The following is a 144179-nucleotide window of genomic DNA, read 5'->3' on the forward strand; positions in this document are numbered from 1 at the left end:
TAAAAACCTTATTACAATCTGGTCTGAAACATACTTAATGAAATAAAACTTAAAAGCTTAAAAAAAAAGCAAAGTCCAAATTTGTCTTGCTAGCTGGCCACCCAGAGTCCCTCCAAACATCAAACCGTCTACTGAGCATCACCTAAAAATAAAATAAATGAGGGGGGTGAGTTTTCGCAAACTCAGTATGTACAACCTCGATGGAAAACATGTATCCAAAAATCATCATACATCAAACATGCAATGCAATCCCATTCAAATTATCCATTCACTACACACCAGCTCCATCCCCCATCACACCATATGGGGATATAAATATCGACCCACCCAGCCCACACACCAATGGTAGCCCGGTTGTGGAACTACCTTCATTTACATATTAGGTTTAAAAGCCATCAGTGGATCCACGATTGTTAGGCAACCATGCGATCCTCATTGTTGAAACCTCTTTTTTAAAAAGGGAGGGTATTTTGAAAACAAGAGTCGCCACTAACCTTTTTAGGTGTGATTGGATCACCTTATAAAATATTTTGGTCTACGAAATTATGAGAAAACATGTTCAAGAGTCGGTTACGTACGAGGAAGGGTTAGCACCCTTGCAACGTCCAAAATTGGTACCAAATTGAATAATTTTGCCTTAATGTCAAAAGTTTGAAAGAATTTAGAAATAAGATCTCCTTTAAAGCCATAATAATTTAAGTTAAAAAGAATCAAGATTCCTTCGCTTCGAAAGAATATAAATATCACATCCAGCATGGTTGGACACGATATTCTTAAACTTTCGTAACTAAAATCATCTTGTGATTTTCAAAACTTATATAGAAGGATATTTTAGGCATTTAGACAAACGTGAAATCGCAATCCAGCATATTAGGGCACTACTTCCCGAATTTTTAACTACCAAAAAACATTGCCTCATTTTTTCAATTCTTTTTCGATCGAATGAAATATAAAGTTTTTTAAAGTGATAATGCATTTAACATATTGCAAAGGATCAATATTAAATAAATTATCCTATATGATACCTACTTTAACATTCCATGCAAATATAATATATAAAAAATGATGAATAATAGCATAAATTATACAATATACATTATCATTTTATGCATATATGATCATAGATAATATAAATATACATGCATTATCGTTACATGCAAAATACAACGTTGAGCATAATGAATACAACAATATAAATTGTAATATATATACAATAATATTTCATGCAAATGTAACTTAAATCAACATAAATAATTAATTTTCATGCGAATATGTAATAACATAAAATAACAAATAATCTATAAAAATTTAACCCACTAAAACAATACTAAAATAAAAGAACAAAAATAAATAAGCAAATTATAAACATATAAAATAAAAATCAAATAGAATAAAAATAAAGATATTTAAAACTTTTAGAATAATATAAGAATGATAAAGGAGAACTTTTTTAAAAAATGATTAATATATATAAATCATATTATAGGATATAATAACTTAATATATTAAAATAATGTGCTAAATATTGATATTACCCATATAAAAATTTTAAAACATAAGTAATTAATGAGTAATAAAATAATGTATATTTTATAATAAAATAAGAGTAATGTAAGGAATAATATATGGTAAAATATGTAACATATAATAAAATTTATAAACAAAATATATAATGATATAAACAATATGATAGATAATATATAAAATAATATATATATAGTAAAATGTATGTAATATAATATATAATAATGTATAATAATATAATAAATAATATACAAAGATAAATACTATATGTACTTTTTATATATAACTAATGTTTATAAAAATATATAGTATTTAAAAATAAATTGAATTTATATAAAAAGGAGATTAAAATTTAATTTAATTTAAAAAATTAGGGTTAATTACAAATAAATGAAAATTTTGGGCCTAATTGAAACGTGCGTTAAATTCAGAGGGACTCAGTGGGCAATTAGCCCTAATCCAAGAAAACGACGTCGTTCCCAGAATAGGGTTTAATAGTCATTAGGATGGATTGAATTAATCGTAAAAGATTGGGGTCAATTTAAAATAAAATAAAATGGAATTGTAAATTTAAAAAATGCGGAAGGACCGATCAGGTAATTTGCCCTTTAAACGAAAATGCACGGATCCTACCTGGATCTCGGGTCAACGTGCGGTTCCTAGCTTTGGAACGACGCCGTTTTGAAGCTTATTGAACTAAGCAAAACGACGTCGTTTTTGTAATGCTATATATGTCAAAATTTAGCCCATAATTCATTTTTCAATCAGTTTTTTTTAAAAAAAAATTCAAAATCCTTTGAAAGAGGAGAAGAGAGGAGCCCTCTGGCTCCGACCTCTGGCCACTAAGCTGCACGCGCACACGCGCCGCACGTGCCGTCGTACACGACGGTTGGAAGGCTAAAAGCCTTCGTTTTTCTTGGTGAATCGTAGGTAATCCTTTCTCCCTTTTAAACATCAATAGTTTTTTTGCAAAAACAACTCGTATATATGTTGAACAATAAAGAACAAAGTATAAAATTAAATCAACTTTAAAAAAAACGGCTTGTATCTCTTTGAATATATCTATGTATTTATTTTTCCTTTTTTTTTGTGCGTCCTTACAGATTAAAAAAGAAAGGCTTTTATAGCCCTTTGTAAATCATTACAATTTGGGAAAGAAATCTTTGATTTCTTTCCATATTTTGCATCTCTCTTTCTGCTGTCGTTCTTTCCATTTTTGCAGGTACCATCGAGAATCTCACGGAGAGGAGTGGGCTGGCGTTGAAATCACGGTGCTGATGAGAATCCACTGGAACGACGTAAGATGAAAGGGCGTGGTGCTTGCGGCGTGAAGCTTCTGGAAACCCTAGGGTTTCCTGATTCGACTTAAGAATTGGGCCTTACTGGGCTTTACTGATTTGGGTCAGGTTCAAGTGCATGGGTTAAGGTTTTTTAAGTGTAACCGGGTATAGGTTTAATGGGCATTCTAGTTTAGACCAGCTGGGCTACAAGTGTAACCAAGTTTAGGCTATCGGGCATTTATGCCTGTTTATTTGTAATTTGGACATTTAAACAAGGACATTTATTGATTTAATTTACAAATTTTGTTTATTTCATTGCACAGGCCCGGGCCCGGGCAAATTTGGGCTATTACAGCTGCCTCTCTTTGCTTATTACTGTGTAACAAGAATAGAGCAAAGATTATAAAAAGACCGAATTTGCCCCGGTCTTATCGGATCCTATCCACATGGTCCTCAATTCGCTTTCCACAAGCTCAGGGATGTTATGATGATATCTTTGATTTGCACCCTACCTAATACAGAGACGCCAAATCCGCTACCCTCGATCTGCTCTTTAACAATACAGAGGTGCCAAATCTACCATTTTCGACCTGCTCTCTGACAATACAGAGATGCCAAATCTGCTATCTTCGATTTGCTCTCTTATAATATAGAGACGTCAATCCTACTATCTTCGATCTGCTCTCTTACAATACAGAGACGCCAAATCTACTATCTTCGATCTGCTCTCTGACAATACAGTGATGCCAAATCTGCTATCTTCGATCTGCTCTCTGACAATACAGAGACGCCAAATCTACTATCTTTGATCTACTCTCTGACAATACAGGGACGCCAAATCTGCTATCTTCGATCTGCTCTCTGACAATATAGGGGCGCCAAATCTACTATCTTCGATCTACTCTCTGACAATACAGGGACGCCAAATCTGTTATCTTCGATCTGCTCTCTAACAATACAGGGACGCCAAATCTATTATCTTCGATCTGCTCTCTGACAATGCAGAGACATCAAATCTACTAATCTTCGATATGCTCTCTGACAATACAGAGACGATAAATCTGCTAATCTCTGATCTGCTCTCTAATAATATAGAGACAACAAATCTGCTATTGCTGATCTGCTCTCTGACCATACAGGGATGCCAAACCAGCTATTTTCAATCTGCTCTTTGACAATACAGAGATCCCAAATCTGCTATCTTCGATATGCTCTTTGGCAATACAGAGACGCCAAATCTGCTATATTTGATCTGCTCTCTGACAATACAGAGACACCAAATCTGCCATCTTTCATCTGCCCTCTGACAATATAGAGACGCCAAATCAGCTATCGGTGATCTACATTGTCCCTTAAAGGACATAACCTATAGAATGCATATGTACTCATGTCCGATGATTTAAGATGTCATGCTCAAAATGAATCAAATGCTCCTAATTATGCAAAATGTTATGAAAATGATTCCTATTTCGGACGTCTTTACTCATTCATCCATCAAAGTTCCACTTTTATTTTACTCCAAGTATCAATCATATTCTGCTCATGTGTTTTGAATCAAATTGGTCCTATTATAGCATTCTCCAAACGTTACAACCTGCTGATAGTGATCCTCTCCTACAATTGAATCGTTTGAATTGTCCAATCATCTTTTGGACTGAAGAAGAAATTTCCTTGAGTACCTTTGACCTTTACTTATAGGAACTCTTCAAACAATTGTTTTGTTTTAGTTTCTTGTATTATCTAGAGATTTCCAGAGTAATATGCAAAACTTTGCTTGTAAAAATATTTAGTTCATCAATTATTATTTCAATGCAACACTCTTTATGAGTAATGGAAGACAAATGATTTAATCTTGCGAATAGTTAGACAAATCATCAGAATATAATAGGAAATTAATCTGAAAACATATCTTTGAGAAGAAAAAGAATCCAAAGATAATAAACAGAATAAAAATTTGATGTCCAATCATATCACAGCTTGGGCTTCTGTGTACAAATTCCATGAAGACTATTTTGAGTTTAACATGTGTTTAGAAGATCCAAAGTACTTTGTTGATGCCTTGATATGTAACACACTCCATTTCTCATCAAATCCGGTATAGCAAAGTCACCGCATGTTTCTCGAATATTTGAGCAGCCCTTTCGGGTTTTCAACTCAAAAACCCTATTGGTCTCAAGACGCCCTTTGCGGGTTTTCACCTTGGCCTCTCCATTTCTTTTTTTTTTTTAGAAGTCTCAAAGCTCCCTTTATGGGTTTTCACCTTATCTTCCCTTCTCTTTAGACAAAGTACTTCTTGACAGAGTCTGAATTCACTGGATTGGGTAAACTTTTCCCATCCATTTCTGTCAAAATCAGAGCACCACCAGAGAAAGCCTTCTTCACAACAAACGGCCCTTCTCAATTCGGCATCCATTTTCCTTTAAAGTCCTTCTGTGTGGGAAGGATCTTTTTCAGCACAAGGTCCCCTTCGTGAAATTCTCTTGGATGAAATTTTTTATCATAAGCTCGCATCATTCGCTTTTGATACATCTGACCATGACGAATAGACCTTAGCCTCTTTTCTTCAATCAAGTTCAATTGGTCATACCGCGATTGAATCCATTCTGCTTCATCCAATTTTATCTCTGACAAAATTTGAAGAAAAGGTATTTCCACTTCAATGGGTAACACTGCCTCCATCCCGTAAACCAATGAGAAAGGAGTTGCCCTAGTAGAGGTTCTGATAGATGTTTGATAGGCTAAGAGAGCAAATGGTAATTTTTCATGCCAATCTCTATAGGTTTCAGTCATTTTCCCCACTATCTTCTTGATGTTTTTGTTAGCAGCTTCCACTGCCCCATTCATCTTTGGGCGATATGGAGATGAATTATGATGTTTGATCTTGAATTGGCTGCAGACTTTCGCAATCGTGTTGTTGTTCAAATTCAATGCATTGTCTGATATGATCCTCTCAGGCATTCCATACCGACAAATAATCTCCTTTTTCAGGAAACGACCTACTGCTGACTTGGTGACACTAGCATATGAAGCTGCCTCTACCCATTTCGTGAAGTAGTCAATGACCACGAAAATAAAACGATGCCCATTCGAAGCTTTTAGTGATATTGGCCCAATGACGTCCATACCCCACATGGAAAAGGTCCACGGAGAAGTCATAACATGTAAGGGTGAAGGTGGTACATGAATCCTGTCCCTATATATCTGGCATTTATGACATTTCTTAGCATAGCTGATAGAATCTCCTTCTATAGTAGACCAATAGTATCTAAACCTCATAATTTACCTTGCCATCGTAAAGCCATTAGCATGTGTCTCACAAACACCTTCATGTACTTCTTCCAGGATTTGTCAAGCTTCCACAGCATCGACGCACCTCAAAAGTACCTGATTTTTTCTTCTTTTATAAAGGATGTCTCCATCTAGTACATATTCGCAGGCTAACCTTCTCAAAGTTCTTTTGTCATTTTTAGTTGCCTGCTTAGGATATTCATGATTTCTCACATATCGTAATATATCTTGATACCCAGGACGATCATCCTTTTCCTCCTCTTCAATGTTACAGCAATGAGCTGGAACCTCAAAAATACTCATCTGAATTGGTCTAACATCCTCTTTTTTATTTGCTTTAATCATGGAAGCCAGTGTTGCTAAAGCATTTGCCATCTGATTTTTATCTCGTGGGAGATAATTGAAGGTGATTTTATCAAACTCCTCAAGTAACTCCAAAACTACCTTTCGATAATTAATCAATTTGGGGTCCCTTGTCTCCTATTCACCCCTAAGCTGGTATATTACCAATGCAGAGTCTTCATATACTTCCAAATTTCTGATTTTCCGCTCTTTGGCTACTCGAATCCCCATAATGCATGCTTTATATTCGGCCATATTGTTCGTACAGTCAAAATCCAATTTACATGTAAATGGATAATGATCACCATTTTGGGGATACCAAGACTGCCCCAATTCCATTTCCTACTGCATTAGATGCATCGTCAAGGTTCAGCTTCCAAAGATATTCTTCAACGACTGTCACATATATCAACTCCTCGTTAGGGAAATCAAAGCTCAACGGTTCATAATCTTCTAGAGCTCTGCTAGCCAGAAATTCTGCTATCGCACTTCCTTTTATAGCCTTTTGACTCACATAGACTATGTCAAATTCTGAAAGCAATATTTTTCACCTTGCCATTCTTCCATTTAGTGCGGTTGACTCCATCATGTACTTTAATGGATCAAGTTTCGAAATTAGCCAAGTTGTATAATATAACATATATTGCCTCAACCTTCGAGTCATCCAAATTAAAGCACAACATAATTTCTCAATTGGTGAATATCTCATCTCACACTCTGTGAATTTCTTGCTGAGGTAGTATATCACCTTCTCTTTTCTTCCCGACTCGTCATGTTGGCTAAGCACACATCCCATAGAATTACTAAACACTAATACGTACAGAATTAATGGTCTATCTGGACTAGGCGGAGATAACACTGGAGTGTTTAACAAGTATTGCTTAACCTTATCAAAAGCATTCTGACATTCCTCATCCCAAGTACCTTGGTTATGTTTTCTAAGGGGGTGAAATATAGGATCACATTTCTCGGTTAATAGTGAAATAAACCAAGCAATATAATTCAATCTTCCAAGAAAACCCCGAACGTCCTTCTGAGTACGCGATGGAGGCAATTCTCGTATGGCTCTAACCTTGTCTGAGTCAACTTCTGTTCCCTTTTCGCTGACCACAAAGCCCAATAACTTCCCCGACCTAGCTCCGAAGATGCACTTTTTCAGATTAAGCTTCAATTGAAATTTCCTTAATCTCAGGAACAACTTCCTCAAGACTTCAATATGCTCCATCTCTGTTCGAGATTTAGCAATCATGTCATCAACATACACCTCAATCTCCTTATGTATCATATCATGAAATAAGGTCACCATAGCCCTTTGTTATGTTGCCCCTGCATTCTTTAGCCTGACTGGCATTACCTTGTAACAAAATGTGCTCCACAATGTTATAAAGGTGGTTCTATCTATGTCCTCAGGATGCAACTTATCTGATTGTACCCTGAGAAGCCATCCATAAAGGAGAACAACGAATATCCTACTGTATTGTCCACCAAAGTGTCGATGTGCGGTAAAAGAAAGTTATCCTTTAGGCTAGCTTTATTCAGATCTTTGTAATCAACACACATTCGTACCTTCCCATCCTTCTTAGGGACAGGCACAATATTGGCCACCCATTCTGAATTCTTAACCTCTTCTAGTAATCCAGCATCAAACTACCTTTTGACTTCATCTTTTTATTTTCAGCACAATATTAGGCCTCATCCTTCGCAATTTTTGTTAGACTGGCTTGCAATCTTGTCTTATGGGGAGACGATGTACCACGATATCAGTATTCAAACCCGGCATATCCTCATATGACCATGCAAAGATATCTTTGAATTCTCGTTGTAGCTCAACAAGACCTTGTTTCCCTAGCAATATGTGTGCCAATTTTCACCTCCTTCCCTTCCTCCAAGGCTACATTCTCTATTGCCTCTTTCTCACGGGGTAGGATTTGTTTCTCCTCTTGTTTCACCATTCTCAATAAATTTGGAGACATATCACAATCCCTGTCATCTTTAAAATCCTGAAGTTCTTCTAAACACATGTCTTGCTCAAAAGAGAATCTAGGATTCGTAGTATCAATGCTCATGTCATTGATATCTAGGGGCCTGCAGGGTACGAAAGAATGTACAAAGAATGAATGAATTTATTTATATGTTATGAATGAAACGGAAAAAATTTGAAAGAATTTAAATGTTAAGAGAATATTGAATGGTATAGAAGAATATTCACTTAAATTGATAACAAAAGTTGCATTTTATTGAAATGTAAATATCCGAACATGAGCCTATTTTACAAATGAAACCTTACTACTCCTAGGCTTTAGAGCAATAAAAGTGTTCTGAAAATTACTCTGAAGAATCTTTAAAAACTACAGGAAGTTCTTCTGCAACCCAATTGTTTAAAAAGCTTCCCAGTTCGTAAGGACGAATGCCCTCAAGGTTTCATTGCCCAGATTCTTCATTATGCACAGCATTTATATGATAGCTTCCTTTTTCAAGCAACCCTCCTTTTGGGTGAATTATCCCTCCTGATATAAAGGTTTGGGATATATGGGGGATCGTCATCAATTCCCACTCTACTTCTCTTCCACTTAAACGCGCCCTTCTTCTTTCTTGACACTTCTCTATTTCCTTCCTCCTTTGCTTGTGATCTGGCCTGTAACCTAAGCCAAAACGGTCTCTCTTCTCTTTTAATTCTGGAATTTGAATCCTTCCTTGAAGATACCTTCCCAAACCTTTTCCTGGCAAGGCTCCTTTCCTCATTGTCATTTGCAAACCCATTCTTGTAGTTCTGGATATCCTGGGCACCGGAACCTCATTCCCTTCTGAAATGAATGTTGCATTGACGAATTCTAATGAACGAAAAGAGCATTCAATGGCCTCCTCGTTTGCTTCTACATAGGGTGCGTCACTGGTAACTGTCGCTATGATGTCCTCCTTCGCATTTATAGTGACCAACCGTCTGTCAGCTACTAACTTTAATTTCTGGTGTAAAGATGATGGCACCGCTCCTGCCGAATGTATCCAAGGCCTTCCCAACAGGCAATTGTAAGAGGGCTTGATGTCCATCACAAAAAAGTCCACTTCATACGTGTTTGGCCAAATCATCAAAGGAATATCAATTCTTCCCATGACCCTTCTCTCCGTGCCATCAAATGTTCTCACTACATTATGGCATGTTTTCATGTGAGAACTTTCAATGGGTAATCTATTTAATGTGGACAATGGCATGACGTTTAAGGCTGACCCATTATCAATAAGCACACTCGGTAATGTATATCCTTTGCAGCGAGTGGTAATGTGCAAAGCCTTAGCTGATCCTATGCTTCGAGGTGGGATTTCATCATCGTTGAAATAAATGAAATTGTCAGCACTTATGTTACTAACCAATCGGTCTAACTTGTTGACGGATATATCATTAGTAACATAAGTCTCATTGAGTACCTTCATTAACGCCTCGCGATGTACCTCTGAATTCAGAAGTAAAGCCAATTTTCATATACGAGCTGGTTGTTTGCGCAATTGTTCAACTACGCTATACTTACTGTGTTTCAAGAATTTTAGAAATTCTCTGGCTTTTTCTTACTTCACTGACTCATTAACTAGTATTTCAGTCCTCTTTCCTTTCTCACAAGCTTTTGCTTTTGCGGGCTCAACTCCGACGCCTTCTGCATCATAATGCTTCCCACTACATGTATAAGAACCCTCATCTCGAACCTCCTTAGAGGCACTAGCTATATCCTCCTTCTCTGGTATTGTCATGTTACAGTTATAATTCCAAGGTACCCTCTTGTTGTCTTTATAAGGAAAGGAAACAGGTTTATGAATAATGACTTTCGGTACCATTGGCATTTCAACTTCATTATTTCTTGGTAAAGAAATAATGATCTTTGGTCGGTTTTGAAGAAACTTTCGGTACCATTGGCATTTCAACTTCATTATTTCTTGGTAAAGAAATAATGATCTTTGGTCAGTTTTAATTCTTCAGTTCACCTTCTAATGTGCATATACGTCCCTTATATGAGCCAGTTTCATAAAATTCCAACTCTTTATTATTCATAAGGCTTTGAACCAAGGCCTTAAACTTGTCATATTCCTGAATCTCGTGCCCCTCTTCAGCATGGAACTCACAATAGTCTCTCACTCTTCTATTCCTTTCTTTAGAGATTATCATCTCTCTGTTCACCATTTCTTCCTAAATCATTTTCATCGGTGTTCTCACCTCGGTCACATCCTCTTTGATCTTTCTCATATCAGTGTCCCCAATTGCATTTACCCCTTGATCACCATGATTTGGCAACGGGTTTTCTGTACCAGGGGTGTCGTCAAATTTTACGACCTCCATCTTGATTAGTCTTTCCACTGCCTTTTTAAAACCAGTGCAAATTTCAATTGAATACCCCGATATCCCCCGCATGATATTCACATTTGGCATTTGCATCATACCATTTGAGATATGGGGGTTGTAACAGTTTCAAATGAAAAGGAGCTATTGCATGCGCATTGAATAAACAGACCTTTTCAGAATTTTGTCTCGAAGCAGATCCTTGCTTTTGAGAATCTTGTTGTCCAACTGTAGTTGCTCTAGGTCGACTAACCGTAATTGCCTTCGAATTATAACTATTCATATTGTTCACCTCATTGTCTTTCCTTCTTGGGGTTGATCTTTTAACAGCTTCCCCCTCTATCTTGCCACCCCTTATGGCATTTTCAATCATTTTTCCTGCCATAACTATATCAGCAAAACTCTTGGTGGTACTTCCAATCATGTGAGTAATGAATGGGGCCTTCAAAGTGTTGATGAACAGCATGGTAGTTTCTTTCTCCAAGAACGGTGGTTGAACTTGCATGGCAACCTCCCTCCACCTCTGTGCATATTGCCTAAAGCTCTCATTAGGCTTTCTTTCCATATTTTGCAAAGTGATTCTATCAGGAGTCATGTCAGTCACATGATTATATTGCTGCATAAATGCTTGCGCTAAGTCTCTCCAAGAACCGATTCTTGCGCGACTCAGTTGATTATACCACCTAGTCGCTGCCCCATCCAAACTATCCTGAAAATAATAGATCAATAATTGATCATTGTTTACATAACCAGTCATTTGTCTGCAGAACATGGTGATATGGGCTTCAGGGCAAGTAGTCCCATTGTACTTCTCAAACTCTGGCATCTTGAACTTATGAGGAAGTACCAAATCTGGGACCAAACTCAAGTCCTTAGCATCAATTCCCTAATGATTATCAGCGTTTTCCAATGCCTTAAATTTCTCCTCTAACCATCTTCAACATTCCTCTAATTGCCTTGATGATTCGAGTCTCATCTTTTCCTTACCCGCTATATCTAAATCAGGGATGACTGGATTGGTAGGATTATCTCCTGAGTATTCCAGCATCAACTTGCCCATGTTGAGATCTTATTGTGATGGACAGCCTTCAGGGATACACCTCAGGTTGAGTTTGTATATGGGATGGAGTAAAACCCGGAGGATGGTCGTTATTATCCTCTTCAGTGATAGTCATAGGGGCCTTTCCTTTATCTGTTGCTTCTTTCAGTAGCTGAGCCATTTCAGCCATCATATTCCTTTGGGCCTCCAACATTTGATCTTTCATCTCCTATTGGATTTTTGCCAATTGTTCATGTAATTGCTCTTGCATTTCTTTCTGGATCTGCTCAAGTCTTTGATCCATATTCTTTGTCTTAGTGCGTGTACCGTAAGGATGTGTTGCTTCCAGATTTTCTTTTTCTCACTCTCTCTTTCTCTCTAATAACTTTAACTAATTAGGGTCTTTCTATAAATTTGAATGCACATGATGCGATGAGATGCAAATGCATGAATGTAAAAAGATATTGATTCTGATTCAATTTCTTTTAGAAAATGTTATTTAAGAAACAAAAATCTTTACACAAAACGGATTACAAATACGCCTTTGCCTTCAGGCCCAAAGTTTTAACCTTATCCAATAACAAAGCTAACTCTAGACCTTTATCTGACACTAACTCATACTTTGTACTCAATACATTAGCTTGCACTACCAGGTCTTGCAAATGATCAGCAACCTCTCAAATCTGTATTATAGCTTCTCGCATGAGGTAGTCCCTATCTTTGACTTGATCCTAAAAATGGTGAAGCTCTCTCTTCTAATGTTCTTTTGTTGCCTCGAGCTGCTCAATCTGTAGCTCACAGTCCTGTAGTGCTGCTTCCAACCCTCTAATATTGTGCTTCATTTCCTCGATCTTATCCAGGCTTGCTTTTAACTCGACCGTAGAGTTATGACTTCGGTGATGATAAAGAGATCATCCAAGCTCAGTCATCTTAGTTTTTAATCCTTGATTCTCCTTCTCTAGGGCCTGATTACGTGCCTGCATCTCTTAGAACTTCTTCTCCCAATACTTGGCTTTGGCTGTTTCTTCTTGAACCTCTTGTTTCCACTGCTCTGAAGACTTCCCCAATCCAGCTCTCTTCATTGATGACTGTATCCTCTTATATTGCATCTTCAAGTCATCTCAGTCTTCCTCAATCTTCCTCTTTTCTTTCCTCTCTTTTTCAACCTCAATTCTATGAATGTCGACGTCTAAGCTTAGGTACATCTTCTCCTCCTCAAGCCTCTCTATCTTTCTCTCGAGCTCCAAATTTTTTCTTTCAAACTCTTGCTTTATGACCTCTAACTCTGATGGAATCACTCGTAAACTCTCCTTCATCGATTGAGCGGCTCCCAAATTTGGCCTAGGGATGTTATTATTGATCCTCTTGCTAAATCAACCTTTGTACTCAAGAGCCATCGTCAAACCTTCAGTCAGAATTTTCACACAGCAAATCTTTTTCCAAGCCTCGGAAATCTCTCGCATCTTCTTCTTATAATGATCCCTTTTATATGAGAAGTCACTCTGAGCTAGCCCTTGTGTTGCCGGTATAAACTGCTCTGCCTTGTATTACCTTAGGACAAGTAATGGTGCATAACCAACAACCCCCCAAATTCCAGAAAGTGGTACCCAATCAAAGTTCCCACAACGATAAAGGATTTCGCTAGGAGTCATCCAAGGGGCTTTCCACATAACATCTACCTCTCGAAGATACTGAAGTATTTCTATCCACCTTTCCTCTGTGATGTCGTCCCTCCTAGGCGTAACAGTTGCTTCCCTTAAAGGAGAATAATCCTCAAAGAACACCCGGCAAGGAACCCTATCAATTTTTCAAAAGTGACTGTGGAACCACACTAACAACAGTTGTGCACATCCAATGAATCTACCTTCACCAGCTCTCCGACATGCACTTAAGGATCTAAACGTCTTGGCTAGGATTGTAGGCGCAGGCGTGTTCTATTTACTAAGTCGATCAAATAAATCTGCAATTGCTTTGTCTATGTGCCCAATAGCTTTAGGGAAAATCAACAAACCATAAATACTTAAGGCCAAAATATCAAATCTCTTCTTCACATCTGGGTGTGTCAATATCAAATCCTTTAAACTTGCCCATGGAATGCATTTACTATCACCCTTCTGTTGGATTCGAGCTACGGCACACTGTTCACTTACCCTTGTGATCATCATTAATTTCTTCATGAAAGTAGGGAGATTAGCAGCCCTAACATAAGCTTTATTACCTTGAATTTTTGGACAGCGAAGCAAGGTCGTATACTCCTCCAAAGTAGGTACTAAGTCTACCTCTCCAAATGTAAAACAACTATAAGCAGGGTTCTAGAACTGCACTATAGCTCGAAACAGATGCTTATCCACCTTGATGTCTAGCAAATAGGGAAAATCTCCATAATTCTGGTAGAGCAGCTGCTTAACCTCGTCATCCCATTGAGTCCAAATGTCTTTCAACTCCTGAAACTCATTCTGTGTCGAACTGATACGAGTGAAGTCTCATAACTCTGACGTGTACCCCTCAGTGACACTATCCTCTTTCGCTAACTGGGTTTTCTCTGACCATGCACAGACAGAAGCGTTGTCCACCACTTTATCAAGATATTCATTCCTCATTAAAAAACTTTCTAATCTAGAAATTGAACCGTGAACCGACACCTTTAAATGTTGAGTGACATGCAATGATAGAAAAATAAAGTAAGTCGGTATCATATAAAAGTATAACAAACAAGCACTTATAAGAATAGCTTACTAAAGGTTTTCACTCTACTCCCTTGGGTAAGCACTTAAAGTTCACTATATGCATTTTAGTTCTAAAGCAAGGGTACCTGAACCAGCAGATTCCTCGGTCCTCACCCATTATAGGCTCATATGGACCAAGTTCGATTTAGGGGAACACATTTCCCTATGGCCATACAGAGATGAAAATCTCACGGAGACATAGGTACAGATGTATCCCGGAAGCAATCCACTAGCCCATACGGAGGTGAAAACCTCACGAAAGCGTAGGTTCTCACTCCCACTTAAGGGTGTGACCACAGCGGTCATGCAAATGCAATGTGCACGGAAACAAGATAACAAACATATGCAGCAAACATATGTAAAATGATCAATATATGTAAAATTTTCCAAAATTTCGACATTAAGATAGAAAATAATCAATTTCTTGGCTTGACTCTCTTATTTCTCCCCAGCGGAGTCGCCAAGCTGTCGAAACCTCTTTTTTAAAAGGAGAGGGTATTTTGAAAACAAGAGTCGCCACCAACCTTTTTAGGTGTGATTGGGTCACCTTATAAAATATTTTGGTCTACGAAATTATGAGAAAATAGGTTCGGGAGTCGGTTACGTACGAGGAAGGGTTAGTACCCTCGCAACGCCCAAAATTGGTACCAAATTGAATAATTTTGCCTTAATGTCAAAAGTTTGAAAGAATTTAGAAATAAGATCTCCTTTAAAGCCATAATAATTTAAGTTAAAAAGAATCAAGATTCCTTCGCTTCAAAAGAATATAAATATCACATCCAGCATGATTGGACATGATATTCTTAAACTTTCGTAACTAAAATCATCTTGTGATTTTCAAAACTTATTTAGAAGGATATTTTAGGCATTTAGACAAACGGAAAACTATAACCCAGCATATTGGGGCACTACTTCCCGAATTTCTAACTACCAAAAAACATTGCCTCATTTTTTAAATTCTTTTTGGATCAAATGAAATATAAAGTTTTTAAAGTGATAATGCATTTAACATATTGCAAAGGATCAATATTAAATAAATTATCCTATATGATACCTACTTTAACATTTCATGGAAATATAATATATAAAAATGATGAATAATAGCATAAATTACACAATATACATTATCATTTTATGCATAAATGATCATAGATAATATAAATATACATGCATTATCGTTACATGCAAAATACAACGTTGAGCATAATGAATACAACAATATAAATTGCAATATATATATACAATAATATTTCATGCAAATGTAACTTAAATCAACATAAATAATTAATTTTCATGCGAATATGTAATAACATAAAATAACAAATAATCTATAAAAATTTAACCCACTAAAACAATACTAAAAAAAAAATAAATAAATAAGCAAATTATAAACATATAAAATATAAATAAAATAAAATAAAATAAAATAAAATAAAAATAAAGATATTTAAAAATTTTAGAATAATATAAGAATGATAAAGGAGAGCCTTTTTTAAAAAAATTATTAATATATATAAATCATATTATAGGATATAATAACTTAATATATTAAATAATGTGCTAAATATTGATATTACCCATATAAAATTTTAAAAACATATGTAATTAATGAGTAATAAAATAATGTATATTTTATAATAAAATAAGAGTAATGTAAGGAATAATATATGGTAAAATATGTAACATATAATAAAATTTATAAACAAAATATGTAATGATATAAACAATATGATAGATAATATATAAAATAATATATATATATATAGTAAAATGTATGTAATATAATATATAATAATGTATAATAATATAATAAATAATATACAAAGATAAATACTATATGTACTTTTTATATATAACTAATGTTTATAAAAATATATAGTATTTAAAAAATAAATTGAATTTATATAAAAAAGGAGATTAAATTTTAATTTAATTTTAAAAAAATTTAGGGTTAATTACAAATAAATGAAAAATTTTGGGCCTAATTGAAACGTGCGTTAAATTCAGAGGGACTCACTGGGCAATTAGCCCTAATCCAAGAAAACGACGTTGTTCCTAGAATAGGCTTTAATAGCCATTAGGACTAGATTGAATTAATCGTAAAAGATTGGGGTCAATTTAAAATAAAATAAAATGGAATTGTAAATTTAAAAAATGCGGAATGATCGATCACGTAGTTTTCCCTTTAAACGAAAATGCGCGGATCCTACCCGGATCTCGGGTCAATGCGCGGATCCTAGCTTTGGAACGACGCTGTTTTGAAGCTTATTGAATTAAGCAAAACGACTTTATTTTTGTAATGCTATATATGTCAAAATTTAGCCCATAATTAATTTTTCAATCAGTTTTTTTTTAAAAAAAACTTCAATATCCTCTGAAAGAGGAGAAGAGAGAGCCCCTCGGCTCGGCCTCCGACCACTAAGTCAAGACGCAAGACAAGCGCCGCACGCGCCATCGTACACGGCGGTTGGAAGGCTAAAAGCCTTCGTTTTTCTTGGCGAATCGCAGGTAATCCTTTCTCCCTTTTAAACATCAACAGTTTTTTTGCAAAAACAACTCGTATATATGTTGAACAATAAAGAACAAACTATAAAATTAAATCACCTTTAAAAAAAAACTACTTTTATCTTTTTAAATATCTCTGTGTATCTGTTTTTCCTTTTTTTTGCGTGTCCTTACAGATTAAAAAAGAAAGGCTTTTATAGCCCTTTGTAAATCATTACAATTCGGGAAAGAAATCTTTGATTTCTTTCCATATTTTGCATCTCTCTTTCTGCTATCGTTCTTTCTATTTTTGCAGGTACCATCGAGGATCTCACAGCGAGGAGTGGGCTGGCATTGATTCGTTCATCGATTACGGCATGATATGGGGCTGAAATCACGGTGATGATGAGAATCCACTGGAACGGCATGAGATGAAAGGGCGTGGTGCTTGCGGCACGAAGCTTCTGGAAACCCTAGGGTTTCCTGATTCGACTTAAGAATTGGGCCTTACTGGGCTTTACTGATTTGGGTCAGGTTCAAGTACATGGGCTAAGGTTTTTTAAGTGTAACCGAGTATAGGTTTAATGGGCATTCTGGTTTAGACCAGTTGGGCTACAAGTGTAACCCAGTTTAGGATATCGGGCATTTAGGCCTGTTTATTTGTAATTTGGACATTTCAACAAGGACATTTATTGATTTAATTTACAAATTTTGTTTATTTCATTGCACGGGCCTGGGCAAATTTGGGCTATTACACTCATATACTTCTTCCATACCATAATTCCCACCCCATATGCAACCTAAGCAGAACCTTATATGCATGCATGTCACATCCACAAAACTTACATTCAACACCTAGGGGTATTTTGATCATTTTCGCCCTTAGGGGTATTTCGGTAATTTTCCCTTAATTACGGTTTTCACTTACCTTGGCCCATGAACAAGCCCCGCGAGCTAAGGTGAACGAATACTATGCACTAGGTAGGATTCTAGAGAAGAGGAGGTGGGCCATTAAGACCGCTTAAGTACCAAGCTCTCTCTAGATCCAATCTTAGACATGCATATACCCGTTACCACACCTTAACCCTATGACTTGTCCACGGTCTTAATTAATTAATTAAGTTTTATGTAGTCATCATATACTAGGCCCAATACCCCTACATACGTGCATATGGCCCATTAGGCCCAATCTTATTCAAATGGGCCATCTGGCCCAATTCATATTATTATGGCCCACTAGGCCCAATTCACCTTCATATGGCCCATTAGGCCCAAATCATATTATACTCATGCTCACATACAAGTTTTCTAACATATAGTATCACTTATCAATCTTTGCCTATTATGGGCCCAACAGCCCATCAGGCCCATTTAGCCCATTCCGGCCCATTTGGCCAATCCTCAACCCAAGTCCATGGAATCTCTCGTGCGCCTCAGGTAACCTATCGATTTCCTCTCCAAGAGTGTTCACGCATTCGTGTGACTACCGTAGCCCAACTTTCGATGGCTTTTTGGCTTTTCAGCATTTCGACTTTTTGACTTTTCGGCATTTCAACTTTTGCCGATTCATTGTGTGTGTGCAGTGTATGTAAACACCTGGTAAGCAAGCGTGATGCGATCTCCTTAGCCCAAACCTACAATCGGTATCACTAAAAGATTAATCTTACATACTTATTGAATACTTTACCAAAAGCTGGAATCTCACCTTAACCTTACCTTGGACACAAATCCCAAATAGCTTCTCCTTGATCACGTACTCCTTAGATCTTAACTATAAAAATTTGGCCAACCAAGATCAAGAGCACTTACCAAAGTCTCTCACGGGAGGAGCAAATCAGCAGGGATCCAAGGACTGAGATTCGCTACCTATTCCTACCCAAAACCGATTAGAAGAAGTGAGGGACTGTATACTCAATACTTAGCAAAACCCTGTTATGAGAACAAAACACTTACACTAGGCTTGACCGATTAGAAAGGGTACTGGCGGCACCAAAAGTATTCGGCCAAGAAGGTTTCTGCCCGTGCGATTTGTATGGTAAAAGAGAGTTATTCGACTCCAAGGAAAAAGAAAGAAAGTTTAGCAATGAGGTAGAAGAAGAATAGAATTAGACACAAGGAAGAAGAAAAATAAAAGAAAGTAAAGGGTTTTCGACTTTTAGAGAAAAGATTTTCTGGTAACAGGGTGAAGGAAATTCGGCATTAGCTTCATACCCTAGCATTTGACATCTATTCATAAGCCTTATAACCGAATTTTTCCATGCCCAATTCCTCATTCGGCTCTATCACTTCTCCCTTACCGTCTCCTATTTTTCTCCCTGATAACCCCTTGATCTTTTCCTTAATTTTCTCTCCTGAACACTTCCCTTGGAGTCCACTTTCATGCCACTTCCATCCTTCTAGAAGGTCAAAATTAAACTTCTAAAAACACTAAGCTAGGATTCGAACCTTGGACCTCCTTCCTAGCTATTAAAGCCACGTCCCTACACTTTAAGTGGCGTCACTTAGCCACTCCTCTACTAGGCTCTTTGCAGCTATTTTCCCCTATCTTTATTTAAAAGCCCAACTATTTGCCAACCCTGATTCTTTTAATAATTAACTTATAATTTCTTCTACCCCTTAATTCGAACTCAAACCTTGACCAAGACCTACCTTTGCGTAATTAGCACTTAACCGGAATTATTAAGTACAAAAATAAAAATTCAAGATTTCAGGATTTTTGGATTTTGAGATTTTTGGGGCGTTACAGTCATTGTGGATCGATTGACCAAGCTTGCTCACTTTATCCTGTTTAGGACAGAGTTCTCACTACAGAAATTTGCTAAACTCTACGTCTCTGAAATAGTGAGGCTACATGGGGTAACTATCTCGATCATCTCTAATAGGGATTCTCACTTCATGTTTCGGTTCTGGAAGAAACTTCATGAGGCTTTGGGTTTAAGATTAGATTTCAGTACTACTTTCCATCTTCAGACAGATGGTCAGTCGGAGAGGGTGATTCAGATACTGGATGACATGTTAAGGAGTTGTGTTATCAATTTCTGAAGCAATTGGGAGGAGTACTTGTCATTGGCAGAGTTCGCCTACAACAACAGCTAGCAGTCCAGTATACAGATGGCACCTTACGAAGCACTGTATGGTCGTAAGTGTTGCACCCCTTTATGCTATACTGGGTTGGGTGAACGATGTATTATGGGTTTGGATTTGGTTTTAAAAATGAAGGACAAGGTCCATTTGATTCGAGATCGACTGAAGGCGGCATATGATAGGCAAAAGTCCTACACTGATCTGAAGAGAAAGGATATCGAGTATTCGATAGGAGACTTTATTTTTCTCATGGTCTCACCATGAAAAAAGGTTCTGAGATTCGGTTGCAAGGGTAAGCTAAGCCTTAGATTCATCAGGCTGTACCGAATTCTAAAACGTATAGGGCTAGTTGCTTACCAATTAAAGCTACCTCTAGAGTTGAATCAGATTCATGATGTATGCCATGTCTCAATGTTGAGGTGCTACCGCTCTGATCCCACGCATGTTGTTCCAGTTGAAGAGATTGAGGTTCGACCAGATCTGACCTTCGAGGAAGAACCGATTTAGATTCTGGATCGCGATGTTCAGGTTCTGAGAAGGAAATTTATTCGTTTAGTGAAGGTGTTATGGAGAAATCATAGCACTGAGGAGGCTAGCGTGGGAGCCTGAGGATGCGATGTGTCAACAGTATCCTCATATATTCTAATCAGGTAAAATTTCGAGGCCGAAATTTTTTTTAAGCGGGGTAGAATTGTAACGCCCCAAAATTTGATAGATTTGTTTCTGTAAATATTGACACACAACTGTGTATCTGCTTCAGTTTTTAAGTGTTCTAGGTGTATGTGAGAGGTCCCAAGTTCAAGCCATGTCTTTGGAAAATTTTGGCATTTTTATGAATAAAGATCTAATTGGGTTCAGTAGGCTCTTAATTAAAAGTTGGCAAAATTATGTCAGAATGGGCCTACTAGTCTAGTGGTTAGAGGGAGTGAGGGATTGTTGGAGGTCTTGTGTTTGAATCTCTGTAGTGGCAAGGGTTTCATTTTTTTCTTTTTCTTTTTTTACAAATTTCGGCTAGAGTTTGGGTTTTACTGAAAATCTGAGTAGTGGGTTAGTGGTGAGAGTTTTGAGGAGAGTTTGGAGGAAGTGATCAAAATTGTTGCCAAAACTGATTTCTTTTCTCCAGTTTCAATTTTCTTTACCCTTATTCTCAAGCTTTGCTGCTGATTTTGCTCTTCCTTTTTCCTACGTGAAATAGTTCTCTTCTTACTGTTAAGGTTTCACAATCCATTATCTTTATTTTCTCTTCGCATTTGGTAAGTGCAATTAGCGTTTTAGTGTTAACTTTGGATTATGAATCGATTGTTAACCGGGTTGATTGGTGTAGGAGATAATCAAAGGGCTGGAGATCTCTGATTGATGTGAGAAGTGTGTGAAACCCTGATTGTGCGACGGAAGGTAACATTTTGTGAGTTTAGTGTTTGGTCTTTTTCATGCGTTTTCATTTGAGCATAGCTTTAAGTGACTAATTTGGCGTTATATTGGTTAAATGAAGGTTCTGGTGTGCTCATGACCATTTTACCTTCGAATCAATACTAGGTGTGTACCTAAAAACACAGAAAACTAGAATTGACAAAAGTCGAAAAATAAATCTGTCGATGCCACACGGGGGTATAGTCGCCCATGTGGTAGGCCGTGTGACTGAACACGAGTGCGTGAATGACGAGCTAGGCCATGCGCATATGACACGGCCGTGTGATGGCCGACGAAATCGTGTGAAAGACACGGGCTAGACCAATTGGGTCGTGTGGGATTTTTGGGCCAGGCTGTGTGTTCCACACGACTAAGGCTAATGTAGGCCACGTGGTCCCACACGGGTAGGCCATATGGGCGTGTGAGCCCATTTTTCTAAAATTATTTGTAAGGTTGCACGGGTCGCCTAAGTCGACTGTGGACCTACTATAGGGTCGGTAAGCATTACTTAGACCCCTAAACAAGTATCCTGACTGTCTGATTTCTATCTTGAGCATGAACTGTGATATCTGAATTAATTGTATGATCTGATAGAATGCATATTAGCATGTCATTTTTGTATGTTGCATTACATCGGGGTTGGGTTAATGTTTTGTAGGAAGTATTCTGAAAGGCTCTTTAGCCTGATATCTGGCAGCTCAGCTGCTATTATCTGATAATGTGTCGCATTTCGGTATAACATGGTGTGTAGGGAAAGGTGGGTCGATTTTATCCCTACATGGTGTGTAGGGTTGGACGGAGTTGGTGTGTAGAGGCTGGTGGGTAGGACTCTGTTATTTTGTTCTGTATTTGATTCTATATCTGAGTGGGCTAAGGTCCACACTGATTCTGTAAAGTGCTCAGGCCCGAACTATGTATAAATATATGACTGATTTTGGATATGTGTTGTGTGCATATTTTTTATGGGGATTACACACTGAGTTTACAAAAACTCACCCTTTTCTATTTAATCTGTTCAGGTATTCCCCAACATTAGGCGGATCGATGCAGCGGAGGTCTCGACGATGGCCACTCGTAAAATTTTGGGACTGTTTTCCACTATTTTTCCTATTCTAGTTATGTGTTGAAGGTTTTTGATCTAAATGTTTGGGACTTTGGACTTTTCTAGTTTTTAATTTGGTTTTTATTTTGTTGATGATTTGTTACTGATAAACAAGATTTAGAATCCGGTTTTCTCTAAAAGCGAACGCTTTTTTTTCTAAAATAAAATGTTTTCTTAAGCTTCTGTGTAAAAAAGATATGTTTTAAAGCTAGTCAATGAGAACATGTTTTCCAGATTAAGTAAAAGATAATGACTGGAACGATTTTAAGTGTATCAATGCGTTTTCAAAAACACTCTCATGTGACATCGCCAAATTCGGCCATAGCGTCTAGGCCAGGTTTGGGGTGTTACAATTTTAAATAAAAACAAAGACAATATTCCGCGTTTAGAAACTCGAAAATGTTGTGCCATAACTTACGGGATTTTGATTTTCCTCATTGGATCTAAACAACCGAATATCCTTTTAAAAATCAAAGTACGAATTTTAAAATAAAATAATTTAAAGGCAAGCTTATTTTTGAGGGTTCAAATGTCGTGTCCTAACTTACGGGATGTGACATTTTGTTATCTCGAGACAAGAGGGCCTTTAATGCTCATTTCAATTTATTCAAGTATTTTTTTCAACATTAATAAAAAAAGGATCGTATTTTAAATTTTTTTCGAGTTGCCGACTTTCGACGTTAAGACATTAATTAATCAATTAGGTACCAAATTTGGGCGTTACGAGGGTGCTAATCCTTCCTCGTACGTAATTGACTCCTGAACCCGTTTTCCTGAATTTCGTAGACCAAAATTGTTGTTTTAGTAAATAAAAATGTTTTATTAAAACGATCAATCATAAGATGACCCGATCGCACCTCATAAAATAAGATTGATGGTGACTCCATTTTTATTTTTAAAATAAAAAGTCGATTTCAAAAAATGGCTTCGACAATTTAGAACCATTATATGAGTGTATTTTGTAAGTAAAATATAAGTGATACTTGATTTAATAATTCAGTTTTTAAGAGAAAAATTTAATGGAGTGTGATCTAGATCTTTATATGAGTGTGAAGTTGCTATATGGTAAGTGGTTTAAATCATCATTTGTATATACTTGAAGTTAATATATTCTCTCTAACTAGACCTTGCAAACGTAAATGAAAATCATACTGTATAACCAATTTTTTTGTATTACTGTTTTTTATCGTTAATTGAAAAATTATAACTGGAGATACATCATATCGTAAAAATCAATTGTTTCATAATTAAAAATGCACAAACAAAGAAACATCAATGTCAACATTAATTATCTCTCCCGAAGAGTTAAGATTAAGGTTACCACTTTAAACTGCATAATTCTAAAAGCAGAAGGTGAGCGGATAGGAATTTGTCCCCTAATCATACATTCTGACTCAACATGAATTGAATATATGCTCTTTTATTTTTTATAAAAATTGAATATATGCTTATTAACTTTAAAAAGAAAAGAATGTATATTATACGTGTCTCCTTCAAATAGTTTTAGCTTTATTTTATTCGTAACTAGTATGGTTCCTATTATGTTTCATGTTGAATTAATTGTTTTAATCTTGTTCTTGAGTTAAATAATGTAAAATCGAGAAAGATATTGGAATCATTAACGTCTTTTAAAAACAACATGAATACTGTAATAGGTCCATTTCACTCGGGCTCATAAAAAATTATATCAGAACCAAAAAAAAAAAAATAATAATAATAATAAATAAAGCCATGAGCTAAATAAATTAAAAGTTCAAGTTCTTTTACAAAAATAAAGGCCCAAAACACTAACCCAAAGTCCAATAACAAAACATAGCCCGAAATAAAAATAAAACACTAGTCCAAAACCTAAAATCCTAGCTCAATTTACATACGGCCCAAATGAGCCCAATAATGAGAAAACACCAGAAACCCTATAGGTTTCTGGAATACGCAGTGCAACAGCTAGCCATGGAATCGAGCCTCTCATGAAGGGCCTCCTCACGAGTAGCTTGCTTTTCTGTACGCTTCTACGTCAACATAGAACTTGTGAGACAGAAATGCTAACAGAATATACAGCAAAAAACAGTAGGAAAATAGAATTTTCATTTTTTATTTATTCTGTAAATTCGGCTATAAAAAGCTATGGTTTGTACTTTGATGGTTTACCCATACTAAGTAAAAAGAAAACAAAAATTATAAAGGTGATTTTGAATGCCTTATATTTTATTTCTCCTGAATTTGTTCCATATTTTTTATTTTGCATGTGATTTTCTGCATACGAAAATAAATAGAAAAAAGAAAGCTTACTTTCAAATGAGCCATCAGAGGCCTTATCTTCTTCGTCGAAATCGAAGCTTGAAATAGGTTTTCGAGGCTGAAATCGGACCTTTTGAGGCAAGATTTAAAATGAGGGAATGGGATGATTTCATTGCGTGCTATCATCCACCGATTATAATGGTGGAATGGTAGTGGTTGAATGGCAAATCGAATAGGGGCAAACATCTAAGGTTTCCCCTTTTCTTTCCCATTTTTGTTTTGCTGCGACGCTTAGATTTGTTTTAGGGATTTTTTTTCTCTTTTAATTAGCAAAATGAAGTGATGTCGTTTAAGGCCTGATTTGGTAGCCTTGAAACGACGCCGTGTAGGCCTACATGATCCGATCCGATTCCTTACCCCCAGGATCTGCGTGTTTCTGCGGAGAGGCGATAATTGAGTGCTAGGCCCTCCCCTTTCGCCCGCTCATTCAATCATGCATTATTTGTTTTACTTCATGTTGGAATTTAGCCCTGTAATCTGAGCATGTTTGCACTTTGGTCCACGCCTCAACGCTGCGTTTTGGGGTCTGAAATATTTTTAGCTTTAGTCCCTGGGCATTTGCACGAATTACGCGTTGGTCCTCATTTTAATTTCAAAAGGTTATATTATTTAAAATTACCCTTTCATTTTAATTTTATTTTAATTGAGTTTTTTTCCTTTTATTATTTTTTTAAAAGATCCATTTCACATTCATTTTTTTTAATTCTTGTTTACTTATTTTTATATTTTGAGTTACCTTGATAATTATATTTTGTTTTTAGAGTTATTATTGTAAAATTTTTATATCATATCTTTTTAATATTTTGTATAATATTTTATATAAATGTTCTTATACATTATTATATATATATCATGATATAGTAAATTTTATTCTATGTATATTATTAATCTTATGTTATTTTGTACATATAATTTCTTTTAAATCTATTCACATATTTTATTATATATTTTTGTTATTCAAAGGAAAATCCTATGTATTTTATGTATTATTTAAATTATTATATATATACATATATATTGGTACATATGTTTGATCTATATACATAATTATATTCATGTTATTTTATACATATAGTTTTTCTAAAATCTATTTGTATACATAGTTATGTTTTAAAATCTCTTACATATATAATTTATGATGAAATTAATTTAATCTTATAATTTATATTCTAATTCCATGTTATTTTTACATATAATTGCTTCTAAAATTTATTTACATGTACATATATTTAGTTTCATATTTTACACCCTTGCTATCGTTTCATATTTTATGTATTATTTAAATTATCTTTTATTGTATGGGTATTGTCAACTTTAAATAAATGTTTTATTTCTAAATATTTGGCATATTATTTGATTTGAATGTCTCCTTTTTTGCAACATCTATTATAAAAATTATATATATATTCTTAGTTTTTTAAATTATTTCAAGTTCTAGCATGTGTTATTTGCTCATCAATGCATTATTTCTTAGAAAATATTTTGTATCATATTAGTTTTATGTTGTTTGGTACCTCATGTGTTAATTGTTTTATATTATTTCATGTATATTTGTTACACCACATTTATTCATTTTGATGTATTATTAAATCAATTGTTGTTCATCCATGCTTGTGAATTTGGTTATATTTTGGATTAGTTATATTTAATTGTTTGTTTTGTTAGTTGGTTAAATAAGGTTATATTATCTTCATTCATCAAGTATTGCATTTTATGTGTGCATATTATCCCATGTTTATTATTTTTCTATTGGTTTACAAATGTCACTTTATAATTTCCAACTCTTTAGAATCAATTATTCCATTTTGTTTCAAGTCAAATAAATGTGTTTTGAGCTAGTTTACAATTTTTTATTTAAAAATTCTAAAATAAGGTAATGTTCAATGTTTGGAAATTCAGAAAATCGTGCCCTACCATGCTGGGTTTCGATTTTTTGTTGGACTGAATAATTGGACATCCTTTTGTAATTTTCAACGTATGAGCTTTTAGAAGTCAAAAATCAATCGTGTTTTCAAAGGTATAAAGAATCGTGTCCTATCATGCTGGATGTGATGCTGTATACCTTTGAAACGAGAGAATTTTGACGACCAACTTGAACCACTCAAATGTTTTAAAAAGAACCATATTTCAAAAAATTTTCTAAAATCTTAGACATAAGGACAGCACTTAATCAATCTGGTACCAATTTTTGGGCGTAGTGAGGGTGCTAATCCTTCCTCATATGTAACCAGCTCCCGAACCCATTTTTGAATTTACGTAGACCAAAATTGATTTAAATAAAATGTTTTATTAGGTGATCCAATAACAACTGAACAAAAAAATTGGTGGCAACTCCACACTTTGTTTTAAAAGTCGATCCCCGTTTTTTTTCCTAAAATAAAAAAATGGTTTCGACAAATACAATAGTATTACTACTAACAATCAAAGAAAAAATCCTCCAGACAACTAAAACTATAATGCATTAAACAAAATTCACCACCGGGCTTTAAAAAAAAAGGAAGATCATGGTATACCAGCTTTCGCCAAAGCATTCTCCATACCATTAACTTGCTTGTGAATATCTTCGAACTGAAATTGAGCCAACTGGTTAGTGCCACAGTCGATATCCCCAAATAATTTTTGTAATGATCATGGTTTATAATTCCTATTCATCAGCCATTCCGAAGTTACACTTGAGAAAAATTCGATGACTAAAGGTACACGCGCCTTCTAACATGACCCAATATACATATCCACATATGTTTTAATTGCCATTACATTTGTCATTTCTGATTCCTTATCTTAAGTCCTCCTTGAGAATAACACACAAGCCACTCTTTTATCATCTATCAAAACCCCACCACAACTCGCTTATCCTCCAAAGTAAGAGCTACATTTCACAGGCCAAAACCGCCAATAACCTTCAGAAAATAAGCAGTCTTCATGCACCACCCTTACCCAGATCAAAGACCTCATTTTAGAGTGGTTCAACAGTGAAAGTAGATTCATCAATTTATGTTGAAAACTTTATTATTCTGAGCTAACCACATGGTCCAACATGATGTCAAAATCACAATCAACCATAAACTTTTTTGAAACCCTTTCAAAACAAAATTCCTCTTGTAAAGATTTTTTATTCGAAATCCCATAAGGTGCATAAACATTAATCAAGGTTCCATCCAAATCTTCTTCAATCCATTTTAATTCCCCAACAACAAAATGTTAGAACAAATATAACAACCTGCTTGAAATCGAACATTGTCCCAAATTGTTATTACCCATCCAAAATTTCCTACAGCAACCGAAAATCAAAATTCAAAGTCTAATCACTCCCCACCTTCCTAATTATGTCCTCAGTACCCATTACTAGCTTTGATTCTTGAATGAAACACAAATACACTCTACCTTTACAAACTCTTTTAACATAGTTTTTTTTTTCATATCCGAAAACATGCCCCTAATGTCCCACAACAAAACCCCCATTCTTCCTCCCCCCGGAAAAACTCTCATACACAGTATAATATTACAACTACAATTGCTACTAACCTGCAAAGTGGCTTACAGACCCTTTCTCTTTCCTTTGTTGCTCTGATCTACCTCTCTTCTAGTATCATAATCTTATCTACAACTTCTTGCTTGTCACCTCAAACACTGAACCCAAGTTTTTTTTTCCACTTCTCATGAGTTCCTAGCCTCCCTAAGAATCACTCTCTTTCTATTGTTGATGTCAGAATTGGAGAGGTAGGCATTAACAACAATCTTCTCTTTGCATGCGATTCTTTTTCTTTTTTGCTTTCTCAACACCGGATCTCTCTTCTTCTTCTCTACTACAGAAATGATTCTATCTTGAATTTCATACATCGATCTAATCTTTCAACCATGGTTTTTTTTTTGTTTCTTATGTTTAAGAAAAATTGGAGATTCCCCCTCTAAAACTTTTTTTTTCTCTGTTTGTTTCTCCCCTACCAAAACTCTCGATCTTTTAATAAGAATACTACAATCTAGCTCCCCCTGACTCTTTGGAGTTGCCTATCTGTAAGCCCAAATCTACCTCAGGCCCACACCCTCCTCAATTTCTCTTTGCTTATCTTTTTGCTCCATCTATATTTTCCAATCCTAGTACAGCTATTAAAAATCCCATGTTACTAACATTTTTAATGGCTCGATTATTATACCCATTTTTATCCTTCTCTCCCAAACTAGGTTCGATTCTCTTTCCACTCATTTGTTCCTTTTCCAACCTTAACATATTTTGTAATGTATTTTTACATCTGTCATTATCGTTTGATTTTTTGAAGATAAACATATTAATTGCTTCATCTTCCCAAACTAGTCTCTCCTCTGAAGCCTTTTCTGATCCAGGTCTCTTTGCTAATTCAAATTCTAATACGATTTTTTCTTCCCTATCTTGCATTGATTCCCCATTTTCTCTTCCCTTCACGCTATGGTCTTTACTGTTATCACCTAAAGATTTCGTTAAACCCATTTCAACAACTCTTATAGGAAATTTTATCTTCCCCACCTCTAGATTAGATTATCTCGTCTATTCTTTCTGGCTAATTGTGTAATGCCCTGATAAATTTATTTCTGTATCTATGAATTTTGACACAAATGTGTATCTACTTCAGTGGTTAAGTGTTTTGGGTGTGTGGGGGGTCTTGGGTTAAAGTCTTCCTTTTGCTTATTTTGTTATTTTTCTAATCCAAGCCTTACCTTTGAGGAGTGGGCTTACATAAAATTGTCTGTTAATCTATATCAGAATGAGCCTAATGGTCTGAGTGGTAAGGGAGTTGGTGTATTGGAGGTCCTATGTTCGAATCTCTACGCAAGCGTGGATGTTAATTTTTGCTCGGTTGTCTAATAGAGTTTAGGTGGAGTTAAAATTCTGAGGGAGTTATCAGTAATGGGTTAGTGAGAGATAATTAAAGGATATGTGAATATCTTTTGTTTTATTTTTTTTCTTTTGTCAAAATTTCCTCTCTTTTCCAAAAAAATCCCCAAAGAATTTGACATTAATTTTTCCTTTTGTTCTCTGCCATTTTCTCCTTCATTTTTTCCTTTCCAGCGATTTTGTTTTTGTTTTCCTATCTGCTATCGAATTTTCGTATCTCATAATTTTGGTGCTAATTGTGCATTTTTGGTAAGTTTGGTAAGTGCGATTATTGTTTTGGTTAGTGAACCATTGGTTAATGGGGTTTGTTTGGTGTTTAGGAGAAGACCAAGGGGCTGGTGGTTTCCAATCGGTGTTTTAATTGTACGGAATCACCGTTTCATGTTCAAAGGTAAGGGTTTTGGTGGATTAAAGGGTTGTTTGTTTCAATGTGGTTCGGTTTAGTGTCAATTTAAGCAGCTAATTCGATGATTTTTGGTTAATTTTAGGTGCTGTGTGACTCGAGATTGTTTTCGCATCAAAGACGTAACAGGTGTTTACCCGAAATGCAAAAAAAAAAGCTTCGACGAAAGCTAAAAATCACACTGTCGATGCCAAACGGGTGTGTGTCTGATTGTGTGGTCACACGACCGTGTGGTCAACGAAGGCATGGCCGTCCGTAAGACATGACCATGTGGTGGTGTGAATGTGGCCGTGTGGGTCACACGGGCTAGGCCAAGTTAGAAGTGTGGGCCCACACGGGCATTCCACACCGGCGTGTGGATTTTGGGCCAGACCGTATGGGCCCACACGTGCATGTGGGCCCATAATTCTAAAATTTTTCTTAGGGTTTCACGGGTTGTTCCGATCGATTGTGGGCCTGCCGTAGGGTCGGTAAAGGCTAACTAAACCTAGATTATGTGACTTGCTATTCTAATAGTATGCTCTAAGTAGAACACTGTTATGCATGTATGATTATTCTACTATATGCACTTTGATATCTGTGCACAAACATGATAGGCATGTTATATCTGTATTTGTATTTGTATTTGTATTCTATATTTGACTTTGGGGTAGGATTATATACGTGGAGGAAGTGTTTTGTATGGCGAGCGTCGCTTATATTCTGGCAGCTTGGTTGCACTTTATTTGATATGTGTCGTAATGGCACGATATGGTGTGTAGGGATGTGTTGGTGTTTTGAACCCCACATGGTGTGATGGAATGGTCAAAGTTGGTGTGGAGAGGATGGGGGTAGGATTCTGTATATTTGATCTACATATATGTTTTTGTTATCTGTATCTGAAATGGACATGAGTCCAAATCTGTAACTGACTGTATATGAGATTTCAGTATGTTTGCATGTCTATTTATGTTGGGTTACACACGGAGTTTACGAAAACTCACGTCTATTTGTCTGTTCTGTTCAGGTAATCCACAGACTTAGGCAGATCAGAGCGACAGAGTCTCGCAGTGACCACTCATCTATGAACCGACTTTATGATTTTGGTTTTAGTTTAAATTAAGGATTATTTTGAGAGTTTTGTAAAAATTGGACTCTTCGGACTTTTGGTTTTATTTTGGATTTGAGTTATCAGTTTAAATATTTTATAGCATAAAACATGGTTTTACCAAAACAAAGGTTTTTTGAGAACATAAATGAGATTTTTTAATTAAACAGTTTATGACTTCCACTGTAACTTACGTTTTGGAAAATAAATAAGTTAAGAAAATGCTTTCAAATATATATATAAACGAATATGAGTTTTTGAAACCTGAATGGTTTGACGAAACGACTCCGTTTCAAAACCCTACCTTATGATATCTCCGAATTCGGCCATAACATTTAGGTCAGGTTTGGGGTGTTAGAGATTGATTTATACAATCATTGATATTTTATCGTAACTTTTAACCGATGTAGAATTCTCACCAAGAGAGATTAACTCTCACTATACACTAGCTATCCTTTTGAAGAAAGTATAGTTCCAATAGTGTAGAGGGATGCCAAACGCTTCAATCCACGACACTCTTTCCACTACCATTGCTTTCTCCGATCAAGGCTCAATTTTGATAATAAAAAAAAAAACTCTTTCAAGTATGGCCAATCATTCTGTTTCAATACATCGAACAGTTCTAAGTCTAGTATTTCAATCAAAAAATGTCTTCCTTGGATTCTTCTATTTTTAATTTCCCCTAATCCATTTCTAACTATTCTTTTAAATAAGCTCTTTGAACCACAACATGTTGCTATCGTACCCACCAAGCATATTTGAAGCTTCCAAAGTTGCTTCTCTTCAACATGTCCCTGAACTTTTATACTGATATTTTTTGCCTTACAATCCTCTTTTCCAGTCTTATTCAGGTTGTTGCTATATATCACAGAGTTTTCTACTATATATCACAGAGTTTTCTCTTGCTTCCATTCTGCTATTTTTTTGTGACTTTTCATACTCCTCCCTTTCATTTTTTTTCATCTATTCCCTAAAAGTTAAAATATATTTAGTCAAATTTAATCAAATTATAGAATAGATTTTAAAAGTTAAAATATATTTTAAGTGTATGTACTTTCTTGGCATTTAGAATTTAATCTTCATATTATTATTTTAAGAATTTAGTCCTCTATTAGTGACTAATCTTAACATTAAGTTTTTTGGGCTAACTAAGATTTTAAAATTTTTAGGTTTTTGTGAAAATTTATAAAAATTTTGGTAGGTCTATTTGAAACTTTAAAAATTTTAGAGGTTTAATGAAATTTTACACAAAAAAGAAAGTAATGAGTCTAATTGAATTTTTTAAAATTTTCAAAGCTTAATAATAAATTTCAAAAATTTGGAATAGTTGGAATATTCAAAAATTTCAAAAATTTTCAAAAAATTTTAGAGGTTTAATAAAAATTTACACAAAAAAGAAAGTAATGCAATAATAAAAATAAAATTGAAATTACTAATTAAGACTTTTCTTAAAATATCTATTTAAACTCGTCATGATAAAATAAATTTTTATTGGAATAGTTGGAATATTTAACAATAATAGCTATTTAAATTAACTAATGACACTATAAAGATAAAGATATATAAATTATATACAATCACATAATAATTTAATAAAAAGTTTCGATATTAATTATATAGACTATTTAATAACATTTTATATAAAATATTTATATGAGTCTATTTAATTACTATTAACAATTTCTTCAATTGGAACCACGTGTGTTGGCTTAATGCCGAGGTGTTCACCGCCCCAAGTGTGGTCTGAGTTCAAATCGTGCTAGTCGTGTTAATGGAAGTGCACATCTTCCCCAAATATTTAGACCAAGTTCGTATCTTGAGGTTGACATTGTTAGGAGGACTTTACCTGAATCCACCCGGTCTGAATAGAATTAGACTCAAACCGTAAAATAGATGACGACATTTGTAACTATAAAAGAAAAAGAAAACATATTTAATTTTTAAACAAATTGCTATATAAGAATAAGAAGAGATTATTGATGTTCAAATTTTAACCTATATATACAACATAATGGTTAGAGGTGTGACCTAAATTTATGTTAAAAATAATGGCAAGATAGAGGAATCTACGAGGACGAAAGTCGAGGGCCGAAGGCCCGAATGGAAGTATATTTCCTCTGTTTGATATTGTTTTGAATAAGATGTTTCAACCTTACTGCATTACTTCTATTAGATGTTGATTAAAATATTATTTTTTTGTAACCTATAAATAGATATGGGCTATACTTCTCTTGTATCATTTTAATTCGACATTGTGAATTTTTTTCTCCTCTGTCAGTGATTTTTCCTGAAAGGATTTTTACGAAAAATTTGTGTGTTCCTCTTCTTTCTTCTCTTTGCAATTCTTTGTTATTATCGAAATTCTATTTTATAATAATTAAATTGAATGCTTTTATTCTAATAATTATATTAGACCTGTAGACACTCAATTTTGCCCGGCCCATTTCAGTATTTAAAATAATAACCCCCCCAAAAAAAAACGAAGTCCAAGTTCAGTCCAGAATTACAAATATAATTTGGCCCGATCGGAATGGGCCATTACTTGAAAAAATTTAAGGTCCATCTACAAGCTTGACTCATATGGAAATATAATCTTCAATGATATGTAATCTTAGATATGATACAATCTTAAATATGATTGCAATCTTAGATATGATACAATCTTAGATATGATTGCAATCTTAGATATGATACAATCTTAGATATGATTGCAATCTTAGATATGATATACAATCTTAGAAGATATGATTTTGTAATCTTGGAGATTTAATTTGTAGATATCCTTTAATCTTAACCATTGATGTAATTGATCAGATTGTTGGATTTCGGGAGGCTCAACTATAAATAGAGGCCTCTCCCTTCATTGTAAATCACTGGAGTTTTGGGAAGCAATAAGAATTCTTGAGAGCATTCACTCAAATTTCTCTCCCTCTTGCGTTCTTACTCTCTCTGGTTTGTTCTTATTTTATTCTTCGTCTATCTTAGTTTTTCAACCTTTTTTAATTTCACCCCTTTTTTATATACTTTTAAACTTATTTTTAATTTATTATATATATTATTTATTATATTATTTATATTTTCAAAATTTTTAAATTATTATTATATATTTTCAAAATTTTTAAATTATTATTATATATTATATTTTAACTTATATATCTTATATATTTATTTATTTATATTATACATTATTTTAAAACTTACATTTTTATATTATATATTATAAATTATTTCATTTATTATTATTTTTATATACTATCATATATTATCTATTTTAAAATTCACTATTAAATATTATATTTTATGTATTATTAAATGTTTATATTATTTTATATAATACAATATCATATTTTTATTATTTTATCTTAAAATTAAAGTTTATCTATAATATATTATTATCACCCATTTCTAAATTGTATTTTAATTATATACACATATATCCAAATTACTCACTTTATTTTATTAAACCTTTTATATTTTTTATATTATAAATTGTCCATGTATTAAATTCTATTTTCATGATTTTATAAAGTGTTGATTGCTTGATAATATATGTTACTATATTATTATTATTATTTTTATATATTATTGTATTTGTTTGTCTTGTTTTGTTTTTATACAATCATACATCATGCATCATTTTCTCGTTTATTAATATGTTTAAATATATGTTGAATTACATGTTTATATATTTTATCTATTCTTCTTTAATATATGTTGTTTTTATGTATATTTTACTTATTTAAAATTTGCCATATTTTATATTTCTTATATATATATATATATTAATTAATGTATGACATTTATGTTATTGTTATTATGCTTTTATTTACCTATTTCTATAATATGTTATCTTGTATGTTATGTTTTATTATGTTAATGTGCTCCTTCATGCATCAGTTTTAAAAACAAGACTTCAAAGTTTTCAAAAATAAAAAGGCAATGCTAGGTGTTTGGAAGCTTCGAAAAAGTAGTGCCCTAACTTATTGGGTTGCAACTTTTCGCGTTGAGTTCGAATAGTCAAGTACCCTTCTAATTTTTTTTTAAGGTTTTCAAAATACGAGCAATTGTCTTGGAATTTCAAAGCGTTGTGTCCTAACTTATTGGATGTGGCATTTTGTCGTTTCGAGATAGGGATTTCAAAAAGGGGGGCTAACTTAGTGTTAATATTTTGATATGAGTGAATCTCAATTTTCAAAATCAAAATATTCTAAAGAGGATTGCATCTTAAAATTTTTGAATTTCCGACATTAAAGACACTTGATAATCAATTAGGTACCAATTTTTGGGCGTTATGAGGGTGCTAACCCTTCCTCGTACGTAACCGGCTCCCGAACCCATTTTCTGATTTCGTAGACCAAAACTAATGATTTTAAAACAAAACATTTTATAAGGTGATCCAATCGCACCTTAAAAAATTGGTGGCGACTCCCGTTTTCATTTTTCTTAAAGTCGATTCCCATTTTCCAAAACTCGATTTGAAAATGGTTTCGACAGCTTGGCGACTTCACTGGGGGCTAATAAGAGAGTCAAGCCGTGTAATTAATTATCTCTTGTCTTAATGTCGAAAATTAAAAATTTTAAAATTTAATCTTCTTTGCATTACATGTGTTTGTGTTATTGCATGTGTTGCTATATTCTAATACGCATTGCATTTGCATGACCGTTGTGGTCACACCCTTAAGTGGGAGTGAGAAGCTACGCCTTCGTGAGGTTTTCGCCTCCGTGCAAGACAGTGGATCACTTTCGGGATACATCCGTACCTATAGTTTCGTGAGATTTTCATCTCCGTGTAGCCATAGGGAAATGTGTTCTCCTGAACTAAACTCGATTCAAATGAGCCTATAATGGGTGAGGATCTAGGAATCTGCTGGTTCAGGTACCTCAACTTTAGAACTAAACCACATATAGAAGGACTGTAAGAGCTCAACCTAGATAGAATTATACCGTAATTATTACCCTTGCAGGTTATCTTTGAGTTTATTGTTATCATGTGATACTAACGATCTCCTTTCTTTTGTTGCATATCATTTTGCATTTAAAAGGTATCGATTTTCAGTCAGTTTCTAAGTTAGAGAGTTTTATTATGGAGAACGGACTTCTTGATAGAGTGGAAGACAACGCTAACGTCCATATATGGTCAGAGCAAACTCAGTTAGTAAAGAAAAATAGTCTAGCCATGGGATATGTGTCAGAGAAAATCCTATATGGTACCCGTGGTGGAGGAATATTCAATTTTGTGGCGTTGTCCTATGATTCAAGTTGATAAAGTTTACTCAAGGGCTAACTGTATTCCAAATTTTGTGAGGAAGTTGATGAATGTCATAGGGGGAGGGAGTGAGCTAAAATGGAAAGAACAGGAGGGAAAAGGGGCAGTCTTAGAATTCCTGCCTCTTCCGCCACTAGTGCGTCTTAATGTTGTTTCCAATCAAAGCAGGATTGGATACGAAGAAGATTGTTCGACACTCTATGGCAAGGCGTGCTACAGGGCAAAAGGTAATGTATTCACCAATCATTTTAAGGTGAACAAGAAGAGTATTGATGGACATTTCCACCATTACAACATTTCTCTTTCATAGGAAGATGGTCGATGGTAAGAGTGTTGGAAGAAAAGTGATTGACAGAATGCGTGGACCTACAAAGGTGAGTTGGATGGAAAGAATTGTGCCTATGATGGTAAAAGGCTTATTTATTATAGGACCAAACAACAAGCATGAGTTCACTATGTTGCACTTATCAGAGATAATGGAAATGCAAGCCCTGATGATCTGTCAAAATGGACACAAAAGAATGAGATTAAAGAAATCCATATCATTTAAAAGACCTTTAAAGTACAGATTAACTATGCTGAGAAGATACCCATCTAAGCATATCAAAATGCTTTGCGTGGACAGGAATCTAAAAGCTCTCAAGAAACCCTAAAGGTGTTGAATATCATTTTAAGGTAGCATGTTAAGCAGGAATGCGCACTTGTTTGCCAATCTTTCTTTCAAGATAATCAGAACAACTTCACAGAAGGGGTGTCCATAGATGTAGAGATTATCTTATGAGTGAAACCATAGCTCAAATTCGGGATGGTAGTAGATCATTTACGGACCATGAAGGTACAAGCTGATACATTGAGCACAATCAAATCATTGTCAAGAGTTAGCTTTGTTAAGTTAAAACTTTAGGCCATAGGACGAAGGCGTATTTGTAATCCATCCATATGTAAAGATATTCTTTTTCTAAATAAAGTTTTCTTAATGAAATTAAGTCGAGATCGATACCTTTTTGCATTCATGCATTTGTATTACATCGCATTATATGCATTTAAATTATAAAAAGACCATAATTAGTTAAAGTTATTAAAAAAAAAAGAAAGAAAAAGAGAGAGAGAGAGAAGAGGGTCACGGCTAAGTGAAAAAGAGACGTTCCCTTACATATCCCTGACTTTTGTGTCAAGAGGGATAGCTTACCCGGAGAAGGGGGTGTTTGGAAATGAAAATAATCCCATCAATGTCATACATGAAGAAGGGACTGAACAAAGAAATCTTGAGGGCATTCGCCCTTACGAACCGGGAAGTTCTTTAAACAATTGGACTATAGAAGAACTTCCTGTAATCTTTAGGAATTTTACGGAGTAATATTCAGAACACTCTTGTTGCTTTAAAGCCTAAGAGTAATGAGATTTCTTTTGAGAAGTGGGCTCATGTTCAGACATTTTTATTTTCAATAAAACATACTTTTATTATTTATCCGAGTAAATATTCTTTCATTCTGATTCTTTTGACCTTTGACATTCTTTATAAATTTTCATTTCATGTAAATAGTCATTTTTGAATTCATTTATTCCTTGTATATTCTTTTGTGTGCCTATCATAGATCACTAGATACCAATGACACGGGCAACAATACTATAGATTCAGAGTTCCTTTTAAGTGCGATATGTGTTTAGAGGAATCTCAATACTTTGAAGGTGACAGAAATTGTGACTTGTTTCTGAATTTGTTGAAAATGGTTTTTACCCCATGAAGTGGTGGTAGGAAATATAGCCTTAGAGGAAGGAAAGATTGCGAAATTGGAATTAGCTGAGGAGACAAAACAAGACCTTGTTGAGACTATTATGGGAATTCAAAAATATGGTCCAAAGACGCATGCAGGAGGATTTGCAATTACCAGGATAAACATGAGGTTTTGGGGCACTGTTGGTCCACCATGGAAAGGGATCGCATCAGTTGTACAATGAATGCCAAATTTAAAGGAGTAAAGACTTATGGGGCATGTATGTTATGGGCCCGAGCTCATCAAAAGTTTCAAGCTGACAATGACTCATCTTTGTAGACGTCAACTACTCCATTAAGAGGGGGAGATAGCTTCATATGTCAATATTACAAAGTCAAAAATCATCTATTTCAAAAAAAAAAAGCAAAAAGATTATATATAACTGCACAATGCCAAAAGTTTGCAGTCTTTTCAAAGATAATGCGCCATACCACAGTACAACAAAGGTTGCCAAAAGAAAAGAAAAAGAAGAAAAAACAAATTACAAAAGATGATCGAGACTGGTAAAAATTGGCATAAGAAACTACCGCCTACTCTCTATGCTTACGCTGGGGCAAACACCTTCAATTCCAATTGTTTCAAAGGTTCCAACCATCATCCTTGGAATGGGTGCATTGTTTGGCTTTCCTGAGCAGTCTGATGTGCTGTCAATAGCTGCGATGGTTAGCTCCGGGAGGTGGCCATTGATTTTCAGCTATGGGGCATCAGGCCGTACACAGCCACTGAAGCTTAAAATGATAGATTCTTTCTTCAAAACCAGTTTCTGATAAAGTTGATGACGGTATCATGAAGGAAGCTCTCTTAGACTTCTATACAAGTTCAGAGAAGAGGAAACCTAATCAAATCATTATTTTCAGGGAGAGGGTTAACGAGTCTCAATTCAATCAAGTTTTGATCAAGTTATTGAGGCTTGCAAGTTTCTTGGCGAGAAGTGGAACCTTAAAGATTGTGGTTATTATTGTACGAAAAACCATAATACCAAGTTTTTTTTTTCAGCAGGGATCTCCTGACAATATGCTACATGGTACTGTCATTGACAACAAAGTATGCCATCCAAAGAACAATGATTTTTACCTTGGTACCCATGCTGGAATGATTGGAATCACGAGGCAGACCCGCTATCATGTTCTCTTAGACCAGGCTGGGTTTTCGGCTGATGATCTGCAAGAGTTTGTTCATTCTCTATCCTACATGTATCAAATGAGCACTACAGCCATATTTGTTGTGCCTCCTATTTGCTACGCTCATTTGGCAGCTTCACAGTTGGGGGCAATTTATGAAGATTAGGGATGCTTTAGAAACATCATCGAGTCATGGTGAGATGTATGCTCCAGGAGTAATCTCTATACCTCAGCTTTCCAGGTTGAAGGATAAAGTCAGCAATTTCAGTTTTGTCTGTTGAGAATCATTGAACCATCTTTTTGTAGGGTTTGACAAACAATAGCCAGGACGGTGTTGGGGTAATCCCTTTCTCATGGGTTTATGAATCAAGATTTTTCCTCCAAGCTTTGATGGAGTCAAGAATTGAATACCTCTAGTAAACTTAACTTGAAAGTATTCATCCTAAGCAAATGTACCAAGAATGGATGACACAGACTTATGACAAAAAAGGTTCGTCCAAAAGAATCTCATAAAGGAAACCTTGCAAAAGGATGCCGAATTGGGAAGGGCCATATGTTACGAAGAGGGCTTTCTCTAGAGGTGCATTGATTTTGATAAGAAATGGATAGGAAGAATTTATCTGATCTAGTGAATTCGGACTCAGTCAAAGAGTACTTTGTCTGAAGGGGAAGGGAAGCCAAGGTGAAAACCCGCAAAGGGCACTTTGGGACTTCTATTTAAAAAAAAAACAGAAAAAAAAAAAGAGAAAAAAATAAAGAGAAAAAAGAAAAAAATGGAGAGGCCAAGGTGAAAACCCGCAAAAGGCGCCTTGAGACCAAAGGGGTTTTGAGTTGAAAACCCGAAAGGGCAGCTCAAATTTGGAAAGTCATGTAGTGACCTTGTTATACCGGATTCGACGAGAAGTGAAGTATGTTACATATCGAGGCATCAATGAATTACTTTGGATCTTTTAAACACATGTTGAACTCAAGAAAGTCTTCATGGAGCTGGTGTATAGACGCTCAAGTGGCGATATCTGGGGTATCTGATTTTTTGTCCTATTTACTATCTTTGGATTCTCTTTCTTCTCAAAGATAGATTCCTAGATTAACCTCCTTTGTCTTTTTGATAAATCATTATCCTCAAGATCAATTTATTCGTCCTATTATTCATAAAGTGTGTTGCATAGAAATAATTATTGATGAACTAAATATCTTTACAAACGAAGTTTTGCATATTACTCTGGAAATTTCTAGATAATACAAGAAACTGAAACAAGTCAATTGTTTAAAGAATTTCCATATTTGAGGGTCAGATGTACTCGAGGAAATTTCTTCTTCAGTCCAAAAGGTGGTTGGACATTTTAAATTGATCTTAAGAAAGGATCATTTCATAAACATCTCCAGCGGGTCACAACATTTGGAGAATGGCATAATAGGACTAAATTGATTCAAAGCATACAAGCAGAGTATGATTGATACATCAAGAAGTATAAAGTTAAAACTTCGATGAGGGAATGAGTGATGATGCCCGAAATAAGGGTCATATTCATAACATTTCACATTATAACATGTCTAATTAGGAGAATTTGACTCACTTCGATCATAGGCATGAGCTCATACACATTCTACAGGTTATGTCTTTTATGGGACAATGTAGATCAAAGAAACAAGATTTGGCATCCCTATGTTTATAGGGAACAGATCGAAGATAGTAGATCTGACATTCCTGTGCTCTCTGCGAAGCAGATTGAAGATTTCAGCATGGCATCCCTGTGTTTATAGGGAAAAAGTTGAAGATAGCAGATTTGGCATCCCCGTGTTATAGAGAACAGATCAAAGATAGCAGATCTAACCTTCAGATGTTTATACTGAAGCAGATCCAAGATGATTTGGCATTCTTGTGTTTACAAGGAACAAATCAAGGACATAGCAGATTTGACTCTCAGACGTTCTCAAATATAGCAGATCTAACCTCCAGATGTTTATACTGAAGCAGATCCAAGATGATTTGGTATTCTTGTGTTTACAAGGAACAAATCGAGGACATAGCAAATTTGACTCTTAGACGTTCTCAAATATAACATATCTAACCTTTAGATGTTTATACTGAAGCAGATCCAAGATGATTTGGTATTCTTGTGTTTACAAGAAACAAATCAAGGACATAGCAGATTTGACTCTCAGACGTTCTCAAATATAGCAAATCTAACCTTCAGATGTTTATACTGAAGCAGATCCAAGATGGTTTGGCATCCTTGTGCTTACAAGGAACAAATCGAGGACATTGCAGATATGACTCTCAAATGTTCTCAAACAGACTCAAGAATGGCATCCTTGTGCTTACAAGGAACAAATCGAGGACATTGCAGATATGACTCTCAAATGTTCTCAATCAGACTCAAGATGGTTTGGCATCCTTATGCTTACAAGGAACAAATCGAGGACCTTGCAGACATGACTCTCAAATGTTCTCAAACAGACTCAAGATGGTTTAGGCATCCTTGTGCTTACAAGGAACAAGTCGAGAACCTTGCAGATATGATTCTCAAATGTTCTCAAACAGACTCAAGATGATTTGACATCCTTACAAATCGAAGAAGCAGACTCAGTGTCTCTGTGTTCGACAAAAACAGATCAAAGATATCAACATAGCATTCTTGAGGTCGTAGGGAGAAGGTAGAAGACCATTCGAGGAAAAGATCGCAAAGATTGGGCTAGGCCGGGCAAATTTGGTCCTTTATGGTCTTTGCTCAATTCCTATTACATAGCAATGAGCAAACAAGGGTAGCTGTAAACACTCAATTTTATCCGGCCCATTTCAGTATTTAAAATAATAAACCCCCCCAAAAAAACAAAGTCCAAGTTCAGTCCAGAATTACAAATATAATTTGGCCCGATCGGAATGGCCCATTACTTGAAAAAATTTAAGGTCCATCTACAAGCTTGACTCATATGGAAATATAATCTTCAATGATATGTAATCTTAGATATGATACAATCTTAAATATGATTGCAATCTTAGATATGATACAATCTTAGATATGATTGCAATCTTAGATATGATTGCAATTTTAGATATGATATACAATCTTAGAAGATATGATTTTGTAATCTTGGAGATTTAATTTGTAGATATCCTTTAATCTTAACCGTTGATGTAATTGATCTGTACCGTTGGATTTAAGGAGGCTCAACTATAAATAGAGGCCTCTCCCTTCATTGTAAATCACTGGAGTTTTGGGAAGCAATAAGAATTCCTGAGAGCATTCATTCAAATTTCTCTCCCTCTTGCGTTCTTACTCTCTCGGTTTGTTCTTATTTTATTCTTCGTCTATCTTAGTTTTTCAACCTTTTTAATTTCACCCTTTTTATATACTTTTAAACTTATTTTAATTTATTATATATATTATTTATTATATTATTTATATTTTCAAAATTTGTAAATTATTATTATATATTATATTTTAACTTATATATCTTATATATTTATTTATTTATATTATATATTATTTTAAAACTTACATTTTATATTATATATTATAAATTATTTCATTTATTATTATTTTTATATACTATCATATATTATCTATTTTAAAATTCACTATTAAATATTATATTTTATGTATTATTAAATGTTTATATTATTTTATATAATACAATATCATATTTTTTATTATTTTATCTTAAAATTAAAGTTTATCTATAATATATTATTATCACCCATTTCGAATTGTATTTTAATTATATACACATATATCCAAATTACTCACTTTATTTTATTAAACCTTTTTATATTTTTTATATTATAAATTGTCCATGTATTAAATGCTATTTTCATGATTTTATAAAGTGTTGATTGCTTGATAACATATGCTACTATATTATTATTATTTTTTATATATTATTGTATTTGTTTGTCTTGTTTTGTTTTTATACAATCATACATCATGCATCATTTTCTCGTTTATTAATATGTTTAAATATATGTTGAATTACATGTTTATATATTTTATCTATTCTTCTTTAATATATGTTGTTTTTTATGTATATTTTACTTATTTAAAATTTACCATATTTTATATTTCTTATATATATATATTAATTAATGTATGACATTTATGTTATTGTTATTATGCTTTTATTTACCTATTTCTATAATATGTTATCTTGTATGTTATGTTTTATTATGTTAATGTGCTCCTTCATGCATCAGTTTTAAAAACAAGACTTCAAAGTTTTCAAAAATAAAAAGGCAATGCTAGGTGTTTGGAAGATTCGAAAAATTAGTGCCCTAACTTACTGGGTTGCAACTTTTCTCGTTGAGTTCGAATAGTCAAGTACACTTCTAATTTTTTTAAGGTTTTCAAAATACGAGCAATTGTCTTGGAATTTCAAAGCATTGTGTCCTAACTTATTGGATGTGGCATTTTGTCGTTTCGAGATAGGGATTTCAAAAAGGGGGGCTAACTTAGTGTCAATATTTTGATACGAGTGAATCTCAATTTTCAAAATCAAAATATTCTAAAGAGGATTGCATCTTAAAATTTTTGAATTTCTGACATTAAAGACACTTGAAAATCAATTAGGTACCAATTTTTGGGCATTACAAGGGTGATAACCCTTCCTCGTACGTAACCAGCTCCCAAACCAATTTTCTGATTTCGTAGACCAAAACTAATGATTTTAAAACAAAACATTTTATAAGGTGATCCAATCACACCTAAAAAGATTGGTGGCGACTCCCGTTTTCATTTTTCTTAAAGTCGATTCCCATTTTCCATAACTCGATTTGAAAATGGTTTCGACAAGACCCATATGTATATCATTGGTGCAATTAAAAAAAATAGTTTTGAATATGGGTGGATGCAGTAGCTGGAGAAAACAAATTAAGTGAAATAATAAGCTAATAAAGGGCCTTTTATTTTTCCATAATAATATTACACAAATAGTCAGCCATGCAAATGCATGGCAGTGACATAATATTGCGAAGGCCTTAACACGAAGACACTCACACATCTTTTAGTAGGTATCATATTTAGGTTTCATTTGTTGCGGCGGTGCGGTGCAGTGCGGTGTGTTTAGCTTATTTTTTGTCTTACACTATAGTATTGCTACAGTATCTAATCTCACCGTCACCGCTGTTTTTACACTAACCGCAGGTAAACGCACCGCCTATCCAAACTCACCCTTAGTATAGTAGTGGGACAGGCAATGCACCCAGTAGGAAGCATAGTATTATTTATTTTAGATAGCCTTCATTACCACCACAATTTGATCAGCAAGCAAAACCCAGTTATGCCTCTGACTCAAATGATGCCTTCAGTGTCGGCGAACGTTTCTTGGTATATTGATGCAACGTACCCAAACTTTCTAAGCTTCCTCTTGTGTCAAGATCGGTTTTGATTTGCTCCCAACAACGAATAGGTTCTTTGTGGATATTAGTATAGACCTGCAACAAGCATACAGTTAATCATAGACTATTTGATTATATCTATGTATATATACCCACTTTAATTAATAGTAAGATTGAATTGAATGCTGTTAATATCTACACTAAGTTGAAAGATACTAGAATATGTATAGAATGATTTTTGTATTGTTATCTTCTTTAACCAGTACAACAATAGTATTTATAAAGCATGTATGAGTAACTGCTGCTAATAATTTAATAGCATAACTGCTTTGTATAAAAGACTAACAACTAACAACTAATAGACTAATAGAATCTTTATATATACTCTAACATTCACTCATCTTCTCGACGGGAAAAACCTAAAGAAGACTGCAAAATCAAGCAAAGTACGAAACAGACAGTGGCTTGGTAAGAATGTCGGCAACCTGATCACAAGTAGGCACCTCACCAACAACAATAGAAATGTCAACTACATTTTTGAAAACAAAGAACAAGTCAAGCCCAACATGTTTGAACTTAGAATGTAAGGCGGGATTAGCAGCAACTACTACGGTACTAGAGTTGTCACACCAAATAGTAGGTGGATCGTCAGAGCGAAGTTGTAATTCCTTTAGCAATGAGACTAACCAAGTAACATCACTAGTAGCCACAGTAAGACTTCGATATTCTGCATCATATGTAGACTGCGAAACAACTTGTTGTTTCTTAGAACACCAGGAGATGGGTGTGTGGCCAAAATACATACAGTAGCCCATTGCAGACCTGCGATCATCAAAATCTTGCCCCCAGTTGGCATGACATAACCGACTAAAGAAAGCCTGTCAGATGGATGAAAGATGATCCCATAATCAAGATGCCACATAAATAAGATTCATTTTAATGCAACCAAATGTACAGTCGTAGGCACATGCATGAACTGACATATACGATTTACCGCGTATGCAATATTAGGTAAAGTTAGGACCACATACTGTAATGCACCAGCTTGGCTCCTGTATTCAATAAGATCACTAAGACAATCCCCATCATCTTTAGACAGAATAGATGAGCTGATCATCGGGGTGTGAACACTCTTTGTATTAGTTAGGGAACTTCTGTTTAGCAAATTGCGAATGTACTTTAGTTAGCAGAGATGAAGACACCCGGTGGACGAACGAGTAACCTCAATCTCTAGAAAATATGAAGATCACCCATGTCTTTAAGGGAAAACTCATTACGCAACTACTGAACAAAATTACTTATACAGTTAGGCATACTCCCAGTAATGATAATATGATCAACATAAATGAGAACATAAAGAGTGGAGTCAGGCATAACCCAAACGAATAGAGATGCATCAGACTTTGATAGAAAAAAATCAATAGAAATGAGAAAACATTTCAATTTATCAAACCAGGCACCCAAAGCCTGACGTAGCCCATACAAAGCTTTCTTCGGACAACATACCAAAGATTCGCCATTCGGACCATACTAAACATATCCTAGAGGTTGCTGCATGTACACTTCATCAACAAGATTGGCATTTAAAAACGCATTATTCACATCGACCTAGCAGAGCTGCCAACACTTGGAAACAACAACAGATAATATGGTTTGAATAGTAGCATGTTTTACTACAGGACTAAACATTTCCTTGAAATCTCACCCAGGTACCTGAGAACAACCTTTCGCCACCAACCGAGCTTTACAATGGGTGACAATCCAATCAAGATTTTTCTTTACTTTGAAAAGTCATTTACACTCGATCACCTTTTGACCATTTGGTATCGGAACAAGTTCTGAGGTAGAATTATTGACCAGGGCATCAAACTCAGCTTGTGCTACTTCACACCACTCCGTAGTAGAAAAAGCTTCCTCAATCGTGTTGATGCGGTCGTTGAGAGCACCAAAAATATCCTATCCCTATAAAATAATGAAAAATAAATAGTATAAGGGAAGTAGGGACAAATCCTTAGGGACTGGATTTGCACAAGTGTTTGTTCCTCAAAATCCCAGACAAAATCGTAACTAAGAAAACCTACGTACTTGGATAAAATAAAATAAAAATAGAATTAAAAGTTTTGATTGAATTGAAATTATGAAAATTAAAATTAAAATAGTACATATAAATAGAGTTGAGGAAAAAGAGTTCTTATGGAGAGATTCCAGCCTTCGGTTGTCTCGATTCGCCTTGGATTCAATCCTTAGCTTTTAGGTAATCCTTCTCAAACAGAATAAGCAAGTTATAGTGGAAGAGGACGCCTACGACCACCAGCTCCAGATTTTAGACTTAATATTTAGAAGAACCTGACTCTAGCCAACAATCATTTTTGTGGGATCATCTTATGCTAGATCATCACTTCTCAATGGCGAATCCCACACCATTTTGTCTCTTGGGCTCGCCAACCTCTGACGTAGTAAGCTAACGAATCGACTGTGCAACCTTCCCAAAACATACAAAGTGGCCGCCTTTGCACAAGATGAAAAGATCGCTTTTTGAAGGGACATAGACGGAAGCGTTGGTCCCGTAGTGCGGAGAAGTGATGGATACTCGTTGAGAAGGCTAAGTGCGGATTCTAAGCCTCATGAACCCTTTTTGGGGAAATTCGACAACCTTTGGCTTGATAAGTTTAGTGGCTCATGATTTTTGTGGAAAAGGAAATAAATGCAAAGAAAATGGAATTTTTATTGAATAATACGAAAGAAAATAAGGCTAAGCTTTTTGAGAGAGGGAATGTTTACAGAAAAGATGAGTGAAATTTGTGTCACTCCATCCTCTATTTATAGTACTGGGAAACCTAGTCTATTCCTAATTAAATTCTAAAAGATAAATACCAATAAATAAAGATAATTAAAGATAAATAAGGATAAATAAAGATAAAAGCTAGGACAAATAAAGATAAAAGCTAAAATTAAATCTAAATAATAATCCTTAATAATTATCCTAATATAATTGGAATTTAAATAGAGTCGTGTGCTATAAAATCTCTTCTTTGCACTTTTGCCCCAAATCTTCCACAATTTGTATTTTTGGCACCATCTCTTGCATGCTGGCCCATTTTATCTTTAAATTCACTCTTTTAGCCCCTAAATTTCTTTTTGCCTTCAATTTAGTCCCTATAAGATAAAAAGCCATAAATAGCTCAAATTAGTAGGATCATACTCAAAATAAACATATAATTAATACGTAAAAATATGTCGTTCTAGAGTATTATCAAATTCCCCCTACTTAGCCCATGCTTGCCCTCAAGTATGGTTCCTAACCACTGTGAAAATTAGAACTTTTGCCATGATTGAAATACCACTCCAAAGTTTTATAAAAAGTAGGCATAATGCATATAAAAAATAAAGAGAACCTTTAGCTTGCTTTAAGTAAAACTAAAAAAGTATTCCAATTAATACACACAAAAATTAAAATCGACTTGAATTATTTCATGAAAATTAGGTAATTTACTAAACTTACCAAGACACCCTATTTGTTTCCACCTTTAGTCCCCAAATGCAATTTTATTAATACATCATTTCTTCTTCTTCTTCTTCTTTTCTTTTTTTTTCTTCTTTTTCTCCTTTCTTTTAAAAAAATTAATATTATTATTATTGCTTAAGAATGCATTGAACCTTTTGACGTGAAGAGCGATGACAGCCAGGCCCAAGCAACCTACCCCAGTTACTCAGCCCAACATACTCCAAATTTATTATATTTTTCTTAAGAACATATCGAACCTTTTGACGCGAAGAGAGATAATAGCCAAGCACCACACCTCGATTACTCAGCCCAACATATTCCAAAAAGAAAAATTATTAAATTTCGATTAGCGGAGTTACCTAACACATCACACAACCTTTTGACGTGAAATAGGATGACAACCCAAGCACCCAACCCTGGTTACTCAGTCAGTCATGCTTTAAGCTGTACCCATAACCATGAAGCATCACAATTTATTATAATGAAACAAAATTTTAATTTGGAGGATGAGGGAAAATAATCAAGTGTCAAAAATAAGTTTCGACAACTACCTAATGGTCATGAATAGAAATTCAGCATGCAATTTTCCTTAAGTGTTCTCTTTACATTTAGACTTAATCGATTTTACTATGAGCAATATAGGGTTAACTCTATCAATCATAATTATTCAGCCTAAAAGAACTAAAACAATCGAGATGAAATCAAACAAGCAAAATCATAACAACTCAGTAGAAAAAAGTTCATGCATGTAGGTCAAACAGTAGGCAAGTTGTGGTCAAATTCTTGGGCATGAAAAGAGGCAGAATATTCTTAAAAAAAATATGTGGCCGGCAACGAGCACAAAGCAGCAGCAACAACAGCATATAAAATGACAGAAAAAATGAGGAATGCCTTCTCTTACTTAAAACACATTGTCCTCGATGTGAAAAATAAGGAAAAAGAAAAATAGGTGAAAGTAAAAGGGTTTAGAAAACCTCCCCATGTAGTCATTGCCGTTCACGCATAGCTACAAGGAGGGGAAGGTTTGGCGTTGTATGAAAGAGAGGAGGGTGATGAGGTGGACGAGTTGCATGGTGGAGATAGAGATGGAGACGACATGGCTGAGTCCTTACCATGGTGTTTGAAAAATCGATGGTGGGGGGTGAGGAAGAAGGTGCGGCAGCTGGTGGGGGTTTGGGTGAAAAATGGGATAAATTTTTAGGGTTTAGGGGTGTATAAATAGAGTGTTTGGCTAAAGGGTGGGGTGTTTGGGTGTAGGTTTTGGTTTGTATAAAGCAGGGACGTGCTATTCCTACTTGGAATAGGGATAGAATAAGGGATGTTTGTGAATGTATGTCAATTCCTGAGTTTTTTCCTTGCCAGCTTACCTAGACAAAAGAAGAAAAATTTATTAATATCCAAACAAAATAAAGTAATAATTAATAAAATAAAATAATAAAATAAAAATAAAAATAAAGAAAAATAAAAATTAGGTTGCCTCCCAACAATCGCTTGTTTAATGTCGCTAGCCTGTCGCCTTAACTAGTATTGGAGCTATTCCAACTGAATTCTTTCGTTCGTATGGGCTTGGAAATTCTCCTTTTTTTACCACATCCACCATATTTGGGTTCAATCGTCCTTGTGCCATTTTCTTTGGTATCGTATTTTCCTCCAAGAAAATCTTATGTGTGCCTATCAAGGGGTTAATCCCTTTTAAGTCAGCAATAGTCTTATCATTCTCCAAAAATGCACACTTAAGATGCTCCAAAAGTGGTTTTAATTTCAGATCTGGTGCCTACATAATAAAAGGTAGAAGTTTAGTATCCTTAGGAGCCAATAATTCATTAACAGATTCAAAATCATCAAACATCATTTTAGATTTATCTCCATAAGATGACTCAAAAGTTTCTTCTACTTATGAGTCAATTATGTCGACATGGTTTACATTCAAGATTTAACTTGGGTGACTAGTAGCATCATAAACATTAAACTTCACGATCTTCCCGTCAAACTCCATCATGAGGGTTCCACTACTCATGTCAATCTTAGTGCTAGCAGTACTAAGGAAAGGTCAGCCCAGCAAGATGTTTGAAGATCTAGGAGTGTTATCCTCTTCCATTTTTATCACATAAAAGTCTACAGGAAATATAAGTTCGTTGACTTTCACCAATACGTCCTCGAGGACTCCTTCGAGATGTACAATAGACTTGCCTGCTAATTGAATGATAATACCTATTTTCGTTAAGAAACCAGCGTTAAGTGATTCATAAATAGAAAAAGGCATTACATTTATAGAGGCCCCTAAATCATACATGGCTTTTTTAATTCTTAAGTGGCCTATTTTGCTTGGTATTGTAAACATGCCCCTATCTTTGCATTTCGATGGCATCTTCTGCTGTAATACTACAGATACGTTCTCACCAACGCTTAACCTTTCATTACCAATTAATTTTCACTTTTTGGGTAGAGCCCTTTGAGGAACTTGGCATAACATGGAATTTTTTTATGGCATCCAATAGTAGTATGTTGATCTCGACATTTCTGAATGTTTAGAGGATCTCCTTGTCTTCTTTACGTTTCTGACATTGGTTTAATCATCCTGGAAATAGAGGTTGAATTTTAGGCAGTGAAGGTTTTGTTCGGACCTCTTCATCATTCTTCGGCTAAATCTTGGCCAAGATTTTTGCCAGGAATTGGTTCCAGTACTTTTCCACTTCGGAACGTCACTACATTTGCGTGTTGTCTTGGATTCAGTTCCGTTTCTGACGACTGTGAGTTCATCTTCTCAATGGATATGGTAAATTCTCTAATAGATGCCTTTTCTATTGAAAATCCTTCGTTTCTTTTTGGAAATCAAGAGTTTGTCATAGTATTTGTTGTTGGAAATCAACAGTTTGCTATTGTATCTACTGTTGGAAATCAAGCACATTAGCTACTAATTTATTGACCATAGCTTCTAGAGAGGTACCTAAATCTTGTGTTTGTTGTGGAAACCGATTTTGGAATGGTTGATTATACTGCAGGTTTGCCCTATAGCTCAAGTTGGGATGGTCTCTCTATCCTGGGTTATAGGTATTAATGTAGGGGTCATATCGCCTTTGTGGTGGCAGAGGAAAGTTCCCCACAACATCTAAATAGGCCATAGTATTATCATACAAACTAGGACATGCATCAATTGTATGCTCAGGTATAGCACATATTTCCCATAATCGGCCTGGTTTTTCTTTTTCTGCAACAAGAGAATTCACAATATTAGTAAGTCTATCAAATTTATCTTCTAAGGTTGAATTACTTAGTTGGTGAACCCTTCTAGGGGGTTCAGGATTATCTCGAAACTGCTGAGTATTTGCAGCCATCGAAGATATCAAGTCCTTTGCTTGTTGGTGAGTCATGTTGACCAATGCTCCTCCACTGGCGGCATCCACCATATTCATCTCTATGGGCTTTAAACCTTCATAAAAGTATTAGAGTAGAGACTGTTCCGTTATACCATATTATGGGCAACTTGCACACAACTTCATAAATTGCTCCTAATAATCATAAAGAAACTCTGATTCTTTTTGCCTTATTCCAACGATCTCCTTTCTTAACTCAGCTGCATGCAATGCTGGAGAAAACCTGTTGAAAAACAAACGAGAAAGACCCGCCTAAGTTGTAATAGATCTAAGGGGAAGATAAAATAACCATTACCTAGCAGGATCTGCTAGGGAAAAAGGGAAAGCACGCAATTTGATTTGATCCTCAGTTACCCCCTGAGGTTTCATGCTAAGACAAACCATATGAAACTCTTTTAGATGTTTGTGGGGATTTTCATTTTCCAACCCATGAAAAGTTGGCAATAAGTGGATTAAACCTGACTTTAGTTTAAAATCAGTATCTATAGTAGGATACGCAATACACAATAGCGGTTGTTCTACAGGAGCTTCGGCTAATTTTCGAATCATTTGAGTCATAGGTGGATGTGCTAGATTCAGATTTTCGTTAACCCTAACATTAAGCACATCTTCTAGTGAATCAACTTCTACTTTTTCACTTTCAAGTGTTTGAGTAGGGTTTTCGTTAACCCTAGACTCGACTTCGTTGTCAACTTCAATTTTTGGTGGTGGGTTACTCTAAGTCCCAACCACTCCTGACTGCTATTTCCATAACTTTGTCTCCTTGCAATTAGCTCTCGCAGTTTTTCTCTATTTGTAAATCAAACGCAAGAATACTTGGAGCAGATCTGGTCATAAGAAACAAAAAAACAAGATTAGTACATTACCAGTCCTCGACAACGACGCCAAAATTTGATGCAGTTGTTAAGAGCACCAAAAATATCCTATCTCTATAAAATAATGAAAAAGAATAGTATAAGGAAAGTAAGGTCAAATCCTTAGGGACTGGATTTGCACAAGTTCTTGTTCCTCAAAATCCTAGACAGAATCGTGCCCAAGAAAACCTGCGTACCTGGAAAAATAAAAAAAATAAAATTAAAAGTTTTGATTGAATTGAAATTACGAAAGCTAAAATTAAAATAGTAGAGATAAATAGAGTTGAGGAAAAAGAGTTCTTTTGGAGAGATTCCAGCCTCCGGTTGTCTCGATCCTCCTTGGATTCAATCTTTAGCTTCTAGGTAACCCTTCTCAAATAGAATAAGCCAGTTATAGTGGAAGAGGACGCCTACAACCACTAGCTCCAAATTTTAGACTTACGATTTAGTGAAACCTGACTCTAGCCAACAATCGCTTTTGTGGGATCATCTTATGCTAGATCATCACTTCTCAACGACGAATCCCACACCATTTTGTCTTTTGGGCTCACTAACCTCTGACGCAGTAAGCTAACGAATTGACTGTGAAACTTTCCCAAAACATACAAAGCAGCCACCTTTGCACAAGATGAAAAGATCACTTTTTGAAGGGACATGGATGAAAGCGTCAGACTCGTAGTGCGGAGAAGCGATGAATACTCGTTGAGAAGGCTAAGTGCAAATTCTAAACCTCATAAACCTTTTTTGTGGAAATTCGAAAACCTTTGGCTAGATAAGTTTAGTGGCTCATGATTTTTGTGGAAAAAGAAATAAATGTAAAGAAAATGGAATTTTTATTGAATAATACGAAAGGAAATAAGGCTAAGCTTTTTGGGAAAGGGAGAGTTTACAGAAAAGATGAGTGAAATTTGTGACACTTCATCCCCTATTTATAGTACTAGAAAACCTAGTCTATTCCTAATTAAATTCTAAAAGATAAATACAAATAATTAAAGATAATTAAAGATAAATAAGGATAAATAAAGATAAAAGCTAGGATAAATAAAGATAAAAGCTAAAATTAAATCTAAATAAATATCCTTAATAATTATCCTAATATAATTGGAATTTAAATAGAGTCTTGTGCTATAAAATCTCTTCTTTGCACTTTTGCCCCAAATCTTCCATAATTTGTTTTTTCAGTACCACCTCTTGCATGCTGGCCCATTGTATCTTTAAATTTATGCTTTTAGCCCCCAAATTTATTTTTGCCTTTACTTTAGTCCTTATAAGATAAAAAGCCATAAATAGCTCAAATTAGTAGGATCATACTCAAAATAAACATATAAATAGTACATAAAAATATGACATTCTAGAGTATTATCACATGTATGGTTCACAATCTACAACTTCAACAAACATAGCCTTGGGTTTAAAAATGTCGATCTTAAACGGAGTAACCATTTGATGAGTATTCCTCATAAGTAAAGGAGAAGACTAAATATTGGAAGTAATTGTGGTTGGACCAGGAAAATTGTCTCTTGTGGGCAAGGAAGAGAGATGATGTGGCTCACGATCAGAGCCCAAATCAGCCTTTGGAACTACTGAGGCAGAGAGTGTGGGACAGAAGCCAGTAGTAAGAGATGATGACTTAGCAGGTTGAACGGACGAGGACTTTGTGAGGTGACAAGAGAGAGGCTGAACAATAAGGACATATGTTGAGACACACTGACTTGACTGAGATGCTGAATTTTTAACAGACATAGGGAACAAAAACCTTTTTTCATCAAACACAATGTGACGAGAAATGACTATCTTTCCATCCGGTTTGAGACATTGATAACCTTTATGTTGGGAACTATACCCCAAAAATGTACAGGCCTAAGAATGAAAATCCAACTTGTGACTCAGAAAAGGATGCATATACGAAAAAAAACAACATCCAAATACTCGTAAATGATTATATGTGGGCTCTTGTCCATAAAGAACCTTATAAGGAGACTGGTCCTTCAGAATCGAGGTAGGAAGACGATTAATAAGATGAACAACACAACAAAATGCATAGCCCCAATAATCCATAGGGAGATTTGCTTTGGCCAAAAGTGTGAGACCCATGTCAACAATATGCCTGTGTTTGCGTTCAGCCAACCTATTCTATTCGGGCGTATATGGACAAGACAACCTATGAAGTATCCCTTGAGTCACCAAAATGGACGTGAATGCACGAAACTCTCCACTCCAATCACTTTGAAATTTTTTAATACTTCTCCCAAACTGAGTTTTGACTAACCTCTGAAACTGAACAAAACAATCCACAGCCTGAGACTTTGGCGAATAAGATAGATCCAAGTAAAACGAGTACACATGTCAATAAATGAGACATAATACCAATTACTTCCATAGACAACAGACGCAGGTCCCCATAAATCAGAGACAACCAAAGCAAAAGGATCAGTATTTTCAGTAGTAGAGTTTGAAAAGGGCAATTTATGAGACTTCCTTTTCTGACATGCAGTAAAAACATTATCAAGGAAAATTTTATTTGAAGCAATATTACATTTATCTATAACAGATTTAACAACATAAGTAGAAGGATGACCAAGTCGTTTGTGCCATAAAGCAAAAACATCACAGCTGGCAAGACGGGTCTGGATTCTAGTGTTGGCAACAGAAGAAGCCACAATAGATTGAACAGAAGTAATCGGCATAGAAAAATGGTAGAACCCATCATGAATGTGGCCCTTCAGCAAAATTTCCCGAGTCTTGATGTCTTTAATAACACAATAAGTAGGATGAAATTCCAAAAACACATTATTTCCAGTAGCAAACCAGGAAACAGATAGGAGATTCTTTCGTATATTCGACACACACAAATATTAGACAAACGAAACAAAATTAGCTTGTGTAGGTAAAATAAAATATCCAACACATGAGATCCTGGTAGGAGTCCCTTCACCCATTAAGAGAGGGGATGTACCTGAGTATGGTGTAGACTCATTCAAAGCAGAGGCATCTCGACAGACATGGTGTGTAGCCCCTAAATCCAGAAACCAGGATGAAGTTCCTATAGGCATAAGAATATACGAATCATCATTATCAAAATTGGATCCAAAATTAGTGGCATTAATATTAGACCCAGTAGAGTTGGGGACATCGGACGCATGTAAATCGGGTATTAGAGGCAACTCAATGTACGAATTTGACCCAATATAAACACTGAGCTCTTGGTTTGGTCCATCAAAGAACACACAATCCAGATGTAGTATAGGCACCATCATTTAAAAGCCCATGCTCACATCCACGACCAAAATGACTTGCAAACTCCACACAATTAGACGTCGACCCATTTTGAGGAACATTAGTAGTTGGCCTAAGTGAAGGAATCTCACCCCCAAAATCCCGGCCTGGGCCAAATGACTTAGCACGCAGGAAAGGCCTAAAGTGTTGACCAAAAGTATTTGACCTAGTGAACCCAGCAGTAGGCTAAAAATGCGGACCTGACTCAGGCGCGAAATGAGGCTTAGGAGCAGGCCCAAATAGTTGCTTATGACCAGGCCCAAATGGCTGGCTTGATCCAGCATAATGCCTAAAGGGTAGGCCTAATCCATCATCAAATGCAATAAAAGGATTAGAAACCATAGTATGCGACATATGTGGGGGAGGCATAGCAAACAATTGACCACCCCACCAATTACCAGAAATAAATCCTTCTGGTGCCGTTGACGAAGAACCACCAAACTAACCAAAAGCTGGTGATGGAAACGAGAAACTAGCATCTGAACCCTGTCCAGTATGACCAATCAGATTTAAAGCCCGAGCCACCAACGTCTGGCCACCATACTTGCGATTTTAATGATAATAAAAACATTGAGCTAAATGCCTAAACTGACCACAAATTTGACATTGGATTCTGGATCGAAGCCCCTTCCTACAACCACCAAAAGGAGGACAACCACTATGCATAGAGTCCACCACCGATGGTGATGGAACAGTCTCCAAAAGGTTAGCATGAAATGGCATTTTTGGAACCGCACAAATCTAACGACTTTCGTATTTCAATAGTACATTAAAGAGGCATTGTAACGGTAAGGTTTCAAACAAGAACGACGCTAAAGTAAGCACAACATCAAACTCCAGTGGCAGGCTCGCAAGTACGATATCCACTTTCTTTACCTCCGAGATCTGAGATCCAGAAGCCTCGATTAAGGCACAGTATTATGAATTTTTGCTACATAACTCCTTTGTCGACAAACTACCTTTCTTAAGCGAGTGTAAATCATGGCAAATGAGAGATAACTTGGCACCTATGACTGCGGCAAAAAGGCGAGTACCAATATTCCAAACATTGCATGTCGTCCTACCATCTATAAAAGAAGAAAAAAGTGAAGGACTAATAGTAAAAAGTAACCAGGAGGCAAATAACCTATCCTGCTGAACGAACATCGAGGCATCCGAATTTAGAACTAGAGATCCTTCTGGAGACTACACAAAACACGGTGGAGCAAGTAACGGTCCCTACAAAAAGCCAGTCAATTCATAACCTTTAATGATCAAGCGAATATGCTGTTGCCATTGAACAAAATTTTCGTCATCTAACCCGAGCACAAGTGAACATTGGATAACAAAGCTCGACAGAGGCAGAATCAGCAGAAGCAGCGGTCGTCATAGAAGCATAAGAAAATCAAGGTCTCCAAAACCTAGGCAACTGATACCATGTTAATATCTACAGTAAGTTGAAAGATACTAGAATATGTATAGATGATTTTTGTATTGTTATCTTCTTTAACCAGTACAACAATAGTATTTATAAAGTGCATATGTGTAACTGCTGCTAACAATTTAATAGCATAACTGCTTTGTATAACAGACTAACAACTAAAAACTAATAGAATAATAGAGTATTTATCTATACTCTAACAAATACAATTTATACCTTGCTGTCTTCACCTTGAGGGTTGCTCCAAGCAACAATCCACCTAATTCCATCATGTAGCTTGTACACAAGACCAACCATGGAACCTGAAACTTCATTCTGCTGAGTCACTGCATCATGTGTAAACTCACCCACATCTCCATCTTAAATGGTTTCCGAGAAATCCACGTCATGAGAGCCTTGCCAAACTTTCTTGCCACTCAGGGTTACAGTTTCACTGGTAGAGTTCCAAAGCTTGCCCATTGTGTATTTTTGAGTTTTTCTCATTTGACAATTAGCCATAGTAGCTTCGTATGTGTTTTGCTTTGCTATAGTTTGGTTTGGTTGTGTTATGTTTCAAATATTGCAATACACACCTACTTATATACTAGCTCAGATCACGCATGCATGCATGCATCCATGCATTGTCCATAAGAACAAAGTGATGTGCATGAAACTAGTATACTACATTCGTATCCAAACTTTTTATCTCCTTTTTCCTTTTCTTTATTCCTAATGTTGATATGTCTTTTCTTAGATTATTATAATTATTTACTAAGCTCCACGTACCTCATTACAATCTTTATCTTCTCTCTCTCGCCCCCTCTCTATGTATATATATTCCTCCTATTATTGATGTAAACATATGTTTGCCATCATTCTCATAATTTTAGTGGGATATTGAATGGCAAGTTTAAACTGACCAGAATTTTATTGATTAAAAAGGTTACCAAGCATTAATATTTTTTAAGATGAATCCAAAGTAATATTATATTAAACAAATTATGCTACATTTATTCACTTATGTGGTGGATTTTCTTTGCCTTGCTTTGCTATAGTTTAGTTTTTCTTTGTTCAATTCCTATTTATGTTGGTGCTACTGAATCAAGTAAAGTTAAACCGAATTTCATACTATAATTTTTTTCTAACAATTCTCTAGGTTGAATTTCCTACTATTTAAACATCTCAATCTTATGCCTTCCACTTGGAACTTCAAATCTCCAATGAAAAAGCGATCGAGTTGTTATTTTTCTTTTGAGAGCATTTGATTCAAGGAATTGATCATAGTCTCATATTTGGATGAAGATGATTACCTTGGGTCAGTAATATAATATTATCAATAGTTGTTAAGATTTGGTAATATAAAAGTAATTTTAATACCATCTCTTTTTAAATTATGTTAAACTTTAAATGAAATTTTAATTGAAAGATAATTTTATCCTTTCTCTTTATAATTATGATAAAACTTTGCCTTTGGTGCAATTTTGACTTAGCAATTATTTGTATAATGTTCTTATATTTTATTGTGTTATAATTGTGTTTAAATTTTTTTTGTTAATTTTGATTCATTAATAATTCCTACTAAATTTTTGTTTGAGATATTTTTATATAGATATTATGTTTGTATTTTTGTACTCAAGGTCACTAAACTATTAGTAAGTTTATATTTTGGTCACTCAACTTCAAAAAGTTATAAAATGGTCATTAAAATATTTGAAAGTTTTCATTTAAGTCACTAGGATGTTAAAATCCCTATTGTATGGCCTTCTCTGTTCACACCGCTTGCATCAATTAAAAGTTCTCATTCCCTTCTCTCATACAGTTTAGTTAATTTTTTCATAAAAGTTTGAATTTCGCGAATCTACTAATCAAAATCTAAACAGCATTCTTCTCAAATCTCCAACACTAGCCGATAGATCAACTTGGATTTAAAGTATGTTCTTCTTATTGTCGACGAGTTCTAATCCACTGTACTGATCATTGAATCATCACTTGGAGTTTGCTAGTAGGATTTAAAAAAAAAACAAACTTAACCACCTTTTTTTTTTTGCTCAATAGTGGTAGAACACTACCACAATGCAGTAAATAACATACAAAAACACACCTACCCCCAATCAATCAAACAACCCTAAATAGCAAAAACCACTCACAAGACAAAGCCCATCCAAACACCAAACAAACCAAAATCCCCTCTAAAAGTATCTCTCTTTGATCAAAAGAAGCAACAACCAAACATTGAAACACCATTTAGACTCATACAACAGCAAACCCATTTTTCAAACATTCTAAAAAACTAGATCCAACTCACCACCAAGCCTTAAACAAACATGGCTACTCATACCAGCAGTTGCTAGTGTTTCTGCCATTTCATTACTGTTTAGATTAGCTGTTGAAAATGATAACTTTCCAACACAAGCAATCCTCCTATCTATGTTACAAATGAAGCTTGTTTAAACCATGGTCTCCTTTTTTTTATCCAAAATCCAGTTATAAACCACCCTCGAGCCCATTTCAACAATTAATGAACCTCCCTTCTAATCAATCTCAATAAAAATGTCCAACATTGTAATGACTGCTCCTAATTCAGTTGTATAAGCATCACAAGCATCACAAGAGCCTGAGAATAAAGATCTAACACTACCTTCCTCATCCCTCGTCACGCCTCCATAGCCCGAAGCACCTTCAGAAGCAGTTCCACTAACGTTAAATATCAGCCACGCATGTGGAGGATAAAACCAACCTCTTGAGCCAGATTTAGAAATACTGCACTTATACAGAAAAAACCACCATAATCTCTCTTGAATCATACACTCGTCGAAAGCAGCTCTTACCCATAATAATGCCCTCATCTTGGAATGAAATATTAGCGTAGCCATCGACAACACTTTATTTTCAAACACTAACTCATTCCTTACAAGCCAAATAGACCAACAAGACACCGCAATTGCAGTCAGCCGCAGACTCTTGGAAAAACCAAAAAACTTCACTTTGAAGCATGACGAATAAAATTTCTTCAAAGTTGTTCACCACTTTCCAACCAATGTCCCACCAATTAAAAATCCTCCTCCAAAACCCAGCAATAAAATTACACTTAAAAAACAAATGGTCTGCCCTCTCAAGCTCCCTATTACACCAAGGACACACATTCAATATGGCTTGTATTTTCACCCCTCTCTTTATTAAGAAATCTTTCGTAGGAACTTTGTTGATAGCTAGCAACCAAAGAAAGTTACGCACCCTAGGAGGGACTTTTAATTTCCATATTCTATCAAAGGCAAAAATGTAATCATCCCCGTTGCCCTCAAGCAATAGTTTAGATAATGGCTTCACCGAGAACTCACCTTTAACATTGTGCGCCCATAATAGCTAATCCTCCACCTCCGAAATCAAGACCACGCAACTCACCCTTTCAATGAGACAACTAAAAATCTCCAATTCCCGATCCAATAGAGGTCATACAAATAACTCTTCTCATTTAACGTTACAAAAACCATTATTGAGCGAGTAATCAAAAACTGAACTGTTTTTAATTTTCGCTAAACAAAAAAATTCTAGGAAAATCCTGTTTTAAAATACCATTACCACTCCATTTATCCACCGAAAACAACGTAGCCTTACCATTCCCTATCTTACAACTAAAATCTTTATCTCCCATCCAAGTAGCCACACTAACATCCAACGAGTTCTCCATAATCCCTCTCCAAACCGTCTAAATTTCTTTCAATTTGCTCGCACTAAATCGCCATTGTTTCACATTTGTGCCATACTTAGCTAAAATCACTTTTCTCCATAATGCCTTTCTATCAACCGCAATACGCCATCTCCATTTTGCTAACAGGGCTTTGTTCTTTATCGTAAGATTAACCACTCTAGCTCCACCTTTTCAGTTGGCCTGTATATCTGTTTCCAACTAACTTTTGCCAATTTCCATTTTCCATCAAAGCTACCCCACAGGAAGCGTCTCCTTATTTTATCTATTTTTTTAAAAGCAGACACCGGTGCCTGAAAAAGAGACATGAAGTAAATAGGCAAAGTCGATAACACTGCATTTATCAATACAATTCTAGCAGCCCATGACATAGCTCTACACTTCCAACCCGACAATTCCTTTCTAAAACTCTCAACCACAACCTCCCAAGTAGCAACTCTCCTCGGATTCGCTCCTAACGATATACCCAAATAACAAATAGGTAGCACCCCTATATTGCATTTACATAAAGCTGCCATGTGATACAGAAATTCCTCATTCACACCAAACCCCACAATGTATGATTTTTTGAAGTTTATACTCAAACCCGAAAATATCTCAAAACAACGAATAATATATTTCATATTTTCTACCACCCTTTCCTCAACTTTTAAAAACAAGATCGTATCATCCGCAAATTGTAAATGTGAAATCATTTAATCCGGAATAACACCTTGAGCACCTACAATAAGCCCCAACATCTCTACTTTTTTTAGCAACAAGTGAAGGACCTTTGTTACTAAAATAAAAAGGAATGGTGATATAGGATCTCCTTGACGCAACCCTCTGCCAAAATTAAATTCATTTGTAGACGATCCATTTACAAGGACAGCAGCTCTCGCTGTAGAAACACACTCCCTCATCCATCCAATCTATCGATCCCCAAACCCCATCATTCGTAACACTAATTCTAAAAAATCCCAACAAATGCAGTCGTACACCTTGGAGAAATCTAGTTTGAAATTCAAATTTCCCCCAATTCATTCCATTTGCTTTATCGAATGTATCACTTCATTAGCAATTAGGATACCATCAAAAATCTACCTCCCTCTAATAAAGGCACATTGTGTCTCACTCACCAATTCTCCTATGACCACTCTTAATCTACGAGAGAGGATTTTTGCAACAATTTTATAAAGAGAACTAACCAGATAGATTGGATGAAAATTAGCTATCTCACTCAGATTCTCCATTTTAGGAATTAAAGCAATAAACGAACTATTGATGGATCTTTCAAGGTTGCTAGACCTATAGAAATTTGACATCATTCTAAACAGATCCTTTTTAATGATATTCCAACATTTTCTGAAAAAACACATGTTAAACCCACCCGGACCAGGAGCTTTCGATTCTTCACAACTCCAAACTGCCTCTCTAATCTCCTCTCTTGAAAAAGGTTCCTCCAGTTTCTCCACTTCAGTACCCTTTAATCTCTTAAAATTAAGCTCCATCTCCATCCTCCAACTCCTCAAACGCCCCTTGAATGATTTTTTAAAAATTCATACACTCTCTTTTTTAACTCTCTTGGGTTATTACACCAAAATTTCCCAATTTTCATTCTGTATATAGTCCTTCACTTTGCTTTTATCTTAATAGCTCTATGGAAGAACGTTGTGTTCACATCGCCTTCTTTCAACCACATCATTCTAGATTTCTGATGCCATAATGATTCTTTGAATTTCAATGCGTCCCAAACATCCGAATTCAATCTCTTAAGCTCCTCCATTTCACACTCACTCAGTCTTCTTTGTTCACTAATTTCATCTAATACCTTAATCCTTTCTTCACACTCTACAATATTCTCTTCCAACATATTACCATTATTCCCGTTCCACTTTCTCAAGACCCCCTTAAGCTTTCTCAACTTTCTAGCAACTTGACCATTCAAACAGTCCATATTATTTCATTCCTGCTCTATCAAGCCCGCACATCCCTTTTTCTTTAACCACCCATTGATAAACTTAAATGCCCTGGGACCCCAATCGATTTCAGGATCTGCTAACAAAATTGGAATGTGATCAGAAACTGATCTCTTTAAACCCAACTATTGAAGATCCTTAATCTTAATCAACCAATATTCTTCCAGCAAGAACCTGTCGAGTCTACTTTTTTTGTTATCCTGTCCATACCATGTAAATTTCTTTCCAAACAAAGGCAAATGAATGAGATTACAGTTATTGATAAAATGAACGAACTCTCTAGACCCCTTCTCTGATCCCAAACAGTTGCTCCTTTCACTTCTGCAACATACCACGTTGAAGTCTCCTCCCACAATCCAAGGGCTTGCAAACTAATTTCTTAACTCTGTTATCAGCTCCCATAAAATACTCTGCTCCAACGCGATGTTAGAAGCATAAACATTGATTAAAACTACATCTAAACCCTCTTTAACCCATTTTCCTTCAATAGCTATCACTCTGTCATCACTCTAGTCTTTAGATAGAATGAGTTCATTTTTATCCCACATTGTCAACAGACCACCCAACCTACCTACAGCTACAATGAATCGAAACTCACAATTATCATCCCCCCATAATTTCCTCACATCATTCTTAATTATCACCTCTAGTTTTGTTTCCTGTAAAAAACAAACGAACATTCTAGACAAACGACATATTCTTTTGACAGCTTCCCTTTTCACCTTCGACCCCAACCCTATAATATTCTAAGATAAGCTTCTCATACCCTCAACTAAATTTAACTACACAACTAGAGCAAAGACAGAATTCCAAAGTCAAGAACAACTCACCGACATTCCTGCCTCTGGCCCATTCGATTCCCTCGACTTCCTCCCTCTACTACCCCTCTAATCTCCTAATTTCATCAATTACTTCTTCCTCGTCTCCCCTCACACTTAGCCCCAACATCTTCCCTACTTCCCAAGTTTTCTTTGCCTCCCTTAAAATTACCCTTCTACGATTGCTTATATTTGAATCAGATAACGATAAATTTACCGTTGAGTCTTCACACCTTGTTATCTCCTTGCCCTTAGCGATCTTTTCCTTTCTATCCCTCTTCTGTTTTTCATTTGTCGACAAAACACCGTCTTAAATTTCACGCATCGGTTGAATTCTTTTATTCAAAGACTTTTTCTTTCTTCTGTTTTGACTATTTTGAAAAAATTCCTCTTCGATACTAAACCTAGCTTCCGATTCTTCCATACTCCTGCCCGCCGAACCATTACCTCCTACATCTAATTCCATTGGGCTACTATCATATTTGAAATAATATTACTTTGAAATCGAAACTTTCGAATAGTTCAATGATTTAAATGAAAATTTTTAAATAGTTCAATGATCATTTTGTAACTTTTTAAAGTTGAGTGACCAAAATGTAAACCTACTAATAATTTAATTCCCTTTGGTGCAATTTACCTTTTATTTCTAACATGATATATATTATATCATATTTTAATTATTTTTTCAAACATGCAACATATCATGTTATATTAAACACTCTTAATTTAATTCATAATTTGAAATTTCCAAACAAAATGCAATTGCTCAAATTCAATTCACTTACCTATAAATTAAAAAATAAGCTCGATTCTACCTATTAAATTAAACACAATTATAATGAAATTAACTAAAGTGTGATTTTGACAATTTTAAGATAAAAATATCTTATTTTAAGAGGAAGTCTTCATACAAATTCAAAAGATATGAAATTAATTAATAATCATGAATCCAATAAGATATAATTAAATTGGACTTATGAACTATCTGCAGCAAACCATAACAGTTTGATTAAGGCTATTAATCATTAATTGTTTTATAATTTTATATCAAAATTATCCCATGAAATATTAATTTCTAGTTTTTAACTTGAGCACTATAAATGCATTTCTTCATTTACTATATTTTTAAAGAATGAATAATAAAATATATCAAAATCTAAACTCGTTTCTAAAAATTCGTAAGTTGCAGTGAGATTCAATAAACTCAAGTATTAATATAATAAAAAGTGAAATTATCATGTAGGTCCCATTATTATAGGGAACTATTTAAATTAGTCCTTTTACTTTTAAATGGATAATTTAGTTGCTATATATTAAAAAGAATCATATTAGTTTGAAAATGTTATTGATTGTTCAATAAAGTTAATATTTCTAAAAAATTATTTTATGAACTTCAAATGAAAAGAAAATTATGTCTCTGTAATAGTCCATTTTTAATGGTTTCAAAACAGTGGTTTCGGGACAACAATTTCAACCAATGAATTAATATTTTATTACTTACTTAATGTTTATAGAGTTATTATAGGGTTGTATTAAATTTTGGTTAAAAATTTTAATGTTTAACTAATTAATTAATTAAAAAGATTAAATCGTAAAATCTACAAAATTTAGTTATATTAGTTAAATGTATTAATCGGATGTGATAAATTAATGGACCTAAAAGGAAATTATACTTTTTCTAATTATAAGTCGACGGTTTTGATGTGATTATTTAAGAAATTTCATTAATTTTATAAGGGTAAAAAAGTAAAAAAAAAAACATAAACAAAACAAATGGGTGGCCATCTTCTTCATTTCTCACCTACTTTGACCGAAACTCCGTTGAAGCAAGCTTGGGATTGTTGAGTTCATATTCTAGCTTGCATGTCAGTTATTTTGGTTTTTGTCTTTAGTAATTTTTATGTTTTTGTGATTGTATTAACTTAAGCTAGTTAACTTGGGCATTAATTTGTGAAACTATTAAAAATCTAGGGACCTACCATAAATGATTTAAGTATATTTGCGAATTTAAATGATAGATTCATGAGTGTGATAGCTAAATATAAATATTTTGTTAAGTGATTTAATTGTTAAAATAACAAAATTTCGTGGAAATACTTTGAAATGGTGATAAATATGGGCTTATTAGAAAGCCTAAGAAATTTGGCTAGCATGAATGGTAGTTAAAAGTGGTTAAATTGCAAGTTTTGGGTTTAAGGATTGAATTGTATAAAAGTTAAAATGATAGGAGTAATTTTGTAAATTTATTTTGATAAGGGCTATAAGCTTAAAATAATTATTTAAGCTATTTGAATTGTTTAATTGAATGAAAATTATTATCTAGATTAAGAAACGAATAAGTCAGAATCAAATCACGGAAAAGCTAAAATAGTGGAGTAATCATCGGTTTTTGTTTTAGTAAGTTTGTATAATGATTAAATTGGTTAATTATTGTCTTGGTTGAATTGTTGATTGATGTTGTGTTTTATATAGCTCTAATTGATTGTTAAATGATAATTAGTTGTTTGGATTGAATTATAAGGTTAGTTTAATTGAAGGTTATAATCGAAAATGTGAAAATTCATGATTTGTTTGGTAGTGATGAATCAATGTGTAATAATTAAAAGGTTTGAATATGTAATATGTCTCGTTTGAACCTTGTGAATACTTAGGATACAAATGACTTGTCATTAGGAGTTATATAGTTTTGAGTGTTGGTCTTGGGTGTCTTACCGATTGTTGAGGTTCTGCATTTGTTGCGGATTCTCCACAGCTTGTGTGAGCAGTATCATGTAGCTTTCATCCCGGCCCACAACTCGTGTGAACAGACCCATTTCATAGCTTATTTGAGCATTCAGATACGATTATAGTTATAGGTACAAGTACACTTTGTGTGAGCATGGTTCCCGTGAATCTGATGTTGTTTCATTTAGTTCAACAGGTATTAAAGGTTTAAATTAAGTGAATGTGATTTTATGATAAGTCATATGCTAAATGGATGAAATGGAAAGTACTTGTATAAATGCTTTGTGATGTATGAATGATACATCGGAAATGTGTTTAATGTTATCTAAGTGGATATGCTCCAAATATATGTTTTTTGGTATGGATAAATTGTATGTTTTATATACAAGTTCACTAACTTGTAAGATTGATGATGCAAATAGGAATTGGTTAAACATATGAACATGCTAATTGAATTATGCATAAACTACATAAATTGAGCCTATTTGGTAAGTTTTTGTTTAAGATTTATTTGAGCTTACAAAGAATTAGTTGCTTATGTTAGTTATTTTTCTTTCTTGTAGATTATAGAAAAGCTCGATCGGTTGGAACTTCGTCGGAGTACATTCACACTATCTATCCATCACTTTGGTAGATGTTTTGTTATTTTGTTGATAGTTATAAATGGCGTGTAATAGGAGCTTTGATGCTAATTTGTCAATGTGGTATGGTTTAAGCTTATTTCTAGCTTACTTGAAAATAGGACATTGATTTTGGTTTGTAAATGTCTATGTATATTTGTGTCTTTGGTCACTTACTTATGTCTTTCAAAAAAAAAAAAAAGAAAGTAGATAGTTATGGTGGGATGGATTGTGAATGAAATGGTTAGGTGGTATGTTTGATGTAAGTTTATGGTAAGAGATTGTAGCCTTGAATTTGGATTGAATTGGTGTATGAATCGTGGTGGTGCCAAGTGATGGCATATTGGTTAGGCACATAGGTTGAATGATTTTGGCATGTTTTAGGTATGTTTGGAAGTGTTTGAAATTGGTTTGACTTGCTGTTTAAGAAAGGGTTGATGAATTGGGTTGCATTAGGGGTCATTTTAGATTCACACGACCTAGGACACGAGCTGCCGCACGACACACGGCCTCCTTATACGACCGTATGCCTTTTTATTTTAGGTACAGGATGGTTCACACAGTCTTAGAGAGTTATGTGGCCTCATTTCGTATACTCACACAGCCTGCGACATGGTCGTGTAACCCTATTTCGATTTGTACACGGGCTGAGATACGACTGTGTGACCCATATTTTGAATTGTATATGGTTTGGCCACACGACCATGTCCCCGAGCCATACAGCCTGGGCTTCGTCACATGACTTGACCACATAGTCGTGTGACCTCTGTTTCCAAAATTTTCAATTTTTTTTGTTTTGTTTCAAATTAGCATCTGATTGTTCCCAAACTATTTTTAAGGCACTATAGTCTAGAGGGACATGTCAAAGTTCACTGGAAACTGGCTCCTATCCTAGTTGATATCACGATGTTGAGCAAAATGATACGCATCTCCTTCGAGCACCGACAATATCATCTCCTCTCGAAGATGAATGGACTAACTGGACAGCTTACCAAGGAATAGGAACCTAATTTCTAACTCAGAATTAACATTCAAAAATTCCTATCTGTTTGTTACCAAAAGAAAACTATAGTTCTAACTCATAATTAACATTAAAAAATTAAAAGATTCCCATGAAAGAGTGGAATGAAATAAGAAATGTAACACCCCATTACTCGACTCAATTGTCGAGTCCGAACAACGGAATATCACATTCGTTACTGAAACAACTAACATCTTTCGTTTCATAATAAATTTAAATCATACATTAGACCCATAGCCATGTCATGATTAATATATCAATATCTCAACTATTAACTTATTTATTCATTTCATTTCATGCACCCTCTATTCGTAATATATATATAACTCCCTGTTCACGTTCAGCGCATTATAACCTTATCTAAATGCTCACATAGCAGCATCAACACCAAACCTATACGTAGTACGAACCATTATCAACTAACATATATGCCTATTTATTAAACATCTTGAATGTTGGGATAAATCCCTAACTAAACTTAATATAGCATAAAATCCTACAGGTACATGCTGACCAAAAAAAAAAAAAAAATTTCACCAACTCGATGAGTACGGGATTTTCTGTTAGATGCTGATTATCACGAGTACACATGATTGAACCTAATCTGCGAATGGAAAACAATTGAACGCTAAGTAATCAACTCAGTGACATTTTTATAACTAATATTATAAGATGACATAAATTATATAAGGATATAAATAAAATAAAAATTAAAGGGTTGTAAGCAGTTTAATATGTTATACTATATTATAATAACATAATCCTTTCATATAGCATTTATAGTCTTACCGACTAGTAGTCATATATTTATCTTAAGATTTCTGACCTGCAAACTCAAAAATTTAATTAAACATCAAATAATCGCTTACATTTACATCGGACTCAAAATTTAATTGTTGTAGGAAATCAATTGTTGCACATTCCAGCATTCGGACCGTAAATATCCCTTACGGACAACGACTAAGTTTAAATAATAACAACCAATATTTTCCTTCATCTAACACAGCAGCTCATACCGTTTAAAGCAAGAGAATAAATACACTGAATCTCCAACCTTCAATTCGGCTGAAACCTATTACAAAAGAGCAGTTTTGTACATCTTTAAATTATGCTTTGACAGCAGCAAATCTTCAACGTCATTAGAAGACGTTAAAATAAACTTAATATCATCACATTCAGACCATGTTATTAGCTCCATTCAGACAACCTAATTAACACAATATGGCAGCGTAACAGCGTCACAATTGGACAATGAAATCAACCCATTTCAACAGCTTAATAAAGGAAAAAACAGCATAAATGACAGCACATTTAGACAATTCTCTCTTTTTTCTTTTTATGCATTTCAGGACTGCTTTGTGATTTCCATTCGAATAGCATAACTAATCATTGAATCAATATCAATTTTCAACACCAAATGGACAACATGTAACTCCATCCGAACAACGTTATTAAGCATTAAATGAGTCCTTATTATTGCCACGAGAATGAACAACATGCAACACCCTTTAAACGAAATAGCTAAGCATTTAAAAACACCGTAAATTATAGCACTTAAAACACTTCAATTTATAACATTTAAACACCTCCATTTACAACAATTAAACAATTCAAATTTATAGTCTTTAGTCAATTCAATTCACAACATTTAAATCCTCATTTAACCATATAGATACATCCCACACATTTAATTTAATAGGATAATTTATTGTCAGGTCAAAACATTTAAAATAGAGAAATTAATTACTGCAATTCCAGCATTCCGAACAGTACCAAACATTGGCAACCAATATCTCCTTTATTTCTAACAGTAGCAGACTAAAATACAACAATTTAAGGCACCATAAAATTAGCAATTACCGACTGGAAACGACATTCAGACTGCAGTTCCATTGACAATCACACGACAAAGATTTTTCCTATAATTTGGACAGTAACCGACCATTTTATAGCGGAGATGAGCATATTAATTTCATATGGTTGGGAATTGACCCGATTAAGCAACCAAGTATAAATGGCGAAAGAAATTGAGAAATTAAACACGCAAATTTAACGCGGAAAATTTTTCAATGAAGATAAAAAAATTACAGGTAAAGATAATTTTATTATAATGATAAAAGAATGAAGAGTACAAAAGATGAAGATAATTTTATTAAGATTGTAAAAGAACCTATAATAAGCTAAATTCATAAGTCAAATAATAATAAAATAATCTAAATTAATAAGAATTTAATTGAAACAAATAAATAGAGTTTAACTAAAAAATTATTTTTTAAATTTGTCTGAAGTAAGAGTCATACTTCACACGGATAAATAAACACTGATCATCAAGCTACCGGCCACTAACATCAGTAGCATATGGCAATAAATCATCCTATTTTTCTTCCATTTAAACATCAACAGGCAGCAACAACATATAGCAATTTAAATTATTAATTTCTCTTAATTCAACAGCAACGAACAACAGCTATATTGAGCCTTAATCATAAATTTTTCTTCAATTACAACATGCACAGGCAGCAGCAACTTATAGCAATTTAAATTATTAATTTCTCCTCATTCAACAACAACAAACAGCAGCTATACTGAGCACTTTAACTAACTGAAACTTGATTTAAACACACCTTAAAGTCGTGTATAACCTACTGGTAAGATCAATTATTAAACACGTTAATTTAAACAAACCTCCTTTGAAGAACTTAATTGCAACAGAAAATTGTAATAACCAATGGAATTTATGAAACACAAAATTTAGTCTCAGGGACTTACGAAACTCATACTCTTCAAACATTCATTAATGATAATATTTATAAATTTTAACAATATCGAAAAACTGACACTCGGGTTAGTTAAACCGAGTTACAACGATCTCAAAACATAAAATTAATTAAAAAATAAGCTAGATAGTACTTACCTGCAAGAAGAACACTTAACCGAAGCTTTCTCCGTTCAAAAATGGAGGAAACGGTTTTTGAAAGCATGAAGAGGATGATACCCTCTCTCTCTATTCACTATCTTTTGTTCTTGTTCTTGTTCTTTTTTTCTTTTCTTTTTTTTGTTTAATGATTATTTTCCATTACCAATATTTTAATCCTAATTTTTCTCATAAAATTAATGTCATCTTATGCTTAACCCTCCACCTAAATGCATTAAGGCTTAATTGTCATGCAAGTCCCTAATGTTTACCATTTATGCCTTTAATCAAACAAAATAAAATTTATAGATTAAATTTATGATTTTTATGATTTAGTCTTTTTTCTCCTAAATTAATTATTTAAACGCCAAAATTTCTAGACCGAACCTCAACCCCTTTATAAAAAAATTGTGAATATTTAATAAAAATATTTATAAACTCGGTTTATGAAAACGATGTCTCGATACATCATTTCTCAAAACCACTGACTTCTAGTACAAACCACTCGTACATTGACTAACTGACCAAATAATAAAATGAATAAAATCAAAATTCAAAAAAAAAAAACAGGATATCTATCTCGTAAATATTATTTAATAATATTTATATACTCTACCATCGAAAACGGATTCCCATAACCACCATCTTTAGCACCATTAAAAACTGAGTTATTACAAGAAAAGTATAATTCTCTCATGTAAACTTTTATAAAATTTGCAATATACTAGGTTCCAAAGATACGTGTGCGCATGATTTTATATATTCACTTCTTAATTCATTAAATAATATATTTTACTTAATATAATATTTTGAAACTAATGAATATAAAAAGTGAAAAAAATCACTAGTAAAATATTAAGTAATTAGATAAAATTAATTTTCACTCGAATATGACTAAAAATTTTAACTATAACGAACCATTATTTTAATACTAGAACATATCAAATGGTAATGGAAATCATTACTATTTCGGTGAGAAAAAAACCTATTAAATGATACTAAAATATATATTTTAGTAATTCTTTTAATGCTATTTGAAAATGCTTAACCCATTTAGTTATCGACTAAAGTATTAGTTTTAGTTAATATAAAACAATAATATTAATTAAGTGATAATTAATTTAAAATAATAAGTATAATTTAATATAGACTCAAAGTCTAATAGAATAATAATAAATGTAACACTAATAAAAACATTATTAATATAAAATAACTATAATTATATAATTATAATTATTAATATAAAATATAATTATAATTCGTTATTGCAAACATCGTAAATATTATTAATAAAATAATTATAGATTAAAAATATATGAGAAACATAGTTAACACAAAAGACTAATATTCTTAATTGATTTGTTTTTTTTATTTTAAATTTTCAAATAGATTTGAATCGTGCTATTTGTTGTGTTAGATTTTGTATTGGATCAAACTGATTTGGTTAGATGTAATGATCATTTAAAAACAATTTTAATTTTCAATTCAATTATAAAATATAGGATCTATTATAAAATATATTTATTTTATTTTGATTTGATTTCTAACATATAAAAGAAAAAAAAACAAATTTATACATTATAAGTACTATTAGATTAAGATAATATAAATTAAGAAATAGTGAACTCTTTTATAACATATAATATAAATATATTTACAATATAAATAAATTTATACGTTTTTTTTCCAATATATTGATATTGGAAATGAATCATGATGTCATAGATGAACAAAGTTTTATACAGTTCATTATTTCATCATATGAATTTATAACTATAAAGTGCTTGCAAACTAAAGCTATGGGATTTTGACAAAAAAAAAAAACTAAAGTTATGGGATAGGAAAGGAAAAACAGAACTCTTCTATACAGAGCACTTTAATCAACTGATGTAACTTTCTCTTAACCCATATACAGTGTCAAAACTAAACTCTTTAGGCATGAAAAAAATGTCATCATCACTTCATCAGTCTCAAGAATACATGCATGCTCATATCCAAAAAGTGCACAACTATGCCTCTCAATCAAATGTGCAACCTCTTTGGATATCGGTTTAGCATATCTCTACAACCTTAATTCTTCAAACTTTTTTTTTTTCTGCTTGGCTCTTCATCAAATGAAAAAGATTCCAAAACTCAAGGGAGTTCCTATAATTAAGAAATTTTTGACGAACCAAACTTAAGCATCTTTCTTGAAGGCTATTTTATTGAATATATGAGTAATTAATTGGTATATAATTCTAATATAAATTATGTGATGATATAAAATAAAGGACAAACTATAAAGAATAAATAAAATAAGAGAGTAAAGAGAGCCTATTTTATTAATCAATGAGAATATCTATAAAGCTTCTTCAAAATCTCTATTTATAGAGCATAAAAAGTATAAATGAAGTACAAATTCAGTTCTAGTAACTATAAGAATTTGGAGTGTAACACCCCCAAACCCGGCCCAAATGTTATGGCTGAGTCTGGGGAGATTACAATAGCTTGTTAAAGAACTTTTGATTTAATCAAATTCAGTATGCATTTAGAAAAGATAAAATTCTCACAAAAATTTTGAAAAACTTAAGTCTAAAAGAATACTCGGTCTAAACCAAAATTTGTACTCCAAATCATGTGTTTTGATAGTATCTATTTCGAAAAATCATTTTTAGTTTTAAGAAGAACACTTGTTGAAGTCATTTGTTTATTTACAAAAAAACTCTTTGGGGATTTCATAGTTTGCACCGACAAACTGTCAAAGTTTTAATTTTGAAAACTGGATCTGAAATTTTAACTAGCGAGGTTTTGCGGTATCACATTCGCAAATATCATTATCGCCGATTTAAACGGAAACCAAAACAAAACCCAAAAACAAATTACAATCACCAAAAGTCCAAAATAAATAATTATGAAAATCACCATTTTTTATATAACTGATAAAACCATCTGCGCTCCCGCACGCCGATCGATTCTAATTTTACTGATTACCTAAAACGTCAGAAATAAAACAAAAGGGGGTGAGCTATAGAGCTCAGTGTCTAACTAAAAATCAAATTGAGATCAAATATATTACAATATACAAAATAGAATACCATAAAAAATTTCATGACGTTTAGTTAAACAGAACTGAGTATGCATGATTATGCCAATGCAGTATTTTTTAGAAAATATAATGAAGATTTTTCAGAAAACTTCTGACCCAACTCCGCTACACACAAAAATAGAGTTCTCCCCCAAACTCATCCATCCAAACACACCAATTAAGTCATCTCGGGTTGCCTGGCAACGATGACTCGTCACTTCTTGACAGTGATGGCTTAGCAATATGCGGTTAAACTACCAAATCAAATATATATGGTCAAGCCACTGATTACGCAGATCATTAAACTACCAGTACAGAATCTTCCTCCTTTAACATTATCCCAAACCCCATGCAACGTGTCATGGCATGCATGTATAGAATCAAAATGGTGAGCATGTAGAACGTGCTGACGTAAGTAATAGAAACAAAAGGCATGGAAGGCCATGCTTTACAGAACAAATTTATTTAACCTTACAGAAACACATCAGTTCTTTTAATCAACTCACATGTATGGTTACATAACAGATTCAAAAATACAAATTAGCAAAATCATACATTGTACAAACTTATACAAACATAGCGAATACCACCAGAACTACTAGTATCAGATCATGCAAGTGTATATATTACAAATACCCTAAACCTATCAACATATATAGAAGAATATTCACCGAAACCTAGTTTCTAAGTCTTAACTAAGCGGTATGGACACTACGAAGTGGTTACAAACATTTCACGAATAAAATGGGCCAAAATGGGAATTTTTAGAAAATGGGCCCACATGCTTATGTGGCCCACATGCCCTAAAAGGCCAGCCTTTGTGGCCCAAAATGCCCAGATCGTGTGACATACACAGTCTAACATACGGCCCGTCACATAGCCGTGTGTCACACATGGTCATATGTCACACATCTTACCACACAGCTTAGCACACGGCCTTGTGGCATTGACAACCCTAATTTTGGCTTTTGTCGGTCGTTGTTTTCTCAGATTTTCGTTACACAACAAATTATTTCTGAACTTCAACATAGCAACACACTTTTAGACCCTAAAACTATCATTCGTAATGAGCAAATAGCAACTTAAACGCATCAGAGTCATAAGATTCGACGTTAAACAATTGAACGTTAAGTCTAAACTTCAATAACTCAACACCTGACAATTGATTACTTGCCCAACAAATTAGCAACCCAATAGTACTATGTCGTTAGAAAGACGTTCGTTTCAAAATCCTCACCTAGAAAATCAACACCATACAAACGATGTTCATTACAACTAAAAACGTCGAAAACACGCAAAGAACTATTAAACCTTATTAATGGAAAACAACAATACAAACACCAAGATTTACTTACGCTCAATCTCTTTGAATTCTGCACACCAAATCGCACCCAAAACGACCCCATAAGACAAAACAATTGCAAAAAGAACAGACTTGAAAGTGAAAGAAATGAAATAGAGAAAAAGAGAGAAAAATTAACAAAAGAAAAAGAATGAAACAGTAGAAAAATAGGAAAGGAAAAAAGTGGGTAACGTGAGAAAGAAAGGGAATTTTTTTGGGAAAATAAAATAATAAAAAGAAATATATATATATATATATATATATATATATATATATATATAAACCTTTTGATAATGATATTATTAATTTTCATTTTTCTTTTAAAAAAACAGAAATCTCAATCATATCTAACTAACCCCAATTTCCTCATATATTATTAGATTATCCAAAAATTGCATTTTACCCAACCATCACCACTACATGGGCGACACACTAGAAAAAAAAAAGAAAAAAAAATTATGTTTACACATGCAAAGACTAGAATACAAGACCAAAGGGTAAGTTAAACGTTACCACTGAACTAACAAGTTTATCCTTGTCAACAAATGCACACAATTAACTTTTAAACCAGATTCTAAAGGATAGAGGTCTAGACCAAAATTTTGCAAAAATACAAGGGAGAGGATTCAAACCCAGAACTTCTCACACCCAAGCACAACACTTAACCACTGAACCAAATTAATTCACTGTACAAAATTCTTACAATCTTAACTCAAAATCAAGACGTGACCATTCTGGGTTTTACTAACCCAATTCCTACTAACCTGATTTTTGGGATGTGACAATTCTCTCCTCCTTAAAAGAAATTCATCCTCGAAATCTCAAATGTCACACAATACATTTAAACAAAAATTCAAAATTATTTTTCTAAACTGACCACCGCGCCATCAATGCAAAACTTTGATCTCCATGCAAACCCGATCAAGACAATGTTTCTGACAAATTTCCTATTCACTACCTCGAATTGCCTCAAGAAGCTTCCCATAGAAATATCACTAATGATTCTCTACTCTAGACTCCCAAAAACATCACTTACCATAAACATATAGGTACAAACAAGTCTTATAAATGCAAAGTACATTTGGAGCATATCGTAAAAGTACTTGTATTGTTGCTAGATGCACCACGACTCCTTCGACACCTAATGGTATATTCACGTCTCTGATTTCGGTCCTAAGCCTAAGCTTGCATCCTACTAAAAGATTGTCATGAGAAATCCTTGATTTGATGCTCAACAGACCCACATTTGAAACGCGCCCATGTTTTTCTCCAATAATTGTCCGGATGACGCCTATCACAATAAGTACAAATCGAAACTTGATCCATGCTCACAATTTCCTTAACCTATTGAGGTCTGACTATTCTGACCCATTTCCTTGGTCGTGGATTCAAATCAACCGGACCAGAACTCCTCTTATTACCACTTTATTGATTTCCTTATTCTTGCCCTTCGAGAGATTACTTTTTTCTGCTAACTTGACTAGATGCGTCTGAGGTTACTCAATCATAAAATCTTGACCTACATATGCAAATTGGGTCTTATCAACCTTTTTTAAATCTCTAAACATCTTGGAATACAGCAGCGTCCCCAGCTTTCTGATTACCACCCCAGATTCGGGCATCTTAGCAAACTCGCTAATTTCCAAATTGGGCTTACTGCCCTGAGAATAGGACTCGGCCTGAGTCACTCGGCTATGTCCATCACACCCTCACACAACATGACTCTAAGTACCCATTTTACTAACCTACAGTTTAAAAAATTTTATGAGTTAGCTTAGGTTTATTAAAAATCCTAAATTTAAAGTTTTAACAGTGTCTTTTTTTTTTCAAAATTACTAAAGCTTTTGGCTAGAGTAGAATAATCCTAGCACTAAAATTTGCTAGTTTATCTAGTATAGCTAAAGTAAGGATATTTTTAGGATCGATGCCGGAGTCTCAGATTTTCTTTTTATAGACTCAAATAATTAATCAAAATATGAATACACATTCTTTTTATAAACCCTAGGTATCAAAATAATCAGAAATTCAATATATTTAAAACACATCTCACTAAAATTTTTGTACCTAAAAATCACAACCCGAGTTTTGAAACCCGACACAGAAGTTACAGTCAAGTTTGGGGAGATTAACTTTTGATTTAATCAAATTCGGTATGTGCTTAGAAAATATAAAATTCTCACAAACATTTTAAAAAACTTAAGTCCAAAAAAATACTTAGTCTAAACCAAAATTTGTACTCCAAATCATGTGTTTTGATAGTATCTATTTCGAAAAATCATTTCTAGTTTTAAAGAAACCACCCGTTGAAGCCATTTGTTTATTTACCATAAAAACAAAAACTCTTTAGGGGTTTTTTATTTTGCATCGGAAAACTTTCAAAGTTTTAATTTTGAAAATCGAATCTTAAATTTTAACTCGTGAGGTTTTGTGGTATCACGTTCGAAAATATCAATATCGACGAATTAAACAGAAACCAAAACAAAACCTAAAAACAAATTACAGTTGCCAAAAGTCCAAAGTAAATAATTATGAAAATCACTATTTTTTATATAGCTGATAAAACCATATGAGCTCCGACACGCCAACCTATTCTAATTTTACTGATTACTTGAAACGTCAAAAATAAAAAAAAAAAGGGTGATTTATAGATCTCGGTGTATAACAAAAACTCAAATTGAAATCACACAAATTACAATATACAAAACAGAAAACCACATAAAATTTCATGGTGTTTAGTCAAACAGATTTGACTATGCATGATAAGGCCAATGCAGTATTTTTCAGAAAAAGATAATGTGGATTTTTCAGAAAACGTCTTACCCAACTCTGCTACACACCAAAATAGAGTTCTCCCCAAACTCATCCATCCAAAACACACCAATTAAGTCATCACGGGTTGTCAAACAATGATGACCTGCCACCTCGGGTTGCCCAGCAACGATGGCTTAGCAATACACGGTTAAACTGTCAAATCAAATATATGTGGTCAAGCCACTGATTAGAAAGATCATTCAACTGCCAATACAGAATCTTCCTCCTTTAACATTATCTCAAACCCTATGCAACGTGTCATGGCATGCATGTATAGAATTAGAATGGTAAGAATTTAGAACATCCTGACGTACAACAACAGAAACAGAAGGTATAGAAGTCTATGCTTTACAGAACAAATTTATTTAACCTTATAGAAACACATCAATTTTTTCCGTGAAGTCACATGTATGGTTATATAACAATTTTGGAAATAAAAAATTAACAAAATCATACACTATACAAACTTATATAAACATAGCGAATACCATCAGAACTACAAGTACTAGATCATGCAGGTGTATATATTGCAAATACCCTAAACCCATCAACACAAAAGCATACTCATCGATACCTTGTTTTCAAGTCTTAACTAAGCGGTACAGATCCTAGGAAGAGGTAAAATACAGTTCAAAAATAAAAAAAGGGCAAAAATGGGAATTTTCAAAAAAGGGCCCACACGACCCAAAAGGCCTAGACCGTGTAACACAAACTGTCCAACATACAACCTGTCACACGGTCGTGTGTCACACATAGTCATGTGTCACACACGGCCTACCACACGGCCGTGTGGCATCGATAGTCCCAATTTTGGCTTTCGTCGGTCGTTATTTTTTCAGGCTTTCGTTAAAAACCTGATTATTTCCGAACCTCAACACGATAGCACACTTCTAGACCCTGAAATTATCGTTCGTAATGGGCTAATTAGCAACACTAAATACATCTGAGTCATAAGATTTGGCCTCAAAAAGTTGAACATTAAGTCTAAACTTCAAGAACCCATCACTTGACAATTGATTACATACCCAACAAATTAACAACTTAATAGTACTACGTCGTCAGAAGGACGTTCGTTTCAAAATCCTCACCTAAAAAATCAACCCCATACAAATGATGTTCATAGAAACTAAAAACGTCAAAAACACGCAAAGAAATATTAAACTTTATTAATGGAAAACAACAATACAAACACCAAGATTTACTTACACTCAATCTCTTTGAATTATGCACACCAAATCGTACCCAAAACGACAACCATAAGACAAAACAATTGCAAAACGAACAGACTTCAAGTGAAAGAAACGAAATAGAGAAAAAGAGAAAAAATTAACAAAAAAAAAAGAATGAAACAATAGAAAGATGGGAAAGGAAAAACATGGGTAACGTTAGAAAGAAAGGGAAATTTCTTTTGGGAAAATAAAACAATAAAGAGGAAAAAATATAAACCTTTTGATAATGATATTATTAATTTTCTTTTTTCTTTTTTCATTTAAAAAAATAGAAATCTTAATATATCTAACTAACCTTAATTTCCTGATATCTTATCAAATTACCCAAAAACTGCATTTTACCCAACCACCATTACATGGGCGACACTCTAGAAGAATTAGCAAAAATAAATTTATATTTGCACACACAGATACTCAAACATAGGACCAAAGGATAAGTTAAAGCATTACCACTAAACCAAGAAACTCATTCTTGTCGCACAATTAACTTTTAACCCATATTCTCAAAGATAGGGATCTAGACCAAAATTTCGTAAAAAAATACAAGGGAGAGGATTCGAACCCATAACTTCTCACACCCAAGCACAACACTTAACCATTAAACCAAATTAATTTACTTAACAAAATTCTTACAATCTTTACTCAAAATCAAGACGTGACCACTATGGGTTTCACTAACCGGGTTTTTGGGATGTGACATAAAGTACACCAAAACTTATCTTGATATTGATGTGCATTCACTTAATAAGATATTTATAACACTCCCCATTAGATGCCCATTGGTAGATAATATGTCTCATTAAAATCTTACTAAGATAAAACCCTTCTGGAAAAAAAATCTTAGTGAAGGAAAAAGAGTACACATATCTATAATAGGCATAATATGTTGCCTCATTAAAAACCTTACCAGCAAATCCCACTGGGACAAAAGCTCGATTAAGGAAAAAAAGTACAGTACGTATTTACTCCCCCTCATGAAAACATCACATACTTTCTCATATTCTACGTATTCCACCTTGAATACTAGTTTTTCAAATGACTATTTGAATGTATTTGCTAAGCATTTATAAAACCATTCTTTTGAAAGTTATGAGTAAGGGAAAATTTGAGGGAATTATATCTTTTCAAGAGTTTCAACCAGAATCATAGCAAACTTTAATCATGATTCTTCTATAAAAACACAAATTGATATTTTGGATCATTTAATAATCCTCCAACTACTATTTACTACATATGTTCAAATTTTTCAATTCATATAAATGAACAATTTCCTAAGAATTTCAATATGCTTTTAGCATTCTAAATCCTTCAAGGATTTTAATATAGACTTTACTATATAATGATTCATAAAAAGTTGTAACAACAATCATTAGACACAAATTAAATCTTTTTTGAACTATCAGTTTAGTAATATATCTAAAAGTTATTGTATCCACCACAAAAGAATATTATATCTTTTCATAATGAATATCAGAACTTAGCGAAAAAATTCATATTTTTCATTCCACTTTTGCAAAATTACTTCATTTGCACCATCACTAGCTTTATACCTTTAGATATTTAGACTACTGGTCCAAAAACTCCACGAATTTAATTGTACTTGAGTTGCGTCATTCTATTTTGACTAATCTATTTCATATCTACATTTCTAAATAGATTTATTCAAGATCCTCCTATTATTTTATTATTTCAATAATTGCATGTAAAACCATTGCCAACCAATTTTACTATCGGTTTGATTTTCTCGAATTGACATAACTTATCGAGATCTCTTATTTTCACTATTTTAATCTTCAGTTTTAGACACTTGAATATCTTCTAGAGTTTTAGTTATTAGTTATGTTGTAACGCCCTAGATTTTAGGGCTAGAAGTTTTGAGATTTATAGGTAGGGTCAGTGGCTAGATCAGACATTTGAGTTTGTTTTCACATTCTAATGTCAGAATGAGCCTGATAGTCTGGTGGTTGGTTGTGTGTTAGTTTTCCTCGGGATTATGGGTTTGAGTCCTCATGTGTGCTTTGAGGAATTTTATTTTAACACCTTGTAATTGTTTTGGGTTAAAAATACATTTATTAATTTTTTTACTTTATTTTTGCTAATTTTATTTTTGGAAAAAATTGGCACTCTTCCTCTTTTTCTCTGGACGTCCTTTCACCCTCCCTTGAGTATTTTTTTTCAATCGAGTGATTTTTCTTCTTTTTCTTTTCCTTTGTTGATTCTCAAATTAATTTTGGGTTTATTGTTGTTAACCAGTAGGTATTTAAATTTTCTTGGGGAGTGAATCGAATGATTCAAGTGCTTATCTCGCAAATCAGGTGTGGGTTTCAAACATCTTTTCTTCTATTTTTGATTTGTTAATTCAATTTTGTAGTGTTTGATAATTCTGAGTGTTTATTGAATTGGGTAAGTAGTTCAAATTACTGTGAGATTTGGCAACTTGCGTGTGTTTTGAACTGCTTATTTTTAACATGAAATTGTTGTTGAATCTAGAGGATTTCTGTAAGATTCTGTTGTTTAAAGAGTGGTTAATGACTGGGGTTTGTTTTGATGTTGCAAAATCGAGATTTAGGCCAGATTCAGTATGGATTTGTGACTACATGAGTGGCTACACGGGCGTGTCCCCTCAATCGCCCGTGTGTAATTGGGATTTAGGGTTTTAGGGCTAATTTCAGTGCCATACGGCCTGGCCACACAGTCATGTGGCTGATTTAGGGAGTTAGTCAATTTTTGCATGGCCATGTCCCTTGGGTACACGGGCATGTGCATTTGATAATTAGGGTTTGGCTATTTTGGTACCACAGAGTCGTGTGGCCTATTTGTGGATATAGGGATCCCACACAGGCATGTGTTTTGGACACACGACCGTATCTGATGGGCACACGAATGTGTGAAACCCTCACACGATCGTGTCTGTCCTTTACCCTATTAGCACAAATAGACATAGAGTTATACGGCCAGATCACACGGCCATGTCCCTGGGTTACACGGGCGTATACCTCCCTCCACACGGGCATGTGCCCTCCACATGGGCTTGTTGACCCCCCACACTGCCTAGGCATTTCCACACGGCCGTGTGGCCTTTTCTCATTGATTTTTTTATCTGTGTCAATTTCAGGCTTGATTGTGTTTCTGTAGGTTTTGAATCTTAGCTAAGTCTTAGTAAGGGTGGTCGAGACTTTGTTTTGGCTTTGAATTGTGTGTCTTCGTTGCTACCGCTTTATGCAAACAACTAGTTTGAGGGATATTCGATGTTATTTTGAAATTGATTCTAAATCTGGGATAGTGTGTGTACACATTTCTAAATCTGTTTGATTGGTGTGTGGGAGTTTGTATGTGGTGCGCCTTCTGTGGCTGTACAAGAATTTTGTGATTGATTGTCTAGATGTGAGTCTTTGTGTCCAAATAATTGTCTAGGAATTTTGTATTTTTATTTTATACGCCTGTCTACATACATACTTTTGCATAGAACTATTTGGGGTTTGATTGTGAAGAGATGGAAGACTGATTCTGATCTGATCTGGCAGTTTAACTACAATTTATCAGTACAGGGGTTTACCGCTGTAACAGCCCATTTTTAGGGTTAATCAAAACAGTGGTTTCGGGACCACAATCCGACATCAAAAAAAATTATTTCATTATCATTTTAATATTTACGGGTTAATTGTGATTTAAAAAAAAGGTTTTTGATATTGAGATTCTTTTTGGCTTTATAAGCGATTTATTAAGTTTAAGTGGTTTTAGAAAATGAGGTATTGGCACCTCGTTTCTATAAACCGAGTCGTAAATATTTTTATAAATATTTTCGAAGTGGCAATAAGATGATATTAAAGTTTCGTTGAAAAATTTTATCATTTCAATAGTTAATTGAGCAAAAAGGACTAAATCGCGTAAAGTATAGAAGTTGTGTTCTATAAGTCAAATGTGTCTAATAGCTATGGAATATTAAAGTGGGAGTCCTTATTGGATAATTAGGCCACTATTTTGGTTAGTGGAAGGTTTGGAATTGTTGAAGTTTATTTTATTTTTAAAGTTTAAAGTTGGTATTTAGTAAATAAGTTAATATTAAAAAAAACAAAAGAAAAATTTGGTTCATTATCACCTTCCACCACCGAAAATTCACATTTAGAATAGCCATGGAAGCTTGAGAGCTTGTTGTGATTTTCCATTGATGAGAGCTTGTTGTTTTTGTTGTTTGATGATGAAAAATAAATATTTAATGCTAGATTATCATGTTTTATTAAGTGATTCTTGATAAAAATGCTTATTAAGGACTAAATTGAGAAATTTGTAAATTGAGGGGTCAAAATGTGAAATAAATGAAATTAATGGGCTACTAAGGACCTAAGGTAAATTCGACCTAACATGGGCATAGTGAAATTTTGAGTATTTTGTGTTGTTTTGAAATAGGGACTAAATTGTGAAAAATGTGAAATGTTAGGGGCAAAACTGTAATTAACCATTTATGTGGTTTTGGATGAATTTGATTGAATACATGATTAAATATGTTGAATTTGTATTGAATTAGATCAAGAAATGTAGAAATCAAATTTGGACCGAGGAAAAACCAAAGTTGTCGACTAGTTATCCCGTCTCGATTATCGTTATCCAAGGTAAGCTTATAAGCAAATAGACGTACTTAATTTTCATTAAATGCAAAGTATATATGCTGAAATAAAATATATGAATTACTATATGCTAATGCCGAATGTGTTTAAGCATGGTAACTATGTTCATGCATTCGTTTCGACTGAGTTATAACATTTGAAAGTCCGTATGAACTATATGGAGCATCTGGAATTTTTGACATATAAATTGTTTATGAGAAAATTTTATAATAGTGATATTTGGGCTTTGAGCCTAGCAAGCCTTGTGCTGGTGAATTAAATCAGGCTTATGCATAGCAGGCTTATTACTGGTGTATAAAATCAGACTTTGAGTCTAGTAGGCCTTGTGCCGGTGTGAGATTCAGGCTTAGGCCTAGCAGGCTTTATGCCAGTGAATTATTATATGATTATGCCTAAAAGACTTTATGCTGATGTGGTAATCGAATACATTAAACGAGCTAAATGATTAGGTATGAGTTAGCTTATTGTTTCCTTGAAAATAAGGTAAGCTGATTATTTGATATGTGATACAAACATATGTATGATGTTAGTTTGAATTTGTGACTAATTGTGAAGTATATTCGGCCATAAGTTAAGTGTAATTATGTGGTATTAAGTTTTAATACATGAGTATATGTAAACAAATGTTTAAAGATTCGACTTTATGCATTGATAATATGATTTTAATAGTGTATGATACTTTGGTATAGACATATGTATATTCGACTACATGATAAGTATAAGTATGAGATATTAAAGTTTGATTCAAGAATATATGTTTATAGGTGTGATTATACTCGATCTTATAATGGTACTATGGTTTTGAAATTGAATGTCACATTGATAATAGATACAATACATTCGTCCAAAGGTTAAGTATACTGATATCATATTGTGACCTGTGTGCAAACTTATATTAATGATTATGTACGGCCTTAATGATATAAAGTAAGAATAGTTATGAAATGATCTATGAATATATGCATATGAGTTTATGTATATTCGGTTAATTATTGATATTGTGGCTTTGGGAATTTGAATGATATATTAATCTTAAATGTATGGATATTTGGTAAAATGAAAGTATATGTATTATAAGAAATTATAAATTTGAAATTAAACGTGATTATGATCGTATAAATTGGTTTGGAAATTGAATTGTTATTGCCATTGAGTTATTTATTTGCTTATAACTTACTAAGCTCTCAAAACTTATTCTGTGTGTTTTTCCTATGTTTATAGATTTTCAAAGATCTGCTCAGGTTGGAAGTCGATGGAGACGACATCACACTATCCGTTTATCATTTCAGTAAATAATATTTTGAGACTCGGTTATGTTGCATGTATAGATTAGTCTTGGAGTTAATTATTTTGAATGAGTATGTATTTAAAGCCATGCGAAAATGGCTTGCATATTATGCTTAAGTTTGGTTTTACATGTTCTTAATTAAAATGTTTAATGAGTTTGGTTTTGGTACTCATTTTAATAGTTAGCTCATTTTGGAAATATGAAATGTGGTATATTAACTTAACAGGTTCGGTTGCTAAGTGGTAAGTAATGAATATGTTTTATGATTGTTTTGGTTGGTTGTTTTGGTATGGGTTCAAATGGTAAATAATGGTAATGATTAAGTATGTTTTGGGTTAATTTTAATGGATAGTTAAAAATGTCAAGTTGTTGCTAATATCAATATAGGTATAAATTCATGTGTGGTTGTCAATCCGAATATGATTTTAACTTAATTTGGTATGTTTATGATATTGATAATGGTGAGATCGAAATAAAGATTAGTTAATAGGAGAAAATATGAAGTTTAGGTATATTAATATAGATATGAACTAGATGCACAATGGAGTGTTATTTGTGTTCAAGTGTTAAGTATGGCTTTTATTTTTAGGATGAATTGTGCACTTGTATATATACCTCATTAGTATGTTCGGCCATGTTATAATGTATTTAAGTTTCATATATGATTGCATAATAATTTATGTAATATGATTCAATTGGTTTTATTATGAGCTTGTGCGAAGTTATCAAATTATATGTTTGATAAACGATTAATGAGATAGAAATTGGCATATATTCGTAGTATTAAGTGTAATGATTTATAATGGAATATGATTGAATTATGAAAATGGCATTATTATGATGGATATAGGGAATTGAATATTGGAAGTATTAAATATGTGAATATGTTTTGATATATACAAGTTTGGTTCGAATTTAGTAATTATGGAACATGATCAGTTGGGTTTTGATATATATTTGAAATGTGCTTATTTGCGATACATGTTCAGTAAGGTATGATTATTTCTGAATTAGAATTATGACTCATGTATTCGAATTTATATTAAGTGAATTGTGGATATTTGAATTTGGTAAGTTTTAAATGTTTATTAATTCTTTGGTGTATGAAAGGTGAGGAATGATTCTGCTAAACTGTGTTTTATAAAGTAATGCCTCATAACCCTAATCCGGTAACGAATACAGGTTAAGGGTGTTACAACCGCATTGTACCGCATGTACATCAGCTTTGCTGCATACTATTATCCGATCTAGCAGTTTAAACTACAACATGTCTGTACAGCGGTTTACCGCAATGAACTGTACTATAGATACGCAACTTTGTTACGTATTATTATCTGAGTTGCTTAGTCCACATACATGGTGTGTAGGGTTGGATGGGCCTTTCGAGGTCCTATGTGGTGTGTTTAGTTGGATGAGCTTATACAGCTCTTTTGGGGTGTGATTGGGGGACGGAGAGGTGTTTTGGCTAGATGGGTGGGTTTTTAACACTTGACTGCATTCATATGCATCTAGATGTGAGTTACTTGTCTGTAATCTGTCTGTTCACCATAACATTTATGACTGATTCTGCGCACACTAAGGTTTCAGCATAGTGACATACTGTGATGATAAGTATTATTGTATTGACCTGTTGATGGGTTTATCTAATGAGTATTATGTGTGTGATTTGGTGTGCTTGACGGTTACATTTGTTTGGAATGTTGGTTTCGAGTTTGCTTTTTTTTCTGTGTACCTTTGTAAGTACTTTTCATTATCCATCTACTACTTGGTTTTTGATTTGTAATATCATTGTTAGATACGTTTTGAACTTACACTGAGTTCATGTGGCTCACCCACTTAGTGTTTCCCCTTTCAGGTACACTTTCATTTTCTGTAGCTGGACTCAATATGTGGAGGACTTGGACAGTCTTGGTTAAAAACAACCTTTAATTGTATTTTAATAACTTTTGAGTTTATAGTTTAAACACCTTGAATTGTAAATACTGTTTTAAAAATTGTGGTACAGAATTTTGTGTTTACGCACGTAAGTGTCATTGGGACTGTATTTCTTTTTGAAATATCAGGATTTTATAACTGGGAATTTTGTATAACTTAATTACTGCAATGTTGTTTGGTTTATTAAACTAAAATTTTTCTACGATCACTTCAGTGATCAATGTGACCTTCGAAATTCAGGCAAATCTTCTGGGCTAATTTTAAGGTATTTCATTTAGTGGTATCAGAGCCAAGTTTATAAAAACTTGACTTGTGTTTTTATGTATCAGTGTGCGCATGTGATCATTGGTTTAAAAAAAGAAATTAGAAATTGAGAAACTTTACCACAGTAACTTGAAATGATTTGTATTTTGGAATAAGCTTTCACGAAAATAAGATGTCTGAGACTCCGATGCAAGTCCATGTGAACTTAAGAAAAAGTAAGATTAGTTCTGTAATTTTAGAATCGTAACATTTTTATAAGTGAAACATAAATATGTATTTGCTTCAGTGGTTAAGTGTTCTGACTGTGTGTCGAGGTCTTAAGTTTCGTATGGTACTGCTCGAGTTTAGAGTGCACAGTGGAAGCGTAGTGGTAGACCCTAGATTAAGCGACTGTTCCATTACTTAGAAATTTCGAGGACGAAATTTCTTTAAGGAGGGATGAGTTGTAACGCCCTAGATTTTGGGGTTAGAAGTTTTGAGATTTGTAGGGAGGGTTAGTGGCTAGATCAGGCATTTGAGTTTGTTTTCACGTTCTAGTTTCAGAATGGGCCTGCTAGTCTAGTGGTTGTTTGTGTGTTAGCTTTCCTCGGGGTTCTAGGTTCGAGTCCTCATGTATACTTTAAGGAACCATTTTTTTTAACACCTTCTAATTTTTTTGAGTTAAAAATATATTTATTAATTTTTCACTTTATTTTTGCTAATTTTATTTTTGGGAAAAATTGGCACGTTCTCTTCCTCTTTTTCTCTAAACGTCCTCTCTTCCTCCTTTGGGTATTTTTTTCAATCAAGAGATTTTCTTCTTTTTCTTTTCCTCTGTTGATTTTCAAATTAATTATGGGCTTATCGTTGTTGACCAGTAAGTCTCTGAATTGGCTTGGGGAGCATATCGAACGATTTGAGTGCTTATCTCGCAAACCAGGTATGGGTTTCAAACCTCTTTTCTTCTATTTTTGATTTGTTAATTCAATTTTGTAGTATTTGATAATTTTGAGTATGTACTGAACTGGGTAATTGGTACCGAATTACTATGAAATTCGGCAACTTGTGTATGTTCTGAACTGCCTATTTTTTACATGATATTGTTGTTGAATCTGGTGGATTTCTATAAGATTCTGTTGTTTAAAGAGTGGTTAACAGCTAGGGTTTCTTCTGATGTCACAAAACTGAGATTTTGACCAGATTCAATGTGGATACGTGACCATACGAGTGGCCACAAGAGCGTGTGCCTCCACACGGGTGGTTTACACGGCCGGGTGCAATTGGGATTTAGGGTTTTTGGGCTAATTTGGGTACCACACGGCCGTGTGGCTGATTTGGGGAATTAGTCGATTTTCGTACAGCCATGCCCCTTAGGTACACGGGTATGTGCATTTGGGAATTAGGGTTTGGCTATTTTGGCACCACACGATCGTGTGGCCTATTTGGGGATTTAGGGATTTAGGGATCACACATGGGCGTTTGTTTTGGACACACGGCCACGTTTGTCCTGTACTCTATTTTAGCACAAACGGATTGAGAGTTACACGGTCGAATCATACGACCATGTCCCTAGGTCACAAGGGCGTTTGCCTCCCTCCACATGGGCGTGTGCCCCTCTACATAGGCGTGTTGACCCCCACAAGCCGTGTGGCCATTTCTCGCTAATTTTATCTGTTTCGATTTCAGGCTTGATTGTGTTTTTGTAGGTTCCGACTCTTAGCTAAGTCTCAGTAAGGGTGGTTGGGACTTTGTTTCGGCTTTGATTTGTGTGTTTTCATTGTTACAACTTTATGTAAGCAACTCATTTGAGGGTTATTCGATGTTATTATGAAATTGATTCTGAATCTGGGATAGTGTGTGTATGCATTTTTGAATCTGTTTGATTGGTGTGTGGGAGTTTGTATGTGGTGCTCATTCTGTGGCTGCACAAGAATTTTGTGATTGATTGTCTAAATGTGAGTTTCTGTGTCCAAATAACTATCTAGAAATTTTGTATTTTGATTCTTTACATCTGTCTGCATACATGCTTTTGTATGAAATTATTTGGGGTTTGGTTGTGAAGAGAAGGAAGACTGATTCTGATCTGATCTGGCAGTTTAACTGCAACTTATCAGTACAGCGATTTATCGCATTGTTCTACATGTACGTCAGCTTTCTGTTTATGCTTACCTTTGTAAGTACTTCTTGTTATTGATTTACTACTTGGTTTTTTATCTGTAATTCCGTTGTTAGATACGTTTTGAACTCGCACTAAGCTCATGTAACTCACCCCCTTAGTGTTCCCCTTTCAGGTACACTTCTGTTTTCTGTAGCTGGACTCAATATGCGAATGTCTCAAACAGTCTCAGTTAAAAACAACCTTTAATTGTATTTTAATAACTTCTGAGTTTATAGTTTAAACACCTTGAATTGTAAATACTGTTTTAAACACTATGGTATGAAATTTTGTGCTTACCCACGTAAATGTTGTTGGGACTTTATTTCCTTTTGAAATATCAGGATTTTATAACTGAGAATTTTACGCAACTTAAATACTACAATGTTGTTCGGTTTGTTAAACTAAAATTTTTCTATGATCATTTCGGTGATCAATGTGACTTTCGAAATTCGGCCAAAACTTCTAGGCCGATTTTGGGGTGTTAATATGTCTTAGGTCTCTTTTAGAGCATTCGCCTCTACTACATAACCATTTAGAAGAATTATTTTCTTTTATGAGAATTTTCATATTTAAAACTTTAATGAGTTATTCTTGTTGAACTTCTGGTTCAAATTACCCTCCTCCTAACTCATTACAAGTTATTATTTCTCTCCCCCTAAAGTTAGGAAAACTATTGAATCAAAATAGTAATCACAAAGCATGTCATAATTGAATCTCAAATACATTGAAAACATATAATAATACAAGGAGATTCGTAATTAATATATATTCTCAACTTTCTTTAAGGACTCACTCATCTTTCTATGTTGTGGTGGAACAATTAAAATATATACGTACATAGAAAAGTTCAAAGATAAGAAATATTTAGCTCTTGATAAAAAATCAATTATAATGGGGAGTATTTATAACTTATTGGCTTGATGCGTACAACACGTAAATCAACATAGTCTCATGTTGAAATAGGAAGTTTAGTTCTCATAACTAATAGTTTAGTTATTAATCTAATACGTTCAATAAATAATTTCTCTAAACCATTATGCACATAAATAACAAACTTGTACAAAAAATTTTCAAACTCATCAGTATTAGCAAGTTGAATTGTTTTAATTGCGTGATCTAAAATCAATTATTTAAACAAGCAATATTGCAAATCACAGGTTGCAAGTTAATGCATCTACCAAAATCATATAATATTAAAACCATCCACATGGTGGATGAATAGGCCCATATTTATTTCAGAAATGCAAGACATTAAATCTCAACTTTAGCTATTGAGTTTCAAACAATCAATTTTCATTGAGAACAAGTAACAAATGAGAATTCTTTAAATTAAAGAATCTTCTGGTTCTTTGATGAATGTCCATATGAATTCTCAATTATTTTTTGCATCATATATGATCCAAGATGGTTTAACTAGTCACACCAAGTAGTAAATGCATTTGTATCAGTAAACTTCTAGTTTACTTTAACATACATTTCAATTTTACTAATAATGTCAATATAAATTATGACAATTTGATACTTTTATTGTAGCACCCCAAACCCGGCCTAGAAGTTATGGTCGGATCCGGCATGCCACATTAAAAACGTAAAAAAAAATTTCCATTCTAAGTCCAGAAAATCGTACCTGATGTAAAAAGATTAATTCATTAAGGATTAAAATGAATGGAAGTCATGCACCGGTAGGAAACCGAAAAAGAGGTGGTGAGTCCATCTGACCGCTTAATACCAAGCTCCTTCGGATCCAATCCTAGACATGCATACCGCCATTGCCACACCTTAACGTCATGGATATTTCTAGGAAACCGATTTGATTAAGTCATTTTAGGAAAATGATTAATTTTGGAAAATACTTTCATTCGGAAGCTTGCTTGTTGTCGAGTTATTTTGAAATCAATTGTTGTTTTTGAAAACGCGCCTAAAGCTATCCAATTTCAACAGTTAAAATAAGTAATACCTATCTTAGTAATACATATTAAAACCATCAAAAATAATTAAGCGGCCTTATTACATTTAAAACCCAAAACTTCAAACGTAAATAAAAGGATGTCCAGTTCACCGAAGAAAATCAAACTTTCGAGCGGGTGGCCACTCCGAATTCCCTCACGACTCCAAGCCCACTATGGTTGGGGATTTCTGCGTGGATGAAAATAAAAGAGGTGAGTTTGGGAAACTCAGTGTGTAAGGAAAACCCATTCAAAGCCCAAGTCACTCAAGCCTATTGGGTCTAAGCCCATTCAGTAATGGTGATCTTGGGCGAGCCATTTTCAGATTACAATAAACCGGGCCTTAGGCCCTTATTCAGATAATGAAGATGGCCCATAGGCCCATTTCAAAATACATGCAACATCAAGTAAGCATATGCAAGCCCATTTGGGAGACTACTCAACCCACCAACCACTACACTCCACCGTGCACCAGCCATACACTCCATGTGGGGAATAGCTCAACCCACCCACCCAACACTCCACATTGCGACCTTGCCGCTCGATTAACGATAAATTGAGGCAAAGCCTCCAGTACGTGGACAAGGCACTTTCAGTACTTCCTCCGTCAATATCCCAATCCCATGCATCAGATAATAACAACATGGCATGCAGTAAATAACAACAGTCAAACATGCATTTAGGTCAATTTAACCCTAGGGGTATTTGGTAATTTATCTCCTAGGGTAAAGCGTAAATTTTTCACTTTTAAAGGTATTTCAGTAATTTATCTATTTTAGGGTTTTTCATGCATATTCCTACCTTTCACGTACTATAGAATCATGTACCGAGGGTTCTTACCGAATTGGGCCCGTTGGCCCATCATTCCAATTTTGGCCCATTAGGCCCAAAAATATCGAGGGCACAGAAATCATGCACTTTGCAGTCCAAACATTGTAACTTCCCAAAAACATTAATCGATTTACCTCACGAGCATTCGCACACTCGCAAATCTACAAAATACCGGTTTTCGGCATTTCGGCTTTTCGACTTTTGCCGATCTAGACTAAGAAAGAGGGTGTTAGTTACACACATTTGCGACGATATATTCGACGAGATCCACACACGAACCGCCTACAATTGGATTACTAACACGTTAATCTAACTATTCAAATACAAACTACATATTAACCCCTTACAATATTCGGCCAACCACACCTACAGATCATTGTAAGCTTATAAGAAAACAATAAGCAACTCGTTAACAAATTTTTGTCAATGTTTACCACATAATCATAATTTCACTGCAAGCTGTCTTCCTGAGCAATAGTCACTAAATCATTTATAAATAGAGCTACGAAACTCCAAATCAAGTTCCATTAATTTTCCTTGAAAATAGACTCATATATCTTCTATCCATAAAATTTTCAGAATTTTTGGTTTAGCCAATCAATACCAGATTTTTCTCAAAGTTTCCCATGTTTCACTGTTTGACTAATCTGACCACTCTTCATTACGAATCAAATTTCTCATTGTACAGAATTCAAAATATGTTCTTGTTTATTTCATTAGAAACTAGACTCAATAAGCTTTAATTACATAATTTATTCAGCTTCTAATTCATCTGCCACAATTTATGGTGATTTTCCAAAGTCACGTTACTGCTGCTGTCCCAAGCAGATTTATTACCAAATCACTCTTTCATACACCTATCTTGCATGCATGTTATTTAAACATGTATATCACCAATCAATCATCACATATCTATGATTTTTACTTAAGCATAATCTCCATTTCATCATTTCAAAGCACAACATGTTAGCCGATTTTTCCTTTAGCATCTAAGGCACATGCATGCTCATTTGTTTGGCTCAACTTCACATATCTTCCATTTTTCATCAAAAGAACATGAAACAACAACCATTTCCTTCATTTTAATTCATGACCAAATGCTCACAACACAACTAAAAATCAAAATATACTTCAAGAGTTAAGGTAGAATCAAGAAGAACTCATGAACCTCAAAATAGAAGCAAGGTACCAAGAACTTACCTTCAATTTTCCTCCTCCTAATGACCAAATACTCAAGAGCTTTCTCCTCTCCTTTCTCTTCTCTAACTTTCAGCTATGATGAACAAAGATGGACAAAACTTTGTTCTTTTCACCCTTTTCTTTTAATAAAACTTCATATTTCATCCATTTAATTCTTTAATACAAAAGACATGATATTCTTATCATGAAACATTTACCTAACCCATTATCATGAAACATTTACCTAACCCATTATCATGGAACATTTACCTAACCTATTATCATGAAACATTTACCTAACCCATTATCATGGAACATTTACCTAACCTATTATCAATTTGTATCAATTTGTACCATAAATTATGGATATCAAGTGTACATTTTGTCTACAACAACATGATGGCTGGCCACTTCATGTAAAATGGGAGGTTTGTCATGCAAATCCTCCTATTTTGCACTCCTATTTATTTGGCCACTTCAATTTAGCCTATAACATTTTCAAACATTTTCACATAGGTCCTATTTCATAATTTCACCCCCTTTTTCTTATGGAACAAAAATTAACTAAAATTGTCGGGTTCTATCTTAAGTTTGGGCTTTCTAAAGGCCCACTAACATAATTAAACCTATGCCAACATTCACAGAATTCCCGAAAATTGGGGCGTTACATTTATTGTCATTCCTTTTACTTTGTATCCACATATAAGTACTACTGTTGTAACAGCTCGGTTTAGACCCTAGTCAGAATAGTGGTTTTGGGATCACAAATTTGAGTCAAAAAAATATTTTAATAATATTTTCCGTGTTTATAGTATGTGAATTAATATGTGTGAAAGTTTCGTATAAAAATTTGATTGTTTGTGTGCTTAATTTAGAAAAATGACCTAATCACAGAAAATGTAAAAATGGCTAGCTATTTGTTAAAAGTGCTTATTTGTTATGGATTTTTAAAGAAAAGGTCCTTATGATACAATTAGACCTTTTGAATTATGAATGGACATGCATGTACATGAGTTAGTGGTTTTTAAATGAGTTTTAAAAAGGCTAAATTGGTAACTTGTAAATAAAAGATTTATTAAACAAAACAAAAGCCAAAATTCATGCATTATCATCTTGGTTTGCAGAAATTGAAAGAAAAAGAAAGCATAAAAGCTTGCTAGGGTTCGGGTATGGTTTTGGCTTAATTAAGGTATGTGTTTTGTTTGGTTTTTGATCATTTCTATATTTTTGTGATCGTTGTCAAGTGTTTTATCAAGCCCATGTCTCAATTTAAGAAATTGATGAAGATTTTGAGTTGAGCCATTGATGAAATTGTAAGTTTTGTGATGTTAATTGATGAAAAAGGAAAGACATATGTTAGATTAATATGTTTTGTATTTGTATTTTTGATGAATTTGAGTAATTTGGGCTAAATTGTGAAAATGAGATTTTGAGGGACTAAAATATGAAATAAATGAAATATTTGGGCTTATATGAGCTAAGGGAAAATTCGGCTAAGCATGTGTATATAGAAATTTTGTATATTTTGTGATTTTTATGATTAAGGACTAAAGTGTTAAAATGTGAAAATATGAGGGCTAATTTGTAAATTGCCCTAAATATGTGCATATGGATTGAATTGAATGATTTGGTGAATAAAGGAGTTAAATTTGAATGTGTATAGATCAAGAACTAAAGAAAACGAAATTAGATCGTGGAAAGTCGAAAGTAGTTGAATAGCCGTTCGTTTTCGTTCATTCCCATACGAGGTAAGTCTATATACAAATAAATGTGTTTGAATTGATTTATCTATGCTTATATGATATTGAACTGTGATGAATGGTTATAGAAGCTGAATATGTGAAATTGAGAAAGTTTCGATAATGTGACGATGTCCGAAAGCCCCATATGAACCATAGGAATAGTTAGGATACATATGTCATGACATAGGATTCCGATATGAGTTATCGTGTAAGACCACGTCTGGGATGTTGGCATCAATTTGAAATTTACATGTAAGACCATGTCTGGGACATCGGCATCGTATATGATTTCGTGTAAGACCCTGTTTGGGACAGTGGCACTGATATTTGATTACATGTAAGACCACGTCTGGGACGTTGGCATTGTACGAGCTTTCTGAGCTATTCGACTATCCTTATTGATTCCAAAGGGTTCAACGGGCATTCCGAGAAACGAATAACTATGTGAATGTGTATCCAATTCACGTACATTTGAAATGTATATCATGTTTGAGAATGAAAGGTAAGTATATGTACATTTGTGGACATATGATATATGTATGAATTATTATGAGAACGAGATCTGTTATATGTAAGTGAATTATGATCAAATGAGCTATATGATACATATGGATATGTCATTGTACTTTGCCTTGAGTTACATGAATGAATTGGTTTAGAATTGTGTTATGTGATAAGTTTATTTGTATATGGATTACTAAGCTTTTGAAAGCTTACTTTGCATGTTTTTCTATTGTTTTATAGATTATAAAAGCTACCGGAAGCTCGGGGATCGTCGAGGATTATCACCACACTATCGAACTCTATTTTGATACCTTTTGAAAATGTGAATAATGAAGTATGGCATGTATAGGCTAGAAGTATTTGAATATGATTTCTAAAGTGTATATCATGCCATGTGATATGGCTAGATTAAAGTTGCTATTTGGTTTGATTTTTGGTATAAAAGTTCTGTTAAGAAATGGTATGTTTTGATGTGCATAAATGGCCTAGTGAGAAATGGTCAATTTGGTAAGTTAGTTATGTGAATTAGTTATGGTTAGTTATGTGAATTAGTTATGGAAATGGTATGATTTTGATATGAGAATGGATGTGAAAAATTAGGATAATGACATGTATAAATGAATGATTTTTAGTATATGAATTTGGTATGCTTTGATATGAAATTGAGTATGAAATTTATTGGTGATATAGTGGATTGAAATATGCATATTTGAGTATGGTTTTGATTGCATTTGGTCATGAATTGTTCTTTGGTTGTTGCTTGTAGAGATGACCCTTAAGGGTGGCAAATTGGCTTTGCAAATAACCTATTTTTGTCCACACGGGTAGAGACACGGGCGTGTGTCTCAGCCGTGAGAGACACATGGTCATGTTACACAGTCGTGTGTCCCCTAGGGTAGTCCTACAATTTAAAATCAGTCTCGAGTAGGGCCAAGATACATGGGCGTGTCTGGTGGCCATGTGAGGCATACAGCCTTAGCACATGGGCGTGTGTGGCCATTTCGAAGGGTACATGGGCTAGGCACACGGGCGTGTGGTTAGCCGTGTGACCCAAGTCAGTTTCGACCATGGCCAAGGCACATGGGCATGTCTCTGGCCATGTGGGACAAGTCAGTATGTATGCCCTGTTTTTACACGGCCTATGACACGGGCGTGTCTGGTAACCGTGTAAGGGACACGGCCTGTTTACACGGGAGTGTGACCTATGATTTCATGAAAATTTTTATATGATTTCGGTTTAGTCTCGAACCCCCTCTAAAGCATGTTTAAGGTTTCGTAGACCTTCTAAAGGACTATATGTGTATAAATTGCTATGATATGATGATGTATGTTTAAAGTTGTGGAATGATTGATAAATGTTCTGAAATATCCGGTAATGCCTCTTAACTCTAGTCCGGCGACGAATACGGGTTAGGGGTGTTACAACTGTGATATTTACTACTGGAAATGTCTGAATCAATGTGAAGTTTTTAATCTCACTAAGTCAACAAAATAAATATAATTTCCAAACAATTATATGCAATATTCACTTTAGGGAATATGCCAAAATCTTCAAATATTCAAAAAAAAATGATGTCATAATGAGAATATTATATAATCTTTTCCTCATTCACAATCTCAATATGAGATTAATTACCATGAATATATTTTATAACTAATGCACTAGCCATCACAAATTTTGTGCTTTTAACTAATTTTGTACTATCATATATTGGAATAATATTTGTTTGTCTCAAGTGCATCCAACCATAATGAGTTTTAGATAGAATTGCCATAATCTATTGCTCATAAGTAGATCTTTAATAGTCAAATATTTCACTTTCAACCCCTTAATGGGGATGATGACAAAAGAATATCACAAAGATAATCACAATCAATTTAATTTAATAACAAGAGTAATCAATAACTCAATCCTCTTTTGATTCATATGAAGTATAATATTTTTTTGTATTTTTTTTATCCTTGCATTCACTTCGGGGAATGCAATAGATTTATTAGGACGAACTTATAAACGTCACAATAGACTCTTTATTTCATAATCACCATTGTAGAGGCCCAAATTTTCCTGGGGCCCAATAAACCTTAATACCTAAAACAAAAACCCAAAGCCCAAACTATAACCCAATTACAAGCCCAATCACCTAAATCCAAATATCTTTACTCCACTAAACCACTACACTAAACCACTCCAACCACTCCACTAAACCACCCCAACCACCCCACTAAACCACTCCACTTGCCTACAAGAAATTTATTTGTAAAGAATGGCTATAAAAGCCATTCAAGACTATGGTAGGGTTTTTTTTTTTTAGAAAGGCTAGTTTTTGGAGATTAATCAAAAGATCAAAGCAAAAGAGGTTTCTTTTGTCTATTCTCATCTTAAGTTCTTTGTTTGTTTATTGTTTTCCTTTCAATTTTATTTTGTTTTTTTTATACGAAAGTAAAAATAAAAGTAGGAAGCTTACCCATATTTTCATTACCGAAAAAGTTTTTTTGAAGTCCCATTGCCATGTGTACTGCGGTGCGCGTGATGATGCCACTTGGGGTCCGTGATTTGAGCAAAGCGGACCAATAGCCGAATTTATAAGGGAGGGAGAGAGTTATTTTTAATATTGTTATTATTTTCTATTATTATTATTATTACTAATACCACTATTATCATCATTATTACTATTATATTATAATACCTTTTCATTATTATTACTATTTGGTTTTTACTATTATTATTATTATATTTTCTTTTTTGTATTTACTTATACGTTATTATTTTTATATTAACTAATTTAATAAATACATATTTTTTAGCATATTTATCTTATTTATATATCATTACTTTTTTATTATTATTTCATCATCTATTCTACTTATAGTTTTTAAATAATTTCAAACATTTAGCTTATTCATTATTTCCTTTCTTATTATTTGTTCGACTCATTTATCTTACCTTCAGTATTTATCGTTACTATTCATATTTGTGTTTATGTTTATCTTGTTATAGTTATTGATTTTTATTTGTTATGCGTTCTTTTTTATCTCGTTCCATCACGAATTTAGGTTTTATCTAACCCAATAATAATTCTTTCATAAAAATAAAGATTTCGTATTTGATAATTCGAGACAATCATGCCCTAACTTACTGAATCTCGACTTTTCTCATTTAATCTAAATACGAAATACTCTTTTAAATCGCAATACGAGTTTTGAATAATACTTATTTTCGGAAGTACGATGTGTTGTGCCATAACTTACTGGGTATAACACTTCGTTACCTCGAAGTAAGAATTTGTTTTAAAATAAAGGCAGTATTCGGTATTAGGAAATTCGAGAAAACGTGCCCTAACTTACTGGGTTTCGACTTTTCTTGTTTATCCTAAATAACCGAACAACCTTTTAAAAAAATTTACAATATATGAATTTTAAATAAAGGCAAGCTCATTCTCAAAGTTTGAGATGCCGTGTCTTAGCTTACTGGGCGTGACATTTTATTACTTCGAGATGAGAGAGTCTTTAACGTTTGTTTTAATCTATTCGGTCATTTTCAAATTAGCGTTTTTACGAAGAGGGATCGTATTTCAATGCCTTTCAAGCTTTCAATTTTTGACACTAAGATATCAATTAATCAACTAGGTACCAATTTTTGGGCGCTACGAGGATGCTAATCCTTCCTCGTGCGTAACCGACTCTCGAACCTATTTTCTTGATTTACGTGGACCAAAATCGTTGTTTAAATAAATCAAACCATTTATTAAAAACAACCACTTTTACAAGGTGATCCAATCACACCTAAAAAGATTGGTGGCGACTCCCGTTTTCTTTTTTCTCCAAGTCGATACCCGTTTTTTTTTAAAAAATGGTTACGACAACTTGGTGACTCCGCTGGGGACTTTTATAAGAGAGTTAAGCCACGAGTTGATTAACTTTTGTCTTTTTTTTTTGAAAATTGAGAATTTGGTTTTGATTTACGATCTCTTCATTGCGTTTCACCCGTTTTTCGTACTGTTTTCATCATTTTATTCCTATTTTCTTTAATCGTTTCAAGTTTTTATGCATATATCTTCTCGCATTGCATTACATGATCGTTGTGGTCACACCCTTAAGTGGGAGTGAGAAACTATGCCTGCGTGAGGTTTTCGCCTCCGTGCAAGATAGTGGATCACTTTCGGAATACATCTGTACCTATGGTTTCATGAGATTTTCATCTCCGTGTAGCCATAGGGAAATGTATTCCTCTGAATTGAACTCGATTCAAATGAGCCTATAATGGGTGAGGATCGAGGAATCTGCTGATTCAGGTACCTCAAACTTTAGAACCAACCTCATATAGAAAAACTGTAAGAACACAACTTAGTTAAGATTAAACCTTAGATATTACCCTTATAAACTATCGTTGAGATTTATTGATATCATGCAATACTGACTACTTCTTTTCTTTTGTTTGCATGTCATTTTGCATTTATAAAGGCATCGATTCACGGTCAGTTTCTAAGTTAGGAAGTTTTATTATGGAAAACGGACTTCTTGATAGAGTGGAGGACAACGCCGATGTTCGTAAATGGTCAGAGCAAACTCAATTAGAAAAGGGAGACAGTATAGCTATAGGATATGTGTCGGAGCTGCCAGATTATATTCGTATAAGTGTCACACAGAATAATCTCCAAGAGCTTAAGGAAATTTGGGATCAGTGGGGCAATGGGACCAAGCAATTATTCTACGATAATTACGGAGATTTACATTGCTTACTCGATATTCAGGTAAATGAGCACTTATTCCGAGCCCTTGCTCAGTTTTGGAACCCGACGTACAGTTGTTTCACCTTTGGAGAAGTAGACTTGGTACCTACCGTGGAGGAGTACACCGCCTTACTTCGTTGTCCCAGGTTTCAGAGTGATAGGATTTATTCTCGTGCTACTTGTATCTCTGCCTTTTGGAAGAAATTAATGGCCATTACGGGGATGAGCGAGTAGTGGGTCACGGCCAGAATTAAAGAGAAAGGTGAGTGCAAGTGCATCTCGTGGGGCGCTTTGAAAAATTTGATTTTGACACACCCTGATGAGACGAAGAAGGTAGACATTTTTGCCTTAATTTTGTATGGACTGATGGTTTTCCCTAGGGCTTTGGGATATGTGGACGAGGCAACCAGGGATCTTTTTCATCGACTCAGCAAAAGGGTCACTTTTGTCCCTGTGATTTTGGCGGAAACATTCAGGTCCTTAGGTGCATGTAGGAGGGCTGGCGCAGGCAGGTTCATAGGATGTGCTCAGTTACTTTTGGCTTGGTTCTACAATCACCTCCGGTTGATTGATAAGACTGTTTGTCGTGTTTTCTTTGAGAACTACTCCCCAGTGAAAGATATAGTAGCCTCGTCTAGAAAAGTGGATGTGCCAGAGGAGAATTGGATAGCATTACTTCGAAATCTTCAATCGAAGGATGTGGAATGAAGAGCTCCATGGATAGTTCCTGGTGAGATACTTTATCGATGTGACAGCTTTAATTGGGTTCCCCTATTGGGAATTTGGGGTGCCATTGGTTATGCCTCTTTGCTCGTGCTGAGGCAGCATGGATTGAAACAGTTCGTACCAGTGACTCAGGGGTTAGCTCAAAATGAGTTTGTATACAGAGGAGCCAATTACAAGAGAAAGGTTAGCGAAGTTTCTAGTTCTTGGAACAAGACTTATTGATTGAAGGGAGTAGCCATTAATCCTGCTGCGACACCGGAACATGTCGAGCGGAGGAATAGAATGATTAACAATAATGTCTCTATGACAAAAATGGAGGAAGTTCGACCAATGGAGGAAAATCTACAAGTGATACCCTCGGAGCTTGATATCATGAAGTAAGAATTTAAGAGAAAGAATTTAGAACTCGAAAAGAAGATAGAAAAGCTTAAGGAGGAGAAGATGTACCTAAGTCTAGATGTCGACCTGCAAAAGAAGGAGGTTGAAAAGGTTAGGAAAGAAAAGAGGAAGGTTGAGGAAGATCGAGATGATTTAAAAAAGAATTATTAAGAAGGCATAAGTATCTTTAAAGCGAGTGGGGTTAGGAAAGTCTTCGAAACAGTGGCAGAAAGAAGTTTAGGAGGAAAAGGCTAGAGCCGAATACTGGGAGAGGAAGTGTCAAGAGATGCAGTCACAGAATTTGGCATTAGAGGAGGAGAATAAAAGGTTGAAGACTAAGGTAACTGAGCTTGGAAAATCCCTTTGTTGGCACTGAAACCATGATCCTACGGTCGAGTTAGAGGAGCTAAAAAGTATGGTTGAAGATTTGAAAGCGGCATTGCATGATGGTGAACTTCAGATTGAGCAGCTCGAGACGCAAGAAGATTGTCTCGAAGAAAAGCTCCATCAAGTTAAAGGTCAAGTCAGAGATAGGGATTACATTATTGGGGAGGCTATAGCCCAGATCTGAAAGGTTGCTGAATATGTTCAAGACTTAGCAGTACGGGCTGATGTTTTGAGTATGATGTATGAGTCAGCGTCTGATAAAGGTCGAGAGTTAGCCCTTTTATTAGATAAAGTTAGAACTTTGGGCATTATGGAAAAGGCGTATATGTAATCCATTTATATGTAAAGATATTCTTTTTCTAAATAAAGTTTTCTAAATGAGATTGAATCGAGATCGATACCTTTTTGCATTCATGCATTTGCATTACATTACATCAAAGAAAAGAAGATGTTGATTCGAAATTTGATTCCTAAATAGAATAATTTCTCATAAGGAAACGAATTTCTTGATAAAGTGGATTATAGTGCCGTCGTCTGAATATAGTTCAAGTAAACACGATGAAAGAAAGCTGATAATCCACAGAGGAATACATGATGTAATTGCCAGAGATTCAAGCCAACAAAGGTTATCCAAGAGCATGACGAGAAAAAGCCGGAAGTCCACAAAGGAATACATGACTTGATTTAATTGCCAACGAAGATTATCCAAGAGCCGGCACTTTTTGATGAGTATCATGGAGATAAGTGAGCAAGAGATCGAGGCTCAGATTAAGCAGCAAGGAGCTAGCAAAGGTATCTTTTAGAGAATTTACAGGATTCAACCATGAAGAAAAGATCAGCGTTTACTTGGACTATGAGGGGCAAGACCACATATGTAATCTATTTTCATGTAAAGAAATCTGTTTTCTAGAAAAGTTATTCTAATGGAATTGAATTCAAAATCAGCATCTCCTTTTCTTTTGCATTCATGCATTTGCATTGCATCACATCACATGCATTTAAATCTATAAAAAGACCCTAATTAGTTAAAGTTATTAAAAAGAAAAAGAAAAAGAGAGAGAGAAAATAGGGTCACGGCTAAGTGAAAAAGAAGTTGAATAGAAACTAACGACATTCCCTTACATATCCCTGACTTTTGTGTCAGAAGAGATAGCTTACCCGGAGAAGGGGGTGTTTGGAAATGAAAATCATCCCATCAATGTCATACATGAAGAAGGGACTGATTAAGGAAACCTTGAGGGCATTCGCCCTTACGAGCCAGGGAGCTCTTTGAATAATTGGACTCCTGAAGACCTTCCTGTAGTCTTTAGGAATTTTTCAGAGTAATTCCCGAAACATGTCTATTACTCTAAGGCCTAGGAGTAGTAAGATTACATTTGTGAAAATAGGTCTATGTTCATCTATTATTATTTAAATAAAACATAACTTTTATCGATTTTAAACAAGCATTGTTTCATTTTTATCAACCAATATTCCTTTAAATTTTGGCAATTCTTATTCTTTTATTCATAGCACATAAACAATCATTCTTAGATTCATTCATTCTTTGTATATTCTTTCATACCCCCGCAGGTCTCTAGATATCAATGATATGAGCATTGATACTGCCGCTCCTGATTTCTTTTACGAACAAGACATGTGTTTAGAGGTATATCAGGTTTTTGAAGATGTTCAAGATTGTGACGTATCTCTCGATCTGTTAAGAATGGTAAAGCAGGAAAAGAAACGAATCATGCCACATGAGAAAGAGGCAATAGAGAATATAGCCCTAGAGGAAGGGAAGGAGTTGAAAATTGGAACACTGATTACCGAGGACACAAGGCATAGTCTGGTTGAGTTGCTTCGAGAGTTCAAGGATATCTTCGCCTGGTCATATCAGGACATGCCCGGATTGAGTACTGACATTGTAGTACATCGTCTTCCGATAAGGCGAGATTTTAAGCCAGTCCAACAGAAGTTGCGGAGAATGCGGCCGGGCATTGTTCTAAAAATAAAAGATGAGGTTAAGAAGCAGCTCGATGTAGGGTTCTTACAAGAAGTGAAATACTCCGAATGGGTAGCTAACATTGTGCCAGTTCCTAAGAAAGACGGGAGGGTATGAATGTGTGTTGATTACAGAGATTTAAATAAAGCTAGCCCCAAAAATAATTTCCCTCTGCCACACATAGACACTTTAGTGGACAACACAGCAAGATATTCGTTGTTTTCCTTCATGGATGGTTTCTCAGGATACAATCAAATAAAGATGCATCCAGAGGACATGGATAAAACCATCTTCATAACCTTATGGGGCACATTTTGCTACAAAGTAATGCCGTTTGGACTAAAGAACGCAGGGGCAACATATCAACGGGCCATGGTAAACTTATTCCACGACATGATGCATAAGGATATTGAGGTATACATTGATGATATGATTGCCAAGTCGCATACAGAAAAAGAGCATGTTGAGGTCTTAAGAAGATTGTTCTTGAGGTTGAGAAAATTTCAGTTGAAGCTCAATCCAGCAAAGTGTACCTTTGGAGCCAGATCGGGAAAGTTATTAGGCTTCGTAGTTAGTGAAAAAGGAATTGAAGTTGACTAAACAAGGTCAGAGCCATACGAGAGTTACCTCCACCACGTACTCAGAAGGAAGTTCGAGGATTCCTAGGAAGGTTGAATTACATCGCTCGGTTCATTTCACAACTAACCGAAAAATGTGACCCTATCTTTCGCCTCCTCAGAAAGCACAATCAAGGCACTTGGGATGAGGAATGCCAGAATGCTTTTGAAAAGGTCAAGCAGTATTTGTTGAATGCTCCGGTATTATCTCCACCTAGCCCAGATAAACCGTTAATACTGTAATTGTCAGTGCTCAGTAATTCTATGGGATTTGTGCTTGGCCAGCATGACGAGTCAGGAAAAAAGAGAAGGCAATTTATTATCTCAGTAAGAAATTCACTGACTGTGAGATGAGATATTCACCGATTGAAAAGTTGTGTTGTGCTCTGATTTGGACAACTCGAAGATTAAGACAGTACATGCTATACCATACCACTTGGCTCATCTCAAAGCTTGATCCATTGAAATACATGATGGAGTCAACGGCTCTGAATGGAAGAATGGCGAGATGGCAAATTTTGCTTTCAGAATTTGATATAATCTACATAAGTCAGAAGGCTATAAAAGGAAGTGCGGTAGCAGATTTCTTGGCCAGTAGGGCTCTAGAAGATTATGAGCCATTGAACTTTGATTTTCCAAATGAGGAGTTGATGTGTATAGCAACGACCAAAGATTCTTCTTGGAAGCTCAATTTTGATGGGGCTTCTAATGCAGTCGGAAATGGAATTGGGGCAGTCTTGGTATCCCCAAATGGCAATCAGTACCCTTTCACGTGCAAGTTGGAATTTGATTGCACGAACAATATGGCTAAGTATGAAGCATGCATCATGGGACTTCAAGCAGCTATAGAGCGAGGTATAAAAACCCTAAAAGTATATAGAGATTCTGCATTGGTAACTTATCAGCTTAGAGGTGAATGGGAAACAAGGGACCCTAAATTGATCAATTATCGAAAGATAGTTTTGGGGTTACTTGAGGAGTTTGATGACATCACCTTCAATTATTTCCCACGAGATAAAAATCAGATGGTAGATGCTTTAGCAACCTTGGCCTCAATGATTAAAGCGAATAAAGAAGAAGAGATAAGACCAATTCAAATGAGTGTCTACGAGGCTCCAACACATTGTTGCAACATTGAGAAGGAAGAAAAGGATGATAACCCTTGGTATCAGGATATATTATGATATGTGAGGGATCGTAAATACCCTGAACAGGCCAATGAAAATGACAAATGAACTTTGAGAAGGTTAGCTTGTGACTATGTCTTGGATGGGGATATCCTGTACAAGAGAAGGAAAGACCAAGTACTTTTGAGATGTGTTGATGCTGTGGAAGCTAAGCTAATTTTAGAAGAAATTCATGAAGGTGTATACGGGACGCATGCAAATGGGTTCACGATGGCAAGGCAAATCATGAGGTTTGGTTATTATTGGACCACCATGGAAGGGGACTGTATCAACTATACCAAGAAATGCCATAAGTGTCAGATTTATGGAGACAAAATTATGTACCACCTTCACCTTTGCATGTTATGACTTCTCCATGGCCCTTCTCCATATGGGGCATGGATGTTATTAGACCAATATCATCGAAAGCTTCGAATCGACATCGGTTTATCTTTGTGGTAATTGACTACTTTACAAAATGGGTAGAGGTCGCCTCTTATGTGAATGTCACTAAGTCAGCAGTGAGTCAATTCTTGAAGAAAGAGATCATTTGTCGGTATGGAATGCCTGAGAAGATCATATCCAACAATGCATTGAACTTGAACAACAAAACGATAGCAGAGGTTTGCGACGAGTTCAAGATTAAGCATCACAATTTTTCCCCCTATCGTCCAAAAATGAATGGGGCAGTAGAAGCTGGCAACAAAAACATTAAGACAATAGTGGGGAAAATGATTGAGACCTATAGAGATTGGCATGAGAAGTTACCGTTTGCACTCCTGGCCTATCGAACATCTGTCAGAACCTCTACTGGGGCAACCCCATTCTCGTTAGTTTATGGGATGTAAGCAGTGTTACCTACTGAAGTAGAAATACCTTCTCTTCGAGTTTTGACAGAGATAAGACTAGATGAAGCTGAATGGGTTCAATCTCGATATGACCAGTTGAACTTGATTGAAGAAAAGAGGGTAAGAGCCATTCGACATGGTCAGATGTATCAGAAGCGAATGATGCGAGCTTATGACAAGAAAGCTCGACCTAGAGAGTTCCACGAGGGAGACCTTATACTGAAAAAGATTCTTCCTATTCAAAAGGACTTTAGCGGGAAATGGATGCCGAATTGGGAGGGGCCGTTTGTTGTGAAGAAAGCTTTCTCTGGCGGTGCATTGATCTTAATAGAAATGGATAGGAAAAGTTTACCCAACCTAGTGAACTCAGACTCAGTTAAAAAATACTTTGTCTAAAGGAGAAGGGAATCCAAAGTGAAAACCCGCAAAGGGTGCGTTGAGATATATAAAAAAAACGGAGAGGCCAAGGTGAAAACCCGTAAAGGGCACCTTGTGACCAAAGGGGTTTTGAGTTGAAAACCCGAAAGGGCAGCTCAAATTTTGAAGAGTACACAGTGATCTTGCTATATTTGAAGAGCAAAGCACGTTGCATATTGGGGCATTAACAAAGTACTTTGGATCTTTTAAACACATGTTGAACTCAAGGAAGACTTCATGGAGCTGGTGTATAGACACTCAAGCAGCAATATCTTGAGCATCTAACTTTTATCCTGTTTTCTATCTTTAGATTCTATTCCTTCCTAAAGATAGGCTTTCAAATTAATTTCCTTTGTATCCTTTCCTTTTAATTCATTCAAATCCAATTATTCTTAAAGATTTATTTATCTTCCATGTTGCATTGAAATAATGATAGATGAACTAAATATATTTACAAATGAAGTTTTGCGCATTACTCTGGAATTTCTAGATAATACAAGAAACTAAAATAGGACAATTGTTCGAGAAATTCACACATCCTCAGTGGGCCATAGCATTGGAGGAAAGGTACAGGCCTACAAGTTGAGCAAGAATAATGCTTTGAAAAGACAGATGAAGGAATGAGTGGTGACGTCTAGGATAGGGGTCATATTCACAAAATTCTGCATCATAACATGTTTAATTAGGAACATCCAACTCATTTCGATCATGGCATCCTAATTATCATGCATAATCATTCTACGGGTTATCAAAGATGACACGCCTTAATCCCCTAAGCAGTAGGGTAATAAGCCGCAAAATAGCAAATCTGGCTAAAGCAGATCCAAGATGGTTTGGCATCCTTGTGCTTACAAGGAGCAAATCGAAGACATAGCTGATTTGGCTTTCGCGTGCTTACACTAAAGCATGTCTAAGATGATTTGGCATCTCTGTATTGTAAGAGAACAAGTCAAAGTCTGGCATCTCCATTTTGACGGAGAGCAGATACATAGCAGATCTGGACTTCAGATGTTTATACTGAAGCAAGATCCAAGATGATTTGGCATCCTTGTGCTTACAAGGAGCAAATCGAAGACATAGCTGATTTGGCTTTCGCGTGCTTACGCTAAAGCAAGTCTAAGATGATTTGGCATCTCTGTATTGTTAGAGAACAAGTCGAAGTCTGGCATCTCCATTTTGACAGAGAGCAGATACATAGCAGATCTGGCCTTCGGATGTTTATACTAAAGCAAGATCCAAGATGATTTGGCATCCTTATGCTTACAAGGAGCAAATCGAAGACATAGCTGATTTGGTTTTCGCGTGCTTACGCTGAAGCAAGTCTAAGATGATTTGGCATCTCTGTATTGTCAGGGAACAAATCGAAGAAGCAGATTTGGCGTCTCTGTATTCGACAGAGAGCAGATCGAAGATATCAACATGACAGTCATGAGTTTGCAAGGAGTAGATTGAAGAAGCAAATTTGGCGTCTCTATATTAGACGGGGAGCAGATCGAAGATAACAGATTTGGCATCTCTGTATAAGACGGGGAGCAGGTCGAAGACAGCGAGTCTTATCTTCCTAAGTTGCAGTGAAGCAGATTGAAGCCGTCAAGAGGCCATTTAAAGAAGATCAAGGATCAAGAACTCAAGACTCGGCAAGCCCAGGCAAAATTGGTCCTTTTATAGTCATTGCTCCGTTCTCGTTACACGACAATAAGCAAAGAGGGGCAGCTGTAGAGGCCCAAATTTGCCTGGGGCCCAATAAACCATAAAACCCAAAACAAAAACCCAAAGCCCAAACTATAACCCAATTACAAGCCCAATCACCTAAACCCTAATGGCCCATTTATGAAATAAAAAAAACAAAAGAAATAAAATCCAAACATCTTTACTCCACTAAACCACTCCAACCACCCCACTAAACCACTACACTAAACCACCCCAACCACCCCACTAAACCACTCCACTAAACCACCCCAACCACTCCACTTGCCTACAAGAAATTTATTTGTAAAGAATGGCTATAAAAGCCATTCAAGACTATGGTAGGGGGTTTTTTTTTTGGAAAGGCTAGTTTTTGGAGATTAATCAAAAGATCAAAGCAAAAGAGGTTTCTTTTATCTATTCTCATCTTAAGTTCTTTGTTTGTTTATTGTTTTCCTTTCAATTTTATTTTATTTTTTTATACGAAAGTAAAAATAAAAATAAGAAGCTTACCTATATTTTCATTACCGAAAAAGTTTTTTGAGATCCGTAGCGCCATGTGCTTGGTGGCAAACAATGACCGTGGGGTCCGTGACCTGAGAACAAAGCGGACCAATATTTGGATTTAGAAGGAGGAGAGAGAGTTATTTTTAATATTGTTATTATTTTCTATTATTATTATTATTACTAATACCACTATTATCATTATTATTACTATTATATTATAATACCTTTTCATTATTATTACTATTGTGTTTTTACTATTATTATTATTATATTTTCTTTTTTGTATTTACTTATACGTTATTATTTTTATATTAACTAATTTAATAAATATATATTTTTATCATATTTATCTTATTTACATACATTACTTTTTTATTATTATTTCATCATCTATTCTACTTATAGTTTTCTAAATAATTTCAAACATTTAGCTTATTCATTATTTCCTTTCTTATTATTTGTTCGACTCATTTATCTTACCTTCATATTTATCGTTACTATTCATATTTGTGTTTATGTTTATCTTGTTATAGTTATTGATTTTTATTTGTTATCGTTCTTTATTATCTCGTTCCATCACGAATTTAGGTTTTATCTAACCCAATAATAATTCTTTCATAAAAATAAATATTCCATATTTGATAATTCGAGACAATCATGCCCTAACTTACTGGGTCTCGACTTTTCTCATTTAATCTAAATCTGAAATACTCTTTTAAATCGCATAATCTGAGTTTTGAATAATACTTATTTTGAAGTACGAGGTGTTGTGCCCTAACTTACTGGCTATAACACTTCGTTACCTCGAAGTAAGAATTTGTTTTAAAATAAAGGCAGTATTCGATATTAGGAAATTTGAGAAAACGTGCCCTAACTTACTGGGTTTCGACTTTTCTTGTTTATCCTAAATAACTAAACAACCTTTTAAAAAAAATTTAGAATATATGAATTTTAAATAAAGGCAAGCTCATTCTCAAAGTTTGAGATGTCGTGTCTTAACTTCTCGGGCGTGACATTTTATTACTTGAGATGAGAGAGTCTTTAACGTTTGTTTTAATCTATTCGGTCATTTTCAAATTAGCGTTTTTACGAAGAGGGATCGTATTTCAATGTCTTTCAAGCTTTCAATTTTCGACACTAAGATATTAATTAATCAACTAGGTACCAATTTTTGGGCGCTACGAGGGTGCTAAACCTTCCTCGTGCGTAACCGACTCCCGAACCTGTTTTCTTGATTTACATGGACCAAAATCGTTGTTTAAATAAATCAAACCATTTATTAAAAGCAACCACTTTTACAAGGTGATCCAATCACACCTAAAAAGATTGGTGGCGACTCCCGTTTTCTTTTTTCTCCAAGTCGATACCCGTTTTTTTTAAAAAATGGTTACGACAACCATCGCAAACGATTTAGGGCCTAGTCGGAATAGTGGTCTTGGGACCACAGATTCGAAGATAGAAAAAAATATTTTTATTATTTTTATGAGGTTATGGTATGATTAAATTAGTTCATGGGAAATTTGGTGAGTTAATTTTGATGTTTTCAAGCCCAATTGCGAAAAAGGACTAAATCGCATCAAAGGAAAAAGTTGCATTTTAGTACCCAAAGGTGTCAAGTAGTTAGAGAATTGAAATTAGGAGAATTTAATGGGCAATTAGACCCTTTTTAGAATGCTTGGCCGGCAATGGGAGACAAATTGGTCAAAAAGTCCAAGTTTGGTTGGGTTTGGTGGCTAATTTGACTAAAATAGAAATAAAATAAGAAAAAGATGATATCACATTATCACCTTCTTCTCTACCACCAAAAATATCAGCCAAAATAGAGGTTTGAAAGGTCAAAAATCTGCAGCAACTTAAAGCACTCATAAGTAAGTGATTTTAATGAGTTTTCTTCAAGATTTTTATATTTTTGAGACCCTTGAAACATGAGTTTTCAAATGAGGGTGATATCTTACAAAATGGTCAAGAGTTTAGGATTTTGTCATGGAAATATTTGTAATGTTTTCTGAGTTTTTATGGAGGAATATGAGTCTTAGTTGTGTTTTAAACAACTTTTATGAAGGGTGTTAGCATAAAAACACCTAAAGGGGCTAGTTTGCATAAGTTACAAATTAAGTAATAAGAGTGTGATATAGTGAGAATTTGGGATTTCCATAGTAGTAAAAAGAGTTTAGCTAGGCTTGAAATACAAAGAAATTAGATAAAAATTGATTTCCGGGCATAGGGGTAAAATGGTCATTTTGCCAAGACCTAGGGGCAAAATGGTCATTTTACCAAAGTTGTGAATTTATGAATGCTTAATTGTGTTTAGTGACTAAATGGATGTATATTGTTAATATAGATCAATATTTACCAAAAACGAGCCTAGACCGAGGCAAAGACAAGCAATCCGATTAAGCTGTCTAGTCAAGCACTTTTTGTAATCCGAGGTAAGTTGTATGTAAATAGTACAACTACATTGTCAATACTAGTATTCATATTGTCATTAAATCGATATTGTACGATTTGTTAAGTTATAAATTGAGAATGCCTTGTAATATTTGAGAGAGTAGAAATATCCTGTTGAACTTTAGGATATGAATTGGATATTCGTGCCAAGACATTAGGTGATTTGTGTGCTAGTGTAAGACATGTCTGGGACATGCTTCGGCCACATTATGAGAGCCAGTGTAAGACCATGTATGGGACATGGCATCAGCATCCAAACGAGGGCTAGTGTAAGACATGTCTGGGACATGCTTCAGCCATATTATGAGTGCCAGAGTAAGACATGTCTGGGACATGCATCGGCCTCGACAAAGATAGCCAGTGTAAGACGTGTCTAGGACACGCATCAGCTAAGAGTTGTGCTAGTGTAAGACATGTCTGGGACATGCATCAGCACGCATATATGAGAGCCAGTATAAGACCATGTCTGGGACATGGTATCAGCAATTTATTCCATGTTGAAGGTTCATAGAATATCCAGTAATATCCCTAACGGTTCAATGGTGAAAGTTGTAGTTCAATTTTGGTAGAGAAAGGATGATCATGTTACGAGTGTTACAGGTACTTATGCGATAAGCATTAGTAACGAGCTTAATTTAGAAAATGAGACTCAAGTAGATGATAATGAGTAAGTTAAGTTATGTTTACCTTTGAGCTATAAGCATGATGGCAACTGGTAAGAATGTTGTTTTATATTTATTTATATGCAACTTACTAAGCTTTATGCTTACTCTCTTTCCTTTCCCTTTTCTTTCAGTACTGCCAAATTGTTCAAGGATCTCTTGAAGTCAGAGATATCAATCACACTATCAGCCGCAGCATTCGGTATAGTTTGATTTATATTTTTGAAGGTGGCATGTATAGGGCTAGACTAGTAAGCTGTATTATTGAGAAATTGTTCATGTGTTTTGGCTTAAGATAAAAACCCTCCATTTTGTATTAAGCCTAGATGATGGCTATTATTCATTTTTGGTAATACATATAATGTTCTTTCTATGGATGAATTGGTGTCCATTGTGATGAAATTGTATATTGACCTGATCTTGTGTAGGTTGTGCAAAATGGGCGACAAAATGGCTTGGGAAATAACCTAGTTTGTCTACATGGGTAAGACACACGGGCCTGTGTCTATGCCGTGTGTGACACATGGCTCACGCCCATGGGTGTGTGTCATGGCCGTGCGTCCCCTGCACTTAAAACTTTAAAATGATTTTAGTACACGGGCAGGTCACACGGGCGTGTGCCCATGCCGTGTCATAAAGTCAGTATGCATGCTAGTGGTACACAGGCAAAAGACACGACCGTGTGTCTCGACCGTGTGAAGGACACGGTTATAGGGCATAGGTGTGTACTTGGGCCGTGTGGTTTTGGCAGAATGTCCAAGCATTCAGACATGGGTTCGGGACAAGGGCGTGTCCCTATCACACGGTCGTGTGTTCTATATCCACACGGGCATGTGAGGTCTTGATGTATGAAATTTTTCTAAGTTTTTTATGAGTTCTCGATTGGGCTCCAAACTACCCCGGATGTATGTTTTAGGCCTCATAAGGCTGTATATGAGACAAATTGCTTGTGAAAAGAGAAGTTTTTAAATTGTATGAAATTTCACGACCCAATTTTATATAGTTGGTCAAGTTTAAGTCAGGTAGTACCACGAACCCTATCCTAGCGTTGGATATGGATAAGGGGTGTTACAATTGTAATAAACATGATATAATAAATAAACCATATTAAAATATACCTGATATTCTTTAACATCATCATCATTATCACCCTGGCTATTATTATAAGCATTATTACAAGTAGTAAACAACTTTGTTTTTGTAATAACATTTATAATCTAATTTGTAAAAAAATCATTTAATAAACAAAATCAAAATCTTCGTGTACGATGCTTGAAAGTTATCCGATACACATTGTATTAAATTTCAATATCACATATATGTTATAAAATCTTATGATGCTCTAAGCAAAGGTTTCTAAATTCAATTTAAACGATATAATACAATAATTTCAAAGCAGATTTAATAACAATAATTTAATCATAAAAAATTAATCATCCAAATATCATTCATACTATAATTTAATAAAATAATCTTAGTTTAAAAGAAACCTTAAAGTAATAATATTTTCACAAGATAATTTTACCAAAATCAATCAACAAAGGAGAAAAACATACCACATAAGGATTATATAAATTTCTTTGCATAATGATTACCTATAATGTGAAAGCTTCAATTGAAGACTGAAATAACAGTAGCTCTAGAAGGAAATTGACAACAACTTGAGTAGCAAATTTGAGTGATCAGCTAATACATTAGTTATTCTTTGAAAGGGGTCAGGCTTGGTGAAAGGGAAAAATTTTTGTGACTTATGAAGAAAAACAATTAAAAGAGAATCGTGCTGGTAACATGTTATAAAATAAAAGACCAAGAGTAAAGAACAAAAAACATAGGAGAGCAAAGAGAGAGCGCATTTTATTGATCAATAAGAATATCTACAAAGCTTCTTCAAAGTCTTTATTTATAGGCATAAAAAGTATAAATGAAGTAGAGATCCATGTCTAATGACTATAATAATTTAAAGTACATCAAAATAGAGTTCTCCCCAAACTCATCCATCCAAAACACACCAATTAAGTCATCTCGGGTTGCAAAACAACAATAACCCGCCACCCCGGGTTGCCCAGCAACGATGGCTTAGCAATATTCTGTTAAACAGTCAAATCAAATATATGTGGTCAAGCCACTGATTACCATCAAAACTACTAGTACTAGATCATGCAAGTGTATATATTACAAATACCCTAAACCCATCAACATAGAAGCATATTCACCGATACCTTGTTTTCAAGTCTTAGCTAGGAGGTACAAACCCTAGGGAGAGGTAAAATACAGTTCACAAATAAAAAGGGGAAAAAATGGGAATTTTCAAAAAATGGGCTCATACGACCTAAGAGGCCAGCCTGTGTGGACCACGCGGCCTAAACCGTGTGACACACACGGTCTAACAAACAGCCTGTCACGCGATTGTGTGTCACACACAGTGATGTGTCAGACATGGCCGTGCAGCGTCGATAGTCTCAATTTTGGCTTTCATCGATCATTGTTTTTTCAGGTTTTCATTACACACCTGATTATTTCTGAACTCCAACACGATAGCACACTTCTAGACCTTGAAATTATCATTCGTGATAGGCTAATTAGCAACATTAAATGCATTGGAGTCATAAGATTCGGCCTCAAACAATTGAACATTAAGTTTAAACTTCAAGAACCTATCACTTGACAATTGATTACATACCCAACAAATTAGCAACCCAATAATACTACGTCGTTAGAAAGACGTTCGTTTCAAAATCGTCACCTAGAAAATCAACACCATACAAAATGATGTTAATAGCAACTAAAAACGTCAAAAGCACACAATAACTATTAAACCTTATTAATGGAAAACAACAATACAAACATTAAGATTTACTTACACTCAATCTCTTTGAATTATGCACACCAAATCGCACCTAGAACAACAACTATAAGACAAAACAATTGCAAAACGAACAAACTTGAATTTGAAAGAAACAAAATAGAGTAAAAGAGAAAATATTAACAAAAGAAAAAGAATGAAACAATAGAAAGATGGGAAAGGAAAAAGATGGGTAACGTAAAAAAGAAAGGGAAATTTCTTTTGGGAAACTAAAATAATAAAAAGAAAAAAATATAAACATTTTGATGATAATATTATTAATTTTCTCTCTTATTTTAAAAAAAAAAATCAATCATATCTAACTAACCCTAATTTCCTGCTATCTTATCATATTACCTAAAAATTGCATTTTACCTAACCACCACCACTACATGGGTGACACACTAGAAAAATTAGCAAAAATAAATTTCTATTTGCACACGCAGAGACTCAAACACAGGACTAAAGGGTAAGTTAAAGCCTTACCACTAAACCAAAAAACTCATTCTTGTCAACAAATGTGCACAATTAACTTTTAACCCAGATTCTCAAAGATGGGGTCTAGACCATGTAATACCTCAATTTTGCCCGGCCCATTGGAAGCCAAGCCATAATCCAAAATTTCAAAATATAAAGTCTTTTAACAATCCTTTACCCAAATACAAAAGCCTAAACGGCAGACCCAAATACAAGAGACCTTACCCATTTACAATAACCAGCAGGCCCACTATTACATCCTACCCTGATACACTAAAACTAAGACCCATTACAACAGACCCAAGTGGACCCAGGACAAAACGGGCCCAAGTGGCCCAGATTGTTACACCAAGGCATGAAACCCTATGTAACGCCCCAATTTTCGGGAATTCTGTGAATGTTGGCAAAATTTCATGATTTAATTTTGTCATTTGTGAGTGAAATTATGAAATAGAACCTATGTGAAAATGTTTGAAAATGCTATAGGCTAAATTGAAGTGACCAAATAAATAGGAGTGCAAAATAGGAGGATTTTCATGACAAACCTCCCATTTTACATGAAGTGGCCAGCCATCATGTTGTTGTAGACAAAATGTACACTTGATATCCATAATTTATGGTACAAATTGATACAAATTGATAATAGGTTAGGTAAATGTTCCATGATAATGGGTTAGGTAAATGTTTCATGATAATGGGTTAGGTAAATGTTTCATGATAATGGGTTAGGTAAATGTTCCATGATAATGGGTTAGGTAAATGTTCCATGATTGGAATTTCATGTCTTTTGTATTAAAAAATTAAATGGATGAAATATGAAATTTTATTAAAAGAAAAAAGGGTGAAAAGAACAAAGTTTTGTCCATCTTTGTTCATCATAGCTGAAAGTTAGAGAAGAGAAAGGAGAGGAGAAAGCTCTTGAGTATTCGGTCACTAGGAGGAGGAAAATTGAAGGTAAGTTCTTGGTACCTTGCTTTTATTTTGAGGTTCATGAGTTCTTCTTGATTCTACCTTAACTCTTGAAGCATATTTTGATTTTTAGTTGTGTTGTGAGCATTTAGTCATGAATTAAAATGAAGGAAATGGGTGTTGCTTCATGTTCTTTTGATGAAAAATGGAAGATAGGTGAAGTTGAGCCAAACAAATGAACATGCATGTGCCTTAGATGCTAAAGGGAAAAATCGGCTAACATGTTGTGCTTTAAAATGATGAAATGGAGATTATACTTAAGTAAAATCATAGATATGTGATGATTTATTGGTGATATACATATTTAAATAACATGCATGCAAGTTATGTGTGAAAGAGTGAATTTGGTAATAAATCTGCTTGGGACAACAGTAGTAACGTGATTTTGGAAAATCACCATAAATTGTGGGAGATGAATTAGAAGCTGGATAAATTATGTGATTAAATCTTGTTGAGTCTAGTTTCAAATGAAATAAACGAGAACATATTTTGAATTCTGTACAATGAGAAATTTGATTCGTAATGAAGAGTGGTCAGATTAGTCAAACAGTGAAACATGCGAAACTTTGAGAAAAATATGGTATTGATTGGCCAAACCAAAAATTATAAAAATTTTATTGATATAATATATATGAGTCTATTTTCAGGAAAATTAACGGAACTTGATTTGGAGTTTCGTAGCTCAGTTATAAATGATTTAGTGACTGTTGCTCGGGAAGACACTTGCAGTGAAATTATGATTATGTGGTAAACATTGACAAAAATTTGTTAATGAGTTGCTTATTGATTTCTTATAAACTTACTATGATCTGTAGGTGTGGTTGGCGAATATTGTAAGGGGTTAATCGTAGTTCGTATTTGAATAGTTAGATTAACGTGTTAGTAATCCAATTGTAGGCGGTTCGTGTGTGGATCTCGTCAACATATAAATGCAAAGCAGTGTGTAACTAACACCCTCTTATAGACTAGATCGGCACAAGCGAAAAGCGAAATCTTTGAAAAGCCGGTATTTTGAGATGTGAATGCTCATGAGATTAATAGTTTGATGTATATGGTAAATTAAAGTGATAAGGCTGCAGAGTCGCGATTACATGCATTCGATATTTTTGGGCTTAATGGGTCAAAAGCGGGATAATGGGCCAATGGGCCCAAATTGGTAAAAAATACGATAAGTGTTTACGATAAATGCGTAAATGGCTATGTTTTGTATGAAAACCTTAAGAATAATAAAATTACTTGAATACCCCTATGTATGCAAAATTACCATTATACCCCTAGGGTTACTTTTGACTGAAAAGCATGACAATCTGATTCTATGTGATGTATGCCATGATTATATATCTATTGCATGGGGACATGGGTTATATTATGGAGGAAGCGTCCGGTGGCTATGCCACGATTATCGATCTGGTGGCTCGCCACATATATATCTGATACGGTGGCTCGCCACAATATCATATCTGGTGACTTCGTCACAATATCCGGCGACCTCATTGCGATTTCTATAATGTGTAGCGGTTGGGTGGGTCGAGTAGTCTCCTACATGGTGTAACGCTGATGCAGGGGTGTTATGGATGAATCTGGGTTGGGTTTACGCATAAACATGTAATATCATTACGTTACATTATGGGCCTATGGGCTTTATTCAGATTCATTCTAGGCTAAGGCCAACTTATTATTTTTACGTGGGTTGGTGATTTAGACTATGGTTGGGTTATTTTACACTGAGTTTCCCCAAACTCACCCTTTTATTTTTATCCACGTAGGTAATCCCCAACCATAGTGGGCTTGGAGTCGTGAGGAAATTGAGTGGCCACCGTTCGAAAGTTTGATTTTCTTCGGTGAGCTGGACATCCTTTTATTTACGTTTGAAGTTTTGGGTTTTAAATGTAATAAGGCAGCTTAATTATTTTGATAGTTTTAATATGTATTACTAAGATAGGTATTACTTATTTTAACTATCAAAATTGGATAACTTTAGACACGTTTTCAAAAACAACAATTGATTTCAAAATAACACGACAACAAGCAAAGCTTCCATAATGAAAGTATTTTCCAAAATTAATCACTTTTCCTAAAGTGACTTAATCAAATCGGTTTCCTAGAAATATCCATGACGTTAAGGTGTGGCAATGGTGGTATGCATGTCTAGGATTGGATCCGAAGGAGCTTGGTACTTAGCGATCAGATGGACTCACCACCTCTTTTAGGTTTCCTACGGTGCCTGACTTCCATTCACTTTAACCTATAATGAAATTATCTTTTAAAACACTAAGTAAGTTTTTCGGATCAACAATATAAAATGTTTTGAGCGCTTCGATGTGGCATGTCGGATCCGGTCATAACGTCTGGCCGGGTTTGGGGTGTTACATTTAGTGGTATCGAGCCTAGGTTGCAACAACTCGGTTGTGGAATGGGTTTACAAAAACAAAGATTTTGAAAGCAAAAATTTTATAAAGAATGCAAAAACTCGATTTTCAAAATTTAGATCTTTAGAAGGTGGCATTAGAATCTCGGCTCAAGTCGTAAGTATTCTAAATTTTTCGAATATTTTCTGAATTATCATGCATCTTTGAAACCCTACTAGGACACTCTAGATAGGATGATCTGAAACCATAGGAAAATCGATAAGAGATTGAAAGCGTAGCTAGACTTGATTACGCCAAAACAAACTTTGAATTCTTGTTTGATTCATAAAACATCTGTAATAATCATTGGAATACTAAGTTAATGCATAAAATTAAATAAGCAGATAATACGATATGAGTACAATAGCTACTCGTGGAAGAGGTCGTGGACGTGGCCGAGGAAGGGCTCGAGCGGTATCTTCGTCTTTAGGACTTATACCGGCGGTAAATGCACCGGTACCATCGACAACGGAAGTGGAGTCTCATGATCGTGGTGGGGATGGCCTTCTGTCGCGAGCAATGCTTCGTGTTACGAAAAGGGTTCGGGACAAGTTGAACAACAAAATTCGAGGATCGATTACGAGCGACTCAAGCCCACGGAGCGGAGATCTTTAGAGGTGTGTCTGGTATCGCCTCGAATGTGGCAGAATATTGGTTGGGGGCCACAGAATGAATTATGGATGACTTGGATTGCTCTGTGGAGTAGAAGCTGAAGGGAACCGTATCGTTGCTACGGGACGAGGCTTACCAGTGGTGGCTCACTGCGAGAGAAGGAACCCCAGCTGATAGGGTAACTTGGGAACTGTTTAAGATGGCCTTTAAAGGGAAGTATGTTGGGGCGAGTTATGTGGATGCCCGCAGAAAGAAATTCTTGAATCTGACGCAAGGAGGTAAAACAATTACTGAGTACGAGGCCAAGTTTCTAAGGCTGAGCCGGTATGCCGTGGGTATAGTTGCTACGGAATATGAACGGAGTGTGCGTTTCGAGGATGGTCTTAGAAATGATCTTAAGGTGTTGATTGCTCCGTAGAGGGAGCGAGACTTTGTGGTTTTGGTGGAGAAGGCTAAGATAGCTGAAGAGGTAAAGCGTGCTGAAAAGCAAAATCGGGAGAAGGATCGGAACCATTTTCGGAGGGATTCAGGACCCTCGGATGGTGCAAATAGGATTATTAAGAGAGCAAGAGTGGAGGAACCAGTTCGGCGGTCTTAGATGAATGTGGTCAGACCATCAATCTGTGGAGACTGTGGTAAGGTACATTTGGGCGAGTGTAGGAAACACTCTGGTGCTTGTTTCCGATGTGGATCTGTGGAGCATAGAGTATGGGACTGCCCTCAGAAAGCTGATCAGAGGATTGTTCAACCTGTAAGGGGTAGACCCCAACCACCGAGAGGACGTGGACAAGGTAGGGGTGGAAATGGAAGCGGTCGAGGTCGGGGCACTGGCGGTGTCGAAAATCTTTGAAGCTCGACGACCGACTTTGGTGTATCTGACTCGTCGTCGAGAGGAGGCGACGCATCGGCGTCATAAGCTGATGCGTTATTGGTTTACGGCATGCCATATCTTGCTTTGGTAGATATTGGATCTACTCATTCCTATGTTGCATGTGCCATATCTGGGTTGTTGGGTGTGCACTCTGAGAAGATGGTGAGTGGGGTATCTGTGTTAAGTCCTTTAGGTCATTCGGTTAGGGTAGACAAACTATATAGGGATGTACCCTTAGAAACTCAAGGCAAGGTTTTCCCTGGAGATCTGATGGAGTTACCGTTCGGAGAGTTTGACCTCATTCTGGGAATGGACTGGCTTGTTAAGCATAGGGTGACTTTGGATTGTACTACAAAACGAATGGTGTTAAAGACCACGGAGGGTGAGGAGGTTATGATGATAGGCAAGCGAAGGGATTATTTGTCCAATGTAGTGTCAGCATTAAGAGTCGAAAAGTGGATTCAGAAAGGTTATGAGACCTATTTGGCATTTGTAAGTCAGTCAGAAGGGGAGGGATTGTCAGTAGATAAGGTTAGGACCGTAAAGGAGTTCCAAGATGTTTTTTCGGAGGAGCTTCCAAGGTTGCCTCCGAACTGAGAAGTTGAGTTTGGAATAGATTTTTTTCCTGGAATGACGCCTGTGTCCATCGCACCGTATAGGATGGCACCGAAGGAGTTAGTGGAGTTAAAGGCTCAAATTCAAGAGTTGTTAGATAGGGGCTTCATTAGGCCAAGCGTGTCTCCTTGGGGAGCACCGGTGCTATTTGTGAAGAAAAGGGCGGGACAATGCGCATGTGCATCGATTACGCCAGATTGAACAAGCGGCGATAAAGAAAAAATACCCTCGCCAAGGATTGATGATTTATTTGACCAACTTAGAGGAGCTTGGTATTTTCCAAGATTGACCTTCGATCTGGATACCATCGATTAAGGGTAAAGAAGTGGATATTCATAAGGCGGCATTCGGGACTCGATATGGTCATTACGAGTTCTGGTTATGCCGTTGGGTTGACGAACGCACCTGCCGCTTTCATGGATCTGATAAATCGAGTGTTCCAACCTTACTTGGATTGATTTGTGGTAGTTTTCATCGATGATATTCTAGTATACTCGGAAACCGAGGAGAAACATGAGGAGCATCTACGTATTGTACTGCAAGTGCTGAGTGAGAAGGAATTGTATGCAAAGTTTAGTAAGTGTGAATTTTGGTTGCAAGAAGTGGCCTTTCTAGGTCATGTGGTTTCTGCTGGAGGAATTAGAGTGGATCCTAGAAAAGTTGAGGCAGTTCTGGGATGGAAGCCACCAAAATCAGTATCGGAAATTCAGAGTTTTCTGGGTTTGGCAGGCTATTACCGAAGGTTCGTAGAAGGATTTTCTCGATTCTTGCACCATTAACTAAATTAAGGAAAGGGTAGCATTTATGCGGGTGAGAGTCGACAAAAAGCTTTTGACCATTTGAAAAAGGTATTGGTGAAGCACCGGTGTTGATTCAACCGGAGTCTGGGAAGGACTTCACTGTGTACAACGATGCGTCACATGTGGGGTTAGGATGTGTACTGATGCAAGAGGGTAAGGTGGTCGCTTATGCTTCACGACATCTCATGAAGCAAACTACCTTACGCACGACTTAGAGCTAGCAGCAGTGATCTTCGCGTTGAAAATCTGGAGACATTACTTATATGGAGAAAAGTGTATCATATACACGGACCATAAGAGCCTAAAGTATCTGTTAACTTAGAAGGAGTTAAACCTTAGGCAACGAAGATGGGAAGAGTTGCTTAAGGATTACGACTGTTCGATTGAGTACCACCCAGGTAAGGCTAACGTGGTGGCTGATGCGTTGAGTCGAAGGGTTGTTTCGATTTGAGAGCCTTATTTGCACGTTTGAGTCTGTTTGATGATGGAAGTCATTAGCGAATTGCAAGTGAGGCCTATTTGGTGAAGCAGATTAAAGAAAAAGCAGTTGAAGGATAACTCGTTGGTCATTCGGTTTGACAAGTTGAGAAGGGTGAGAATGAGGATTTTGGGTGAATCTTGAAGGAGTTTTATGCTTCCGAGGAAGAATTTGTATTAGAAGGATTCGACTTGAGACAGTCAATATTGAAGGAAGCTCATGGAGGACTTTGTGCCATGCATCACGGAGGGAATAAGTTGTATCACGACTTGTGAGAAGCTGTCTTGGTGGTTTGGGCTTAAGCGAGAAATAACGGAGTTAGTGGGAAATGTATGACATGCCGCAAGTGAAAGTGAACATCAATTTCCTTACGGATTCTCGCAACCGTGAAAATTCCATTGTGGAAGTGGGAGAGAGTCACTATGGACTTTGTGAGTGGGCTACCTTTGACACCCACTAAGAAAGATTACGTGTGGGTAGTGGTGGATAGGTTAACAAAATCGCCCATTTCATACCGGTTAAATCTTGATTACTCCCGCAAAAGTTAGCTAGGTTGTATGTGGCGAGAGATAGTGCGACTACATGGAGTGCCGTGTCGATTATTTTCGGCCGAGACCCTAGGTTTACATCTCGGTTACGGAAGAAGTTGTAGGAGGCATTGGGTACGTTTGGATTTGATCTTGCCTTACACCCAGAGACAGATGGACAGTCGGAGAGGGTTATTCAGATTTTGGAGGATATGTTAAGGGTTGTATCATCGATTTTTGTGAAAGTTGAGAGGACTACTTGCCATTGGCGGAGTTTGCATACAATAATAGCTACCAAGCAAGTATTGAGATGGCTCCATATGAGGCACTTTATGGGCGAGAGATGTAAATGCGCCTACGTGTTGGGCGAGTTGGGTGAATGACAAGTGCTTGGACCTGAGTTGGTGGCGAATCTTGAAAGTAAGGTTAAGTTGATAAGAGATCGATTAAAGGACGCATCGATGAGCGAAGTCGTATCACGGATCTAAAGCGCAAAGAGATAGAGTTAGCGATTGGGGATATGGTTTTCTTAAAGGTTTCACCTTGGAAGAAGATCTTGAGATTGACAAGAAAGGTAAATTGAGTCCGCGGTTTATAAGGCCTTATCGTGTTCTTAGGCGGGTAGGGCGATGGCGTATCGATTAGAGTTACCACGAGTTAGACAGAATCCATGGCGTATTTCATGTGTCTATGTTAAGACGATATCAATCGGATCCCTCACATGTTGTGCCGATGGAGGAGATTGAAGTAAGGTGATTTGACCTTTGAGGAAGAACCCATACAAATTTTAGATCGAGAGGTTAAAGTTCTAAGAAGGAAGTCGGTTCCGTCGGTAAAAGTATTGTGGCGTAATCATGGAAGGAAGAAGCTACTTGGGAATCGAAGAGACTATCGTCAACAATACCCTCAACTATTTGGATCGAGTAAATTTCAAGGCGAAATTTCTTTAAGGGGTAGAGTTATAACGCCCCAATTTTCGAATTTGTGAATGTTGGCAAAATTTCATGCTTTAATTTTGTCATTTGTGAGTGAAATTATGAAATAGAACCTATGTGAAAATGTTTGAAAATGCTATAGGCTAAATTGAAGTGACCAAATAAATAGGAGTGCAAAATAGGAGGATTTGCATGACAAACCTCCCATTTACATGAAGTGGCCACCATCATGTTGTTGTAGACAAAATGTACACTTGATATCCATAATTTATGGTACAAATTGATACAAATTGATAATAGGTTAGGTAAATGTTCCATGATAATCGGTTAGGTAAATGTTTCATGATAATGGGTTAGGTAAATGTTTCATGATAATGGGTTAGGTAAATGTTCCATGATAATGGGTTAGGTAAATGTTCCATGATTGGAATTTCATGTCTTTTGTATTAAAGAATTAAATGGATGAAATATGAAATTTTATTAAAAGAAAAAAGGGTGAAAAGAACAAAGTTTTGTCCATCTTTGTTCATCATAGCTGAAAGTTAGAGAAGAGAAAGGAGAGGAGAAAGCTCTTGAGTATTCGGTCACTAGGAGGAGGAAAATTGAAGGTAAGTTCTTGGTACCTTGCTTCTATTTTGAGGTTCATAAGTTCTTCTTGATTCTACCTTAACTCTTGAAGCATATTTTGATTTTTAGTTGTGTTGTGAGCATTTAGTCATGAATTAAAATGAAGGAAATGGTTGTTGTTTCATGTTCTTTTGATGAAAAATGGAAGATAGGTGAAGTTGAGCCAAACAAATGAACATGCATGTGCCTTAGATGCTAAAGGGAAAAATCGGCTAACATGTTGTGCTTTAAAATGATGAAATGGAGATTATACTTAAGTAAAATCATAGAGGATGATTTCTTGGTGATATACATGTTTAAATAACATGCATGCAAGTTATGTGTGAAAGAGTGAATTTGGTAATAAATCTGCTTGGGACAGCAGCAGTAACGTGACTTTGGAAAATCACCATAAATTGTGGGAGATGAATTAGAAGCTCAATAAATTATGTAAATAAATCTTGTTGAGTCTAGTTTCAAATGAAATAAACGAGAACATATTTTGAATTCTGTACAATGAGAAATTTGATTCGTAATGAAGAGTGGTCAGATTAGTCAAACAGTGAAACATGCGAAACTTTGAGAAAAATATGGTATTGATTGGCCAAACCAAAAATTATAAAAATTTTATGGATATAATATATATGAGTCTATTTTCAGGGAAAATTAACGGAACTTGATTTGGAGTTTCGTAGCTCCAGTTATAAATGATTTAGTGACTGTTGCTCAGGAAGATAGCTTGCAGTGAAATTATGATTATGTGGTAAACATTGACAAAAATTTGTTAATGAGTTGCTTATTGATTTCTTATAAGCTTACTATGATCTGTAGGTGTGGTTGGCCGAATATTGTAAGGGTTAATACGTAGTTCGTATTTGAATAGTTAGATTAACGTGTTAGTAATCCAATTGTAGGCGGTTCGTGTGTGGATCTCGACATAGAAATCGTAAGCAAAATGTGTGTAACTAACACCTGTTATAGACTAGATCGGCACAAGAAAAAAAAGCAATAGAAAAGCTAGTATTTTGAGATGTGAATGCTCATGAGATCAATAGTTTGATGTATATGGTAAATTAAAGTGATAAGACTGCAGAGTGCACGATTCTGTGCGTTTCGATATTTTTGGGCTTAATGGGTCAAAAACGGGATAATGGGCCAACGGGCCCAAATTGGTAAGAAAACGCGGAAAGTGTTTCTGATCGTACGTAAATGGCTATGTTATGTATGAAAACCTTAAGAATAGTTCAATTACTTTAATACCCCCATGTATGCAAAATTACCATTATACCCCTAGGGTTGCTTTTGACTGAAAAGCATGACGATCTGATTCTGTGTGATGTATGCCATGATTATATATCTGTTGCATGGGGACATGGGTTATATTATGGAGAAAGTGTCCTGGTGGCTATGCCACGATTATCTGATCTGGTGGCTCTGCCACATATATCTGTTCTGGTGGCTCTGCCACAATATTTGTATCTGGTGACTTCGTCACAATATCTGGCAGCCTCGCTGCGATTTCTATGGTGTGTAGCGGTTGGGTGGGTCGAGTAGTCTCCCTACATGGTGTAACGCTGGTACGGGGGTGTTATGGATGAATCTGGGTTGGGTTTCTGCATAAACATGTAATATACGTTACGTTACATTATGGGCCTATGGGCTTTATTCTAAATGCATTGCAGGCTAAGGCCAACTTATTCTATTTACGTGGGTTGAGTGATTTAGACTATGGTTGGGTTATTTTACACATCGAGTTTCCCCAAACTCACCCTTTTATTTTATCCACGCAGTAATCCCCAACCATAGTGGGCTTAGAGTCGTGAGGGAATTGAGTGGCCACCCGTTCGAAAGTTTGATTTTCTTCCGTGAACTGGACATCCTTTTATTTACGTTTGAAGTTTTAGGTTTTAAATGTAATAAGGCCGCTTAATTATTTTGATGGTTTTAATATGTATTACTAAGATAGGTATTACTTATTTTAACTGTCAAAATTGGATAGCTTTAGGGCCGTTTTCAAAAACAACAATTGATTTCAAAATAACACGACCACAAGCAAAGCTTCCAATGAAAGTATTTTCCAAAATTAATCACTTTTCCTAAAATGACTTAATCAAATCGGTTTCTAGAAATATCCATGACGTTAAGGTGTGGCAATGGTGGTATGCATGTCTAGGATTGGATCCGGAGGAGCTTGGTACTTAGCGGTCAATGGACTCACCACCTTTTTAGGTTTCCTACGGTGCATGACTTCCATTCACTTTAACCTATCTGAAATTATCTTTTAAAACACTAAGTAAGTTTTTCTGGATCAACAATATAAAATGTTTTGAACGCTTCGATGTGGCATGTCAGATCCGGTCATAACGTCTGGACCAGGTTTGGGGTGTTACACACTAGGGTTTCTGCCTCTCTCCTTGCGCCGCAAACAGAAGGTTCCAGAAGCCAAGCCTCATGACTCTTCAGCTCCTACTGTTCCAGCTACCCCGTCAAGGCCATGATTTCAGGCCCCAAGTCACGCCGAGATCAACGCCACCAGTGGACCATCGTCAGGCCTTTGTTATTGCCAGATTTTTCGCAAGTACCTGCAAGAAAAGGAATGAAAATCACAGCAAACATGCGAAGCAAATACGGAAAGAAATCGATGATTTCTTTCCAAAACTTGTAGTAGTAGAGGCTATAAAGCCTTCTTTTTAATCTGTAAAAGGACACGGAGGCAGAGACCAAAAAATATTGTACACAGAGTTTTTTTTTTTCAATAATATACCAGAGATCTTTTACAGAAGACAAAGGTGACATATTTTTATTTTCGTTTCATTCTCTTGATCATGAGCTTATGCATATAATATATTAAATAGATAGAGAGAGTATACCTGGAGAATCAACTTGAAAAGCGAAACTTTTCAAGATCCGACCGTCGTGTGAGGCGGAGTCGGTGGCGGCGCGTGGATCAACGCGGAGTTCCGATGACCAGAACTGATCTGCTAAACGCCGGAGCTGAGAAGACCAGGGATCCTCTTCAGAGGATTTTGTTTTTTTTTTTTTAGAAACTGGGCTTCTAAATGATTTTAAAGCCAAAGATTTGGCTTATATAGCCTTGTCAAAACGACAGCGTTTTAGACCCTCAGGATCCGCGTGTTGACCCGATTGCCCGGGGAGGATCCGCGCGTTTTTATAACTGGGTTAATTGCTCAATTAGTCCTTCTGCTCCTTTTTGTGTTTACAATTAAAACCTTATTTTATGATTCGGCCCTGCTATTTTATTTTTGTTTTTAATTTGGTCCTGACAGTTGTTAAATCTCATTTTGGGAAACGTCGCCATTTTGGGAATAGGGTATTTTTTCCAGTGAGTCCCTCTAATTTTACGCGTGTTTTAAATAGGGCCTCAATTCAGTTTTGCTTCTTTGAAATTCGCCTTGTAATTTTGTTAAACTTTAAATTTAGTCCTATATTTATTATTCTATATATATATATATTATTATTTGTTTTATTTTAATTTTACTTTTATATAATATATTATAAAATTATTATAAGTATTATTTTAATTATATATTATTACTACTTATTATGTATTATTTTTCTTAAATATTATTTTACATCTCTTTTATATATTATTATATTTTCACATATATTATATTTATTAATTATATATATATTATTTTATATGTTACTTTATATTATATCTATTATTTTTCTTATATGTTTATATTACATTTTCTTATATAATCTTTATTATGTTTTATTTTTATATTATTTATTATTTTTTTATATATATGTATATCATGTATATAAATTATATTATTTATGTTTATATTATATATATATATATATATTATTTTAAAATGAAAATTATTGTTATTAAATCATATTCTTAACTCACATTATATACACATTTCATTTTTTTATTCACTATACATATATCATTTCATTTTAAATTAATATTGTTATATTATGAAATCTCTTACATACTTTCAAACCAATATATTATTATATAATTATTATTCTTTTATTCTTGTTACTATGTTATTATATTATATATTAAATACTATGGATATGAAGTGTCTTGTTTTAAATTGTATGTATATTTTGTTAGCAATCATTTTTTATTTGTTCTTCTATATGTCGTATGCGTCATGGATGTGTTAAGTTTATTTTATTATAATTATATGCAAATTAACACTATATTTCTTTTATTTGTATATCATACATTATTTGCTTATGTTTTTTATGTCATGCATCATTTAAATATTAATCCGTATGTTTATATACTTTGTTTATTCGTTTTCAATACATGCTATATATATCTTTGTTTGCATTTTTTTGCTTTATATGTATTATTCTTTTATCGTAGTATTCATTTTTTTTATATACCTAGTACGATAATATATTATTATGATTTCTAATGTAATACAATTCTCCACACATCTTCAAAAAGACAAGGCTCCAAAAATTTCAAAAAAATATAAAGGCAATGCTTGATGTTTGGAAATTTCGAAAAAGTAGTGCTCTAACTTATTGGGTTGCAACTTTTCTCGTTAAGTTCGAATAGTCAAGTATCCTTCTAAGTTTTTAAAAGTTTTCAAAATATAAGTGACTATCTTGGAATCAAAAAGTGATATGTCCTAACTTACTGGATGTAGCATTTTGCTATTTCGAGATAGGGATTTCTAAAAGACTAACTTATAGCCAATACTTTGATACAAGTGAACCCAAGTTTTCAAATACTTTAAAGAGGATCACATCTTAAGATTTTTTAAATTTCCGACATTAAAGACATTTGATAATCAATTAGGTACCAATTTTTGGGCGTTACGAGAGTGCTAATCCTTCCTCGTACGTAACCGACTCCCGAACCAATTCTTTTATTTCGTGGACCAAAACGAATGGTTTTAAAACAAAATGTTTTAAAGGTGATCCAATCACACCTAAAAAGATTGGTGGCGACTCCCGTTTTCGTTTTTTAAAATCGATTCCCATTTTCCAAAACTCGATTTGACAATGGTTTCGACAGCTTGGCGACTCCACTAGGGACTAATAAGAGAGTCAAGCCGTGTGATTTATTATCTCTTGTCTTGATGTCGGAAATTTAAAAAATTTTAAGATTTAATCCTCTTTGCATTACATGTGTTGCTATATTCTAATACGCATTGCATTTGCATGATCGTTGTGGTCACAACCTTAAGTGGGAGTGAGAAGCTACGCCTTCGTGAGGTTTTCACCTCCGTGTAGGATAGTTGATCACTTTCGGGATACATCCGTACCTATGGTTTCATGAGATTTTCATCTCCGTGTAGCCATAGGGAAATGTATTCCTCGAATCGAACTCGATTCAAATGAGCCTATAATGGGTGAGGATTGAGGAATCTGCTGGTTCAGGTACCTCAAACTTTAGAACCAACCTCATATAGAAAAAACCATAAGAGCCCAATTTAGTTAGAGTTAAACTTTAGATATTACCCTTATAAATTATTGTTGAGATTTATTGATATCATGTGATACTGACTATTTCTCTTCTTTTGTTTGCATGACATTTTACATTTACAAAGGTATCGATTCACAGTCATTGTCTAAATTAGAGAGTTTTATTATGGAGAACATACTTCTTGATAGAGTGGAGGGCAACGCCAACGTCCATAGATGGTCTGAGCAAACTCAGTTAGAAAAGGGAGATAGTATAGCTGCGGGATATATGTCAGAGCTGTCAGGATATACTCGCATCAGTGTTACGCAGAATAATCTCCAAGAGCTTAAGGAGATTTGGGATCAATGGGGCAACGAGACTAAACAGTTATTCTACGGTAATTATGGAGACTTACCTTACTTGCTCGATGTTCAAATAGATGAGCACTTGTATCGAGCCCTTGCTCAGTTTTGGAATCCAGCGTACAGTTGCTTTACTTTCGGCGAGGTAAATTTGGCGCCTACCGTAGAGGAGTACACTGCTTTGTTACGTTGTCCCAGGTTCTAGGAAGATAGAATTTATTCTAGAGCTGTTAATGTCCCTACCTTTTGGAAGAAATTGATGGCTATTACAGGGATGAGCGAGCAGTGGATTACTGCCAGAATTAAAGAGAAGGACGAGTGCAAGTGCATTTCATGGGATGCTTTGAAGGATCTGATTTTGACACACCCTGATGAAGCAAAAAGGGTAGATGTTTTTGCCTTAAGTTTGTACGGATTAATGGTGTTCCCTAGGGCTTTGGGATATGTGGATGAGGCAACCACGGATCTTTTCCATAGACTCAGTAAGAGAGTCACCTCTGTCCCTGTAATATTGGCAGAGACATTCAGGTCCTTAGGCGCATGTAGGAAAGCTGGTGCAGGCAGGTTTGTTGGTTGTGCACAATTGCTTCTAGCTTGGTTCTATAGTCATTTTCGGTTGATAGATAAGGTCGTTTGTCAGGTTTTCTTCGAGGATTACTCATCGCTGAAGGACATAGTTACTTCAATTAGGAGAGTTGATGTTCCAGAGGAGAATTGGATTGCATTACTTCAAAATCTTCAGTCGAAAGATGTTGAGTGGAGAGCTCCGTGGATGATTCCTGGTGAGGTTCTTTACCGTTGCGGCAGTTTCAATTGGGTCCCTTTATTGGGAATTTGGGGTGCCATTGGTTATGCTCCCTTACTCGTGTTAAGGCAATTCGGTTTGAGGCAGTTCGTGCCAGCAACTCATGGGCTAACTCAAAGTGAGTTCGCATATAGAGGAGCCGATTATAAAAAAAGGGTCGGTGAGATCTCTAGCGCTTAGAACAAGACGTGTCGGTTGAAAGGAGTAGCTATTAGCCCTGCTACGACTCCAGAATATGTTGAATGGAGAGGTAGAAGGATCAATGATAACATTCCTGAGCCAAATATGGAAGGGGCTCGACCGATGGAGGAATATCTGCAAGTGATGCCCTCAGAGTTAGAAATTATGAAGCAAGAATTTGAGAGGAAAAATTTGGAGCTCGAGAAAAGGATAGTAAAGCTTAAAGAAGAAAAGATGTACTTGAGTTTAGATATTGATGTCCAGAAGATAGAGGTCGAAAAAGAAAGAAAGGAAAAGAGGAAGATTCAGAAGGATAGAGATGACTTGAAGGAACACTACAAAAAGGCACAGGTATCCTTGAGAAGAGCGAAAGTAGGAGGATCTTCAAATCAGTTGCAGAAAGAGGTCCAAGAAGGCAAGGCTAGAGTGAGCCTTTGGGAGAAGAGGTTTAGGAGATGCAATCACGAATTTGGCATTAGAAGAAGAGAATAAAGGGTTGAAGTCTAAAGTGGCGAGCTTGGAAGATCCTTCGTTGGCATCGCAACCATGATTCTACGGTCGAGTTAAATGAGCTAAAGAGTAAAGTTGAAGATTTGGAAGCAGCATTGCAGGAAGGTAAACTTCAGATCGAGCAACTCGAGGCGCAAAGAGACTATCTAAAGAGAGAGCTTCATCAGTCTAGAGGGCAGATTAGAGAAAGAGATCATGTCATGGAAGAAGCCATAGCTCAGATTCGAGAGGTTGCTGAATATATGCAAGACTTGGCTGTACGAGCCGACGTATTGAGTATGATGTGTGGGTCGTCGTCAGACATAGGAAGAGAGTTAGCCCTTTTATTAGATAGAGTTAAAACTTTGGGCATTAGGGCGAAAGAATACTTGTAATCCATTTATATGTAAAGATATTATTTTTCTAAATAAAGTTTTCTAAATGAGATTGAATCGAGATTGATGCCTTTGCTGCATTCATACATTTGCATTACATCATATCATATGCATTTAAGGTTATAGAAAGACTCTAATTAGTTAAAGTTTCTTTATAAAGGTAGAAAAGCGGAAATTACACATCCTTACGGCTTTCGCACTAAAACTAAGAACATAGATCAAAGGTTTGAGCGATTGCAAAAGGATATGCAAGACCGATTGCAAGAAGCGATTAGCTAAGATGAGAATGAGATGAGGAACAAATGATGGAAGCTCAGAGGAATATAATGGCCGAAATGGCTCAGTTACTGAGGGCCACTGATAAAGGAAAGGCTCCTATGGCCATCACTGAAGAGGAAAATGAGGGTCCTCCTCCAGGTTTTACACCACCGCATGTATCATTGCAAACTGAGGCACCTCCTAGAAGGCCATCTACTACTGTGAGGCCTCAGCATGGGCCAATTGATGCTGGTGTCCATGTGAATTTCCCGATTGGTTCAGGACTTAATATGGGTGACGATCTTACTAATCCTCTTGTTCTCGATCTAGATATGGTGGAAAAGGAGGATTTGAAGGTCGAAGCTGCAAGGCAATTGAATGAACGCTGCAGATGGTTAGAAGAAAAGTTCAAGGCCTTGGAAGGCACTGACAACAATCATGGGGTTGATGCCAAGGACTTAAGTCTAGTCCCAAACCTAGTATTACCTCACAAATTCGAAATGCCAGAATTTGAAAAGTACAATGGCACTACTTGCCCAGAGGCCCACATCACAATGTTTTGTAGAAGGATGACGGGGTATGTAAACAATGATCAGCTGTTGATCCATTGTTTTCAGGATAGTTTGATAGTAGCGGCAGCCAGATGGTACAATCAGTTGAGCCGGGCTAGAATAAGTTCATAGAGGGATCTTGCACAAGCCTTCATGCAACAGTACAATCATGTAACAGATATGACCCCTGACAGGATTACCTTGTAAAACATGGAGAAAAAGCCTAATGAGAATTTTAGGCAATATGCACAGAGGTGGAGAGAGGTAGCAATGCAGGTTCAACCACCACTATTGGAGAAGGAGACCACTATGTTATTTATTAATACTCTGAAAGCCCCATTTATTACTCATATGATTGGATGCACTACTAAAAATTTTGCGGACATAGTTATGGCAGGAGAGATGATAGAGAATGCCATAAGAGGAGGAAGAATTGAGGGGGAAGTAGTCAAAAGATCAGCCCCAAGAAGAAAAGACAATAAGGTAAACAATACAAGTGATTTTAATTCAAAAGCAGTCACAGTTAGCCAGCCCAAAGCAGCCATAGTTGGGCAACAAGACTCTCAAAAGCAGGAATCCAACACTAGGCATGAGAGGATGCAATTTACACCTATACCTGTGATGTATAGGGAGCTCTATCAGAATCTATATGATGCGCATGCTATATCCCCTTTCCATTTAAAACCATTACAACATCCGTATCCTAAATGGTATGATGCAAATGCCAGATGTGAGTATCATGCTGGAATATCGGGGCACTCAATCGAGAATTGTACTGGATTCAAGAAAGCCGTAGAGAGGTTGATCAAGAATGGGGTTTTGAAATTTGAGAGTACCTAAAATACTGAGAATCCTTTGCCGAACCATGACAATCAGGGAGTAAATGCCATTGGTGAAGTCGCTGAAAAAAGGGAAAAGGAAAATGTTGATGAGATAAGGATGCCTATGAGGGTAATCTGGGAGGAGATGATGAAGAGAGGTATGTTGACCTCTAAAAATATGAAAGAAAGAACGTGGGACTACGGTGAGTTCCATGAAGATTGCAAGGAATTCAAGACCTTGGTGCAAGGCTTCATTGACAACAAAGAGCTACAGGTTTATGAAGGTAGCTCTAGTGAAAAGCAAGTTTGTGTGCTGGAAAATGAACAGCAAAGAACCGATAGACCAAGGATCATTATCTCCCTGCCAGGGAATAATGAAATGGGGACACCAGCAGCGCCCAAGGTTATTATCCAGACACCTACTCCTTTCCCTTACAAGGATAGCAAAAAAGTACCATGGAGTTATGACTGTAGCGTGACGGTGCCGGGAGAAGGAAGCATAGCCAGCGCATCTAAGGATGTACGAGATGAAGGTTCCCATACGCGGAGTGGGAAGCGTTATGATATGGGGGATGTCAGAGTGGAGCCCACAAAACCCAAGAATGTTGAAATTGAGAAAAAGAGTGAAGTATCTATTAACGAGCCAGTAAGGGAGGAGGAAGCTAAGGAATTTCTAAAGTTCCTTAAGCATAGTGAGTACAGTGTGGTCGAGCAGTTGCGTAAGCAACCAGCACGCATATCGGTTTTAGCCTTACTACTAAGCTCTGAAGTACATCGAGAAGCATTGTTGAAGGTACTCAACGAGACATATGTTACTCATGATATATCTATCAATAAGTTGGACCGGTTGATAAATAACATCAATGCTGATAATTTCATCTACTTCAATGATGATGAAATTCCACCTGGGGGCATAGGGTCAACTAAGGCTTTGCACATCACCACTCGTTGCAAAGGATAAACGCTTTCAAGTGTACTCGTTGATAATGGGTCCGCTTTGAACGTCCTTCCATTATCCACATTGAACAGATTACCCATTGACAATTCGCACATAAAGACGTGTCATAATGTGGTAAGAGCCTTCGACGAAATTGAAAGGAAAGTAATGGGACGAATTGACATCCCTCTGGAGATTGGACCAAATACGTATGAAGTTGACTTCCTGGTAATGGATATCAAGCCATCCTATAATTGTTTGTTGGGGAGGCCATGGATATACTCAGCAGGAGCGGTGCCTTCTTCACTGCACCAAAAATTGAAGTTGGTGACGGATGGACGCTTGATAACCATCAATGCAGAGGAGGACATCATAGCAACCGTCACTAGTAAGCCTCCTTATGTGGAGACAAATAAGGAGGCTATTGAGTGTTCTTTTCGTTCCTTAGAAATTGTTAATGCTACCTTCATTTCGGAGGGAAGCGAGGTGCCGATTCCCAGGATGTCTAGAGCAACAAGGATGGCCCTGCAAATAATGATGGGAAAAGTAGCATTGCCAGGAAAAGGACTAGGAAAATAGTTGCAAGGAGGGATTCAAGTCCCAAAATTGACGTAGAAGAAGGATCGCTTTGGTTTGGGTTTTAAGCCAGACCATAAACAAAAGAGACAGGAGATGGAAAAGCGTCAAGCAAGAAGGAAGGCGCGTTTGAACGGAGGAGAAGTAGAGTGGGAACTGATTACGTTCCCACCTATATCCAAAACCTTTAAGTCAGGAGGGTTGCTAGTAGAAGAGATTCATCAAATCAATGTTGTACATAATGAGTGGTTTGGACAAGAAAACCTTGAGGGTATTCACCCTTACGAACCGGGGAGCTCTCTGAACAATTGGACTGCGGAGGATCTTCCTATAGTCTTTAGAAATTTTTCAGAGTAATTCTCGAAACATGTTTATTACTCTAGGGCCTAGGAGTAGTAAGATTACATTTGCGAAAATAGGCTCATGTTCATCTATTATTATTCAAATAAAATATAACTTTTACCAATTTAAAAGAGTATTGTCTCATTTTTATCAACCAATATTCTTTTAAATTCTAACAATTCTTATTCTTTTATTCATAGCACATAAACGATCATTCTCAAATTTATTCATTCTTTATATATTCTTTCATACCCCTCACAGGTCTCTAGATATCAATGATATGAGCGCTAATACTGTCGCTCTTGATTTCTCTTGTGAGCAAGACATGTGTTTAGAGGAGTCTCAGGATTTTGAAGATGTTCAAGATTGTGATGTATCTCTTGATCTATTAAGAATGGTAAAACAGGAGGAGAAACAAATCATCCACATGAAAAAGAGGCAATAGAGAATATAGCCTTAGAGGAAGGGAAGGAGGTGAAAATTGGAACACTGATCGCTAATGACACAAGGCGTAGCTTGATTGAGTTGCTTCAGGAATTCAAGGATATTTTTGCATGGTCTTATCAGGATATGCTCGGATTGAGTACTGACATTGTAGTACATCGTCTTCTGATAAGACAAGAATGTAGACCGGTCCAACAGAAGTTCCGAAGAATGCGGCCAGACATTGTCCTGAAAATAAAAGATGAGGTCAAGAAGCAGTTTGATGCAGGATTTCTGCAGGAAGTAAAGTACTCTGAATGGGTAGCTAATATTGTACGAGTCCCTAAGAAAGACGAGAAAGTACGAATGTGCGTTGATTACAGAGATTTAAACAAAGCAAGCCCAAAGGATAATTTTCGTCTACCACACATCGACACTTTAGTAGACAACACAGCGGGATATTCGTTGTTCTCCTTCATGGACGGCTTCTCAGGATACAATCAGATAAAGATGCATCCAGAGGATATAGATAAAACTACTTTCATAGCATTGTGGGGCACCTTTTGTTATAAAGTGATGCCGTTTGGGTTGAAAAATGCAGGGGCAACATACCAACGAGCCATGGTAAACTTGTTTCACGACATGATGCATAAGGATATTGAGGTATACGTTGATGATATGATTGCCAAGTCGCGAACAGAAAAAGAACACATTGAGGTCTTGAGAGGATTGTTCTTAAGGTTGAGGAAATTTCAGTTGAAGCTCAATCTAGCAAAGTGCACTTTTGGAGCTAGATCGGGGAAGTTATTAGGCTTCATAGTCAGTGAAAAGGGAATTGAAGTTGACTTAGACAAGGTCAGAGCCATACGGGAGTTGCCTCCACCACGTACTCAAAAAGAAATTCGAGGATTCCTAGGAAGGTTGAATTACATTGCTCGGTTCATTTCACAATTGACTGAGAAATGTGATCCTATCTTTCGTCTCATCAGAAAGCACAATCAAGGTGCTTGGGATGAAGAATGCCAGAATGCTTTCGAGAAAGTCAAGCAGTATTTGTTGAATGCTCCAGTGTTATCTCTGCCTAGTCCAGATAAACCGTTAATACTATACTTGTCAGTGTTCAGCAATTCTATGGGATGTGTGCTGGGTAAGCATGACAAGTCAGGGAAAAAAGAAAAGGCAATTTATTATCTCAGTAAGAAATTCACTGACTGTGAAATGAGATATTCTCCAATCAAAAAGTTGTGTTGTGCGTTGATTTGGACCACACAGAGATTAAGACAGTACATGCTATACCATACTACTTGGCTCATATCAAAATTAGATTTATTAAAATACATGATGGAATCAACGGCTCTAAATGGTAGAATGGCGAGATGGCAAATTTTGCTTTCAGAGTTTGATATAGTCTATGTAAGTCAAAAGGCTATCAAAGGAAGTGCGGTGGAAGATTTCTTGGCCAGTAGAGCTTTGGAGGATTATGAGCCATTGAATTTTGATTTTCCAAATGAGGAGCTAATGTGTATAGCAGCAACTGAAGATTCGCCATGGAAGCTAAATTTTGATGGGGCTTCTAATGCAGTCGGAAATGGGATTGAGGCAGTCTTGGTATCCCCGAATGGCGACCATTACCCGTTCACGTGTAAGTTGGATTTTGACTGTACAAATAATATGGCTGAATACGAAGCATGCATCATGGGGCTCCAAGCGGCCATAGAAAGAGGCATAAAAACCCTGGAAGTATATGGAGATTCTGCGTTAGTAATATATCAGCTAAGAGGTGAATGGGAGACAAGAGACCCTAAGTTGATCAATTATTGAATGGTAGTTTTGGGGTTACTAAGAGAGTTCGATGACATCAGCTTCAACTATCTCCCACGAGATGAGAACCAGATGGCAGATGCTTTAGCGACCTTGGCTTCGATGATTAAGGCAAACAAAGAGGAAGAGATGAGACCAATTCAAATGAGTGTCTATGAATTTCCAGCTAGCTGTTGTAACCTTAAAGAGGAAGAAAAGGGTGACAATCCTTGGTATCAGGATATATTGCGATATGTAAGAGATCGTAAATATCCAGTACAGGCATCTGAAAATGACAAACGAACCCTGAGAAGATTAGCTTGTGACTATGTTTTGGACGGGGATGTTTTGTACAAGAGAAGGAAAGCCCAAGTACTTTTGAGATGTGTCAATGCTATGGAAGCCAAGCTAATTCTAGAAGAGGTCCATGAAGGTGTATGTGGTACGCATGCAAATGGGTTCACGATGGCAAGACAAATCATGAGGTTTGGCTATTACTGGCCACTATGGAAGGAGACTGTATCAATTATGCCAAAAAATGCCATAAGTGTCAGATTTATGGGGACAAAATTCATATACCACCCTCACCTTTACATGTCATGACGTCTCCATGTCCATTTTCCATGTGGGGCATGGATGTCATCGGACCAATATCACCGAAAGCTTCGAATGGACATCGGTTTATTTTCGTAGTGATTGACTACTTTACAAAATGGGTAGAAGCTACTTCTTATGCAAATGTTACCAAGTCAGCTGTAAGTCGATTCTTGAAGAAGGAAATCATTTGTCGGTATGGAATGCCTGAGAGGATCATATCCGACAACGCATTGAATTTGAACAACAAAATGATAGCAGAGGTTTGCGACCAGTTCAAAATCAAGCATCACAACTCTTCACCCTATCGTCCAAAGATGAATGGGGCAGTGGAGGCTGCCAATAAGAACATTAAGAAAATAGTGGGAAAGATGACTGAGACTTATAAGGATTGGCATGAAAAGTTACCGTTTGCACTCTTGGCTTATCGAACATCTGTTAGAACTTCTACTGGGGCAACTCCGTTCTCATTAGATTACGGGATGGAAGCAGTTTTACCTATTGAAGTGGAAATACCTTCTCTCCGAATTTTAACAGAGATAAAGTTAGATGAAGCTGAATGGGTTCAGTCTCGATATGACCAGCTAAACTTGATTGAGGAAAAGAGGCTGAAGGCTATCCGACATGGTCAGATGTACCAGAAGCGTATGATGCAAGCTTATGATAAAAAGGTTCGTCCAAGGGAATTCCATGAGGGGGACCTTGTGTTAAAGAAAATCCTCCCCATTCAGAAGAACTTTAGAGGAAAATGGATGCCAAATTGGGAGGGGCCATACGTCGTGAAGAAGGCTTTTTCTGGTGGTGCATTGATTTGTGAAATGGATGGAAAGAGCCTACCCAATTCGGTGAACTCGGACTCGGTCAAAAGTACTTTGTCTAAAAGCGAAAAGAATCCAAGGTGAAAACCCGCAAAGGGCGCCTTGAATTTAAAAAAAAATAAAAAAATAAAAAAAAATAAAAAAAATAAAAAAATGGAGAGGCCAAGGTGAAAACCCACAAAGGGCACCTTGTGACCAAAGGATTTTGAGTTGAAAACCGAAAGGCGACTCAAATTTTGAAGGGCACACAACAACCTTGCTATATTTGACTTGACAGAGAGTGAGGCACAGTGTACATTGGGGCATCAACAAAGTACTTTGGATCTTTTAAACACATGTCGAACAAAAAGAGGGGGCTTCAGGGAGCTAATGTATAGATGCTCAAGCGGCGATATTTAGAGCATTTGATTTTTATCATGTCTACTATCTTTAGATTCTATTTCTTCTTAAAGATATGCTATCAGACTTATTTCCTTTGTACTGTTAACAATTTGAATCCAATTATTCTCAAAGATTTACTCACCTTCTGATATTTTTAAAGAATGTTGCATTGAAATAATGATAGATGAACTAAAATTTTCACAAACGAAGTTTTGTACATTACTTTGGAATTTCTAGATAATGCAAGAAACTAAAATAGGACAATTGTTTGAGAAATTTTCGTAAGGAAGGGATGAAGGAACTCGAGGGATTTCTTTCTTCCAATCCAAAAAGAAATGGATAATTCAATTCTTACAGACATCCTCAGTAGAGCATAGCATTGGATGAAGGCCTACAAGCTGAAATTTTGAGAAAGACAAATGAAGGAATGAATAATGACACCCGAGATAGGGGTCATATTCACAGCACTTTGCATCATAACATGTTAAGGACATTCGACTCATTTCAATCATAGCATACTTAGGCATAGGCACATACTCATCTTACAGGTCATGAAGATCAAAGATTTCAACATGGCAGCCCTGTGCTTATGGGAAACAAATTGAAGACAGCAGATCTAGACTTTAGACATTTATGCTGAAGCAGATCCAAGATGATTTGGTTTTCTTGTGTTTACAAGGAACAAATCGAGGACATAGCAGATTTGACTCTCAGACGTTCTCAAATATAGCAGATCTAACCTTCAGATGTTTATACTGAAGCAGATCCAAGATGATTTGGTATTCTTGTGTTTACAAGGAACAAATCGAGGACATAGCAGATATGACTCTCAAAAGTTCTCAAATGTAGCAGATCTAACCTTCAGATATTTATACTGAAGCAGATCCAAGATGATTTGGTATTCTTGTGTTTACAAGGAACAAATCGAGGACATTGCAGATATGACTCTCAAATGTTCTTAAACAAACTCAAGAGGGTTTGGCATCCTTGTGCTTACAAGGGACAAATCGAGAACATAGCAGATTTGATTCTCAGACGTTCTCAGATATAGCAGATCTAACCTTCAGATATTTATACTGAAGCAGATCCAAGATGGTTTGGCATCCTTGTGCTTATAAGGGACAAATCGAGGACATAGCAGATTTGACTCTCAAAAGTTCTCAAATGTAGCAGATCTAACCTTTAGATGTTTATACTGAAGCAGATCCAAGATGATTTGTTATTCTTGTGTTTACAAGGAATAAATCGAGGACATTGCAGATATGACTCTCAAATGTTCTTAAACAAACTCAAGATGGTTTGGCATCCTTGTGCTTACAAAGGAAAAAACGAGGACATAGCAGATATGATTCTCAAAAGTTCTCAAATAGATCAAGATGATTTGGCATCTCTACAAATTGAAGAAGCAAATTTTGCGGGGAGCAGATTGAAAATTCAAGGTTCGACGAGCCCGGGCAAAATTGGCTCTTTTATATCTTTGCTTTATTCCTGTTATACAATAATGAGCAAAGAGGGGCAGCTGTAATACCTCAATTTTGCCCGACCCATTGGAAGCCAAGGCATAATCCAAAATTTCAAAATATAAAGTCTTTTAACAGTCCTTTACCCAAATACAAAAGCCTAAACGGCAGGCCCAAATACAAGAGACCTTACCCAGTTACAATAACCAGTAGGCCCACTATTACATCCTACCCAGATACACTAAAACTAAGACCCATTACAACAGACCCAAGTAGACCCAGGACAAAATGGGCCCAAGTGGCCCAGCTTGTTACACCAAGGCATGAAACCCTAGGGTTTCTACCTCTCTCCTTGCGCCGCAAACAGAAGGTTCCAGAAGCCAAGCCTCATGACTCTTCAGCTCCTGCTGTTCCAGCTACCCCGTCAAGGCCATGATTCCAGGCCCCAAGTCATGCCAGATCAAAGCCACCAGTGGACCATCGTCAGGCCTTTGTTATTGCCGAATTTTTCACAAGTACCTGCAAGAAAAGGAAAGAAAATCACAGCAAACATGCGAAGCAAATACGGAAAGAAATCGATGATTTCTTTCCAAAACTTGTAGTAGTAGAGGCTATAAAGCCTTCTTTTTAATCTGTAAAAGGACACGGAGGCAGAGACCAAAAAATATTGCACACAGAGTTTTTTTTTTGCAATAATATACCAGAGATCTTTTACAGAAGACAAAGGTGACATATTTTTATTTTCGTTTCATTCTCTTGATCATGAGCTTATGCATATAATATATTAAATAGATAGAGAGAGTATACCTGGAGAATCACCTTGAAAAGCGAAACTTTTCAAGATCCGACCGTCGTGTGTGGCGGAGTCGGTGGCGGCGAGTGGATCTCAGGGCGGAGGTCTGATGACCAGAACTGATCGGCTAAACGCCGGAGCTCAGAGGACCAGGAATCCTCTTCAGAGGATTTTTCTTTGTTTTTTTTTTTTTAGAAACCGGGCTTCTAAATGATTTTAAAGCTAAAGATTTAGCTTATATAGCCTTGTCAAAACGACAGCGTTTTAGACCCTCAGGATCCACGTGTTGACCCGATTACCCGGGGAGTGTCCGCGCGTTTTTATAACTGGGTTAATTGCTCAATTAGTCCTTCTGCTCCTTTTTGTGTTTACAATTAAAACCTTATTTTATGATTCGGCCCTGCTATTTTATTTTAGTATTTAATTTGGTCCTGACAGTTGTTAAATCTCATTTTGGGAAACGTCGCCGTTTTGGGAATAGGGTATTTTCCCCAGTGAGTCCCTCTAATTTTACGTGCGTTTTAAATAGGGCCTCGATTCAGTTTTGCTTCTTTGAAATTCGCCTTGTAATTTTGTTAAACTTTAAATTTAGTCCTATATTTATTATTCTATATATATATATATATATATTATTTGTTTTATTTTAATTTTACTTTTATATAATATATTATAAAATTATGTTATAAGTATTATTTTAATTATATATTATTACTACTTATTATGTATTATTTTTCTTAAATATTATTTTACATCTCTTTTATATATTATTATATTTTCACATATATTATATTTATTAATTATATATATATTATTTTATATGTTACTTTATATTATATCTATTATTTTTCTTATATGTTTATATTACATTTTCTTATATAATCTTTATTATGTTTTATTTTATATTATTTATTGTTTTTTTATATATGTATATCATGTATCATAAATTATATTATTTATGTTTATATTATATATATATTATTTTAAAATAAAAATTATTGTTATTAAATCATATTCTTAACTCACATTATATACACATTTCATTTTTTTATTCACTATACATATATCATTTCATTTTAAATTAATATTGTTATATTATGAAATCTCTTACATACTTTCAAACCAATATATTATTATATAATTATTATTCTTTTATTCTTGTTACTATGTTATTATATTATATATTAAATACTATGGATATGAAGTGTCTTGTTTTAAATTGTATGTATATTTTGTTAGCAATCATTTTTTATTTGTTCTTCTATATGTTGTATGCGTCATGGATGTGTTAAGTTTATTTTATTATAATTATATGCAAATTAACACTATATTTCTTCTATTTGTATATCATAAATTATTTGCTTATGTTTTTTATGTCATGCATCATTTAAATATTAATCCGTATGTTTATATACTTTGTTTATTCGTTTTCAATACATGCTATATATATCTTTGTTTGCATTTTTTTTTGCTTTATATGTATTATTCTTTTATCGTAGTATTCATTTTTTTATATACCTAGTACGATAATATATTATTATGATTTATAATGTAATACAATTCTCCACACATCTTCAAAAAGACAAGGCTCCAAAATTTTCAAAAAAAATATAAAGGCAATGCTTGATGTTTGGAAATTTCGAAAGAGTAGTGCCCTAACTTATTGGGTTGCAACTTTTCTCGTTAAGTTCGAATAGTCAAGTATCCTTCTAAGTTTTTAAAAGTTTTCAAAATATAAGTGACTATCTTGGAATCAAAAAGTGATATGTCCTAACTTACTGGATGTAGCATTTTGCTGTTTCGAGATAGGGATTTCTAAAAGGCTAACTTATAGCCAATACTTTGATACAAGTGAACCAAAGTTTTCAAATACTTTAAAGAGGATCACACCTTAAGATTTTTTAAATTTCCGACATTAAAGACATTTGATAATCAATTAGGTACCAATTTTTGGGCGTTATGAGAGTGCTAATCCTTCCTCGTACGTAACCGACTCCCGAACCAATTCTTTTATTTCGTGGACCAAAACGAATGGTTTTAAAACAAATGTTTTAAAGGTGATCCAATCACACCTAAAAAGATTGGTAGCGACTCCCGTTTTCATTTTTTAAAATCGATTCTCATTTTCCAAAACTCGATTTGACAATGGTTTCGACAGACCAAAATTTCACAAAAAATACAAGGGAGGGGATTCGAACCCATAACTTCTCACACCCAAGCACAACACTTAACCACTAAACCAAATTAATTCACTTAACAAAATTCTTATAATCTTAACT

At 35.2% G+C, this 144179-nt stretch overlaps 2 long non-coding RNA genes and 1 pseudogene across 3 annotated transcripts; all 3 read right to left on the bottom strand.

The window, feature by feature from the left end:
* Positions 1–24323: 24323 nt before the first annotated feature.
* Positions 24324–25132, bottom strand: LOC128292834 (uncharacterized). The gene is made up of 2 exons (XR_008282781.1): positions 24893–25132; positions 24324–24612 (listed from the first exon to the last, which is right to left on the bottom strand). It is a non-coding gene; the product is annotated as an uncharacterized LOC128292834 (long non-coding RNA).
* Positions 25133–44698: 19566 nt separating this feature from the next.
* Positions 44699–57728, bottom strand: LOC108451155 (uncharacterized; annotated as a pseudogene).
* Positions 57729–68255: 10527 nt separating this feature from the next.
* Positions 68256–71102, bottom strand: LOC128293277 (uncharacterized). Of its 2 annotated transcripts, none has more exons than XR_008283433.1 (3): positions 70928–71102; positions 68883–69085; positions 68256–68617 (listed from the first exon to the last, which is right to left on the bottom strand). It is a non-coding gene; the product is annotated as an uncharacterized LOC128293277 (long non-coding RNA). The 2 variants fall into 2 exon arrangements; XR_008283432.1 differs by having other exon boundaries at positions 68803–69085.
* Positions 71103–144179: the final 73077 nt, after the last annotated feature.

This window comes from Gossypium arboreum, chromosome 5 (assembly GCF_025698485.1).
Source record: "Gossypium arboreum isolate Shixiya-1 chromosome 5, ASM2569848v2, whole genome shotgun sequence".
Lineage (NCBI taxonomy): Eukaryota > Viridiplantae > Streptophyta > Magnoliopsida > Malvales > Malvaceae > Gossypium > Gossypium arboreum.